Here is a 125,879-nt window from a genome sequence, read left to right as displayed (position 1 = left end):
CGATATCTCTAAAACCATAGCTATTTATTTTAAAATCCGAATATCGCCTGGGGGTACAAGGTGGTACTGAAGCTTATCATGTGAATTTCCATAGCGACCAAGCGGTATTTTTTTTCTCAGATGGTCAGACTCAATGACGCCTAATCACCAAAATCACGGTTGTAAAAACCGCACTCGCGGAGGTATTACGCAACTACTGGCCACATGGCTTCCGCATCTGCGCTGGGTGTGTATTAGAAAAGCTCGACGACCGTCGCGCAAAGGTATCACGTAACAAGTTGCTCATCTGGGCTTAAGTGCATATTGGAACTGCACACGGCCCTCTAAAACAATTAATATCGCCACAGGCGAAAACAAATTAAGAGCATGTTCGGTCACATGCATATAAAAAGATCCCTCGCTGCTAACCGAAAAGAGTAACCCATGAAGTGGCGACAGCGGGTTTCCTCTCTCATTATCTGTATGGTCCTTAACCATATGACTGACGTCATATAACCGTAAATAAAATGTGCTGAGTGAGTCGTAAAATAAAACATTTCCTTCCTCTCCCCCAAAGTTCTAATACTAATACGGAATTTTCAGTGTGAAAAACTACGTACGCGAAAAACGGCTCTAGCGATGTCATCTGAAGGTACGTCTAGGATTTCCGAAAAGAGGCGGACGGGGACAAGAATTCTAAAATCGGACCTTTTGAATCTCCACCGTGTCAGCGGAATTCTATTTCACCTGGAACAAATCTTGGACGGTTTGGTGGAAGGATGTATATGGATATTTCGCCTCAACAGACGGTCAGAGAAATATTTAGTGGAAGGATGTATAGATAAATATTTAGCCTGAACACACCGCCAGAAAAACATTTTAGTGGAAGGATATACATGTGTATATACTGAAGGCCAAAAGAAACTTTACCATTTTCAATTTGGAATTTAAGAAAAAATGAATTGTTTTTAAAAAGTAACTCAATCCAAAACACATAGCCCAAACACAACAATAATGTATGCAGAAAATTATACCCGCCCACTGCACGTTTTGGGTGGAACACACAGAAAAACAGCAATGAACAACAGCAATTGCACGTGCAATAAGGGTATAAAAACGGTTTAGACGGCATGTCAGACATCCACACAGATAAAAAAAAAACCCACCTTAGGAATGCCACGACTGACACCAGAACAACGCGAGAGAGCCCTGGGTATGATACAGATGGGAGCCACTCATGCCAACATCGCCAGAACCTTCGGTTGTTCCCGTGTTACTGTTACAAACTTGATGCAACGCTACAGGCAAACGGGGCAGACATCAGACAGGCTAAGAACAGGCAGACCCAGGGTGACTTCGCCCCGTGATGACCGGTACTTGCGTACCTTGCATCTACGAAATCGCTTCCTGACAGTGACGTCATCAGCAATGAATGCCTTAGGTCACAGGGTTAGTAGACAGACAGTGGCCAGGTGACTCAGGACTCATGGAATAAGGGCTTACAGACCATATAGAGGACACTTACCGACACCACAACATCGTCGTTTGAGATTGACATGGGCTAGGACTGTACGACGTTGGCAGCGACGTGATTGGCTACGGGTTCTTTTCACTGATGAAAGCCGGTTCTGTTTGTTCAGAGTTGATGGAAGACAGCGTGTGTACCGCCGTAGGGGAGAACGAGTGGCGGCTTGTTGCGTTCAGGAGGTCGTGCCATATGGTGGAGGGAGTGTCATGGTGTGGGGATGTATCTGTGCACAGGAAAGGACACCACTGGTCATCGTTCACGGAAACTTGACAGCTCAACGTTACAGGGATGACATTCTTCGTCCAACTGCAATACCATTTCTCCAACGGCAGCCACGTGGTGTCATTTTTCAGCAAGACAACGCCAGACCTCATACAGCCAGAATCGTACAGAACTTCCTTAGAGCCAACAACGTAAACGTATTGCCGTGGCCTGCACGCTCCCCAGACATGTCGCCCATAGAACACCTCTGGGGATGTTTTGGATCGCCGTGTTCGACAACGACCACACCCTCCAGCCAACCAACAGGAACTGATCCAGGCCCTTCTAGAAGAATGGCAACGCGTCACACGTGACCTCATCAGATGACTGATGTTTTCTATTCGTCGGAGAATTATTGCTTGTATTGGGGCAAGGGGTGGTCACACACGCTATTAATGTGACTTGTTATTGGATTTTGAGTGATTGTCTGTATGCTTTGCATGTCGTCCATGAAGTTGAAAGCTCGATTTGTGTACACCACCTCGCTTTGGGAAAATGTGACGTCATTATCAGATGCTGAATGACACTCATTTTTAGTTATGTTAATGTTGACATATTGATCTAGTCAATATATTTTACCTCATGCGACTATCTTTTGTTGTTTTTACACCAGAGTGATTTGAAACTATGGTAAAGTATCTTTTGGCCTTCAGTATGAATATGGACATAAGACAATGTGTAGCGAGGTATGATATATGTATGAATATTTAGCCTCAGCCGATCAAAAGAAATGTTTGGTTGGATAGGATATATGGATGGATATTTCGCATTAGCAGACCGTCAGAGAAAATATGTAATGCACTGTTGGGTAGTGGCGTAGGGGCCACGGGGGCCATGGTCCCTCTCAATCAAACTTCTTTTTAAAACTGTAGAATTAAAAAAACATTTATGAAATCATACATACATGGTGAGGGTTGTCCCCACCCCTCCAATAAAAAATCTTAGCTACACCAGTGCTGTCGGATAGGATATATAAATATATGGATATCAAGTCCCAGTAGACCCTTAGAGAAATGGTTGGGTAGAATATATGGATAGATATTTAGCCTCAGCAGATGTCAGAGAAATGTTTAGTGAAGGATAGTATCCTGGATACATGGATGGGTATTTAGCTCCAGCAAACTGTCAAAAATATCTTTAGTGTGTAAAGTATATGGATGGGCATTTTCAACTTCAAAATCTTAGAATTAGGATGTATACTAATGGAAAAAATAAAACATCATACCATCACTAACATGTTAACAACTAATAGGAAAGAGCGAGTGACTGCAACCAAAACCATCTTCCATAAAAGGAATGTTTTATTTGACACTCTACACATTTTAATTATGATTATAGTGTTGAAAACATAGTTCAATTTTTGGTTTTGCTTAACACCCACTAACAGGGCTTCTAGATTATGGCAGCCCCACTCCCATGGCTAGTGATATTCAATGCTGGGCTAGGAAATAACTACTATTGCCATGTCCGATGGCTAGTGAAAACAAAAATGTTAAATGTTACAATTAAGTCTATTTAGTAAATATGAATATCCTGACCCCACCCCAACGTTAATTTTTATGATTTATTTCCCTCTTTAGGTGACATATCTGATTATTACTATTATTTAGTAAAATTGTATTGACTTGTAGGGCTAGTGAATTTTTAATTGTGGCTAGTAAATTTTTAAAATCAATGATCCCATGGCTAGTGGATTTAAAACAAATTCTACAAACCCTACCACTAGAACACATTGATTTATTAAGCTTCGGGTATTGGATGTCAAACATTTGGTAATCCGACATTTAGTCTTAGAAAGGAACACACTATATTTTCCATTTGTAGCATGGGATCTTTGATATGTACTATCCCAGACAGGATTACACATACCATGCCCTTTAATATACCAGTTGTGGTGCACTGGCTGGAACGAGAAATAGCCCAAAAGGTCCACTGGCAGAAATCAATCCTAGAGTGACTGCACACCAAGTAAGAGATTTACAACTGGGCTGTTCTGCCCCAAGATAAGGTCAATACCACATAGGAAACCAACCGTTGCAACGCAATTGGCTTCTTTTTCGGATTAGCAGAAACAGATTTTTAATATACACCATCCCACAGACAAGATAGTATATACCACAGCCTTTGGTAAGCCATTTGTGGAGCACTGGCTGCAACAAGACATATCTCAATGATCCCACTGATGGGGATCGATTCCAGAGAAACTGCGTATCAGGGACCTAATTCACAAAGCTCTCTTAAGACTATGCTAGACAACAAAGCATCCTCTTTTAAGTCTTTTGCATTGCACTGCAAGATCGCAAAGTTGCAAGAGTTTAGTGAATTAGGCCCCTGGTGAGCAATGTCCCACCGACCCCATCCAGTGTCAGGGAATTCCATTTCACTACTAATTATTGTGACTGAAATTTGTCTAAAATAAAAAGAGTTCCCTTATTTCTTTCTCAGAATAGATAGTGCATGCCCAAGATCAGATGCTAGTCAATGGCAGATCTATGAGGGGACCTAAATTTTTCTTTTTTTCATTTTTTGTTATAGAATCCGAGGAATTCAGCCACATCATTTGGCCCACCCCTAAATGAATATTCTGGATCCACCACTGCTACAAGTGTGCTTGTCATTTTTTCCCCTATAAGAATATCTGAGTAGACAAGCATCTGTTAAAAAAGACTTTCTCATTTGGCCTTGGACCAGCAGAACTAAAAATAACAGATATTACTCGACTTAATAGTAGTTTATTTTGCTGTATCAAAATCATGAAAAGAATACACAGATTTCAATGAACATACACAAATGGTAAAGAGGTATATTTTCATAAAGCCAGTACTGCAAGTGGATTTACCTCAGTATTTTTTTTACGAACAATTTTGTTGTTGTAATTAAATAATGTTTTGTTAAATTCTGCATCTCTTCATAGGTTCAATGTAGCTGGTAATATTTTTTCTTTCTCTAATGATGCAGATTTGATAGCTTGAATGCACGTCTATATTTGGGAAATAGAAGAATCTTTATGGACACAATGTGAAAATGTAAGGGAAAAGTAAATGCTACGTTGCACGTTGAACAGATGAAGCTGACTGCGTGAGACATAAAATAAAAAGTCTGTCACTAGAAGCACTATGTTGTTAATCCTCATCCCAGTCCTTGTTCTCCTTCGCTTTAGGGCCACCAGCCGGCTTAGCCATGATAATCTGAAAATAACAAACACAGAAACTAATCAATCAATAAAACATACAGAAAGAAATGCTTTGTTCACAATACTGCAGCTGTTTTATCATAAAGAGGAGGACAGGAATATTTGTTTCATGACATCTCAGTACATTTTAAACTATAGCTACAGTCCATCTCACAGGGAATGCCTTTTTTCATACTATAAAATTATTACAATTTTTATTTTTTTTAGCCAACTGATTTGTAAATTTCATAAAAAATTTTTTATTTTTTAAAATTTATTTCCAAAACACTTACTTTTCTTCGTTCATCAAACCAAACTGAAATTATTTACCAAATTTTTTTTTCTAAAATGATGAACGGACTATAGTTGGTATCTGATATATTGTCGGAGTGTAAAATACGTTGAATTGGTGAACTGTAAAAAAGAGGAAATCTAGAGGTGGTCCAGGAAATTCTTGAAATCCTAGGTTAAAATCTGTACCTTCTGACACATTTTGGAGGAACTGGCAATTAAAATGCGAGGAAATGCAATTTCCATGAGAGGAAAACAGCTGATTAGAGGAGAATTCCCACCCCTGAAGTTTAGATCATTCGCCTTCTAAGTAAATTACCTGGTCCACTTTAAGAACTGTACACGCCGATGCATTGGCAAATTTGATTCCCCAGTGTTTCGCGATAAACACATCTAGAATATCTTTCTTCTGGCAGTCCGTTACCGCTGCACCATCACCCTGAAACAGAGAACAGAACGGAATACTTCAGAGCTAATTCTATTCTGGATGAGCAGAACATTTGGCCAAATTATTTATCACACTGCAGAAACACATTCCTCCCCCCCCCCCCCCCCCCTTTCCCCCATGACAAAATGTCAATTACATAAACTTATCTAAATAAACAAATTAAAATAAAATTGTTTCAGAAATTTGCAACTAGTGAAGTTGGCGAGTGCCAGAGAAGGAAGGAAAGAAATGTTTTATTTAAAGACGCATTCAACACATTTTATTTACAGTTATATGGTAAAGGACCAAACACAGATATTGAGAGAGGAAACCCACTGTCGCCACTTCATGGGCTACTCTTTTCGATTAGCAGCAAGGGATTTTTTGTATACACCATCCCACACAGGATAGTACATACCACGGCCTTTGTTACAACAGTTGTGGAGCACTGGCAGGAATGAGAAATAGCCCAATGGGCCCACCGACGGGAATTGATCCTAGATCGATCGCGCTGTACCAATGAGCTATGTCCAGCCCCGAGTGCCAGAGACACCTCAATACATTTTAAAGTATGACTATTTAGCGTCCAACATGTGCTTATTTTGACACTTGGTCTAAATGGAGAGTCGGTTTTCAATAATATGCAGAAAATAATGTCATTACAGAAAAGAAAAGAAACTGATTTGTGTATTACAAACTATAAGAGTTCACAATGTGTTGTTTGTAATTATAAGAATTACATTTAATGTTTGCTGAATTTATCTATGTATGAGATGTTTATAGGATAAAATTGCTTTACCACACAACAGGATTTTATATTTGCTAATGTTATACATACATAATTAACAAAAATGAGAGAAAAACAAAGAAACAAACATATATAATGTACTTAATGAAGACGTTAGTTACCTCAATGTCAACACCAAATGTTTTCTGGCCTTTTTGATGTGCAGCATACAACTTTGACAAGACCTCAGTTGCCTGAAAAACAAATTGACATATATTAACAATGCAACTAATATTTATGTAATATCTCTTAAGCACATATTAAACTATAGCAGCAAAGAATTTCCCATACACAGGACAGCACATATCACAGTCTTTGATACACCATTCGAAAAGTTATTAATTAGAAATAACTTGAAACGGATTTCTGAATATCTGCAACTATTTACCAGCAATTAATAACATTACTGCACTAAAAAGTAAAAAGTAAAGTTTGTTTTGTTTAATGACACCACTAGAGCACATTGCTATATTAATCATCGGCTATTGATGTCAAACATTTGGTAATTCTGACTCGTAGTCAATAGAGCAAACCCGCTACATTTTCTTAATGTAGCAAGGGATCTTTTATATGCACTTTCCCACAAACAGGAAAGCACATACCACGGCCTTTGACCAGTTGTGATGCACTGGCTAGAATGAGAAAAAAAAACCCAATCAGTTGAACGGATCCACTGAGGTGGTTTGATCCTGCGATGCAATTACTGCACTAAAAGATCTCGGAGTGCTCAGAAAAGACAAAACAACCCTGTTGTGCCCAAATTAGTGAGATCTACAGCCCCAAAAGATTGGACAATTCACATGATGACCAAACCTGTGACTAACCTTAACTCCTGTGTTTTCTGCCAAAGCTCTTGGAATGACTTCTAAAGATTCGGCAAACTTCTTTACAGCATACTGCTCCAATCCAGGCAAGCTCTGAAGAGAAACCATTAATTGTATGAGTGTGATGTCATTAGTGATCGAGTCTGGACTCTTAAAAAGGTTTTATAAGCACAGGCCCAGGTCCTGCTTTCAACAGCTACAACAGGAGTGGATCTAACTAGGAAGAACACTCTGGCAAAGTCAGATTTGTCCGATGGGAGAATGCAAACAAATTTCCCAATCCAGCTAAAAAAAATATTTATTATAATTAAATTTAGATGATCATTTGCAAGATCCTAATGGAAATGAAGGAAATGTTTTATTTAACGGTGCACTCAACACATTTTATTTACGGTTATACGGCGTCAGACATATGGTTACGGACCACACAGATATAGAGAGGAAACCAGCTGTCGCCACTTCATGGGCTATTCTTTTCGATTAGCAGCAAGGAATCTTTTATATGCACCATCCCACAGACAGGATAACACATACCACAGCCTTTGATATACCAGTCGTGGTGCACTGGCTGGAATGAGAAATAGCCCAATGGGCCCACCGACAGGGATCGATCAGATCCTAATGGTTACACAATTGAAATAGGATACTTCAGTTGTGTGTGTCTTTTTTGCATATTCCAGACATGTGCTTGCTTATAACCTAAACCCTACCAAATTAAAAACAATATAAAAACATCACAAACATAGGATAATATTTTATATTTACCTCGCCATATGTTGTAATTTGTTTAGCTAATTCTATCTCTGTGGCCCCACCACCAGGTAGGTATCGTGGATCCTGAAAAACAATAAAAAGCATAAAACATTTTGCAGGGCGTCTAGATTATGGTAGCCCCACTCCCATGGCTAGTGATATTCAATCTTGGGCTAGTAAATAACTACTATTGCCATACCCGACGGCTAGTGAGTTTTTTTTTGTTAAATGTTGCAGTTGTCTATTTTGTAAATATGAATATCCTGCCCCCAACCCCCACCCCTAAAGTTAGTGTTTGTAAGCTAAATCTCTCTCTTTAGGTGACATATTTGATTTTTACTATTATTTAGTAAAATAGTATTAACTTAAAGTAAAGTAGGGCTAGTGAATTTTTAATCATGGCTAGTACATTTTTTAAATCACTGATCCCATGGCTAGTACATTTTTTAAATCACTGATCCCATGGCTAGTGGATTTTATAAACAATCTAGAAGCCCTGCATTTTGCATAATATAGCTACCATACTGACAGAATACTAATTTCAATTTAAAGATTATAACAGGAAATCTATGACTAACTTGAGGGAAGTACACCCCCATATCTGTTTAATTTAAATACCTTTCTTGTCCAGCCGAGTACCATAAGAAAGAAAAAAAAGTAAGAAAGAAAGACAGACAGAAAGAAAGAAAGAAAGGTAAGAAAGAAAGAAAGAAAGGAAAGATTTTATTTAACAACACATTTTAATTAGTTATATAGAGTCGGAAATATCACAAGTGTGCAATTTTTCTTTTATTATTCATCACGACCTGCAAAATTGGACTTTGCCTCCCAGAAGATCTTGACATTTATATATATAAACCCACTCATTATTTTTAGGTGAGTGTAAACCTAAAACCAACTGATAGTTATCACAATTTCAGTATTCACATTTTAAAGTTAAAAGTTTAACACCACTAGAGCACATTGATTTATTAATACACATTTTAATGACACAAACTCAGTAAAGTAAAGAATATGAATATTTAAATTTATATATTATATTTAAAGAATTGTGTGTTAATTACAAACCTTTGTGAGCGTCTTGAATGTGTTTACTCCATCGTCGATGGCACGCTCAATGTCATCCATAATGTTGTCAGTCGATCCACGGATCATTATCGTGGCTACATTCGATTCTTCAGAATCTGTTGGAAAATACAAAACATTGAAAGTGCTACTGTAGATAATTCAGTATCTGTTGGAAAACATAAACCAGTAAAGTGCAACTATAGATGATTCAGTATCTATTGGAAAATACAAAACATTGAAAGTGCTACTATAGATAATTCAGTATCTATTGGAAAATACAAAACAATGAAAGTGCTACTATAGATAATTCAATATCTATTGGAAAATACAAAACCTTGAAGGTGATACTATAGATAATTCAGTATCTATTGGAAAATACAAAACATTGAAGGTGCTACTGTAGATAATTCAGTATCTGTTGGAAAACATAAACCATTAAAGTGCTACTATAGACAATTCAATATTTGTTGGAAAATACAAAACACTGAAAGTGCTACTATAGATAATTCAGTATCTGTTGGAAAATACAAAACATTGAAGGTGATACTATAGATAATTCAGTATCTGTTGGAAAATACAAAACATTGAAAGTGCTACTGTAGATAAATCAGTATCTGTTGGAAAACATAAACCATTAAAGTGCTACTATAGAAGATTCAGTATCTATTCGAAAATACAAAACATTGCAAGTGCTACTATAGATAATTCAGTATCTATTGGAAAATTAAACACACTGACAGATTTTTACCAAAGTTATCATTTTTTAAAACCCTTTTATTTTGATTAACATGTAGCCAACCATTGTATCTATAAGATTCATACAAAAAAAATCTGAAGTGAAAATTAATTAATGTTATTATTTTTTTAAATTTAAGAATGAGATTTTTGATTCATAAATACTGAAATATATTCGCCATATTCAATTTTAATTTTTTTTTTTGGCGATTTGATAAACGATGGCATAAATTGTGAAAAGTGTTTACCCTGTTTGAAGATGATGACTGGAGTTTCCCCGATCTCATCAACATACACATAATCACAGTAACCAGCCTCCTCGCTCGTCGGGGGAGTCTGCAGGGAAGAGAAATAATCAGAAACTTAAATATCAAGTTTTAACTCGAAATGATACAATGAGTGAAAAAACCCAAATGACAATTCCAAACTGAACTTACCTAATCATGAAATGTTAATTTTGTTTTGAATAAGTTTTTCAATATTCGCATTTATACATTTAAAAAGCCAGAATCTACCATAACTGATTTATGATTACATGCTTTTTACCCAGGTAAGGTATTGTTTGATTATGCATATCAAGTTAAATTTATTATCAAGTTTGAGAATGTAACAATTCACATGACTGCTAGGCTAAGTTCAACCAGACCAAGTACAAAAATGTTGCTGCCCCCCACCCCCCCCCCCCAAAAATCTCATTTTGTTTTTTAATAGCATACACATCTCAAGGTTTAATATGTATAGTGTTTCATTTGTTTATAAAAAGTAGTGCCCCCCACCCCCCTAGGATTTTGATCAGGGTACAGCCCTGCAAACCGACTGCACATCAAGCGAGTGCTTTACCACTGGGCTACATTTAGCCCCCTTATGTTATAATAAGTGCAATAATACCAGTCTGCTTTAAAACAATTTGCTGAATAAAGTTTAAATCAGAAGTATTAACTCCCTGTAGCTTACTATTTTGGGTAAGGCTGTTGCCCCCACAGTCTTGCACAACCGCCTGAGATCCCACTTGGAGATAAGGCGAATGATCATCAGGTTGTACTTGTTACAGAAGTGTTGAGCCAGGTCGCCCACTTTACCACCGGTCACCACCACAGTACAGCCCGTGTCAGCTATCGCCTTGATTTCCTATATAAACAACAAAAAATCCTATAATTTTGATGGCCTATATTAAACATTAAAATAAACAAAAGTTATTGTCTTGATTTCCTATATAAACAACAAATAAACAAATCCTATTATCTTCATTTCCTATATTCAAAATTAAAATAAACAAATGCTATTTTCTTCATTTCCTATATAAACAACAAATAAACAAATTCTATTATCTTCATTTCCTATATTCAAAATTAAAATAAACAAATGCTATTTTCTTGATTTCCTATATAAACAACAAATAATAAACAAATTCTATTATCTTCATTTCCTATATTAAAAATTAAGATAAACAAATGCTATTGTCTTGATTTCCTATATAAACAATAACAAATCCTATTTTCTTGATTTTCTATATTAAAAAGTAAAATAAACAAATGCTATTGCCTTGATTTCCTAATTAAAAATCAAAATACACAAATGATACCAGTCCTGGGGCATTGGTTAGGATGTTGGTATATTAATGCTGTGGTATGTGCTGTCATGCTTGTAAGAAAGTGCATAGAAAAGATCCCCTGTTGCTAATGGAAAAATGTAACTGGTTTCCCTTAAGAGGTCTACCCAACATCAATATGCTTTAGTGCTTTCATTAAACAAAATAAACTGGTTTTAGTTTTAAGATTAGAAAAAGGACATGTTTTATTTAATGATGCACTCAACACATTTAATTTATGGTTATATGGAAGGAAGGAAATGTTTTATTTAACGACGCACTCAACACATTTTTATTTACGGTTATATGTTTAAGGACATATGGTTAACCTTCTGACTACTGCAGGCGAGATATCTCGCCCCACGTCACGTCAGTCGATATACTGTACACTGTATACAGTGCATTCCCCAATTCATATTTCCCGCCGTTTTGCACACGACACTCACCGGAAAGGAAATATAATTAAAGAAAAAAGATTTTTTTTTCAAAATGGTGGTTTTTGTTTTGATTTTTTCAATTGAAAATACCTTGAAATTTTGAGTTCAAAAAGTGGTTTTTGGCAAGTATTTTTGCTTGACAACAATGGCGGCACGTCGCAGTAATTTTCAGGGATCGATAGCTGATTGTAACAGCTAATTTGATAATAAATTTGATCGTTTTACCAACAACGAAAATTACCAAATATTGCAATATGATTCGTAGTTCGGGTTTTAAAAAAAATTCTGGTCAGAAAACCACTGTTATCGGGAATAATGGACATAAATACTGGACAGCTGGCCACAAATGCCCGTAAGTAAACGCAACTTTTTTCGATTTTTTGCCTAATTTTAATCACCATTAGCCAATCTAAAATAATAAAAATTACAAAAAAAGACACGAAAATAATACTTACCGATTCATATATGAACTTTATTTCATGTATTTATGAAACATTTAAGTGAATATATGTGAGTAAAAATTATAAACTTGTACCCACTCAACGTGGTTTTTGTTAAAAATTAATCCAGTAGTCTAAAGGTTAAGGACCACAGATATTGAGAGGAAACCTGATGTTGCCACTTCATGGACTACCCTTCTGATTAGCAGCAAGGGATCTTTTATATGCACCATCCCACAGACAGAGCAGTACATTACCACGGCCTTTGATACACCAGTCGTGGTGCACTGGCAGAAATGAGAAATAGCCCAATGTGCCCACCGACAGAAATCGATCCCAAACTGACAGTGCATCAAGCAAGCGCTTTACCACTGGGCTACGTCTCGTCCTCCACCACTGAGATACATCCCGACATCCTCTCACTTCCAGGTGGATGCTCTACTGGAATTACAAACTACTCAATATTCTAACAATAGATACATTTAATCTTAGTTTACCTGATCAATGAGATTTTCTTCTCCAGTGCTTAGAGACATCAATTCCTCTGCATTCTTTATTAACACTGTGCCCTAAAACACATAGAGCATTTCATAACTTTATCAAATAGAAAAAGATGGAACAGGAGGCAAATTAACATTTTAAAAATTCTTCATATGGAATATAATATTGGAGGTAGTATTTTGCTTCCCTAGTCACTGGCTAGGCTGGCTCGGAAAAGATGACTGATATTATTTTATATCATTCTAACAACTGACTGCATTAAAATAATTTTAATTGAAAAAAAAAAAAAAAGACAAAAAAAAAGTTTACATATAATTATTTATCTACATTTTAATTTTTATTATTTATTTTTTTACAATTACCAAAAGCAGATTAATAATGTTATATTTTAAAACAGTTTAAAATGACAATGGGTAATAAAAAATACAACAAACTTGGTTTGACTTATCTGTTGTGTGAGAATTATGTTGTTTTCATCGTTTCCCCATATTAAAGGGAAATACCCTAGTTTTTAAACACTAATGCATTAATGTTGACTATTTTAACCGTTTTTGATAACTTAAATCATACTTAGATTTTATTGTTTAGATTATCAATTTCCATACATTCGAAGTGTTTTTGGTCATCCTGGTGATTTTAATATCATTAAATGAATTTCTCATATTTTTAAAAATGCACATGCGTTTGAGAAGTAACAGTTATGGAGCAGAGTTCGACAAATCAGCTAGCCCAACGCCCGTGGCTAGTGCTTTTTAAGTTCGGGCTAGTGAGAAACGTAAAACCACTAGCACGCAGGGCTAGTGCCAGTAGTGGTCCCCACCATCCTTATTGCTCATGTTTTTTTTCCTCTTCTTTTTTCTTTTTCTCTCGGCTGAAATTTTGTTTAATACATTTGATTGTGATGTTTGTCATCGAATAATATCAACAACGCAGTCAGTATATAATAATAATCCACTTGAACTAGGTCTGCAAACTGCAGTAACATGCTATCTCTACATCGTCACAGTTACAGCATGCATTGTTTACTTTTCCCTTTCAAGTTTCTGGCACAGAAAATAAGTCTAATGACACGCGTGTTTTGATTGGTTGGACACGTCACGCGGCAAAAGCGAATACGGGACAATGACGATGGATCACACTTGACAAAAGACCAAACGTACGACACAACAAAAAACTGAAAGTTACAACATGATTTAAGTGTGTCTTATTTTACCGTTATACTTGTAAATGTGTAATGTTACAAAAATTATATAAAAATCCAGTTATAATTGATCAGGAATTTGGGTTAGTGCTTTACTTGGTGGGCTAGTGATTTTTACAAAGACTTTTCAAAATATTTGTCATACTCTGTATTGAGTCAAGTTTTAAGCTATTTTTATAGGTTATTTCACCATTTCAAAGTCACAGACTCATGTTTCAGTCAATTGTAACTTTATCCAAATGTGTTACAGGTTTGTAGATTAACTAATCTTAGTGTTAATTTTCACGGGTTGAAACTAGGTATGTCCCTTTAATTCACTTAGGAAATAAATCATAATTCCTTGTAAGGACAGACTGACTGGGCCATTAACAACTCGCAGATTTGCAGTCTTCCTTCTTTACTTACCTTCGTTTCTGTCTGCATTGAGTCTAATGGACAGGAATAAACAGCAACCTTGGCCTTTTGTGCTTTGGTGACATCACCTTCGATTTCTCGCTTGAACACCATGCCTTGCACTATCGTGCTTTGCAGAACACCAGAACCCTTTGGGAATAATAAACAAACAATTAACTCGGTCTTTACTCACAAACTTTGTTGGGTTTTGTCATGAATACTTAACGTGACCTCTCAACTTTATTGCATCCCTTCCCCGTTTTACAATGAGCTAGTTCAGTATCAAAAGCGGTAACCTTTTACTAGAAATAATTTATCACTGAATCACATAATACATTTTTTGCAGATAAAACTAGTATAAAACATAAAGATCAAATTTACGAAGCCCGTTTTCCGTAATCGCAAGTGTTTAAGCATGGTGATTTCCCTAGAAATTAGGCACGGCATGGTAGACCAAACACTTTTGGGGCATTTTCACCATTTTCGGTGCACTTGTTTTTCATTAAAAATACAACAAAATGTATGTGCTTGCTTTAATAAATGAATGGCTAAAGATATAAAAGGCATGTCTTATTAATTAATAATACCTTTTTGGGTGTTTTATAAAGGCAATTTTAGAATTAATTACTGAAAAAGGCTTGTTTAATCTCAGGGCAGCATGGCACTGATTGAGGCAAGATGGTGCTAGACTATTGAGGCATGGTACTGCACCATGCTAAAACAAGCTAGCAAAACACTAAAGCATAGTAAATAAATTTAATTATACATTTGTAAGACCAAAACAGGTTTTGTAAATTCAGCCATATTTTTCTTAGAAGCTGGTTTTAAACCTGTACCCAACTAATTTGACCAAACATCTTGAGAAAATCACAAAATATATATCAACTATGTTAAAGACAACTAAGAATAATATGTGTCCATGTATATACAAACTAAAACACCAATATAAATACAGTATAATACCTACCAAAATTTTGCTTATTCTAATGTTGTCTACATTAAAAGACGTTTTCTGTGGTAAAATGGAAACTGAAAAAGAAAAAGAAAAAATTGCCATTGTAAATAATATGAACAAAAAACCCATCATACATAATTAAATTTCTGTTGCATTCATTACAATACAATCTCATCCAATTGATCCAACTGTAGCAACGGGAGTTTGTTCATTTCTTGATGTATATCAAAATTACGTCGTTAGGGAACGTCATATTTGATGATGTCATTTTACATTGGTACTTGTCTTATTGAGCGTTAAAGGGACAGACCCTAGTTTCAACCTGTGAAAATTAACACTAAGTTTAGTTTATCTACAAACCTGTAACACATTTGGATAAACTTACAACTGAGTAGAACATGAGTCTGTGACTTTGAAATGGTGAAATACCCTCTAAAAAAGGACTAAAACTCGACTCCATAACTGTTTCTTCTCAGATGCACGTGTGTTTTTTTAAAATATGAGAAATGCATTTTGTGATATTAAAACCACCAGGATGACCAAAAACACTTCGAATGTACCGAAATTGATATCTAAACCATAAAATCCAAGTAATGTATGATTTCAGTTATCAAAAATGGTTACAATGGTCAAAAATATACCTTAGTGTTTAAAAACTAGGGTATGTCCCTTTAATGTTTATGGACCCCCCCCCCCCCCCCCCCCAAAAAAAGGAAGTGACTTTTAACGTTATAATTAGTAAGTATGTTTTAAATTTAATTATAAGGATTGTCTGTTATTTCTTTTACATTCATCTGGGTATGAACAAAAAATAATCCACAAACTTTTGTGAGAATGGCTTTGCTGATTCAGTTTGCAGATGATTTTTGTCGTCTTTAAATGAATTCATTACAAAATGTAACAAAAGTATTAACTCTCTTTTTTCAATAATCACAACTCTTGGTAAATTTCAACCAATTTTTTCTCCCACAAGAATGTTGGTGTCAAAATATCTTTAAAAATGCAACAGTGGTATCACCTCCTTTCCAGATCATGAAATGATTTATTTAACGACGCACTCAACAGTTTATTTACGGTTATACAGCGTCGGACATATGGTTAAGGACCCCACAGATATTGAAAGGAAACCCACTGTCGCCATTTAATGGGCTACTCTTTTCGATTAGCAGCAAGGGATCTTTTATATGCACCATCCCACAGACTGGGTAGTACATACCACAGCCTTTGTTACACCAGTTGTGGAGCACTGGCTGGAACGAGAAACAGCCCAATGCGTCCACCGGCGGGGACCGATCATGCATCAAGTGAACACTTTACCACTAGGCTACGTCCCGCCCCCAGTACACAAGTTGAAATATGACTGAACACTCACTACAAGCATCAGCAATAAGTTTAGCTAGAAAATCTTCATTTCCATACTGCTTGCTCATAATTGACGTCTTTAAAGCTTTCTTCACTTCACTTTTGTTGCGCAGATTTTTCAGCTCACCAATAACCAAGTCTACAAAAGAAAGAAAAATAACTAAACTAAGTGACCAATCACACAATCCATCAGACCAGAGATGAGAATCCATCACCGGGTTACACCAAGTCCCATAACAACTCCATCATGAAAGCCAATACCAGTGTTTTTATTAGTAGACAGCAGTCGTCAATTTCCGGCCCTTATTGCTTCTGCTACCACAACCTACTTTTCATGCTTACAATTGTACACCTCACTGAATTCTGAAGATACAACCACCTATTTTTTTTCTGAAACAGCTTATTTTAAAAAATAATGAACACCCTATAATACCAGGGTTTCGGGTAAAATGGGTATGGCACCATACCCTAATTGTTTTTGCAATTTCCTTTTTTTGAGTTAACCTTTTGACAAGATTAATTACTCTTATCATTACTGTACGATTTTCTTAACCCTAAACTTAACCCATTTTGTCTCTGGGAGAGGCCCCCCCCCCACCCCCATACTGACTGTGGTTACATTCAATTCCATAGCGCCATACCCAAAAATTATTTCTGGCAGAAACACTTAATACTTGTAACTAATTCTGCCTTTGTAACTCGGGGAACATTTAGTATCATGTCGCAATTCGATACACAAATTTCAGAGATCACTACACAATTTAAAAACATTAAACAGTAGTTGCTGATCAATTTTTAATAGATTAGAAATATTGATATTCAAGATTTTGAAAACAAAATGTTCCCTGCAACTTCTATCAATAGGCACAGTTGTTTTCTAAAATATAATGTGTATGGAATATGGGCTTTAAAAGTTTACAAATAATATAATGGACAGTGTTTTCTGTCCAGTCATTTGACATACCTGGTAAAATATCCAGTGCCTTCTTTCCAGCCATTTCATACCCTTCAATAATCTCTGTGACTGATAATCCCTGAAATTGAGCAAAACAGCAATAATTACATAATGTTATTAATTTTTCTGTTATTTTGCCACACACACACACACTATTATATCAAACCTAGTAGCTTATGATTCCCACTGGTGTAGGAAGCGGGGCGGGAGGTGGCCAAGTGCCCTCCCACTTTGTGGGAGCAGCGAGGGTTTTTATATATTTATACATGTACAGTAGAATCTCAATGGCTCGAACACTGTCGGTGCATCAAAGTCTGTTCGACCCATCGGGTAGTTCGAACCATGCATTCGGTCGTTGTCAGGTGCTTCTGTAACACAAAAATCAATCGGGACAACCTCGCATGTTTCCCTAAAACCGGCTGGGCGAGATGGTCTGATTGACTCATGAGTTGATTGGATTTTACTTGCAAGGTTCATTCATCTAACAATTACCGCATTACAATTGTCTGTACCTGAAAGATAATTAAGGACAGGTGCTAAATTAACAACACGATAAGCATGAAAGGGTCGACGAAAAAACTGGTTCGAGAGAAAGCTTCTGTTCTACCCTAGGGGTATTCGACCAATCAGCACCAAAATAAAGGGGTTTAATAGAGAAAAATCGGGACTTTGTTCTTGGTTCGAGAATACCGGTAGGTTCAACCGTTGGGACGTTCGAGCCAATGAGATTCTACTGTATTATATATATATATATATATATATATATATATATATATATATATATATATATATATATATATATATATATATGTGTATGTGCCTGCCCCCCACTTTTTGGCACCTTCCTACGCCCGTGATATTACCTTAAAATGTTTTATTGGCTATTCATAACATTTTTAATCCAAGAATCAACATTTTAACTTAATAAATCAACATGTTATGAAGAAAACACTTGTTATAAAAGGACATTTAAAGACATATATTAAAATCTATACCAAAAACAATTGCTGTTACCCAAAGCCTGTATGGAACTGGGCCCCAGAAGCGATCTTAGTGCCAAGATTACCTTAAGTACCTAACTATCTTATGCACTTACGTTATCTTAGAGTTAAGGTCACTTCTTTTAGGTGTACATTTTGATATATGTCTTTAAATGTCCTTCATATTAATGGTTGAATTTTTTATTATAAAAAATTATTACTACATCTCAACCCTCCAATATTTAACATTGAAACAGACAAGAAACAGTTTAGCAAAATAATTTGGCTACCATTCTGAGAAGCTCTTCTGCGTTTTCGAGTAGGGCTCCGGCGAGAATGAGAACAAAGTTTGTTCCGTCCCCACATTCCTGCTCCTGTTGCTGTGTGGCCATGACGAGCATCTTCGCAGCCGGGTGTTGAACCTCCAGCTCACGGAGAATCGTCGCGGCATCGTTAGTCACAAAAAGCTTCTCCAAGTGGTTGATCACCATTTTGTTCTGTCCTGAAATTAAACATATGACAGAACTTTAGATTGTACAAAAGAAAAAAAGGTCTGTTTTGTTTAATGACACCACTAGAGCACATTGATTTATTAATCATCGGCTACTGGATGTCAAACATTTGGTACTTTTGACAGTCTTAAAGAGGAAACCTGCTACATTTGTCCATTAGTAACAAGGGATCTTTTATATGCACCTTCCAAGACAGGATAGCACATACCACGGCCTTTGATATACCACTTGTGGTGCACTGGCTGGAATGAGAAATAGCCCAATGCAATGGATTGATCTCAAACCGAGCGAGCGCTTTACTTACTGGGCTACATCCCGCCCCTAGATTCTACCAAAGTTGAGGCGATAAACATGTGTCCAAAATAAGCAAGCCCAAATTAAGTACATAAACAAGCTGACTTTAAAACATTTCATCTCAAAACCACTGATATGTTATGTTGTTATCAGATTAAAATAACTTAAAATGCAGTTCTGAATATAAACTTTTTACCAGCTGTTAACAGTTTTATACAAGTACACCAGCAAGATTTCACAATGCTAATAATAGACCCCAAAAAACCCCAAACCACTAAAAAAACCCACAAAAACTTTGTGCCCAAATTAGTGAAATCTAAAGCCCTGTATGACATGTATCCATGGACATGTTTCAGTGATTAGTTATAATTGAAAATGTTAACTGTAATTGTTCCTCTAATTGCAGTCAATGACTGGTTTATCAAAAGGCCGTGGTATGTGTTATCCTGTCTGTGGGATGGTGCATATAAATGATCCCTTGCTACTAATGGAAAAATGTAGCAGGCTTCCTTTCTAAAGACTGTCAAAATTACCAAATGTTTGACATCCAATAGCCGATGATTAATAAATCAATTTGCTCTAGTGGTGTCGTTAAACTAAAAAAAACTTTAGTTCCCCTAGTTGATGACACTAGAGTATACCAACAAGATTTCACAATGCTAATAACAGACCAAAAAAAATTAAAAAAAAATTGCTATAAATATGAGGGGTTTTAGTTTGTTTTCATATACATGTATGTAAAGAAAACAGATACTGAACAAGTATTAGAATAAAACAAGTCAGGTCTCACCCTGTCCATTGTTAATATAGTCAAATGCTAATTTCTATACAACGTGGCTACAGCATTTACTTTCTCGCTAATAAAATATTATTTAAATTAATAAATTTTCAAAGAAATTCTCTATATATCTGAAAATTGGCTATACCAAAATTCATTCACAAACAATTTTCAACAATTACTTTTAGTTTAATTACTAAATCATAACGGGACCCTTTTCACTTACCATGTGGACCATATGTAGTTCTTGTGGTTTTAGCCAGCTCATTGCAGGCATTAATATTCCTGTAAACAGCTTCTTCAAGTCCACTGTAATGCTGAAATAAAATAATAAACAATTATAAATACAGGTATATTAATCTTACTAAATATGGCTCAAAATTCATTTTGTGGCATGAAAAACAATCTTTACTTCTAAAATTTCAATCTAATTTTAATTAAAGTAATAGTAAAACTTTTGAACAATAATGCAGACAATTTTGAGAGTAGTCAGTGTGCGATTTTGAGGAGAGTTCAGGAGCCTGAGGCTTGCAAAAATCATATAGGACTAGCATATGAGCCCACATCCATGGCTCGTAAAAATTATTTGTACAAATTACATTGATTCCTGGGAAACCAGTCTTGAATAGCGATATTTTCCATGGTTTCGTGCAAAACTTTTAGTGTATCTTCAGTTCTACTGGAGACGCATGGCAGGGCTTGATGGGTTGGTGGCGGGCTCTAAAGATTTGTCTTTATGACACTTAAATTTTTTAAACCAAAATTGCAAACTGGTAGTAGATGATTCATTCATTTGTAAAGACCACCTAATGCTAAATTTGTATTTAAATATTAAAAATTTAATAAAAATAAATAAATATTGAATATGGTTATTAATCAGTCAACAGAAAATGCTAATATTAAGACCTCTACATGAATAGATCACAAAATACAAATACAACTATAAACAGACAGTAACATAAAAGCACCACAATATTTCTAGGTCAAACAACATTACAAAGTTTATTTTATAAAACAAAACCACTAGATGTAAAACTTTAGGTAATTTTAAGGTACAATCTTAAGAGCAAACCCACTACATTTTCCCATTAGTAGCAAGGTTTCAGACAGGATAGCACACACCATGGTCTTTAATATACATTGTGGTGCACTGGCTGGAACGAGAAATAGCCCAATGGGCCCACTGATAAGGATCAATTTCAGACTGACCGCACATCAGGCGAGCGCTTTACCACTGGGCTACTTCCACTCCAGAGAGAGAGAGTTAATGAATGCATTATTTGTCAAACTGTTTGCTTTCAATAATTAAATTCTGAGTACAAGCTTTACACCTTGTTTGTTATTTGAAATATTTCAATGTATTAAAACAGTGTTGTTTGATGATCCACTGTGGAAACAAGAGGACAATATTTTAAAAACTTAGGTAACTGGAAAACAGTTCATGTGAGTTTTACTTAGGTAACCGATTCTTCAGTCACATGAATATAGTTCTTGTAACCGATGAGTTAGGCCTACCTAATCCTAAAACTTGTAACTAAGATTCTGTGCTGTACTATATTGGTGGTTCAAATGTATTTAAAAACAAACTGATTTTCACTTTCATTACTGATATATGGTACCTTTAATTTTAGAATGTAATTGTTCACCATGTAACCGAAAAGCGATTCTCATGATTTTAAAGTTACGTAAACGAACAAGCCTTGAAATAAAACATTTTAGTGTACCTGACACAATGTCCTGCACCAATCAATTTGTGCCCGACATGAAAGAAATTGTACCTGTCACAAAACATTGTAAATAAAAATGAAATAAATTATGTTTTGTGTTGTTTAATAATTGATATATTTAATTACTAAATAACCAATGCAGCAATTACGGCAATAGTCACCAAATGATGACATTTATTATTGTTACATACTTACTAGCCTATGATGCATTAATATATGTACTCTGGTAAAGCTGTATCCTAACCAGCCGTGAGCTACATGAGCGATTATTTTAGAAATCATGTGTACAGTTAGGATGCAGCAATGGAAGTCAACGATTTCTAAAATAATCGCTCGCGGCCAGTTAGGATAGGGCTTAAGAAACCCATGAAACTGTTGTCACTATTACTTTGTGTTGAACTTTCAGATTCATGATGATCCGACTCAGACTCATCCATTTTTTTCAATGTCATAATGTCTTGTTAGTGGTAATATTCTATATTTTTGGTTGCCGAGTGATCTTTAGCATTTGACACATGCAGATTTGTGGACTCTTTGATCCATGCGTCCGAAAAATCGTGATTATACTGCATTTCTTTTTTAAATGTTTTGCAGAGCGAGCACGTCATAAGTGTAACCTCGCCGTTGGTGTTTTCTTCAAACTGTAGCCACAAAGGCATTTGTTTTAACTAAATACTCCTTTTACCATTTTAGTTCAGTGCTAGATTTTAAGATACTACTCTGCGGGATATTTGTTTGGGAATTTTTGGGGGACGATTTAATCGGCGGCTGCCCGCCGCGAATACTGGGAACAGGGACAATTGATTTGTCATTATCAGTACCTGTCTGTTCTTTTACAGCAAAGACTGAAGTTATTTTGTTCAACATCCTTTAATTGTTAACCACAAGGCAATTTGAATTGCAAACTTTAAACGAAAATGCCACAGGAAGTATACGCTAAGTACGAAAGGTCAATTACTAATATGTGTGACATCACTTTTTACAATGTAAGTTCCCCGCAAAATCGAGACTATAAAAAATCCTACTAAACAGGTACGCGGACTGTAGATGAACTTCATGTTGGACTGTCAAGTGCCCCGCGAACCGGTTCGAATCCCACTGGTACACATTTATATTTTTTCATTCGTAATCTTTTTTTTTTTTTTTTATCGGTGCATTAAGTGTATTAGACTCCAAAACAGCCAGCTTTTACTACAAATGTGAGCTTCGGACATGGTGACCGGTGCAATCGACATTGTTACTGACAAGTTACAAATTTGTACCGGACAATGACCGTGACTGGCCGCTTATTTCAACGCTTGAACGAAATGCGAACAGAAAAACGTTTCTCATGAAATATTGTATTCTGTGGATATGCTCGGCTAGTCTTGAAGGCTTGGAGTCCTGCAGCACTATGCCGTTTGTAGTGCTTATGCAATATTGAGTTAATCCTAATAACTCAGTGGGGGGTGGGTGGAGCAACAGTAGTGTACTCTGCCGTTAGTGCTAAACAGACATTTAGACGGTAACGATTATTCTCTGCCATCAAAGATTAGCTGTAAACAAAAACACAGGATGGCTGCCTACCAAAGATTCCTGCTCTAATAAACCAAAATCCTATTTTTGTTGTCAAACATCTTTGATAATTTTCGAGTTCGACAATAACAAATATTTCACGTTTTAACAAATTAAACATATACTATCCAACAGTACTACTGTTTAATATTCTGGTTAAATATGAAGGTTCTGTCATGTTTCTTCCTGTAGTGTATATTATTGGTTAATGTGTGAAATATTTGTCATTGGCGAACGCGAAAATTATCAATGTACGCCAAACATAGGATTGTTGTTGTATTATTATAGCGAGAATATTTGCCTACCCAGTGGTAGAAAGCTATTCCGTGTTTATGCTATGCAGTTATCTCTGATTGCAGTGAGCAATCATAACCGTCCAAACGTCCGTCTAGCTCTTGAACACAACGGCATGAGTTCGACCCGTACCCCTTTTTCAATGGTTAGGGTAGTTTTAGGTATAGGGTTAGGGTTAGTCTTTAGATCCTTTGATATAGAGGGGTACAAGTCGAACTCTTTCCGAACTCAACAAGGGGAACTGTAGCCCGAGTACTCTGACTGTAAGAGAGCTAGATGGACATTTGGACATAAATACACTCATTACAGTCAGAGACCAAGCTATGTATTTTTTTGGCAATTCCCGACAACCAAAAAGTTGGCAAAGATTTTTGCTCTAATACCACAACAATCCTATGTTTGACGTCAAATACCTTTACATCGATCATTTTCGAGTTAACCGAGTTAAAAAAATCCACATATTAATCACTAATACACATACTAAATCCGCCAGCAACCACATTCAGCTACACTTCATGACACTCCGTCGCAAGAATTACAAAGCTCGGTGACCTATTTCGTGACGTAGATCACGTGATCGCCCACTGGGCGATTCCGCCTGGTAGACGGAATGGCTGAGTGGGCGATCATGTGACGCAACGTCACGATATAGGTCGGCGAACTTAGAATTCTGCTATCCGGAGTTTGCCGAAGCTTAGTTGAATGTGGGTACTGTCGGGTTTCTTTTTGTAGTGTGTGTATTAGTGATTAATATGTGGATTTTTTTAATCAATTAACTTGAAAATGATCAATGTAAAAGTATTTAACCTTCTGAGTACAGCAGGCGAGATATCTCGCCCGACGTCACGTCAGTCGACATACTGTACACTGTATACAGTGTATCCCCCAATTCATATTTACCGCCGTTTTGCACACGACACTCACCAGAAACGGAAATATAATAAAAGAAAAAACTTTTTTTTTTCAAAATGGTGGCTTTTGTTTTTTTATTTTTTCAATTGAAAATACCTTGAAATTTTGAGTTCTAAAAGTGGTTTTCGGCGGCACGTCGCGGTCATTTTCAGGGATCGATAACTGATTGTGACAGCTAATTTGATAATAAATTTGATCATTTTACCAACAACGAAAATTACCAAATATTGCAATATGAATCGTAGTTCGGGTTTTAAAAAAAATTCTGGTCAGAAAACCACTGTTATCGGGAATAATGGACATAAATACTGGACAGCTGGCCACAAATGCCCGTAAGTAAACGCAACTTTTTCAATTTTTTGCTTAAAGCCGCACACCCTAGCGAAAATAAATTATAATTTGGTTAATCTACAAACCTGTAACACACTTAGATCACGTTTTTATCAAATGGAGTGAAAAAGCAGGTTTTATATCGATAAATACCATGGGAATCCCCATGTCCCAATTGCTTGAAATAATTTTGAAAGTTTGTATTCTGATGTCACCGGTAGAAGCACAACAATGCCTACGTCACGACAAATTTCAGAGACTTGGGGTGCGTTCTTTTCACACCTCCTGGACATGTTCCAACTGTTCTGTCCTGGTTGTATCCCCTCTCCAGATATCGTAGGACTTAGCAAAATTATTGGTTTTAAGGGTTTGTAACGTTTTGTATTGAGATACTTACTTGTCTGAACGTTATTGTTACTGAAAATGTTCACGACTGTGAAGAAAAATCTCACAAATGAACAACAAATCGGATGTTGATTGCGTGAACCGTGCACGAGAAAACAAACCGAACCAAAACGGTCACGTGGTATACCAACGTCTGACATTGAAATGGAAATATCCCGTCTAAAAATAGATTAGACCTTGTCTGCTCAACGTTTTTTTCTCAAATGTGCGTCCGTTTTTCAGAAATACGAAAAATGCATTTTGTGGTATTACAAACACCAGGATTACCAAAAAACACTTCAGGTGAATGGAAATGTATATTCTAAATAATAAACGGTAAGTAAAGTGCAATTTTATTTGTGAAAAAATGGGTTTAATAGCGAAAAACAACGCCGTAATGGTTAACAACTAACCGTAACTAGGGTGTGTCCCTTTAATTTTAATCACCATTAGCCGATCTAAAAATAATAAAAATTACAAAAAAGACACAAAAATAATACTTACCGATTCATATATGAACTTTATTTCATGTATTTATAAAACATTTAAGTGAATATATGTGAGTAAAAATTATAAACTTGTACCCACTCAAGGTGCTTTTTGTTAAAAATTAATCCAGTAGTCTAATTCTCTAAAGGTTAATGTCAAGCATAGAATTGTTGTGATATTAGAGCGGAAATCTTTGCCACCTTTTTGGTTGTTGGGAATTGCCAAAAAAATACAGAGCTTGGTCCGACTGTAATGAGTGGATATTTATGTCCAAATGTCCGTCTAGCTCTCTTACAGTCAGAGTACTGGGGCTAGGGGAACTGGAGGAACTCTTTAAAAAAAACTGTAAAAAAAATTATATAAATTTATTAATACTAAAAGATGTTGCTAGCACTGAAATATTAACTATTCTGGACTGATGGATTAAAAATATTTATTGGTGGGGTATAGGTCGAACTCTTGTCACAAAACATGTTCACCAACAGAATGTGCTAGAACATGAGAAGTCCAAACTCCTCGCAACGAAATTATTTATCGACAAAGCGAATTAGCCAATCAACATTGTCAGGAGTATTCCCCTGAACATTAGTCACATGGCAACAAAACTACAGCTCTATAACTAACTTGTTTCCAAAAAACATTAAAACATTAATTTTAAATGTCACAGTATCTACTAGTTTTCATGACCAAACAATAAAAACGGTTAAATATATTACCCTAGCTCCTTCTTTAAGCATTTGGGCAAAGCCCGGTGCTAACGGAACGTGCATCGCCATGATGTTTCTAAAAGATAATAAATGTGTAGGTGCGCGATAGTAGTTTCTAAACAACTGATACAGTGTAATGCAGCATCTTGTATTATAATAAAAGTAATGTCTGTTTAAAACCACAAGTTTAAAATCTCAACGTTTCATGAACTAAATGTTGACATCGTCAAGAGAAACACTTCTTATAAAATGGTTCCCACACGTCAGCTATCTGGGCTGTTTGTCCAAAATTGTGGGTTAGTGCAGGGCTGTAAATCTCACTAATTTGGGCATAACGGGGACTTTTGTCTTTTCTGAGCGCAGGAAGGTCGTTTTAGGTCAGTACCGTAATTAATGGGTACAGGAGAGTACTTTTTAATAGAATCTATCACACAGGCAGGATAGGCACAAAACGTCTTTTTTTCATACTATATGACATTTGTAGCGGAGCGGAGCACTACTCAGTTATTTATTTCTGAGCCCATTTGATTTTTAAATTGCCCACAAAAATAGTTATTTATTTTGAGCCCATTTTTGATTTTTAAATTGCCCACAAAAATAGTTGTTGTTTTTTGTTATTTTCAACACTTTTAATTTTCTTCTTACGTCAAACCAAATTGAAGTTATTTACAAAAAACACTTTTATAGAATGATGGGACGGACTATAGATGCCATTATGAGTTAAGAAAAAAAAATAACGTAACGCACTTTTTATTATTACTATTTATTTTTTAAAATCCTAAACGCTCTGTCATGGCGACAATGTTTAACGCATGACTTGTTTGTAATGGGGGGGGGGGGGGGGGGGTGTGTGTGTGAATGGAGGGGGTCCAAACGTTACGTAATATTTTGGGGGTGTATGGTCTAGCGTTACAGGTGGGTGGGAGAGTGCCTAATTTTGATCAAAATAGCGTTACGTAATATTTGACGGTCCCTAAAGGTGGCATCCATGGTGCGTCATATAGGCCTATTTGTACATTAATATTTGTAAATCTGCGACGGTGATGGTATTAATTTAAAATTAGTTGAAATAATGACACCAACAACAACAACGACAAAAACAATGTTCAACAATAAAGGAAATGGTACATTGTAATAATAATAACGATAATGATGATGATGATGATGATGATGATGATGATGATAATAATAATAATAATAAAAACCGAAACGAAAATACTTCTACACACGCACAAAGTGACTTCCTGTTCACTGTACAATAAGACTGAAAAAAAAAGAAGAAGACCAATATCATGCCTTTAGAAAGTTGTATCATGTAAAAACTTACTCATTATCTATTAGACATTATTAATATATTTATATTTGTTTATAAATATCAAACTATTTAAAGATATTTTCGTTGCTTTGAACAAAAAATATTAAACGTATTTTGCACAAAATAAATCACTGACGTAAAGGTACGGAAATTACCGAATGTGATGACCCAGGGCGCATGTGCAAGGGCATAGAGCTGTGGAAGTACTTCCAGGATTGTCATAATAATTAGGCAATATCAAATTAGACAAAAGATCATTAACCTGCAATTAATGAATCTTCACGCTGAACACTATGAAGAAACCGCGAAATGTTGATTGCGGTAAACCACGTAGACCCATGAAGAAGTGCAAAATCGCAGACGGTATCTATGGAAGGTTCGTTCAGCATAATTCAATATGGCAGTGCCAAAATCTGCCATTTTTGCATGAAATGTCAAAATTTTCAAGATGTACAAATTATTTTCTTCAGTTTTAAATTGACTAACACTATTATGCTTGTAGTCTTTGTGTAATTTGACATCATTGTGTATGAACTGACTGTTTTCTTTGGTATAAATCAGTAAAAATCCTATGCTATTTTAATTCTTTTGAATGATGAGCTTTTTTTTATTTTCAGAAATGCCTCATTTGTTGCCATTTAATAGCATTGCCATTTTAATTTGTAATAGTGCATAACAGTACTGTTAATGTTTCTTTATGTAGATACTAATGATAGGTTTTGTTGCAGCATTTAAAATAGTAGAGATATGTTGGTTTGTTTTGCATAACACCAATTGATGTCAAGCCTCAAGGATCATGCATTTCTGTATATGACTATATCCATGATAAACAACAATCAGAAAAAGGTAGTTGATGAAAATTAGTGTCGGCCCTCGAAATGTGCGGCAACATTCAGCAGTGCTGCCGCAAACAATATCAACATGTAACAGGGCTTCTAGATTATGGTAGCCCCACTCCCATGGCTAGTGATATCCAATGTTGGGCTAGTAAAAAAAACTACTAGCGCCATGCCTGACGGCTAGTGAAAAAGCAAAAGTTAAATGTTGCAGCTAAGTCAATTTTGTAAATATAAATATCCTGCCCCAAGCCCCCAATGTTAGTGTTTTAAGCTCTGTTTCTTCCTTTAGGTGACATATCTCATTATTACTGTTATTTAGTAAAATTGTATTAACTTAGTAAAGTAGGGTTAGTGAATTTTTAATCATGGCTAGTAAACAATTTAAATCACTGATCCCATGGCTAGTGAATTTTGTAAAAATTCTAGAAGCCCTGCATGTAATGACATGAGCAGCTTTTCACTCATGCGGAAATTGTTTTGCAGAAGCAGTTGCTTGCATCATACCATAAGGACTGCTTTTCAGTATTACATTAGTTCAATAGATTTTCATTATTGTCTGTCAAAATTCGAACCGATGGCCTAAGGGGTTTATAGCGAAAATGGCACCATGCCAAAAGGCCCCAAGCAATAACGGAACCAAATTGGACAAAACAAAACCTAGCGCTGTCTGAAATGAGACCAAAATCTAAGGACAAAACAGAACCTAGTTTTGGCTGAAACGGCACCAAATATTTGAAAATGTATGGCTCAATCTAATTAAAATTAGCTCCACTATTACATGTGGATCTAACACCAGCCAGTCGGAGCTCATGTCCACCAATCAAAACATTACTTGCAGAATCCTGCCAGTGATTTAAAAATAATTTGAAAACATTCTGAATTATCCTGAGGGTATACGATATGTTTCATGTGAATTACGAATGCCTTATTAAGACCAGTATAACTAATTTTAATCGGATTGCTAACAACACTGCGTAGACCCCAATGTCCAGCTAACATTTTGTTTGTAAATAATAATTTAAATATTGACCAATCACACTTCGCCTTTTATAACGTTATTTGGGAGCATACAAATTCTAAAAATATCGGGCGAGTCTATTTTAGTGGCCGCAGTACAGCAAACCATACCAATACGTATGGGGTGGGTTATCAGTCTTCAATTTTACATTAAAAATTATTTATTTATTTATAAAACTAAAAAAACTAAATCAGTCTTCAGTTTTACATTACAAATTGTTTATTTTATAAAATAAAACATGTTTTAAGGCATTCGTAATTCACACGAAACATGTCGTATACCCTCAGGATAATTCGGAATGTTTTCAAATTATTTTAAAATCACTGGTAGGATTCTGCAAGTAAGGTTTTGATTGGTGGACATGAGCTCCAACTGGCTGGTGTTAGATCCACATGTAATAGTGGATCTAATTTTAATTAGATTGTGTATGGCTAAAACAGGAACCAGAATCATTACAAGTTGTGAACAATGATATGCTCAATAAAACAACATCTATTACTTTGTTTAATTTTTATTTCCATGTAAGGGAGATAGAAGTAATAGCAGCTAGTCAAGACATCAGGAAAATGCAATCAGTCATTCACATGTGTTTCCAAAAATCATGCGTTGTTTACATTATTAACAATTTTGATAAAGATAATACATGATGCCGGTGTTTGCTTTTTTTTATTAGGCCAAACAAAATAACTTTCTGGTCTCTGGTCAGCGCAATTTTGACCTCGGGCGTCAATTTTTTTTTTTAAAGTTCCTGCGGTATGATGTCAGTTTTTGTAGGAGTAGCCTGTGGGTTGTACAGAAACCCCCATGAAAATCTTTAGGGTAAAGGAGTGGGCACCATGGCCATTGAGGATGGACCAAGGAAGATGAGGAAGACTTAAAAAAAAAACCCCCTAAATATACTCTTCTTTTCTGTGCAATTCATGCTTTAAAGAAAAGAAAAGGTGGGTGGGGGAAGCTGTATCTGCACATCAATTCTGGAACTTTGGTCTGACCAGAGACTAACCTTTTTTTTTTCGGCCTTATTATTATTTAATTTTAAGTTTTTCTTTATTGTTGTTTTCACAGTAAATTTAATTAATCAGCAGTGTTGCGTTTTATTACCTATCTCAGGGAAGGAATAGGTGTTCGGACCAGACATAATGACACAATGCATCGGTCTTTGAACTGTTATATTAAAGAAAAAAATGATTCTGTTTTCGCCAAAACATTTAATTGCTTTTATAGCCAAAAAAAGGTAACGTTTTCGCCAAAACATTGAGGTGCCGTTACAGCCAAATTGTTTTGTTTTCACCAACAAAAATGGTTCTGTTTTGGTAGTGGTGCACAATTGCTTATTAGATTGTTTCACGTTAACAGAGCAGAAAGTTCTAATCTGCTCATCAAATAGGAGTGGAATTTCTGACAGATAAGTTAAAAAATATAACTGGAAGTCCAATTAGAGACCTAGGACTTTTTTGGGGACTAAGAAGGACTCAAAATTCTTAACAAACTCTGTCCATTGCCAGATTAGCCAATTGCTAATTATTAATTAATTCTTCTCAAAGTCTTGTTTAAAAACAAAAACTACACATGGTCGCAGAAATGTGTATCATTTGAGTGTAATTCAAGTATAAAATACAGATACATGTACAAGAACAATGGCATGAATGAATAAAAACATATCAGTGTGTTTATTAAGTGATTTTATAGTAATAATGGAAATTGCAAACTGTGCCGTAACCTGTATGTTACATGTTACCAAACCTGTAAATGATGGTTATGATATATGTACATGGGTTGCCAAATGCTATGCTTATTTCAATGCCTGTATCGGTTACAGCTTCTTGTTTTTCTGTGACAGTTTTAGCTAGGCACTCAGTGCATGGTTGTGTCCATTTTTTTAAGTGACGGCGTTTCCTGTACAAAATAATTTTCCATCCAAAAGAAATAACTGATATATATTCTTTTATTAGATTTATCATAATTTGCTTATATGATCAGGCTTTCAGCCAGAAAATAATTTGAGGGTACGTAAAACCCCCCAAAATAGAACATAAGTGCCCTTACTAGATGATTATGAGGTTGAAAACTTTATGAAATTGGATGCTGCATTTCATGCATTTTCATGATTTAAATCAAACAACTGGTAATTTTTATAAAAATCGTGAAAATATGTGTCCATTAATTTCCTAGATTTTAGGGTATGTAAGTTTACCTTTCTAGCAGAAACCCTGATGATGGTTAAAACTTAAATGACACCATTTTAAGTGTTATTAACATCTTGTAAGATTTCATGTTGCTGTCACTTTTATTTACAGCTTAAACTGTATAAATTTATGTAAAAGTTAATATTTCTGTTCAATTTGAAACTTTGAAAATTGAGTTGTAACCCAATATGTTATGACTGGGCAATATCACATAACATTTTAATATATTATTCTGACTGCTGCTTATTTCAAGGGCTGGATCATGATTAAAAGTTATAATCAAGCATGTGGGCAACAAAAATAATTGTGCAACCTTGAAATAAATTGTTACCTTCATATGGCTAGATAGATGTCCTTGTCACAACTTGGGACATGGAAGTTAGTTTTACGGCCAAGTTGGACTGCGACATGCCCTTAAAACTATACTAGTCGCCATGACAACATACCTGGCTTGGTGATGTCACCAGGCTCCAGTAGACAAAACGTGTGTAATGCCTGACAGACAAACTCAGTACATTTATCAAGTAGTGTGCTTATATTTAAAATTTTATTTTTAATATCAATTGCAAAGGATATAAATGCTGAATATGTAATGGGATTCCACTGTAATAATTCTGTAAATATTAGTGAAAATAGAATCATAAAACCTGATTCAACCAATGAATTGGGTGATTATTATGTACATGTATTTCCTGCCCATTGGACTGAATTAGCCAGCTTTTGCATGGTGCTAGACAAATCTGTCTTAGTGCCCCTGGGCTGGATGATTTCTACATATGCCTGAAGTCAAGAAATCATGTTTTACGACAACTGACGTCATAACTCATGTTTTGGGATGATTGTTGTCATTACTAATTTTTTTCCGAATTCCTTTGAATTAGGTACTTCCGAAGTTGCCATTTCACGTGATATAATTGTTTTAAAAAGAGTTAAACAAAGTAATGTTTTTAACATATTTATTGTTAAGTTGTTAATTTTTATGTCATTGCATAATGTGGACTATGTATTTCCGCATATGATTAAATGTGTTTGTAGGTGAAATATTTATGAATCATTCTACAATTTAAAAAATGTAGCTTACAAAATTAATGTTTGTTAATGTAATTAAATAGGCCATGTGTAGATAAGGCAATTCCAACCCTCTGGACAAAATGTTTTTGTAAGGGCTTTGGTAAACCTTGGCCCCCACAAAAAACCATTTTGTCACTCTGGTTTGAATTGCCTTATCTATACCTCACAGTGGTGATAGATTCTATTAGTATTTAATTTTAAACACAGTAACTTGGCAGCAGTAGATATTTTTACGTCAGACCTCTTACCTGTACACTGCTGGGAAAATCATGCCTGGTAAAGATCCAGCTGAGCTACATGTAGATAACTTTCATTTCATTCTGATAAACCTGATCAGAATATATTATTTAGAAATGAAACAGACAGTTTGAAGATATTAACTAGTAGTACAAACTAGCAAGAAGAATGTTGACTTAGATTGTTTCTGGTCATTTAACTTTTAAAATAACCAGTTTTTAAGGGATTTTACAATGAAAAAGTGAAAGAAAATGGTTAGTCTTCTCGCTACCCTATGCGAGATGCGCTGAGGTGCTAGGGTCCGATATTGACAATAGCCAGTAGTTTTAAACTTCAAACATGATAAAAAAACACCCCAATCTATTTGAAAAACAACGTAACAAAATTAATCGGATACCAAAAGAAGATTCAAAGTAGTCATTGGGGGATGAAGGGGATGGGTGTTACAAATAATTGATTAAACAACTGGTCTGTGGTGTGGATCTGTGGGAAAATACAATATTTAATTTCCACTTTTATTGCACATTAATCCAGGTCCAGACTAACTTTTACTCACTTTATTATGCCAGTAACTAAGGGTGGGGGCAGTTAATAGCCTGCATATTAAATAAAAGATAATAAATTAGTAAACAGTTATTATCAAATTTATGTCCCTCGTGAAATAATTTTCAGTTGTCACAAGCTTTAGCGAGTAACAAATGAAAATTATTTCACGAGGGACATAAATTTGATAATAACTGGTGCTGAGTTTGTTATTCTATTTATTACCTGAGCTATTTTTTCTCTAAAAGCATGGTTCGCACGATCTTGAAAAGTGCTTGAATTTAGGAGTTTCAAATGGAAACGTGCTTGAAAAGTGGAAAAGTCCTTGAAAAGTGCTTGAATTTCATGTCAGTGTGACTAGCGTGTCATTTTAACCAGAAATAACGAAACAGTCTCGAAAGAAATTTAGCATTTTTACTTCCGTATTCGCACTTTCATTCCAGTACTTGCGACGTTCCGCGACCCGAATGTACTCGGCCCATTCCGGGATAAATGCTATGTTCCGAATGCCTCAGCCGAGATTTACCGATTATTGACGAGCGTAATAGCCTCGCAATGTGGCAAGCACATGTTCAAATTTAAACATGCCTAGTGGAAAGTGTTCTTAACACAACGTGGTGTCGAAAATATGCGTGGATCAGTACTGTCTATATAAACATACATTTTCTATTAAAAAAACATTGTTCGAAAAGGCTGGTTAAGGTTTGTATTTATGGTCCTTGAAAACATAAAGTAGGTCCTTGAAAAGTGCTTGAATTTTATGGGTCCTTGCCTGTATGAACCATGAAAAGCCTTTGGTTTCGACACACATATGCATGTACATTTAGAAACGATATAAACCACTTTACACATTGTTCTGAGTATTGTTATAGCTTTGTAATTTAATCACATTCATAGATAATTTTGTAAAACAAAATGTATAATGAATTGCATTGAAATGACATTTTGTTATAAATTTAACACCAAATACAGATGGCCATAAACGTTAACTCTTTAAACTACATGATGTCATTGTGTGTGTTTGCAAAATCTAGATGACGTCTTTGGTTTGTAAGCGTCAAATCATCCAATAGTATTGTTCGTTAGACCAATGCATGATAATTTCTCAGTGAGTGCCTGCTGGGATAATAAATCACATTTCAACAGGGGATCCAATGCATAATCTTCAGTACATTTTATTGCACATTGTTTTTTGTTTTTTCTTTTGATTGATGTACTTGGCAAATCAGAATGACAAAACCGATATCCATGATCAAGACCATATCTCTGCATAATATTAATCAATGCAGAGTCAAATGGACATTAAGCAAAATAGTTATTGATTCCATGAATGTCTTTCTAGTGCCTATATGTGTAAGGCAGCCATACCCGAGGAGATTCTTTACTGGACAAAATATTGCCACTTCCAGACTAGTTTACTGAATCAAAACTACGACAGGACAGAGCTCATTGGAATAAATATAGCTGTGTTGGTATGCACTCATGAATCACTGTCAAAAGAGTTATGTTATCACATGTTTGTGAAAGATGAGCGTATTCTGCCCCACTGTGTCATGTTGAAATTGACAAAGCAATTTTATGATTAATAAATATAAATAGGAATACAGGGCTAGTGGCACATTTATTCTTAATGTACAGAGTCCCTGAAACTGTCTTTTCAATCTTGAGGAATAAAATTTGGTGTGTTTGAAGATTCACTGTTTCCTGAATTTGTTACCAATTCCTAGTTTGTCAGGAACAAATTGTATTTTTTTTTTAATGGGGCCAGTAATGTTTTTGTTGGGCCAGTAGTTTTGCAGATTTTCTAGCCCCTGGGCCAGTGGCTGAAAATCCTTAATTGCAACCTATATGTGTTTTGAATCCCTCGTATTTGTTTTCCTCATCACCTGTTAGCATTTAGCAGCGAAATGAGAAGCATAATTTCCAATATGATGAAATGTATCTAGACTTATCTCTCATCAGTTCCATTTGCCGTGCCAAAACATATGCACGGGTAAAATCCTCTTCTCCTTTGATTTATTAGAATTAAAATGGATCATCGGTAATATGTTCACCATGAGAACATGCATTAGCCAAATGATAGAAGTGAAAATTTAACAGATAAATATTATCACCATAAAATAAATCTAAATCGCTACATGTTTTTTTTCTATTTATCTTAATAAATGAAGCACATTTTAAAAATGAATTATTATTTTGCATAGCAAAAATTATCCATCGTACTGTCGTCAAATAGAAATGAAACTATGATAACATGATGTTTCAACCAAATCAATAAATTAATTGATTATGTGATTAATCACGCCAGCCTGAGTCTCCAATCCCGAGTTTATTTTAACACAAGTACATTAATGGCTAATGTATTGACATTATCAAATGAAGTAACAATGTAGTGAAGCCATTAAGAATGAAAATAACAGGTGAAAATGAAATTATGCATATAATCAGCAATTACTGTCTGCTTTGAATGTCTTGTGACCTAAATAAGTTGATACCGAAGCCTATTAATGATGCAATTTCATTGGTTTATTTTAAAGATAAACCCCATACATTCACTACAAGCTATATTAACCAATAAGGGATGAACTTTCCAAAGCATATCTTAAGTATGTATGTATTTGTACTTAGGGATGGAATGAATCATTAAAAAATTTCAATTCAGATATTCATTTTGTAAGCTAAAATATATATACATATTATAATTGCTGCAAACTCAGGGATAGTCCCTTTAAAGTTTAAGCACCAAGTACAACAATTTACCAAGTCTTTATGATAGTTTCTGCCATCCCTTGCCATGCAAGACAGACCCATTCCATGACATTAGTGCATGCAAAATTATAAGACTCCATCATATGTGACGAGGCTTGCCGAGTCCTATGGTCGAAATTTTCACCACTGAGGGGGTACTTTTTCTATCTCACATGACCACATATGATGGACTCTTTTTTTTCTCTCATTCATTCGGTAAATAAACCATTATTTTACACGAATAGATAAAGATGGCTGAACAATTTTTTTTTTTATTTGACCGTTTTATTATAAATAAACTACACTATCATATTTATTGTGTTTGTTTCATGTGTTAAATAAAATTTAACACTACAAACTAACAAGATAGCTTTTATAATGAAGGTTTTAATAACAAAATATTAATTTAAAACTGTGTATAATGACCTCATGTCACCATCTCACATTAATATGATGTCATATATTACCTACGACGTCATGTTAAAGACGTCATGTTAAAGGAGTGCGTGTGATATCCCATGTAGGATAGATTTTTTTTTTACATGGCTTTCTTTCATGGGATAACCCTGTCCTATATAGCTGAGGATGAGAGAAAAATCTGTCTTCGTTGAATTTTTTATTTATTTAAATCTGACATCGTTGAATTTTTTATTTAAAAAAATCTGACATCGTTGAATTTTTTATTTATTTAAAAAAATTTTTTTTTTTTTATCCCACTGCCCCCTTTCCTTTCTCTCCTTTGAAGTCCATCGCATTTCTTCCCGATCTGGCAACTCCTATCTTTCAACTTCTTTTTGCTGTCCACCTCCACATCCCAGTCCTTGTCTCTCCAACTGCGACAAGTGCTTGTCTCTTGTGGCTATCCGTGCCACACACCTGCCATTCCCCATCAGCTTTTAGCTGTGGGCTTAGTCTGACCACTTTGGGGAGTGTTCAGTAGTTACTTCTGGGACATTCCACGCCAAAACAACCAATTTCCAGAAATCTTCCCGGGTGACCATCTCCGATTTTGATGAAATTTCACCCATTTGTGCATCTATATAAATGATGGATGCTTGCAAGCTTTTACGTCCAAATACTAAGTAGTTTTGAAATTATGAATGGTCAAATGCAGGGCCCGTTGACCCATTTTTTGAACTCTCGACTGTTTCGGTGTGATTTTTGAATGCTAGTAACTTTTAATTTTTTTAATAAAAATATCAAGTTGCAATTTACTGTATTAGCTAATTCATACCTGGAGAATCTATAATTATACTCATTTTGTACATATCTCTCATAGTTTCTGACCTGGAGACCCCTAAAGTTTAGTTTTTTATCATTTGGAAATGATATTTGTTATAATTTGGGGGACTATTACTCCCTGATTATTTATCACAAATACAAACTGTTATTTGATTTGAAGTATATACCTATAGATATTTCTTTATGAGAAAGATTATCTGAATCAAATGAAATATTAATGTGTAGTTGGGGGTCCGAAGTTGAGAAGAAATTTTTTGTGTGAAAAATATACCTGCATAACGGGTGGTTTGACCACGTGAGCATCGTGTGCTTTTAACATGAGTAACTCCTGTGCATATCTATATATGTACCAAGTTTTGACTTTGTGGCTCAACTCCTTAATAGTTAAATGAACTTACATTTATAACCCCCGTACAAGAACTCGTGAAATTGTCAAGTGATTTCGGAGGCTTTTTGGATGCTAGTAACTTTTTTAATTATACAGATATCATGCTGCAATTTGCTGTATTAGCTAATTCATACAGATACAATCTATTATTTGATTTGAAGTATATACCTATAGATGTTTCTTTATGAGAAAGCTTATCTGAATCAATAGAGGTTATTATTGGCGAGCATAATCCATTATTTTTATTCCTAATATATGGTATTGACGATACCGAAATACACGAGGGTAATAATCTCTTTATCATATAAGCTCAAGATTAATACAACATGTTTTTGTAAACTGTACACGCAACTTTAATTCCAGTCCGCCATTACTAGATATTCAAATGACGTAAGAATATGTGGCGCGGTGTATTTTTGAATGGAAATGACGTCAAACTCCAATGACGTCATTTTGGGTGGCCTTACATCAAAATAAAGTTATGCCTAATGTTTTTTGTTTTCTGAACGCTGGACAGCTTTCAGTGTCAAATTGCCATTGAAATGTTTTTATTTGATAACTATGAATGCATGTCAGTCATGGAGTGTCACCCAAGTATGGTTGTAAAATATTGGAACCAAAATTTTGTTCTCCATGATTATTATATTGAGTACGACTACTAGTATTGAACAAAAATAATATACACTGAAACGTTTCAAAACTGGACCCCTCTGTAAATGGGAATTCCCCCAAAACCAGAATTTTTTTACGGTCCTTTTTTAAAAATCAGTACAGAACTTAACCTCTTTAAACTGGATACCTCTTAACACCGGATATTTTACTTGATCCCGAGGGTGTTCAGTTTAGAGTGGTTTTACTGTATATATAATAAAACAGTTTTGTTGGGTTCACATGATCACAAGGCACGGAACCGAAAAAAGTTTTACCCATGAAATTTTAAATCCTATGGCCTGCAGTATGCAAATTTGTAAAAGGTGATTAATTATCACTTGCCTTTTTATAATTCTATACCTGGCAAACATTTATTAAATAGACACTTAAAATGGCTTATTAATCACATCTATGCAATGTATGATTACATTTTTTTTTAAAGTTTATTTTGCTTGCAGACATAATAATTTAATATAAATTGCCAATGAATCAAAATCATTCAAACAAAATAACAACTTTACATTAAAGTGTTAATATTAGTTAATAATGTTTTATTTGTAATATACGTGAAAAAGCAGATACGATGCCATGCATTAAAATCTACCACTGTAGCAGTTCCCCAAATTTGTCCTTTTTTCTTGCCTTTTATGAAGTCATAAGGCGAGAAATAGATTACTTTCTAGGGGTTTGGTGTCAACTTTTGCATTTTGCTCAACGTTAAAGTTTCACATTTTACGGTTATCTTCATTTCACACAAACTCTATAGTCCCAGGTAAATGAAATTTGGTTTATTGTTACATCTGTGAATCTTATCTTCATGCTTGTGTAAAATTTGTGTAATTTATTTTTAAAAATATATACGATTTAATTTGTTTTTAAGTTTAAAAAAAAAGGGCATAAAACATGCTTTGAGATGAACACCTATGATTGCAACTAATATACATTTGTGGTTGTTGAGACATTTAACCTATGGAATTCTTGTTAATTTAATAAATACCAATATTACCACAGTCAGTAAAAAAAAAAGAAGAAACATATTAAAAAGATTTTGCTATTTGTCATTAAAAAATCTGGAGTTATTTTGTTGCATTGTTTTGACACAAGTTCTGACAATTAGTATTCTTAACAGGAAGCAAATTGCACAGCATGGTATGTTAACCTTTAGACTACTGGATTAATTTTTAACAAAAACCACGTTGAGTGGGTACAAGTTTATAATTTTTACTCACATATATTCACTTAAATGTTTCATAAATACATGAAATAAAGTTCATATATGAATCGGTAAGTATTATTTTCGTGTCTTTTTTTTGTAATTTTTATTATTTTAGATTGGCTAATGGTGATTAAAATTAGGCAAAAAATCGAAAAAAGTTGCGTTTACTTACGGGCATTTGTGGCCAGCTGTCCAGTATTTATGTCCATTATTCCCGATAACTGGTTTTCTGACCAGAATTTTTTTTAAAAACCGAACTACGATTCATATTGCAATATTTGGTAATTTTCGTTGTTGGTAAAACGATCAAATTTATTATCAAATTAGCTGTTACAATCAGCTATCGATCCCTGAAAATTACCGCGACGTGCCGCCATTGTTGTCAAGCGAAAATACTTGCGCCGAAAACCACTTTTTGAACTCAAAATTTCAAGGTATTTTCAATTGAAAAAATCAAAACAAAAACCACCATTTTGAAAAAAAATCTTTTTTCTTTAATTATATTTCCGTTTCCGGTGAGTGTCGTGTGCAAAACGGCGGGAAATATGAATTGGGGAATGCACTGTATACAGTGTACAGTATATCGACTGACGTGACGTCGGGCGAGATATCTCGCCTGCAGTAGTCAGAAGGTTAATATTATATGACGAAGTATCATATTGGGCTTTGAATCTATGAAATGAAGGTCACCAAAACTGATTATCAGATTATCAGAAAACTGTGTGCATTTTGAGCGACATTTGCTTCCAACGCTTGACCATAACTGGTTCAACAAAGGCCATGGTTTGTGCTATCCTGCCTGTGGGAAGCGCAAATAAAAGATCCCTTGCTGCCAATTGGAAGAGTAGCCCATGTAGTGGCGACAGCGGGTTTCTTCTCAAAATCTGTGTGGTCCTTAACATATGTCTGACGCCATATAACCGTAAATAAAATGTGTTGAGTGTGTCGTTAAATAAAACATTTCTTTCTTTCTTTTTTCCAATGCTTGACTGATTTGCATTGGGACTTCTTCTTCTTTTTTTTGGATAAAATAATTTAACCTAGCTACAGACTACGTTAATCTGTGTAATCCACTGTTTTATATATACAATTTAGAGTTCATAAGTATCGCCATGTTTTGTGACAAGTGCAAATTACACATGCTTAAACAGTGATTCATGGATGAATTTTAATAATCCGTGGTTTATTTTATTCAGTATTAAAATAATTTGCTGTAATGTTATCAATTTCTATACATGTATGTAGCGGTCACACTAACTTGCTTTTTAAGATTCTTATTTGAAGATGTTATCAGGTTGGTATATATATATTTTTTATTTCCTTTGTTCTTTTTCATCTTTTTCTTTATAATAATAATTAAGACAATTAAATGTTTAATGACCAACCAAAGCAATTGCTAACATTATTAATCTAGTTTACAACAAACTGTTTATATTTGATTCTGAAAAATACTTTCATTTTCTTATGCATTTTAGTTTTATCAGCATTATTAAATGCCAATGGAGCCATTGACCACAGGCTATAGAGACATTTTCTGTCCTGATGCTGTGATTATGCAGACATGATGTTAGGCATAACTAGAAGACCAGATTGTTCTGTGTGATTTGTTGTTGAAGCCTAATGAGAAAAGAACGGCTAAATGTACACACGTACATATATGTCTTACTCCCACTGGCAATGCTTTGCCTATTGATTTTTCATCTCGTTTCTACTGGTGGCAGCCATGCTATAAATTGTAAATGTCTTCTTGGTCACTGCATTGTCAAGAGCATGCATGTATAACTGTTAAGTGATGTGCACAAAGAATTGCTGCTTCTATCCCCCCAACTCCCAGTTCTTAGCGGTCAAGTGATCATTTGAAGTGTGATGGGTCTTAGGAACAATTCCCGTAGGAGGATTTTTCAGTTTAGAATGTAATTGTTCACAATATAACTAATTGGTAGTTTTTGTGAATTTAAAGTTGCATGACCAACAGGCAAAAAACCCAGCTGTTATGAAATATTATGACTTGCTTAGTACTAGTAGGTGTCGATTGCACAAGAATGTGGAAACAGCAGGTTTCAATCTCTTTTCTTGGACCAGTTGTCCAAATAACTATTACGTACAATACATGTATATTAGACTCTAAATAATCATAGATTAAAATATGCTTATGGTCTTTTTAAACAGTTTTCTGTGCAATGCATATACTCTTAACAACCCTTGTAATTGCCCGTGGCGATCGGCAGTGCCGTGGAGATTGCTGAAGAGTTTTTCATTCTCTGCAGCATTTTTCTTGCCGTGAGCTATTTTGGATTTTATTTTTCAAGATGTATTTTTTCCTTATTGTTAAAAATAAAATATACTTTGTGAACTGAAAACATTAAAATTAAATATTAAAACAGTAACAGCACCATGATAAAAAAATACATGTAAATTACCAGCATTAAGCGAGTTCCAACCTAGATCATTGAACTCTCTGTTCATAGCAAGTGCATTGCAGGGACCACTGAATTGTGGGGGGTGGGGGTGACAGCTTATACATTGTTGCACCGTAGCTATGGTGCGTTACGGGTGTTTTATTTTCAGTAAAATGTTCAACATACACTCCTAAAAGTCACTTGATGTATTATGGTCGGCCTGATGATGAGATAATTGTAGATATACATATATATATAGAGAGATTGTTCCGATAGTTTAATCAAAATTTCTCTATCATTTATATTGGCAAAATATACAACCCTTTTCAGGTGCCGAGTGGCCAAATCTAAAAAGTTAAACTTTATCGACTTACTTGGGCATTCAGTCTTGGTGACAGATTTCCTAACAGAAATTATACTATTATTAAAGAAAATGATTTTAATTCTATATCACATTAAATATAATCTGACACCTTGATGTAATATAATTAAAATATAAAGATTGAGCTGGCACGTCACTGCAGACTGACTATTCTGTATGTGATACATTGTCACGGTTGGATCCAAGGGACGGCACCAGGAGGACCTATCCCTCACTCTAAAAAATTGAAGTGCCCCGTTTTTGAAGAATTTATTTACAATTTTCATTGAAGTACCCTTTTCAGAGAGTTGCTCTGTACCTTTTACTTTGGTCCCGCCCCTAACATGTTTCCTGGGTCCGCCCTTGATTATCATCCCCTTTCACACCCATTGTTCTTGATGTGCACGTGTCATTCACATGTTAACTGTTATGTCACTTTTAGTCGAAGAATACCACCGCTGATATAAATAAATCTTACAGTATATTGGCAAACAAAACAAATAACAAACTCATTCAGATTTACTTACAAATCAGAGTTACAAACATGTTAACGGTAAAATTGCTGTGGAAAATGCCGTGGACAATATTTTTCCACGGCTGTGATCATTTTTGAAATTTCGGGTGTTTCTCTAATCAAAATGTCAAAATACATACCAAATGGACACAGGTTAAAATGTGTTGAGGTGTAATTAAAGAAACATTCCTTTACCTCAGTGGGATCCATAACACTTAAAAGGAAGGCATATAATGTGTATAATGAAGTACATATATATAACAAGGTTTGAATTTAACGTGGACAGTTGTTTGCCACCAGTCATTATACTCGCATACTGCTAAATAATAATAAAATCTACAAGTATGGGCAACTTCATTCATATTCAGCTTCTAGCTATGTGATAAGTACAATAATAAACTGATATTTGTGGGCCAGCCAAAAAAGAAAGAAAGAAAAGAAGCTTATTTAAAACAGTGATGAAACACAGTAAAATATTGTGCTTACTATGCAGCTGCTTTAATCTATATTTATTGAGTAAGATGGACAGGATTATCTCAGTGGTAGAGTGCTGGCCTCGAGTGCGATGGTTCATGGGATCAATTACCCTAAATAGAATCATGTTAAAGGCTATCAAGATGAAGAATGTTCTTCTCTGTCATATGCAGATGTTTCTGTGAAACAATTTGAGGAAAGTGATTAATTGTTCCCCTAACTTATATTAAGGGGACCTGTTTATTACCATATTGAGCATTGATACATGTATTTATTAATCCTTTTGTTGTACTTAAATTAAAAAAAACAACTAAATGCTAAGGGGAGATAAAAATTACTCTCCTGCATATGCTATGATAATGTCACTCAACATCAACATCTCATGCATGTAGTGTTGTTTTAAGTTTGAAATAATCTACTGATCCACTGGCTCAATTTTTGTGGTCTTGGATGGCAGAAAGGCCAGGGTTATATGAGGTCTTCTTGATTATGGTAGCCCCACTCCCATGGCTAGTGATATTCAATTTTGGGCTAGTACATAACTACTATCGCCATGCCCGATGGCTAGTCGAAATGTTTTTGTCAAATGCTGCATTTCAGTTTATTTTGTAACCCCTGTCCCCCAATTTTGATGTTTCTAAGCTCTAGCTCCCTCTTTATTTGACATTATTACTAGTAGTAAAATTGTATTAACTTAAAGTAAAGTAGGGCTAGTGATTTTTTAATCATTGTGACATGGCTAGTAAATAAAATAAAACACTGATCCCATGGCTAGTGGATTTTATAAAAATTCCTTGGATATATTCTTCAATCCTTGAATATATTCTTCATTCCTTGGATATATTCTTCATTCCTTGGATATATTCTTCAATCTTTGGATTTTGCGGTGCACAGGGCTATTGTGAGTTGCTCGTGTCAGGCTTGTTGGGTATCATTGAAATACTCATTCCAGCCAGTGATCCACAACTGGTGTAACAAAGGCTGTGGGATGGTGCATATAAAAGATCCCTTGGTCCTAATCGAAAAGAGTTGCCCATTGCATGGTGACAGCAGGTTTCCTCTCTCATTATCTGAGTGGTCCTTAACCATATGTCTGATGCCATATAACCATAATTAAAATGTGTTCAGTGCGTCGTTAAATAAAACATTTCCTTTCTTTCATTAAAGTACACTGTAGCAGTGAAAGTAAGACGAACTTAACACAAGCAAACAATAACGGTGAGATGAGAATATAATGTTAATTGCTCAGTAACTTAATCCCTCAATTAAGACGACTGTACTAAATAAAAACAGACAGGCATTCTTTGGCTGATCGTTTTAATGTGATCATTTTTGCTGCATTGTAGATATTGCTTTCAGTAAAATTATGATAGGTTCGTTGTATGCACACTTAATTTATAATTAAATTCACAATTTAACAGAAAATAATTGGTGCATTTTAAAAGTTAATTCAAAAAAAAAAATTCACAATCAGTTCATTCATTTTCAATAGTTTGTTCTGAGCTTATTTGATCCAAGATTACTTTACTATTGCAGTATTGATTTATAAGCATAAGGTCATTCTTAGGTGCAGACTTCATTAATTAGCATGGCTTACTTGTTCTGTATTGATATTCTCAGAATTTGCTATATACAAGCAAATTGGATCTCTCACTTATGGATATTTTGGACTAGGAATCACACCACAAGAAAAGCAAGCTGTTGCTATTTCTAAAAATCCTTGTTATTGAATTGTGTGTAATGCCAATGCCAGTATTTTCATGTAATTAATGCTCATGCACATGTGGTTTTATCAGATTAGTTGGCTTATTAAGATTTCAGACTAACGGTTAACATGGCAAAGATAATGGATTTAAAAAGAAAAATGTAAAAGAGAAAAAAAAGAATGAAAATTAAATGTAGGTAGTGTAAATTTAAATATTGAAACTGATAAAATTAAGTTAAAACCATGAGCAAATTGGCTAACTTCAAGTTAGTAAGAGAGTTTACCTATACTGTAAATAAGGGCTGTTCAGAATTGGGGGGGGGGGGGTGCGCTCAAGTGTTTTTGGTTTACACATTTAAAAAATTTAAAACCAAGTATACATTTATTTATAGAAAAAAATCCACAGTAGATCCACTAGACAATAAAATAATAATTAATTCTAATTAATCTGCATAGAATTTGAAATTTGATTGACTCATCAAACTATATGCGACACTAAAACCAGCATAATGTATTTGAAATTGTGGGGATTCCCCAGGAGCCTGTTTACATATCGATACGCTAATTCTCGATGTTAAGTTGGCTGTACTTTAAAAATTTCACGTTGAATCTTTTCTGAAGCAAAATGTATTTCTCTATATATTATTATTATGTAACTGCTGTTTATAAATGTGTGTGTGTGTGTGTGATGTCATGTGTGTGATGTCGTGTGCAACTCTGAATCATTGTTATCAAGCACCAGTTGTCATGATGAGTATTCAGAATAATTGAAATCGGTAATACTAGCTGGCATTGTAGTTATATTAAAACAAAATACTAAAAACTCTGTTTGCAACAGTAAGACCAACATTATTGTCCGCACATGGTCAAATACAACATAGTTATCTGCTAATTATGGTGTGTCTCACCTTTCCCATGTGATCAAGGGACAGAATCTATGTTGTCTGTAGCTCAATTCATAAGTGCTTAGGTCAAAGGATCAAATCCCCCTTGGTGGACGTATTCCCTTATTGTTTTTGTGTCCTGTCCCAACCATTGGCCGACGACTGTTTAAGTCCTGTCTGTGAGAAAGTACTAATGCTAATGAAAAAGTGTGGCAGGTTTCGTCTTAGTACACTGGTGGGACGTAGCCGAGTGGTACAGCGCTCGCCTGATTCATGTTCAGTCTGGGATCGATCCCCTTCGGTGGGTCCATCAGGCTATTTCTCATTCCAGCCATGAAGTGGCGACAGCGGGTTTCCCCTCTCAATATTTGTGTGGTCCTTAACCATATGTCTGATGCCATATAACCGTAAATAAAATGTGTTGAGTGTGTCGTTTAATAAAACATTTCCTTCCTTCCTTCCAATAGCCGATGATGAATAAATGAATGTGCTCTAGTGGTGTCATCAAAGTAAAACGAATAAAAAAACATAATCGTCATAGTACAGGTTACAATACAATGACCAAATGTTTAACATCTAAAAGCTGATGATTGATATATCAGTGTGCTGTAGTGATGTTATGAAACAAAACAAACTTTAACTTTTCCCCATTTTATCAATGCCTACCAAACTTGTGAATGTAATGCAGATAAGTATGTCATGCAGATAAGTGTACGCTAGCTGCATTACATGCATGTAGTCTAGTAACCTAATTTTCATTTTATCATACAGTACTTTTCTTCTCAGTGTGTTATTTCATGCTTGTCCCTAAAGTACTGTCGGAAATAGAATAAAACTGATTTTCGTCGATTATTTCTTTCATATTAAACTGACAAATAAATATTTTGTAAATACCTATTTAATGATACTCTACCTAATTTAGTATTTACTTGTTTGGGTTCTCATTGATGTACAAGGTGGTGTTTACTCTTGAAATTAAAAGAAAGATGTCAGTAAACAGGTAATTTGTGCACTTTATTGGAATAGACTATAACAAATTTTGACTGACATGTGTCAATTGAACACCTATGATTGCAACTAATATACATTTGTGGTTGTTGAGACATTTAACCTATGGAATTCTTGTTAATTTAATAAATACCAATATTACCACAGTCAGTAAAAAAAAAGAAGAAACATATTAAAAAGATTTTGCTATTTGTCATTAAAAAATCTGGAGTTATTTTGTTGCATTGTTTTGACACAAGTTCTGACAATTAGTATTCTTAACAGGAAGCAAATTGCACAGCATGGTATGTTAACCTTTAGACTACTGGATTAATTTTTAACAAAAACCACGTTGAGTGGGTACAAGTTTATAATTTTTACTCACATATATTCACTTAAATGTTTCATAAATACATGAAATAAAGTTCATATATGTATTATTTTCGTGTCTTTTTTTTGTAATTTTTATTATTTTAGATCGGCTAATGGTGATTAAAATTAGGCAAAAAATCGAAAAAGTTGCGTTTACTTACGGGCATTTGTGGCCAGCTGTCCAGTATTTATGTCCATTATTCCCGATAACAGTGGTTTTCTGACCAGAATTTTTTTTTAAACCCGAACTACAATTCATATTGCAATATTTGGTCATTTTCGTTGTTGGTAAAACGATCAAATTTATTATCAAATTAGCTGTTACAATCAGCTATCGATCCCTGAAAATTAGCGCGACGTGCCGCCATTGTTGTCAAGCGAAAATACTTGCCGAAAACTTCAAGGTATTTTGATTTGAAAAAATCAAAACAAAAACCACCATTTTGAAAAAAAATCTTTTTTCTTTAATTATATTTCCGCTTCCGGTGAGTGTCGTGTGCAAAACGGCGGGAAATATGAATTGGGGAATGCACTGTATACAGTGTACAGTATATCGACTGACGTGACGTCGGGCGAGATATCTCGCCTGCAGTAGTCAGAAGGTTAAATAGATATTTACAAAATATATACTTGTCAGTTTAATATGAAAAACAAAATCGACGAAAATCAGTTTTATTCTATTTCCGACACTACTATAGTACTGTAGTGGCAAATCAAATACCATACATGACAGTGGTAACCTGTGGGTGAAAGCTGACATTATCCTATTAAATCAACAATTATATATACCGGTATATATATATATATATATATATATATATATATATATATATATATATATATATTACACCTCACCCTTAGAATTAAAGTAAGTTGGAGCTGAAGTTACTTGTTCCTGACATAACAGGGTCTGGCTCAGGGCATCTCTGAGCATCTCCATATGTTTGACACACAATAGCCGATGTGTTTTCCGTGCTGGGGTGTTGTTAAAACATTTATTCATTTTTTGCATTTACCATAGTTTGACACCCAATAGCCAATGTATTTTTTGTGCTGGGGTGTCATTAAATATTCATTCATTCATTTATTAATTTTTGCATTTACCATAGTTAGACACCCAATAGCCAATGTATTTTTCGTGCTGGGGTGTCGTTAAACATTCATTCATTCATTTCTCTGAGCATCTTTTATTCAAACTTTTTTTCCTGAAAAAGCATACTCTCTTCCCCCACCCCCCCACCCCCACCCCCCACCCACCCTTCGAAATTTTTATGTCAACGAGTGATTTGTGAAAACCCTATAATTGAATGGCAGAGCCAGACCATATAACCATAACAGGTGATTTCGTGTTCCACAACTAGTGTAACAAAGGCTGTGGTATGTACTATCCTGTCTAAGGGATGGTGAATATAAACAATCCCAATGCTGCTGATAAAAAAAGAGTAGCCAGTGGAGTGTCAGCATTATCATTGTGTCATATTAACCATAAATAAAAATGTGTTGAGTGCATTGTAAATAAAATGTTCTGTTTATAACCGTAACAATAACCAAACAGAAGTTTTTAAAATTTTAACAGTAAGTAATAAGTTAACCTGTAATAACCTACATATTGTGGTCTTCTATTTTCTGCTTATTCAACATAAAAATTGTAATTTTCATTTTAGTGGCACTCACATATTTCAAGCACAGTAGCACCTGGTACAAATATACTTAAATCAAATAGGGTGAATTTACTGTCCACATAAAATAATACTAATAAAGTAACTGTGTTACATAAATGTGTGTCACCAGTGACAGTATCCCGTGCTTATTGAACATTCAGGGCACATATTTATGTGTAAACTTTGTTGTGGCTTGATGTTATTTGGTATATAGTGCTACCTACAAAACATATGGTCTGAGTTTGTACGAATGAATGTTATTTGTTAATTGATATACATGTATGCACACACTTGCCATGACACACATGTACATGTACATGCAGCAATCTGTGACCAGTTACCAAATTTATCTAGTGATATATTACAAGGAAAATAAAGCCACAAACTACTGTATTTGCTTTGTTGTATTTTACAAGTGCAAATTAAGTGTAAAAAAATATATGGATCAGATTGCTCATGGTCATTGAAACATATCCATTTGTTGTATCTAAAAACTGAATTGTTTATGTTTAAATACTAAATACCTGAAAATATTGAAAGGTCTGCTTTACTATTTAAAATGTTGCATTGTTTAAGCTGGCATGCTATCATAATCCACATTCACAAACATTCAAATCAGTCTATTACATCTATGTTTAAAAGTAGAGAGAAGACTAGGAAAACTAGGTTACTGGATTTGGCTGGGTGGCTTTATTGTGCATTCAAAATAATTTGTGTTGGGAACAGCATGGCTCGAACTTAAGAATTTGTCGCCCACTGCATTAAAAAAAACCCGGCACACCAACGGCAATTTTGAGCCTGACTTTTGCAGCAAATAAATATGACTGAAAGGTTATTTTGATGCATGGATGTACACAAATATTAAATACTGACAGATAATATATACCAGATATATTAATTACCAATGGCAGTAATTTCTATCCAGCGGCACAGTAGTGCCATCGTTGATGCTCGTGACTGGCTGTCGGCCTTGTTGACAATGTTCATGTCATTGGGTTAAGTCTGGTAGGTCCTGGGTTCATATTTCAATACTTGCTCCGACCTGTACGAAGTAAAAAGATAAGATATAGGTATAACTCCTAGGTCAATGAAATTTGGTTTATAGTTGCACCTATTGATGTTCATCACTGCACAGATAATGTTATGGTAGGCAATACATTTTTAATTCTGTTTAATTTTTATCATTAGACACTTACAATTAAATCAGTGTTTCTGCCAGAAAGACATTTTTGGGTATGGCACTATGGAATTGAATGCAACCACAGTCAATGGGGGGGTATGGAAGGCCTTCCCCAGAAACAAAATAGGTTAAGTTTAGAGTTAGGGTTAAGAAAATTATACATTAATGATAAGAGTAATTAATTTTGTCAAACGGTTAACATTTTAAAAAACAATCTGCCAAAAAATCTGGGTATGGCGCCATACCTGTTTTACCCTCTGGCAGAAACCGTGTCAATTAACCTTTGTTAAAAGTAGATAGTGCCAAGTGTTGGCTTAAGTGTATTTTACGTTGACTGTATTTTGAATTTGTGTTTTTCTCTTGCAGCACGTTTCTGTACTTGAAGTTTCTTTTGGTATGGGCCCTCGTTCTGATGGCAGACTTCATACTGGAGTTCCGCTTTGAGTACCTCTGGCCATTTTGGCTTCTCATGAGAAGTGTTTATGATTCATTCAAGTACCAAGGACTGGTATGTCGTATTGAAGTTACATTTCAAATAGATAGATTAGTTGATGTATTTTTTTAAGGATTTCACCATAATTGTTAATCAGGGAAGATTTTGTTCAGTATTGCAGTGCAAATTTCAGTGCAAATTTCAGAGATTACTAAGATGTTTAATTGTAGTTGCTACTCAATTTTCAACTTATCACTAACTGTTGATAATCAAAAATTTAAAACAAGATGTTGCCCGAAAATGATGTAATATAGATGTTTTGGGATGGCACCTTAAACTTCTGACCCAAAATCTGATATTTTCGGAAGCATGGAATCATGTTAAATTAGCTATCTGATATTCTTTTAATTAGTACATCTTTAACCAAAAACAACCCATCCCTTTGACTTACGTTAACTTGGCAAGCAATACTATCATTGTATTATAATACATATACATACCTTTAAAAATGACAAAATAAACATTTGGCATCTGATAGTAAGGTGAAGTTTATACCATCTTTTATGTTTAATGGCTTAAACTGTATTTACGTGCCTGTATCCTTTTAAGCTTGGGCACTATATTTAGTGAAACATAGTTTCTTGTGCATTACTTACATGATCCATATTTGGGGACCCTTTATAAGTATGAGGAAATTAAATTGAACCATGAAATATTTCTTAAATGTTTTCAAGCAGTTCCAAGGACAAGTTTAACTTTCTACAAATTACTCCAGACTTGTTAATTGCTTTACTAGATAATTGAGGCTATATCCAAGGGTGCAGAAAGTACTCGCCTGCTCGCCAAATGTGAGTAAAAATTCTGACGGACGAGTTTAAAGATGCAACTACCAGTGTGAAGGGCGATTGGTCTTTTCCTAACTGTATTTTAAAAATATTTAAATTTTTATTTTGGGTGGGGGATGCGCATCGAATCCACAACAGCATCAGCCATGCCAGAATTCCAAACCATTCAAACAAATGTTTCAGAATGATGACGAAATAAATAATACATACATTTATTATATACATAACAATGAAAAATATAGATCTACAGAAACCATAAAAGTGATATTCGGTGAAAAATCATATTTTCTCTGTATTTTAGTTAGAGTGAAAATATAGAAATCATATTTACTTTTTTTGTAAAAGTTCATGATTAAATTATCTCATGAAATCGTAATTCGTGATAATAGGGTTTCACACATCACTCGTTGACATTAAAATTGTATTAGAAAACCCCCATGAAATAGCCTCAAAATACATGTACTGCATTAACAATAGATGACTTCTATGTTCTGAACTGTGCACCTACAAATGGCTTGTTTTGATCGATAGTATATTGCCTGTGTATTTGGAATATATTATTCTATTAAATACTTGCAGGATGTCACTTGAATTTTATAAATCTATATGAATTAAAATATGAAAAACTTCGTCTTTACCAGAATATCTAAAAATTTATTGATTTGTCAGTCAAGGTTTAGGTCTTAATTTCATTTACCACTTGATGTTGATCACTTACCAAATGTCCTTATGAATGTTTTTGTCAATATATTATAATATTGTTAAACAATAATATTGTTCTATAGGCTGGCGGACTAGTAGAAATTCTGGTGGGCTAATAAATGTTAGTTGGTTCTGGTCCAGTGGGTTAGTGAAATATTATTCATTTCTGCACCCCTGATATCAAAGAGCCATATATTAAGATATATTCTTCTGCTCTACTGTGCTCTGCACACAGAATTTATTTTTTGGTAAAAAATCAGCTATTATGACCATGGCATTTATATGAGTTTAACAAACAAACAAAAATTATTTCAAGAGAATATGTCCTTTTTTTCAGGCATTTTCTGTATTTTTCGTCTGCATCGCTGTCACATCTGATGTCATCTGCTACCTGTTTATACCTGTTCAGTGGTTGTTTTTTGCAGCCAGTACTTATGTTTGGGTTCAATATGTTTGGCACACAGGTGAGTTAAAAATTGTATGAAGGGCACATTAAATTAATATTTATTTTGGTACCGGTGCTATGGGGTTTTATCTCCATCTGTTCATCCATCCATCTGTCTGTAACACTCAGTTTTCCATTTTTTTAACAATGTCTCAAGATATTCAGTTAAAACTTTGTTTTGCTTTTATCATGTAGATATAAATATTAAGTTTGACAGAGTTATGGCCCTTGAACTTATGAAACATGGCAGTATGTTGGGCCTGGTAGGGGACATGCATATTGCTTTGGCTGTACTCTGAAAATTATTGTTTTTAGTTATATTAAATCTAAGCTTTTTATTGTTTGTATTTCCCTGTGTACAGATTTACATGCACACAATGTATAAAGAAGGACATACTATTGTCTAGAAGACCTTAAGTTATTTCTACTTGTTCAATTGTACCCCATTTTCGGTATATTACTGTGTAATGAATGCTTCATAGATTGCTGTTGTAAATTTGCATTTCACTGATACTTGCATATCATATTAGTTACATGTGCTCAGAAAATCATCTCTGGAACTACATGGATTTGTGTGTTTGTTTTTCTACTTTCAGAAAGAGGCATATGTCTGCCCACTGTTTCTTTATGGTTGCTGTTTGTTTATATAGAAGCCTCAGTGAGATTGCGAGAACTGAAAAGCCTTCCTTTCAATTTAGACCTCTGTAGGCCTTTTGCTGCTCACTGGTGAGTGAAAAACATACTGTACACACCAGCAATTACAATTGATTGTAGATCTATTTCAAAATAGTACCACCTTTAAAAAACAAATTCTACAAACAAGCTGAACGATACAAATAGATTTGCTTTGTCTTTTTTAAGGGCTATTCAAAATTGATCACATGGGGTGGGGTGAGTGTTGAAGGCAACTCTTTTTTAATGGATGTTGGGTCTTCTGCATCTTTTTCCTTAGATGCTAAAGTTTGTTCTGTTTAATGACGCCACTAGAGAACATTGATTTATTAAACAATGGCTATTGGGTATCAATCATTTGGTAATTTTAACATATAGTCTTAGAGAGGAAACTCGCTACTTTTTTCTGTTAGTTTCAAGGGATCTATTATATGTACCATCACACAGATAGGATAGCACATACCACAGCCTTTGATATACCAGTCATGGTGCACTGGCTGGAACGCGATATATCCCAATGGGCCCATCGACAAGGATTGATCCCAAACCGACTGCAACAAGAGAGCACTGGATAATGTTGATTTTACAAAATCCATTTTGTGATTGGCATATTAAAAAATAAATTGTCTCCAGCCCTCCACAGAGGAGTAATAATTTCTGGAACAGTCCTAAGAATAATGTTCAAAACACTATTATTGTTAATCGAACTAGATTAATCATGAGATTTATAGGGCGGGACATAGCCCAGTGGTAATGCTCAGTCAGTTTAGGATCGATTCCCGTCAGTGGGTCTATTGAGCTATTTCTTTTTCTAGCCAGTGCACCACGACTGGAATGTGCTATCCTGTCTGTTGGATGGTTCATATGAAAGATCCCTTACTACTAATGGAAAAATGTAGCAGGTTTCCTTTCAAAATGTGTCAAAATTACAAAACAATTTACCCCCAATAGCCGATGATTAATAAATCATGGTTCTCAAGTGGTGTTCAAGAAAACAAACTTTCATGAGATTTATGTAGGGGAGTGAGTTGTGTTGCAGTTTTTATAAATGGATCTGCTTACTTGAAACCAAACTGGTAGTTGAGACGATTCTGTGGAATTCTTGATAGCTGTTAATTTGTTACGATTTTTTATTTTTCAGTAGTTTTCGATGTAGCTCAGTGTTAGAGTGATGGATTATTTCACTTGGAAGACCCTTAAGGTTTCCCCTCTGTTCCAAGTGGTGCTCCACAATTATCAAAGGCTCATGTCTAATCTTCCCTATAGGAAAATGCATATAAAACATCCCTTACTACCTTTTGGTAGGAATAGTCTTTGTAGTAGTAATGGGTTTCTTAACCTAGCATGTGCATGCACTCTAAACCCAGTATCGACATAAGGTCCTGTATTTTAGACATGAAATAACTAATTTAATATGTGTTGAGGTGACTGATCATTCCTTTCCTGGTTTTTTGTTTTGCAGTATTGGGTATCCAGTAGTAACATTGGGTTTTGGTTTTAAAAGCTACATATCATACAGAATGAGATTGGTGAGTATTAGTGAATACAGTATTTTAAAAAGTACTTGGCTAGATCGATCTACCACTATCGATTCATCAAATGTGAATTTTAAAAATAATTGACAGATTTTATTTTCATTGAAATGGTGAAATAATTTTATGTATTGATTAATGTTTTACGTGAAAATGCCTGGGTTTCTACTAGTTTTGAATAGAAATTTTCTACTCACCCAGAACTAGCCCTGAAGTCAGTTGTAATCAGTATTTCTTTTAAAGAAATTATCCTTTCTCTGCAATTGATTAATATTTTGCTTGATAAATTCACTTCTTGTTTTAATGATGACCTATTATTCATCTCGGTTCCTGGTCTTGAATATGCATGCATGTTTAAATTTACTGTATGTGATTTGTTACATTTCATCCTTTTACTCTCATTCCAGTAAGCAGGACTGAAGCTGTATAGAAAGTATTGTTAGCATTTTAGCAACCCAGAGGAGAAACGTGTAGTTAATTCAGTTAAGATGATGTATAGTTATTTGCTATGAATGTTAGTGTAAAATAAATAGATTTTTTTTTTTCATTTGTACAGCGAAGACAAAAAGTAGTGCAGAAAGAAAATGATTTCTACATGCAGTTGTTACACCAAGCACTGCCAGCTGAAGTGCAATATGCTGATAAACAAAAAGGTTAGTTTTTGTCCAAATATTTATGCTTCAGATGTTTGGTTCAGTAAATGTGGTAGTCAGACCTTGTAGAGGTTTGTATCTGCATTTTGATTTGACACTGACAAAACTCACCATTTTGCATTAACTTGAGTGTAGTTTTATGACAGTAGATCCCCTCCCCATATTTGCGACTTTATTTTACCCTATAATCATTTTAGTTCTCCAACAAACACCAAGATGACCAGATGCACATTGGATTTGTGAAAGTTGATTTGTAAATAATGAGATATGATGTAGTTCAGCAGTAAAGTGTTTGCTTTAGGTGCAATGTGTCGCAAGATTGATTATCTACAATGGACTTTTTTTCTGCCTCGACCAGTGCCACATGATGGTAATAATATATACTGTCCTGCCTATGGACAAGTGTATATAAAAGATCCCTTGCTGTTTTATCAGTAAGTGTAGCCTATATCTCAGTAGCAGGATTCATATATTTTTCTCTGTTAACCAAAATGTCATAATAACCGTATGTTAAACACTGAAAAGCCAAAGTGTACTGATATGTCAAAAATCTAATTTTCCTTTCCTTGTAAGTAAATGTGTAACTTAACGGTGAACAAGCTGTAATAGTTGTATTATTTACAAAAGGAAATATTTACAATGTTAAATAACTAGAGTATCTTATATGTTGATTTTCGTGAAATACGCTATTTTATTTTATTATTTTCTCTCCCCAGCCTTACCATCTAAACCAGAAGAGGAAGGAATCTCAAATGGGGTGGCTGGGAAGAAGCTGGGTAAGTCGGACGATGACAAGGATGGCAAGAAGTCAAAAAGCACAACAGACATTAACGAGGACGATGAGCTTGAGTTTATAGAAAAGACTTTGCCAAAGAAGACTAATGTGAACCAGTTCGATGAAAGTGGGGATAGTTTTGCCAGTGAGCAGCAGACGAAAACATTCAAAACAAACTCAGTTCCGGCGGCCAAGTCTCCGTCGTCGGGGAACAAAATCAACAGCAGTAAAGAAAACAGCACAAAGAAAGCGAAGAACTATACGAAAGAGGCACCTCCTGCCACGTTCAGCAACAATAAAGATGAAACAATATCAAGGTACAGATGCTCCAACAAACAACTTTCTAGTAAACTTTTATGGTGCATTTGAAATGCAGTTAATCCAATGTCGGAGGAATCTTTCTTAATGAATAATAAATGCTTTAAAAAATTAGAAAAAGGAAGAACCATTTTGAGACTAGTGCTAAAGCAATACATATGCCCAACCAGACCCAACACAATTTCATATCTCCTATGTTCAAGGAATACAAAAACAGCTAAATCTGAAAAACAACCACCAGCTAAATCCCCATGAAAGTCAAACTTGATCTTTAACTTGACATAAAGCTGTACTCAAAATTTCAGTTCACTGTCTTGAGGCATTGCGGAAAAAAAAGAGGAAAAAAACTCTGTGGGACAGACAGGTAGGTGGGTGGTGCGGGCAAACAGACGGAGACAAAACCTATAGTCCCCTCCGTGAGTAATAAAATGGTTGTTTTAAGTGTGGTATGTGCTTTATTCAGTTACCCAGGCATCGAACATATTCAAAATAAGTAATTTTCTATTTTCTTTTTTCCTTCATTTTTGTTTCAGGTTAGAAACAGATATTAAAAAGTTGAAAGCAGACTTGCAATCTAGTCGCAACTGTGAACAGGAGTTGAGATCTCAGATAAACAGTTTGAACATAGCGGACAAGTCGATGCGGTCAGAACTGTATCAGCTGCAACAAGATAACGAAAACCTGCAAAACAAGTAAGTCCACATTTAAGAAACCAGACAAAAATTGATTAAAGGTTAACTTTATAATAAGGGACGTAATGTAGCCCAGTGGTAAAGCGTTCACTTGATGCATGGTCAGTCTGGGATCGATCCCTGTTGGTGGGACATTTGGGCTATTTCTCCCTCCAGCCAGTGCACCATGACTGGTATATCAAAGGCCGTGGTATGTGTTATCCTGTCTGTGGGATGGTGCATATAAAAGATCCCTTGCTGCTAATCGAAAAGAGTAGCCCGTGAAGTAGCGACAGCAGGTTTCCTCTCTCAATATCTGTGTGGTCCTTAACCATATGTCTGACGCCATATAACCGGAAATAAAATGTGTTGAGTGCTTCGTTAAATAAAACATTTCCTTCCTTCCTTTTTCTTTTAGCCAAAAGCTATTTTAATACAGGATTTTCAATAGTTTTTATAAAATAGAAATAGCCTTTATTGAAAATGACCGGCCTCGGTGGCATCGTGTTTAGGCCATCGGTCTACAGGCTGGTAGGTACTGGGTTCGGATCCCAGTGGAGGCATGGGATTTTTAATCCAGATACTGACTCCAAACCCCGAGTGAGTGCTCCGCAAGGCTCAATGGGTAGGTGTAAACCACTTGCACCGACCAGTGATCCATAACTGGTTCAATAAAGGCCATGGTTTGTGCTATCCTTCCTGTGGGAAGCGCAAATAAAAGACCTCTTGCTGCTAATCGGAAAGAGTAGCCCATGTAGTGGTGATAGCGGGTTTCCTCTCAAAATCTGTGTGGTCCTTAACCATATGTCTGATGCCATATAACCGTAAATAAAATGTGTTGAGTGCGTCGTTAAATAAAATATTAGTTTAAATATTTCTTTTTCTTTTTATTGGGAATGATAATGTATGTAATGTTATCTGATATTTGACTACAACTTGGCAATACATTTTGTTTTTGTTTGGTTTTACCTTTACTTTGTCAGCTTATTTCCCTTTGTTAATGTTTGTGCAAGTGTTGTTCTTTAAAGGTTCATTTCCAGTTGTTTTTATGTGTTTGTTGATCTTACTGTTGGGCATTCAAGGGATGACAGATTTTGGACTCATTTCAATGGAGTTGGAAGGCAAGATGTGGTTGTTACTTTTGTGTTTAGCTTGCTTTTATGTTTTTACTCCCATTATCACCAAGGATTTAGTCCCAGAATATTGAAACTTGAGCCATGCTTTCATCTGTGGATTCATGTCAAGTCATGCTATATATATATATGTATAGAACTACTTCAGAAATTGGGGAGAAAAATGGGGAGAACACCTGGGTTAAATGGGTTAAGAAATATAGAACTTGATTAATCGTAAATTGCATGTAACAGATTTCCATACATCAGGAAGAATGAGGAATTACCATTGAAAATGTTCTTGTGATTTATCATTTCCGTTTTTTTTTCTTCAGATTACACAATCTTGTCACCAGCAGGCAGCAGGATAAACAAAATATAGCCATGCTTGAAAAGAAGTTTCTTGAGGAACGAAAATTAAGGACTTCCATTGAGACGCAGTTGGCAGCTGAAAGAAAGGCTAAAAAGGCAGAGGAAGCCGCTGCTGCTCGGGCAGTAGCCATGGCAACTGCAACCAGGTAACATTTAGATTTTACAAATTAAGATAATGGTAGTAAAATATTTTTATCATATCAGAATATTTTTATTTTGTAGTCACCAGGTTAGATATTTTGAGTTGGCAATGTAAAAAAGTTCTTGGCTATATTTAATTATTAAAATACATAAGATTGCTCCAGTAAATAAACTTGGACAGTACCGGTATTTAATGAAAAAAACATGTTGGATCAAGACAGTATTGAAAAATAGAAAAAGTATCCATATCATAAATAGCTAAACAGTAAAGGTATGAAGTGTGTGTGCGTGCGTGCGTGCGTGCGTGCGTGCACGTGCGTGCGTGCGTGCACGCACGCACGCATGTGTCTTATGTTAAAATTCAGATTACCCCCACAATGAACCCATTCACTGATTGGTGTTTTCATGTCCGAGCCAGTATCCCACAATGGGTATGTCAAAGCTTATGATATGTAAGTGCATATAAAAGATCTCATGTAATGGGAAAATGTCTCTTGATTCCTCTGAAGTCTGTGTCACAAATATCAATGGTCAGATGTCCAGTACTTATGTCCATTATTCCCAACAACTGTATTTTTCTGACCATATTTTTTTTGGAAATTAACAACGTTTCGTGTCCTAATATTTCGTGATTTTCGTAAAACAGTCAAATTCATTATCAAATTAGCTGTCACAATTGGCTATCAACTCCTGAAAATTACTGCGACGTTCCGCCATTGTTGTCAAGTGGAAATACTTAAAATCAGGTATTTCTCACATAAAAACAAAAAACTAAAACGGCTATTATATCAAGAACAGTCAAGACCGTATTGAAAAATAGAAAAAGTATGCATTTAATAAATAGCTGAACAGTAAAGGTATGTGGGTGTGTGTGCGTGTGCGCGCTAAAATGAATGCATTCACTTTTCATGTCCAAGCCAGTATCTCACAACTGGTATGTCAAAGGTTACAATATGTAAGTGCATATAAAAGATCTCATGCTAATGGAAAAATGTATTATTATTTTCGGTCAGTGCCATGTGCAAAACTGGAAAATATGAAGAGTGAATGTACTGTATGTGGTATACAGTCTTGTCGGCTTGCATGACGTTGGGTGAGATATCTCGCCAGCAGTAGTCAGAAGGTTAAGCATGGTTGACAGGTCTGATCATTGATGGTTGTATAATTTGTGATTGTCCACTTGAACTTTCCTATTTGACATGGTTAATTATTTCAGACTCGAGTGTTCAGAAAGCTGCAAAATGAGAAGAAAAGATAGTGAGAATGACATGAAGCAGCTGCGGCGAGATTTGAAGATGCGCGAAGATCAGTTTAGAATGCTGGAGAGGGAGGTGCAAGTAAGTGATCCACTTTGTGTTTGGAGAGGTTGGATGTAGTTTTTGTTTTAGAGAAGTTTCATCAAGTGTGATGAGTCATAGGATTGATATTCCTCAGTGGACGCGTATTTCCTAATATCCCAATCAGTGTCTCGCAGCTAGCTCAGGCACTTAACAAATTCTCCAATTGTGAATTTTAGAAACAGTTGGCAAATTTTATTTTAATATGGCGAAATAATTTCATGTAATTATTGATATTCTATTTGATATTCTATTAGAAAATAACTGGGTCCTAGAAATTTTTTGAGTTTAGTAGATAATTTGTTGAATTTTTGTCCTCACCCAGAGCTTGTCCTACAAGTTTTTTTATCATTCTTTCAACTCCATGCAAATAAATTCATTATTGCCTTCTATTTCTATTCTTAACAGCATCACTGGGTATTGGATTCATGTATTTTACATTTTGAAAAAGTTTCTCTTATTCTCTGAACTCGGTGAAGAAAATTTCAATATTGCCTTCTATTTCTATTCTTAGCAACATCACTGGGTATTGGATTCATGCATTTTGAATTTGAATTTTCAAATAATTTTGAGGCTCTAAAACAGTTTCCTTTTTTAAAATTTTCAGGCTCTAAAATAATTTGTTATTTAAACTTTTCAGGCTCTAAAAGAATTTGTCATTTAAATTTTCAGGCTCTAAAACAATTTGTTATTTAAATTTTCAGGCTCTAAGACAATATAAAGATGCCCAGAAGGAGTCTGAGGTCCTGATGGCTGCCCTGGGAGCCATGCAAGACAAGAACACCGAGCTGGAGAACAGCCTTACTGCTGAAACTCACTTCAAGCAGGATCTGTTCTCAGCCCTCGGCGAAGAGAGACGACAGATTAAAATACTACAAAGTAAGCCGTGAAAACGTTTGCCATAACTTGATCCATCAGCCCTCTACATTGTGACCGATTTGGTCGCATATAAAAAAAAAAAATTCACTAGGCTACTAAAACATTTCATACTATCTATATAAAAAAAATAGAAGTAGGCGCCATTTGGCTCCTATATGGAAAAGTTAATGTAGATGACCGTCATCAGTATTTTGGTTTTAAAAAAAAAAAAATTTAATACATGTTTGTAGAAGAAAAGATATTATAGCTGAAAAGGCAGTGTCTATTTACAAATTAGTTGGTCTAAAGAAACAGTAAGCTAACAATGTAATTTTTTGAACAAACAGAAATTATGAAAGAAAAAGTTGTAAAGTTAGCTTAATTTTTTCTTGATCATAGGAGAATGACACAGAATTGCACAAATTCTGAAAAGTGTTTTTTAAATTCTATTTGTAGTAAATGGAAATGAGTATTTAATTGTAACAATAGCATGAATGTAATATTTTGTCCTCTTTCTTTTTAAGTTGGGGTCACCAGACAGTTGACATACTAAATGTCCTAGTAAAATATTGCTGATAATACATACTTTTAATTTATGCCAGAAAGTACTTTAATCAACCAGCTTCACAATCATGATACCCCAGTTATCAATATTTTGATATATAATAAAATTTTGATGACACAGCCATAAATCAGAAAAATTACTTCTTCATTTTAAGCTAAGTTGAGCTGTTTAAAATATTAGCAAAGCAGTTTATGGTAGCATATTTTAGCAAAAGAAAAATATATCCACAGTGTGTATTTCAAGTTGCTTAATCATTAATTTTAATTAATTTTCATGCTTACATCCAATAAAAGTAAAACTTTATAGCACACAATTCATCTATCTGGGCTGTCTTGTCTCCGACACGGATTCAGGCTTTGTGTTTAAAGTTTGCAGGCTAGTGAAAAACTGCCCACCTATATAGTCGTATTTCTAAAAAAACCCCACCAAAATACTAAAATGGCCACTATCAAGATCAGTGTCGTTCTGTTATTATGTTTGTTCTGTGCTCTATGCAAAACAGTGGAAAATATGAAGAGTGAATGTACTGTATGCGTTATACAGTCTTGTCGGCTTGCATGACTTTGGGTGAGATATCTCGCCTGCAGTTGTCAGAAGGTTAAGCATGGTTGACAGGTCTGATCATTGAAGGTTGTATGAGCTCTAGTGGTGTCGTTAAACAAAATAATTTAACTTTAATAGTTCTGGATGGGAATTGGTACCGAGGTGCGAACCCACTGTCTACCAGGTAATGGCTCAACTACAATGCCACAGAGGCTGGGTATTGCATAATCAGTATGATTCTCGTCTTTAACAAATCAAGGGGTGGGACGTAGCCCAGTGGTAAAGTGTTCGCGTGATGTGCGGTCGGTTTAGGATTAATACCCGTCGGTGGACCCATTGGGCTATTTCTCGTTCCAGCCAGTGCTCCACAACTGGTATAACAAAGGCCGTGGTATGTACTATCCTGTCTGGGATGGTGCATATAAAAGATCCCTTGCTGCTAATCAAAAACCATAAGTCCGACGCCATATAACCGTAAATAAAATGTGTTAAGTGCGTTGTTAAATAAAACATTTCCTTCCTTCCTTAACAAATTAACTGACACGTGAGCCGGCCTTGAAGTGTAATTTTGGTAGCATGATTTGTGTGATTCTTGTCTTTAATAAGTCAGCTGCCCTGTGAACCAGCCTTGAAGTGTGTATTACCTTTTTAATCAACCTGCCTTTAATTCACATGTGTTCATTAACTTGCAGCCAACATTCAGGAGCGAGACAATGAGATCAAGGAGTTGAAGTCTAAGATAGCAGAAGTGATGGCGCTGATCCCGAGCACCAACTCGTACCAGTCGCTCAACTCAGACCGCACGTCCTCGCCGCTCTTCTCATCCAAGTTCTGCAAGGACGACGTCACCATGAACTCTGACCTCAACCCCAACGCCACAGACTACACCCCGAAGACATCGTCCATGTGAAAAGACGCGCGACGACGCCATGACACGAGACAAAAAGACGTGCAGTAGTTGTACTCGCCGCCTTCTTTTTCTTTCCCGATCAGCTGACGCCACTTGAGAGCAATCGGAATATCTCATTGTTTACTGCTCAGGTTACCCGTTATTGAGGATAGGCTTTAGAGGACTGTGTCTTGAGGAATTAATTTAAAAAATTTAATCATGGTTGTCATCAGCAGGGGTGGATGCAGGATTTGTGGGTTTTTTAGGGAGGTGCAATTTTTTATGAACATTCTGATAATACTGCTAAAGCAAAACAGACCCCTACTGGACTAAACAAATTATATTTTCTAAGTTTTTTAACAAGCATTCTGAGAATACTGTTAAAGCAAATCAGACCACTACTGGACTTAAAAAAGTATTTTCTAAGGTCTGTTGAAAAGTGGGTAATTCCCTATGAAAGTCAGATTTGACCTGTAACTCTACATAATAAAGGTATTCACAAAATTTCAGTTCAATATCTTGAGGCATTGCGAAAAAAAAAAGGTCTTGAAAACCATATGTGGGACAGACAAACGGACCGACAGACCGACTGACACACAGATGGAAACAGTACCTATAGTCCATTCGGGTTGAACCGGTAGAGGACTAAAAAGGTGAGCTGCAGTATTCATATAGGGGTACACCATTTAAGAAGAGTCTACAGTAATTTAAAAATATACTGAAAACTAAATTCATTGGGGGGAGGGGAGGGTGTAGTTTGAGATTTGAGATTGGTGCATACCTCTAGCACTCTTCCCCTGAGTGCATACCTGATTAGCTTTAACTCTGACTTTGAGTGAGTATTTGAAAGGAAAACCATGTTGAACGACACCCTAGCATGTTATAATCAATAGCTATTGGATACCTTAATGTTTGATCACTGCAACTCTTGATACAACTGTAGATAAATTAAAATCTCAGTTTGAGAAAAGAATACATTTAATCCAAAATACAGAAACCAACAAGACCCCTTTGAATTTTAGCTCCCTTTAATCTACTGACTTCTGAATTATAATGCTGAGTTATAATGGTGACAGAACATAAAGCTGAATCAGCAATATTTTTCTATCATTTAGAAAACTGCTGGCCAGTATTCATTTGTTATGTATCAGTTAACTATAATGAATAAAGCACTAATAAAATATAGAAAGAGACTTGGTAACTTGTATGTAGAATCTGGCTGCATATTTTCAAAGCCTCTTAGCACTATGATATTGTAAAGCCGTTGTAGTCTGCGATATCACTTTGACACATGTCTTAGCTCTTGAGGGTTTTATGATATTGTAGGACTAAGATGTCTTCGAAAATTGGGCCCAGGACTCTGCAAAAAGATATTGTTAAAATAGACACCAATAATTTTAAAATGAATAATCGTAACTGCAGTCCAGTCGTATTGGTAGTGTTGAAGCATTTCGTCTAATGGATCTGGATTCATTGTCGCTATGTTTTGCTGAGAACTAAGCAGTAAACAATCAAATATTTGTGTTTGCCTTGTATTGGATCACCTCTTAGCCCTCCAAGTGCTGGTCAAGTTAACAGTTATATAGTCCATCTCTATAGACCTTTGTCCACTGGTGCTATGTATGGTTTTTGAATTGTCCATTACCCTCCCTGCCCCGCCCCACTTCGTTTTAGATTACCTCACTACACTCTGCCAACTCCCGTGTTCATTTAACAAAGACAACTGCACTGCTGATTTGTGTTCTTTTTTTTATTATTTGAGCTGCCAGCCAGCTTCAAGAGGTACTGGAAAAAAATGTATTGGTTTAGTTCAAACACTATGTAATATGTAAGTTTTTGTTTTATCCTAGCTTAAAAAAGGTTTACTAATGCTAAGGTGTGTAATTGTTTCAATCATAGTGTTATAGCCAATTCCAGGAGTTTAAAAAAAGTATCATTTTAGTTGAACAATGTAATATGTAGCCTTTAGATGAAAAGGATTCACTAACACTAAGGTGTGTAATTTTTTGAAATTATTATTAATAGTTTACAGCTTACTACAAATATTTTGTTGTATGTGATTGTGTACGGTATATGAAAAGACTTGTCCTTCTGTAACATTCTGAACCTGTACATCTGTACTGAAAACATTTATCTAGGAACTTGAATTGTCAGCTGGATTAGGCAGTGAATGTAACACAGATAAAAAAACAACAAAAAACTAGGACATTTCCACAATTCTGAATTTTAACTCGACCCGAAAACTCTTTCTGATCTTGTTCTTTGATGAAAATTTCACTATAATGTCCTGCTTTTCAAGACCTTGCAAGTCCAAGGTAATTTTTATCTCTGATGTAAGCATGTGTCAAGCAAAGAAATGTTTGACATCACCCCTGCAAACTATTAACCACAACAGTAATGAAAGTTTCATGGGTACTGTTATTTATTTCCTCCTCCTACATCTACACTCAAGAGAGAGAGATGCCCAACACTGACAGAGTGAAGCAATTGTACTTAACAATGGGAACTGAAGAATTGTGAAAATGGACACCATGGAACCACTGTTTGTTCATGCCAAACCCTATCAGGCCCTAATCTAGGACTGAAAAAGTAGAAGTGATTTCTCCCTTCCCAGAAGAAAGGGGAAACGTTTGATAAAAATAGGAAAAGTGAACATTTATCGGTACATATCATGTCTGTTACGTGATTTTGTTTTTGAAATTGGATTAGGTCTAAAATATTACAGTGACTTTGTTAGACCACTGCTAATAACAGAAGCCACTTTAGCTGACTTTTGGCGAAGAAAACGTTTCATTTTGCCGGCTAGATTAGGGACTGCCTATCCATGCTGATTTTTTTCCTGTGCTCTTCTTGGTCCTTAGAATCAACTACAACAGTAATGTGAAGTTAATGTACGACCTAGTATTTTGCTTGAACCTACGGGAAAAACACTTTTTAGCATTTACAGTTGTTTTCATTGCTGAAAGTTTCAGCCTTCAAAACTAAATGGCAGTTATTAGTTTCCTTATGTGGACAGTTTTTATAAATCAAATATTAAACAAAAAATGACCACCAGTTATTTGTCCAATGATGGTGTTGTAGAGGAATGTTCAATAATGCCTTAGCACATTGGTTAATCGCTGACTATAATGTGTTGCACTTAATTGTGATATTTGGTCAATGCAAGGTATCCATTTCATCGTTCCAAATCCGTTTTAGTACAACCTATGGTACATGTAAATGAGATGAGTAGGGTAATACCAACTTATCTCCCAGGTGCCTGACTGGTTGTGTTTGGTGTTGTATGTCATGTTTTCATGGTGATCCTATTTCTGAATTTTTCACAGTTACCGTAAGAGAATTAAAGAAGCCTTTCATGGAAGGTTCAGCTGCAGCTCTTTGGGGTTTTTTCCCCCTGAATATTAACAAGTGCTAATATACCTATATAGTAATCAAAATCTTTACAACTGTTATTTGTTAATACAGATCGTTTTCATGTATCTGATTCAGTTGTTTATTTTTGTTATTTTTTATGTTAAGTGTTCTTCAGTGTTTACTATAGTTGGTTACATGTGCTGCAAGGTGTCACAAAATGCATGTGAACATTTATTTTTGTGTAAAAATACTGTATAAGTATTTCGATGGTTTCGTTGTTTTGATTTGATCTTGTCGATTATGTATTCTTAATGTGATTTCCCCCAGTTATTTGTATTGCATCAGGACAACCAAAAATCTTATTTGCATTAATAGACCATTTTTTTTTTTTAATGATTGGTTATACTAGATACTATATACCAAACCACCATGTATAAATACATAAGTATGGTTTTTTAAAAATCTGAAACAACTAAACTCTAAAAAATATTTTTAAATGAATCCTCCACCACACCCCAAAACTCTTTTTATAAGTGCAAAACAGAGGTGATGGAGAATTTTTTTTTATTATTCAGAATAAACTAATTTTATTTACCTTTGGTATTACATGTATTTCAAATTAGGTACCTTTGTCCTGTTACATACAGAATGAAAGATGTAGCATGATTTATGTCGTGAAGTTTAAGCTTGCTCAAGAGTATTTCTTGTAATGAAGCCATTTTAAGATGTATTGCTGTCTGTTTCATAGTTTGTGAAAGCAGAACATCGATGTATGAAATGGTAAACATTAACCAAACCACAGAGCTATTTAAGTTCCACTGTAGAAAATTCTACAGACTAACCCAGAAGGTACATTTTAAACGAGGACTACTTTTTAGTACTTTACACACATTTGTGAGGATAAAACAGATGTGTGGTTAGTTTTGGGTGCCAATTATTTAGTTGATATTCAAAAAACAGAAGGAAAAAAAAAAAAGAGTTCGGCAACACAGCCAAGGATTAAAAAATCTTGACATTAAAAAAAAATTAGTTTTAATGTTTTTAAAAAAATCTTTACCAGTCATACAGAAATTCCAAAATAGGAATAGAATGGAAAGAAAGTTTTATTTACTGTATATTTTGTGAGTGCAACTTCATTTCAGCTTTATATTATTTATTATGTTAACCTGTTTATGCAGTGCACTTTCTAAAGCAATGTTTTAGTGGACTGAGTAAATAACTGTTCAGTTACAAGTTGTCTTGTTGTTCGACATGGTGTAGTACTATATTTAAACTTTTTCTTCCGGCAGTGCAGTTGTCTTTCCTTGACCATTTGAAACTACTGTAAACAATGTCGACTTGAGAGGTCATTATTATTATTAGTTTTAAACTGATGTTCGTCGTCGTTACTTGCTTCAGTTACATATCGTTTGTGTGTTGCCGACATTTTAATTCCTTGGTCCTTGTTATAGGATATAGATGGAGTGCAATTTCAGACCAAGCTGTCTCAATTGCTATGTGAATTTTAATGTGTAAGAAAAGCTCAGTCAGGAAAAATAAAGGGCCTGGTGCAGAAAATATTGTGTTGTTTTCATTTCATTCAACCCATATACTTAAAGGGCCTGGTGCAGAAAATATTGTGTGTTGTTTGCATTTCATTCAACCCATATACTTGAAGGGCCTGATGCAGAAAATATTTTGTGTTGTTTTCATTTCATTCAACCCATATACTTAAAGGGCCTGGGCCCATATTTTCGAAGCTATCTTAGCCTACGAAATCGTGAAATCATCGTAAGCTATGACGTCACTATGGCGTGCGCTGTAGTGACGTCACAACCTACGACGGTTTTACGATTTTGTAGCGCTAAGATGGCTTCGAAAATAGGGCCCCTGGTGCAGAAAATATTTTGTGTTTTCATTTCATTTGACACCTATTTGAAAAGTGTTTTTTTTTTAATGTTTTGACCCTTTATCACTTTGTTAGTTTTGTGATTTTAGCCTTTTTTTTCCTTTCTTTTCTTTTTTTTAAGAAAAAGGAAAATAATATTTGTTACAGACACATGACATTTTAAACTATTTGGTGTCATGGTGTTCAACTATTTGAAAACCTGATGGAGACGAGACCGAGAGAGAGAGAGAGAGAGAGATTTGCTGCTGTCAAACGGGCTACTCCTACCAAAAAAAACAACAAACCCAAGTGTTTTATCACCGATTAGGAGGTGGAATGTAACCCAGTGGTAAAGCACTCATCTGACATGTGGTTGGTCTAGGATTGATTCCGGTCATTGGGGCCCATTTGGCCATTTCTTGTTCCTGCCAGTGCACCTTGACCGGTATATATAAAAAAAACATGGTATGTGTTATCTTGTATGTGGCATGAAACTTTTTAAAAGATCCCGATTTAAATTCTGGCCCTTTCACAGAGAAAGTTACTGTATAAATATCCTATTTAATGTTCTTTTGCCATTTCTGATTTTGATACACTAGTAAAAATGAAAACCCTGATTTGTAATAATTTCTAAAATGGTTTACCCTCCCAACTCTGGTACATTGAAAACTACTTTGGGTAATCGAACTTATAAGAACAGCTCACTGGCCCTGATATAGACCGATGGCTGTAATTTTTAGTTTTCAAACTTTGTATTCCCATTGAGAGCACATTGCCACCAAGCAGTATTTTCGTTCCAGGTAAGGAAAATGGCACCAACATTTTATGATGGCATGTTTTAAGATGTGAATAATGGCAAATAATTTTATTTGGGTATACTCTGTGAATGGGTATAAATATCCCAGTAAAAATAATTTGAAGGTTAAAACCAAAGCTGACCATAAATATAGCTGGTTATGGGTTTGAAATGTTTTAAAATTAGACATTGCATTTGACCCACTTTGCCATATATTAAACAGCAGTTCTCTTACTATAATATACTTAACAATTATCAACATATATCAATTGACTGGCAAGATTTTAATGTAATTTCACATTCAGTACACTCACTAAACGCTGTGAAAGTCGTATCGTCTCTTGTTCTCACGAACATGGACACATAAACAGTGCCATTAACAAAATTCTATGACAGAGCCATCATATGGGGACTAGCTTGGGCATACTGCCCCATTTAATTAAGTTTTTTTTTTACCACTTTAATGCTATGACAGAACTAAATATAGCAAGTAACAACAAACTGATGCAAACAGTTTTAATACAGGTAAGTTTTTATTATGGTTCAAGAAACTGGTGGTTTATCACTCATTAAAATGTAAAGCAACACACAACAAATGAAATGGTGTCCAATCCAAATGATCATTTATTATATCTACAAATAATATAGTGCACATGTAACCAAAATGTCCGATATTACACTGCAATGCTATAATGGTAAATATATATATACAAATCCAGGGCTTCTAGATTATGGTAGCCCCACTCCCATGGCTAGTGATATTCAATGTTCGGCTAGTAGTTAACTACTATTGCCATGCCCGACGGCTAGTGAATTTTTTGTAAATACGAATATACTACCCCCACCCCAACCCTCAAATGTTAGTGTTTTTAAGCTCTAATTCCCTCTTTAGGTGACATAAATATTTGATTATTAAGTTATTTAGTAAAATTGTAATAACTTAAAGTAAAGTAGGGCTAGTGAATTTTTAATCATGGCTAGTAAAAATTTTAAATTGCTGATCCCATGGCTAGTGGATTTTATTAAAATTCTAGAAACCCTGAAATCTATATTTTAATACTAACCATGGCATAGAGTGACATTTTAAAACCAATTTACATTATATTCTGATATACGTCTAAACAAGGTTTATAAAAAGTAAAATGTCCAAATTAAGATTCAGCTTTAACTGTTTTGTTTTTATGCCATGGCCAACATTGAAATTGTTGCTATTTTAAAAAAACAATAAAGATAACTGAACAGCATATACCAAGACATTTTGATATATCTTGTCTTGAAAACCGGTATGGTTAAGACCAAGTGCTCTGCTACTACCAGGAAAGTTGTCATCTTTGTTTTAAAGCTGATGGCGCAACACGTCAAATATTACAAGACTGTCTGTACCATTTTTCATCAAGTCTCGTCCAATAACCAATCATATTTACTGGCTATCGGCAAATGTTTTATTGTCTATATTATGGTGACCAACTATTTCTGCTTATTTTCTGCATTTTAATGTGCTCCACCCACTTTGGGCTTTCAAAACCGGAAGAGTCTTCCAAGTAAATTTGAATTTACTGATTACTTACGTCGAGTCGGTAAAATGGAATCATTTTACGTGCAAACGTTTTGTGAATTCTGTAAAGAAGACAGTCCTAATGAAAACGAACCAACAAATATAACACTAAAACTTACTCCATCAAATAACGTAAATTCCATAGTAAGATTTGCCATCGACAATGCATTCAAAATATATCAAAAAATGGAAAAGCAGCTTTCTCTGGCTGTAACAAATCTGCGAGAAAACAGACTGACCCTGCCCACCCCTCGTACAGGCTGAATGGAGAATCGGGAGTCCGGGCGCCGGACTGAAACTCGTGTGAGAACATGAACTCGGCAAACTGCTGCGCCCGGTGCAGGTGTTTCTGGTCACCCGTGAGGCGAAACAGCAACAGGAACACGTAGCCGTTACCGGAAACCCCGTGACAGATCCCTGGACCTTTGGTGAGCAGACCCCTCTGCCAGGTGAGCTCCCCACAGCGAATGCAGGCATCCAGGTACTTGGAGTCTCCCCACACGATGTAGGCTCGAGCAAACAGGTAAATTATACCTACAAATACAAGTTTACATAACAATATAAAGAAATACAATTTTACAATAATTTAAATACCGGTACACATAATAAAGAAATATAATTTTAGAATTATCAAAACAGTATCTAAACATACAATTTTATAATAACTCAAAACAAAATACAGAGAAATGAAAACTTAAATTCAAATGATATTTAAAAATACAATGTTTTAATCATTTAAAAACACATCTATAGTCTGTCTCATCCTCCTACAAAAACGTGTAAATAGTGTCAGTTTGGTTTAACGTAAGAAGAAAAGTAAAAGTGTTTTGGAAATAACAAAACAATACTATTTTTGTGTGCAATTTAGAAAACAATTGGCTAAGAAATAAATAACGTGTAGTAAATTTCATAGTATTTAATTTCGCAATATGCAGATGACACAAGTTTCATTCTTGATGGTTCTCCCGAGTCTCTGTTACATTGAAGGTTTTAGATTATTATGCATATATATCAGGCCTAAAAATGAATTTTTGTAAATCAAAAGCTATATGGATCGGAAAGAAAAAGTTTTCTAAGGATGTGTTCCATCGTACGCGGTGGAAGTTAGAATGGGGCGCAACACAATTTAATTTGCTCGGTATCAACTTCGCAATTAACATGGAACAAATAATTGCACTGAACTATGATTCTAAAATAATAGAATGCAAAAATTAATGAGGTTATGGTCTGTTAGAAGATTAACAGTTATAGGAAGAATAACAGTACTGAAAACTTTAATAATGCCAAAGCTAACCCATCTGTTAATAGCGCTACCAAACCCAAATGACAAATTGATAAAAAATGTAAATACATTATTTTTTTAATTTATCTGGCAGAGCAATACTAAAAAACTGAAACGGAATCTAATAATACAAAATTACAAAACAGGTGGTATTAAAATGATAAACATATCAAATTTTATAACAGCCTTAAAATGCACGTGGATTCGAAGAATGTTTTCAAATAACTCAAAGTGGATAACTTTGTTTAAATCGGTTACAAACATATCTTTAAAAGACTTGATTATACAAGGCGATTATTTCTTAATGCGAAATATTGAACACGTCCGAAATACGTTTTGGAGAGACACCTTGTTCAGCTGGTTAGAGATACACAAATATCAAAAACCACAAAATGTTGAGGATATTTTAAGCATTAATATTTGGTATAATAGCAAAATATGTATAGGTAACAAACCATTTATATACAAAATTTATATAGATAACGGTATTATATTTATAAATGATTTATTAAATGAACAAGGTGATTTTTATACATACGAACAGTTTGCAACAAAATATCATATAAATACAAACTTCTTAGAATATGCTTCACTTACAAGTGCTATTAAATCATTTATAAACAAGCTTGGAACAATAAGGGAGACACGTTCACAATTCTAAAAAATTCGGTTTTTCCGTTTAAACTAAAATGTTTATTAAGACAAAAAAGGTTGTAAAGATATTTATGATATGATAACTTCACAAACTATAACCCCCAAAGCACAATTAAAATATGCGAATGAAGGATTTATGTACGATACCAGGCAATGGGAAAAGTACTATGTTATTCCTTTTCGATGTGTACTTTTACACAACTGTATCATGGTTTCAATACAGAATACTGCATAGAATCTTAACTACAAATAAATTTTTACACATGATACATTATGTTGATTCAAATGCTTGTGACTTCTGTCAAAATTCTCCAGAAACGATACCACATATATTTTTTGATTGCAATAAGGTTAACCACATTTGGGGAGCTACAAAACATTGGATACAGACTGAAACTGGAATTGATATTTGTTTTAACCGAGATATTGTTATGTTTGGTATGGTTAATAATGAACACAGCAACTTTGTAAATTGGTTAATTATCAATATTAAATATTATATTTATAGTATGAAGTACAGAAAAAAGTATTAAATATAAATGGAGTTAAAAATATATTGCGAAACAAATTTGAAATTGAAAGGTTTATTTCATACAAAAATTGTGAACATGAAATGTTCAATAATCAATGCACACAGTGGCTTAATCTTTTTAACTGAAACTTCTTATAAATAGCTTGTTTCGAATTACAGGTCTTTTCATTTGTAATAGCAGGTTTTTTCGTTTCGAAATATAAGTTTTTTTTTGTAGCATAGATTTTAAGTCCCCCCACCCCCCATTATTTATTTATTTATTTATTTATTTATTTATTTATCTATCTATTCATTCATTAATTTCTTTCTATTCTATTGTATTTTCTTTCTTTCCTTCTACTTTTCTCAACTCTTTCCAAGATATGAATCATAGCATCTTGGCTTCCTTTGCCAATCCCCAACCATATGGGAACACTAGAAATATATTTATATGTTAAATTACTATAATATTATGCATTTTCACTTATATAGCAACTCTATTGTAAGGCCATGAAATCAAGGCTCCCCAACCATGACATGGTCAAACTTGGCTGGGGATAATAAATGATTAAAAAAAAAAAAAAAAAAAAAAAATTCATAGTATGAAAAAAAAGGCATTCCCTGTGGGAAAGACTATAGACATACAATTTTACAATCACTTAAAACAAAATACAGAGAAATAAAAACTTAAATTCAAATGATATTTAAAAATACAATGTTTTAATAATTTAAAAACCCATCTAGAAATATAGTGTTACAATCACTTAAATACATGATTTCTAAAAATATAACTTTACAATCGTAAAAACATGATATTGACATGTAGATATACTAGTGTAAAATCTCTTAAATACATAGTATCTAAAAATATATGTTTGTATTATTCAAATACACAGTACCTAAATATACAATTTTACAATCATCAAAAACATCTAGAAATGATTAAAATGCAACTCTGCAATCATTTAAATACATTGTATCTAGAAATAAATTTTACAATAACTTCAACAACTTGTACCTAGATAACAATTTTACAGTCAATTAAAAATGTGGTATCTAGAAATATGATCGTACAATAATTTTCAAAAAATACAGTATTTCTTCTATCAGATTTCTGTTTAACTGACTAGTCTCCATAAATATCTATCATCTATTGCTGAACAATATTTCTTCTATAAGATTTCAGTTTGACTGACTAGTCTCCATAAATATAGCAAATTTATGCAATCTATCATCTATTGTTGAACAGTATTTCTTCTATAAGATTTCAGTTTGACTGACTAGTCTCCATAAATATAGCAAATTTATGCAATCTATCATCTATTGTTGAACAATATTTCTTCTTTAAGATTTCAGTTTGACTGACTAGTCTCCATAAATATAGCAAATTTATGCAATCTATCATCTATTGTTGAACAGTATTTCTTCTGTAAGATTTCAGTTTGACTGACTAGTCTCCATAAATATAGCAAATTTATGCAATCTATCATCTATTGTTGAACAGTATTTCTTCTGTAAGATTTCAGTTTCATTGACTAGTCTCCATAAATATAGCAAATTTATGCAATCTATCATCTATTGTTGAACAGTATTTCTTCTATAAGATTTCAGTTTCATCGACTAGTCTCCATAAATATAGCAAATTTATGCAATCTATCATCTATTGTTGAACAGTATTTCTTCTATAAGATTTCAGTTTAACTGACTAGTCTTCATAAATATAGCAAATTTATGCAATCTATCATCTATTGTTGAACAATATTTCTTCTATAAGATTTCAGTTTCATTGACTAGTCTCCATAAATATAGCAAATGCAATGCAGGCCTCTGAAAATTGAATATTTGCGTAAACCATTTATCGATTACACAAAAATAAATTCAGGTAACCCATTTTCTTTTTGCGTAACCTATTACATCCATGTAAATAATGTCCTAAATGTAATGTGAACGGAAAATTGGTTACGCTAAATTAGATTTGAGGGAACGACGAGCAAACAAAACAATCATTCTCGCAATTTTGAGAGACATGCAATCTATCTTTATAATGTATTTTATATTTATATGTTTCTTTCTTACCTGGGGCCCCATGACACCAGTGTACCAGTTCCTGCGACTCCGGTCTCGTGCAAGTTCCAACATCATCCATAGCCGGGGCATAGTTGTGGTTTGGCTGTTCTAAACTGAGAAGGAAATCAACTGAATGTCGGATATCTTGTTCTGCCATGGGGTCCACTTTGAGAAAGTCGGGAAAACACAGCAGCGTTTGAAGGATGGAACTCAGACCATGTGCAGCTCCTTCAATTAAACAAAATATATAGACATCTTATGTTTTTTGTCATACTGATATATGATCTACGATGGTAGTAGGGGAGTATAATAGGTGGTCAGACTAAGCCCACAACTAAAGCTGATAGGATATAGCAGGTGTGGCACAGATAGCCACAAGAGACATGCATCTAATACTGTTGAAGGGACAAGGACTGGGATGTGGAGGTGGACAGCGAAAGCTGAAAGATAGGAGTTGCAATAATGGGAAAAAATGAGATGGAATTCAAAGGAGAGAAAGGGAAGGAGTCAGGAGAAAAAAAGAAAAAAAAAGATTATCTATATTTCATAATCAGCAATAATAATAATTTAAAAAAGGACTGGGGCAGGATTTAACTCTGTCAGCCGAGTGCTTGCTTGACTTGCGTGCATCGCAGGATCGAAACACCTTGATGGACCATTCAGGAATGGTATTAACAATCCCAATAAATGTGTGTTGTTATCTATTTGTAGGTATTGTGTTCCATGAAGAGCCCTAAAGTTGGTGCTGGGAAAAGTTAAAGTTTCTGGTAACGACACCACTAGAGAACATGGATTTATTAATCATTGGCTATTGGATGTCAAACATGGTAATTCTTACACACAGTTTTCAGAGGAAACCTGCCACACTTCTCTATTAATTAGCAGCAAGAGATATTTTATGTGCAAGTTCCCAGACATGACAGCACATACCACAGCCTTTGATATACCAGCCATGAGTCACTGGTAAGAACTGGGGGAAAACAATATCAGAGAATGGGTCTACTGAGGGGGTTTGATCCTTCACCCAAAGCACTGTAAGCGAGGACTCTACCGATTGAGATGGTCCCATGTGCTGGGAATAAGGAAAGGAAAGGAATAATTGACACCTCAGTACATTTTAAACTACTGCTAATTTGTGTCTAACACACACATGTATAGATGATAATTCAGACACCTGGTCAAGAGGGAAACCCACTGTTGTCACAAAGACTAAACCTACTGAAATAGGGCTGGACGTAGCCCAGTGATAAAGCGGTCGGCTGATGGGTGGTCCGTCTAGGACAGTTCACCACTGGGTTAAATCCCAGCCCCCTGGAAATGCATGAAAAGTACTAACAATTGAAAAAAAAAAAAATGCATGAAAAGTAGCCTACTGACAACTAGAAAAATGATGCCAGAAAGGTACTGACAATGTGTATACATGTACAAGAAAGTTTTACCTAGGTACTGTGTTCCATGATAGTCATACATCAAAGGACATTTCGACTGGTGCTTCCTTGCAAAATCACGTCCTGACTGTACAGTAACAGCACACAGTGACTGAATAGCTTTGTCGTCAAGTACCTAAAAAAATAAAACATACAGGTTATCAGGGTTTATGAAATATTAGCAATTTGGCAAAAAATATATCGAAAATCTGTCCCCAAATTAAAGTTCCATTTGTAAGGGAAATGGAATTAAGTTGTGTTGAAAATAGGTGATATGGATTTATTTTGTAATAATTAATGTTTTATTATATGGGATATAGATTTGTTTATTTGGTTATATTTTGGGTATTGTAATTTGGTAAATATATTTTGTAATTAGTGTAGATTAAGTTGGGTATTAATTAAGCATTGGCTGAATTATTATTATTATATTAAAGTTAAATTATTTAAGATTGTTATTTTGAGAAGTCCTGAGTAGACTATATTAAGAGGGAAGTACTATATATCTAACTCTTGTTGTGAGCAGTTTCTGGCCCTAGTTAGAAATCGTGCTCACAACGAGCGTGCTTGAACATTAAATTGATATAAGCACGTTAATTCCCGACATCTGACCTGACAGTCATTTGTGGGCATACATACATACATATATCTAAATTACTAAAAGTGAAACCTATTAGCTCTCCTCATTTTCCAATCAGAACGACCATCAAAATTGCGTTAAATCTCCCTCATGTAAACGCGCACCTCTTCCTCTTTGGCTTAATCCTACGGGACATTCAAAATTCCATAGCACCAACCTCTCTCTGCCTGCTACCAATACTTGGACTGCTGGTGCTCCCTTGCACTTGCCAGTGCAGGTGTCCCTTCTTTAACCCCCCCCCCCCCCCCCTTTTCCTGTCCTGGACAGAGAGATCCGGCCAAGGCCGGTCACTGTGCCCAGTATAGGCATGCGCTACAACAGCTTGCTCTGAATGTGCACATAAAGTCCTTTTTAGCCGTAGCCATATATCTAGGTCTTACTTGGGAGATAGCCAAAGGTACCATGCATGCCTAACTTCTGTTTGAGTAGACCATGTCTTTCGTTCTGTGTTAGGTTTGGTAACAGTGGTTGTGTTAGGTTTTGTAATAGTGGCTTAATGGTTGTGTGGTTTTGTATAAGTGATTTTGTTTGCAGCAGAACGGTACTATGTTTGCTTGAGCTACGAACATGTCTTGTTTATTAGGTTGTATAGAGTTTTGAGGTGTTAATTGTTAGTTTTGGGGTAGGATGAAAGGTTTGAAGCAGTCTTATTCTTAATCAATGTTTTGTGTTATTTTATGTTAAGTGTAAATAAAAGTTGATGTAGTTAATTTTGTGTTTTTATTTTGTCATCTGCACTAGACTTTACATCTTCATAAATCAAGGCTAATATTCGTTCCTCGTATTCAGCCTTGATACATGTAGTCAAGATTACTGATATCCACTACTAGCGCCCTCTATTGGAAGAAAATTTGTAACACCGATTATGTCCCTTACACGATGACCTTTTTTTTAACATATCGTGACAAACATGACACGTGTTTACAATTTAACAAGGGAATCTATAAGGAGTGTTGCGATTCGTTGCAATCAGATCTCATCGCATCCAATGAAATTTAAGCATTTTGTGGCACGATTTCTTGACGACATGTATCAAGGCTGAATACGAGGAACGAATATTAGCCTTGATTTATGAAGATGTAGACCTTAGTGAAACTCTTTATCATAGACAGCTACCCTGAAAGCCAGATCAGATAAATTGAATCTGGGAAAGTAATAAACGGGTTTAAGATACACATAGAGTAATAAACAGATTTAAGATACACAGAGAGATCTAGGGATTCCCGTTACACATTTAACCAATCAGTAAAAATGACGGTACATCTATAAACGAATTGGTGAATTAGTAATGAAATATATTCATTAAATCAAACACAAACAATATTTCATCTATTGGATTTCGGACCATTAATTTTAAAATCTAGGCCAATAGCAGTGTTTCTGCCAGAAAGAATGTTTTGGGTATGGTGCTATGGAACTGATCACAACCAGTCCAACTCCAGAAAGAAAATGGGTTAAGTTTAGGGTTAGGGTTAAGAAATCATACAGTAATGATAAGAGTAATTAATTTTTTCAAAATGTTAACTTAAAAAAATTAAATCTGCAAAAGAAAATGGGTATGGCGCCATACCCATTTTACCCTCTGGCAAAAACCCTGAATAGATAAATTTTATTTAAGAATTAAACATTATATTTTTGACGTTCATGCGATGATAAACACCAAAACCATTTTACACACTGTATGAATGGCATTAATATTGCCATTATACAAAACTATATTAAAAAACCCAATCAAACTCTATTCCACAATGATTTACAACTGTATCAATATACAAATAAGGGAATTCCCTTAGAAAGTTACATTCATTTATTTCCGTCAAATCTCCGATTCATTATATTGATTTACATAAGGTTTTATAAATTTTAATTTTCTGAATCAAATGTGGATAAAATGTTATAAAATTTAAAATAACAGACCATCAACTAATAAGGCAAGTATTTTTTTCAATGAATTTTGAACTTGGCCCTAGCGTCAAATTATTTAGAAGATTTATCTACTACCTAAATTAAAATTGCAGTTGTCAAAAGTTGAATTAGTGAAAATAAATGTGAAGACCGACTTGAAAGGGATAAATTGGTTTCAGTGTTACTGTGTGTATGGATTTCAGAGGAAGTTTGTAATTGTGCGATATTATTCTCGGAAAGGACAGGTCGCGGAATTGTGCATGAAGGTGTATGCATTTCCGCGTGTGTTTGGTGTTTTTGTCAAATGTGACAGAGCTGCGCTCATGTCTCTCTATTGATTTGTTGAGCATTCTCTGCCATAACTTCTAATAAAAGCTTCATTTTTGTGGCCTGTCATATACATTATGTGTCTCAGTTCAAAACCGGTGTCGTTTAAAGCCTGAATTGTCACCGTCACTCACAGTGCAGACGAACTTGGGATAATAATAGAAACGGGGATTGAATTTTTTTTTTTTTTAGATCACGTGATAGCATTTTAACCAATCAAGACGCTCATTACAAAACAGTAATTATGAAATGGAATTATTTTCGTATAAATCATTATATGTAAAAAGATTCTATAAAAACGTTATAAAATATGAGGTTATCAAATCGCTTTCGACTCGATGACTGCTTTTTTTCAAACATATTAATAGTTATTTCTTTGACATTGTAATCGTTTCTTAACATAATTTATTGGTATACTATAACCAAAAAAGTAAAATAGAGTTAACATTAATATCCAGTTTTTATTAACTGTTTGTATTCATTATCATGCGGATGATTCGTCCACTCGCTCGTACATTATCTCACATCACGATGTGGTAAATAGGTAATGCAAGCCTCTGCTTCGGAAGACTTTATTACCATGCCATGTTCTCCTTCAATGGCGTAAATTCTATCCACTGTACCCTCCCTTGTCACATGTTATCCCCATATGCCTAATAATCTCGAAATAAAATAAAAACTTGTCTTCAATTCCAATTTAATTAAATGTTGTTTTAGACGCTACTGGATCCAACTTGGTGAAACAAGCTTAAGCTAATTACTTCACAATATCACAATAGAGGACACCTAGGCCCCGTTTTATGAAGCGATCTTTGCACTAAAATCACCTTAAATGCATTATGTAGCTATGTATTTAAGGTGATCTTAACCCTAAGATTGCTTCGTAAAACGGAGCCCTGTACACTTAATTGGTAAAGCAAACAGAAACCAAACAAGTTGAAAGGGAAGGGCTAAAGGTTATCTTTACTGGGCATATTGTACTAAAAACATCCTACGACATGTAGGGTGAAAGGCGTACATTATAGAAACAAACAATAACCGAATAGAAACGCCAAAGAATTATGTCTGCAGAGCATTGTTACAAAAACATCTACCAAGCGTAATCTAATGCAATATAATTTATTTTCAACTTTGTAAATTTATGACACAGCAAAAAAAAATTACGGAGTAAAATATATCTAATAATTTATTTAGCCCCCACGTACATGTAGTACACATTATTTAGTCCGTGGACGAAATATACTGGGGAAATAAAAACCCAGTGGACAAATCGTCCGGAACTGATTCCTCAGTGGACAAATTTTCAGTGGACGAATCGTCCGTGGACGAACTGTCCAGTGGACGAATCGACTGCATCCCATCAAATCTACAGTAATTTGAATTGAAAATAAAATTAAAACTTAAAAAAATAATATCAAAAAAGAAAGAGAGAGAGAGAGAGAAAGAGAGAGACAGAGAGACAGAAAATAGAAACTATTGCTGTTGTTTGGCACCTTCACTCCAAGTTTCTTTTGCAGCAAGAACACTCCACACAAATATCCAGCCCGACCCACAAATAATTCATCAGAACCATGGCGGTAAAAATTTGGATTTAAACATTCATTGTAAAACTGTGCATATTTAGCTATAAAATCCTCCATCAATTGTTTGTTGCCCTGTTCCTTGGAAATGAGGCTCCCAACCGCAAAAACTCCAGCTTTGCCCAGGATAAATGATGGACGAGGATCTCGACAACTTGAGCTTGTAGCAAATTTTAATGAAATATTAAAATACTGTAAAGCTTTTTCCAACAAGTTGTGTTTTATATCCCCAAAAGACTTTATCACAGACAGATGGTAGAACGTGTACGCAACACCGGCATTCCCCACGTAGAGACCCCCATCGCAATGTTCAAGATCCGGCGGCATTTTCCTTTCAATTTCTTCAACAATCGAATTAATAGTTTGATGCCATTTATCCTTATCAATCTGAACTACATTTCCTGAAACAAAATCTGCCAACTTGTTGACAAAATATCGTGGTCTTGGCATTTTCCCCCTTTGCAGAGTCAACAACAGACAAAAAATTGTAAAAATAAAATAAAAAAAGAAACGCTTTATGATAGTATAAATTTTATATTCTGTTAAAATCCGAAACATGATTCTAAATTGTTTGGTTAGATTTTCCTGGAATTCGTTTGTAATATATTGAAAATTAAAATAACCTATAACCAATTTGCTGTCCAAAAAATAGTCAAACATTGTACTTCGTTTGAATGCGAGTTATTTTAAGGACTCAGGCTGTTTGTTTCATTTGTTCGAGATGTAGTCGCCTTGGTGTCCATGGACTCAGTCTGGTGAAATGTTTTGTCAATATCTATTTTCTCAACATTGTGAAGACATTTTTACGGTTCACTTCTACCAATGACTAATAAGTGGAAATATACATACATGATGTATTATATATCTGACATAGAATATATTTTTGATATGTTTATTTGCACCAAAAATGTCTGTGCACAACTGGATAAAGTAATTTATTATTAAGACAAAACTATAATTTACTAACACTAGCTTATAGTGTGCTATACACATGTCCAGGGCTCAAAGGTTGCATGCTTTATACAACACAATTATGTGAAAGTTTGTGGAAAGCTTCATTGCTGCTGATCAGTAAAACTAGTCCATGGACAGGTTATAGCTCAAAGATAGAGCACTCGCCTGTGAAGCAGTGGACAAGAGAAAGAAAGAAATGACACACTCAAAACATTTTAATTACGGTTATATGGCATCAGACATATGGTTAAGGACCACACAGATAATGAGAGAGGAAACCTGCTGTTGCCACTTCATGGGGTTACTCTTTTCGATTAGCAGCAAAGGATCTTTTATATGCATCATCCCACAGACAGGGTAGTACATACCATGGCCTTTGATATACCAGTTGTGGTGCACTGGCTGGAACGAGAAATAGCTCAATGGGCCCACCGATGGGGATTGATCCTAGACTGACCGCGCATCAAGCGAGCACTGTACCACTGGGCTACGTCCCACCCCAGTGAATAAGAGGATCAGTCCCCTTTGATGGATGCATGTTATATCCTATACACCTATATATTACAGTTTATATGTTATGTACAATTATTAACCTATAATATGACTGTATGGTAGTGGTATCAGCCCTCAACCCTGACACTACCAAATTTGTTTCTGGGATTAATAAACAGTATTTAAAAAAAAAGAAAAAAAAGGTATATCCTGGTAAAGTGTATATAAAAGATATCTTGGGCAGCTAAGTTGTGGACCCATGACAGTATGTTTGAACCTTAAAGATAACAAAAAGCAATTTTGTCTTATACTGAAATATACATTTTACTTGTTATTTTTTTAACATATCGATATTGATGAAAAGTCAAGAAAATTTACCTACATTTACCGTAATGGAATATATGTTCTAATTTCCCATTTAATAATAAATTAAAATTACATAACTATAAACTTAAAAACACTATTGGCATATGAGATTCTTTTGAAGTTTCAATTAAAAATATAATCCCATTCCGGATTTAGTTTTAGTAAATCCAATACCGGAAGTGGTATTCCGGAAGTGGTATTGAAAAGCAGACAACAAACCACCACACGCCAAGTTTACGAAAGAAAAATTAAAAATGACTTTATTGGTGATTAGAGTTTTGTCGCTAACGCTTGGCTTATTCTTTGTTTTCGTTGGTACCATAAAACTGACACCTTCAGTTAATGGGGAGATTTACAAAGAAATGGTAAGACCCTGATAAATAATGGAGTTGCTTTTGGGGAGAAAATACGACTTCGGACTTGGCCCAGGACCGAACCTTGATCGTGACGTCGGAGAGATTGGTTGTTTTTTTGTTTGGGTTTTTATGCCTCTATATTATTATTTGTGGAGGGGTTAAAATATGTTTTAAAAATATACCAATAAAGGCTGTGTTGTCTTTTATTTGCTTTACTACCTGGCCTTTCCGGCAAGACTTCTGGGAAAAATATCCGCCCGGTCCCCCCTTCCCCTAACCCTAACCTTAACTCCAACCCTAACCCCAACCCTAGCCCTAACCCCAGCCATAACCCCAACCCTAACCCTAACCTTAACCCTAACCCTAACCCTCAACCCTAACTAAAAATAATAATGGAGGGGACCGGGTGGATATTATACCGACTTCCGAATGTTCCATCATTCAGGGTTAGCTTTAGGGCTAGGGTTGGTGATAATACATGGCTTTCCAGACGGTTTGTCCTGTTGACATTTCGTCCACAATTGATTCGTCCACCTTACAATTCGTTCACCCACCTCTGACAATTCGTCCACTCGATTACAACATTTAGACCAATAAATCTGAAATGTTATTTCTTAGCTACTGAAATGGTTAATTATTTTCGTTTTGTGGTAAACTACTAGTATATGAAACAAACAGAATTTTAGTGGCACTATCAACTTGTTATTGTCAGTGTTTCTGTCAGAAAGAAATTTTTGGGTATGGCACTATGGAATTGAATACAACCAGTCAACAAGGAGTATGGGAGGCCTCCCCCAGAAAGAAAATGGTTTAGGGTTAGGGTTAAGAAAATCATACATTAATGATAAGAGTAATTAATTTTGTCAAAAGGTTAACTTTTTAAAAAACAATCTGCCAAAAAAATCTAGGTATGGTGCCATACCCATTTAACCCTCTGGCAGAAACCCTAATTGTCTCTCTGTCCATTATAGTGCTTTATTGATATGTTGTTATTCAAATTGCTCTTCAATTACACCTATAATTCTGACGTATACTATTTAGAAAACAAAGCTAGTAACTAAACTCTTGCTAAATTACCATTTCTACATTGCGATTGGTGTATTACCGTACACATTTTGTTTACAGGCACTTATTTGTCAACACGCTCGTACATGATTTTCGTTGTTTCTACTAGAAAGTTTGCTTCAGAAGATAATAAGTCAATGTGCACCGGATAAAAATTGCGCATTGCCCAGCCCTCCCCTACATGTATGCTTTGTGGACAAAAATAAACAAATAAAATAAAATAAAAATTTGTTGTCTTCTATTTCATTTTTTTAAGCATCAACATAAAATATGCATTCAACTGTAAATGTCATTTATTCCGATTTCATTCCAATCTTGAAATGGCTCGAAACAGCTGCTTGGCAGAGATATCACCCTGGTGGTATTGTTCCTAGATCTGAAACACTTCGCCCTGCCTGGTCCTCTGCTTTGCCCTTTGCATCCGAGTGAGCCTTCCGTTGCTCACCCTCTCCATGGTCATTTCAACCAACTTGGCTTCCCACAGAAGCAGAGGCACCAGCAGGTAAAACTGGATACCTTCCCTTTGTAGCTCTGGTGTTGATCCTTCTGTGCCAAACTTCAGTGTTGTTGTTGGTCCGGATCGGAAAAGTGCAAGAAATAAAAATTTAAAAAAGCACTGTGCTAATAATCATATTATAAGCAAGAAACAGCAAGTAAATAATAATTTTAGTAATTTTAATATATGACAATAACTAATTCATAATAGAAACAAGACAGTCTGTTTTTGTCGACGGCAATATAATACAATACTTACTGGCAGTCCAAAGATTGACCAATTCTCCACGCTCCAAACGCTACTCCAAAACCAGGTATTCTGGATGTAGTTCAGGATATTCTGGACATTTGGCAGAATCTGATGCACTGAGCAAAGCCACTAGAACTGTTCCTCTATATCCTCGGCCGGCAAATAAGGGAGGGACAGGACTTGTTTCAAAAACTTGTGTACGTTGCCCTTTTCGTGGTACAATTTTTCCAGGCCTTCCTGTCGGATCCTTTTAAATACCGATTGGCTCCAATGAAATAAGCATCCCTAAGAAGAAAAGTAAACCAAACTGAATAAAACTATAAAACTGAATAAAACTTCAAAATTGATTACAATTATAAAACTGAATAAAAGTCTAATTATATAACAAACATAACATAACTTTATTTCCACCTGAGGTAGAACTGCACATATCGCAGCCCATGTAGCAGCTTCGAAGTCAAATACTATCCTCTTAAATTGAGGCTGCTGCCACAGTTTTCTGAGTAGAGTATTAAATACGTATAAATAATATGAAATATCAGTCAGTAATTAGTTCCTGAATGAAAGGCATTTGATGAATTAGCGTGTAACAATATACTAATTTTTAAAATAAACTTTAATAAACACGAGGAACATAATAGATAATTATACACTATGTCACCATGTTCAATGCTTTCCACTAAATAATCAATGGCCTGCCGCCGCGACATTATGACAAATGCCAGTAGTACTTGAGTCAACGCCTCTCCCAACCTGACGAATGCGTGTATTCCACAGAGTTAGACAAATGGTGGCGCCATGATCTTAAATGTCCCATCCACGTACCAAGTTTTTGCTTGGTCTAATTGATGCAGTTGAGCTGGTGTCACAAAAATCAAATGCTGTTGATCATTGATGCTGACAGACACTTGATAGAAAGTTTGTGCTTCTGGGTCTAATGAGCACACGTACTCAACATCAACCTGCAATAAATCAAACAAGTTATTCATTAGGTAGGTTCAAACACGCCTGCTATGGGTCAAAATTATGAAATTATGTCCCGATCAACTATGGTCGACAAACGATTGCGGATTTGTTTTTATGAACTCGATCACTGTGTAACTTTAATTTAGCACCCAAAGCAAAGCTGTTAGGTTAACCCATATGAGTCCCAACGTTCGTAAAAACGAACATCGCTGTTTTTCGTCATATTGTTTCTATTAATAAACATGTATTAAAATCCATGACGTCGTTGGCTTTAAACACATAGCACTTGAGATTGAGACGGGTAGTGTTTTTCACAGACACCAAGTGACCTTGAAAAGAGGTAAGAAAGTTTCATGTTTTTCATGTTTGTGACTAGCATTTTGTGTTACATAAATACAGTATAATGTATTTGTATTACAAATGTTGATCATGTTAAAATTAAGTATATTGTATTACATGTTTATACTGTGTATCTGGGTTTCATTTATGTTGGATCGGTTTGGCCTGATAATTCACCAAATGTGAAATGTTCGTTTTATATACCTGATAAGCAATATCAAATCAATTACAATCAAACATGATTTAAACAGTCACTGCATTAAGTAGGCACCTGTATTAAGCGACCATGTTATTGTTTTCCCAAACCATATAGAATATTACACATTAACCTGTATTAAGCAGCCACCTTGTCTACATGGGCCACTTTCTAATAACTCATTACATTGCATTTGTCATACCGGGTGGCTTGGTGTATGTTTTGTCTCTTGCAATATTTAAATGCAAACAGTAATTAATTTGCAATAAAATGGGGGTGCAGGCTTGGGGGTAAGAAGTATATACTCCAACAACCTTTGTAATTACACAAGCATTATAAATATATTTTCAGAAAACATAGCATCTGGTCGCATAACACGTCGCTTCTTCACAGTATTGGATGTTTTAGATCAAGTTTTGGCTGACAATGAAGACGTTGATAACATTATTCTTCTGCCTCCTGAAGAAGATGGTGATATAACAGATGACGATGAAAACGAGGGCGACACAGCTCCTCATGATGTTCCTGGGATTGTAGAAGCTGACATCCAAGTGACAGGCGAAGAGGCTGATTCTAAAGTTGGAGATACAGAACAAGTTACTCCAGCCAAAAAACTCAAAATGAATGTTATCTGGAAGGAAAAATCTGAGGATATCAGCGAAATGCCCAGAAAAGATATAGGCAAACTTTGTGAGCAACATCCCGAGCTCGTAGACAAATCCCCCTATGAGTTATTCATGATGTACTTTAATGAGATTTTGGACCATTTGGTTTGTGAAACCAATAGATATGCAGCTAGACAGAACGACCATACCTTCAATATTAAAGAAGATGACATGAAATGTTTCTGTGGTATCTTCTTACTGAGTGGATACCACACGTTACCTCAGCAATACATGTATTGGTGCACTGACGAAGATGTCGGTGTTCCTTTAATTAGTTCTGCAATGCCACGCAACCGGTTCAAGGAAATAAAAAAATACTTGCACATGGCCGATAATGACAAAATAGTTGAAAATGACAAATATGGGAAAATCCAACCTGTATATGATTTGCTAAACGCGAAACTGAAGCAGTTAGGAGATTTCGCACCCGCTCTGTCCATCGATGAGCAGATGCTTCCCTATTTTGGTTGTCACTCGGAGAAGATGTACATGCATGGGAAACCTGTCAAATTTGGTTACAAATTATGGATAGTTGCATATCACACAGGATACCCTTTCCATATGATGCTGTACTCGGGCAAGGAGAAAGACAAGTCACCAGGCGATTTACTTGGGACAAGAGTAATCTTTGAGCTTTTACATCACAGTGAGCCACCAAGTCACACTGTAACTTTCGACAACTTTTTCACAAGTTACGATGTTCTTATTAAACTCCAAGAAAAGGGGTTTGCTGCTCTGGGAACTGTCAGGCATAACCGTCTGCGTGGTTCTCCTTTGCCCATTGCAACTGATGTTAAGAAGACGGAAAGGGGTTCTTACAAGTACTGCAGTGATGGGAAGCTGGTGGCTGTGGTTTGGAATGACAACATGCCGGTTTATGCCGCTTCAAACCACAAAAAGGTAACCCTAACAGTAGTAAAACGTCGCTTCTCACAGTCTGAAAGAAAGTACATCCATGTTGATTGCCCTGCAATTATTGATACTTACAATGGAACAATGGGAGGGGTTGACCTGTTTGATCGCTACTTGAGCGACTACAGGCCTTCAATACGTGGCAAGAAATGGTACTTCCCGTTCTTCACCAACGCGCTCAATGTCTGTGCTACAGTGGCGTGGAGAGTTCACAAGGAGCTGGGCGGCGCTGAAACTCATTTGGTATTCCTAAGATACATCGTCCGCATCCTTTTGAAGCAGGTAACTACCAAGAGATGTCTCGGGACACCGCGGTCAGTTCTTCCTGACATACTGTACGACGGAGCAGGGCATAACCAGGACAAAACCAGCAAGGAAGGCCGATGCAGACTGTGTGGGAAGAACACATTCTACAGATGTGTAAAATGCAACCAGCGACTACACCAGAAGTGTTTTTTCCCGTATCACTCCAGAGCGTGAAGGATGTAGCAGCAAAACACTGCCACCAAATTACTCAAAACCATGTGCAGACTTTAATTAATCTAATTAAATGAAATACAAAACAAATTAGTTACCTTTTCTATCTGAGTAAACAATAAAAATAAAAGCCAACGATTTTACAAGATTGAGCAAGTGTTTATTGTGTTGTTTTAAGTTCACTTCGAGCTGGAGCAGGAGCCGCATGTCTTAGGAGGTTGACACCACTGGAATTCCGCCATCTGTTTCAATGTTACATGTGTCCCCTGTAAAATACATTAAATATAATTACCATATAATAAACGTCTTCAGCAAATGAAATAAAAATTAACATTGACATAATAAAATGTTGAAAAATTAACAAAAAGCAATAAGATTACTTGACATCAGTAAAACGTACTCCAGATGGCAATCTGTACTGGTCATCATAGATCCCTGCTCCAGCTTCCGGAAACCGCTCTCTCACCACCTCTCTTATCAGGTCGGGGAATACCAACATTTTCCCTGGCTTCCCTACGTGACCACCATACTGAAAACAAAATTAAAGTGCCCTCTATAAAATACCAAAGTATTGAAATGTCATACTGTTTCCAAATATTGTTCATAATAAAAAAGTAAAACATAAAAAAATCTATAACAAATAACAGTTTACTTACCACAAGTTGTCCATACATCGCTCTGTAGATTTCCTTTCTGGAGGTCCCATGGTGTAACAGTACATGACGCCACCCCGCCGACACAGTCATCCTGCAAGAGTAAGATAGTATGCTAGATGTATTTATAGCTACAAGGAACATTTTGTAGTAGCACCGGTTATAACTTGTGTCTTCACACAATTCTACAAAGTTTGTTTGGCAGGTAATACAAAGTTACTAAGATTAAAAAATCTAAATATTTGTGTTTTTTACAATAATTTTGAGTTATTTATGATTGTAATATGCTTAATTGATACTACTTACCCAGTTTCTGCCAATGTCTTCGAAAGTTCATCGAATTTATCCATTGTTGATGATTAGTTAAATCCAAGACCATGTCAAAGCGGCTAGACACATGCGCGGTAAAACAAAGTGAAATAGTAGTATATGAGGCCATTGTTCGTAAAAACAAACATTCCAAATATGGTAAGAAAAAGGTTCCCTCCATAAAAAATGCACAATATATAGATATATAATCCAATATATATAATCCAATATAAGTAACAAATCCAAAATATTTCTTAATTTGACTCGGCAGTAAATTGTTGATCTTATATGGTTTAAGTTACAATCTGCACGTCTCTGGCAATTCTCTGTGTCGATATTCCACTAAAATAAAAAGTGTCTGTACATTTATTTAGTCCGTGGATGAAATATACGGTAAATAACTAATAATATATTTTTTTTATAGTGGACAAATTGTCCAAGAACAATTTTTGGTTGTGGACGAATCATCTCGAGTTCAACAGTGAACACATTTTTAGTGACAAATCGTCTGGATGAAATGTCCAGAGGACAAATCATCTTCATCCCAGTACATGTATTAGCATACATGCTGGAATGTTTGGAAGTCTTTCCGCCTTTCCCGTATTTAAAGACTGTCCTAGCACACTGTGACTGACACTGGACAGGCTGAATCATTGTCATTTCAAACCATTAGGAAAACTTGCAGGGCTAGCTCTGCCACTCGCCAGCTTTGCCAATTGCGAAGGTTAGCAACAACTGGCAAATTTTATTTTAATTTGGCGGAAAAAAAATGCACTAATTAATATTTGCTGGAAAATAAAGTTTTTCATTTTTGGACATAATTTGGTGAAATGTTTTGCACACCCAGAGCTAGCCCTGGAAAAGGCATTTTGTACCTAAGTCTATGACCATTTTGACTGGTACGAAATGACTATGGTAAAAAATTACATTTTCCAGTGGTATGAAATGACATTTTGTAATGGTATCCTGCCTGGTGTCATGTGTTTTCGATACGATAAACAAAAAATTAAAATATAAAAAAAAAAACAATACTTCGTACATATAATAATACTTTTATCTTTCTCAAGTCACATTAATTTATTGTGGAAAAACAGTGATAATCTCCCATAAACGCCAAGTTTCCCTACAGAAAACAAGCTGCTGAGTCATACCTGGTGTTTCCACAATATTTTGACGATTTTCATTGGCTGTCTGTTTTTGTTATTGTATTGTAGGGTCTGTAAGTTCTCTGTGCAATAATTTACTTAATTTTATGTTTGAAAATAAAATCATAAAATGTTTGTAACTTGTAAAAAAAATATAGAATCATTTTCATAGCAATAAACAGTTTTAACTGAAAACTTAAAGGGCTGAATTTACAAAGCTTGTTTTAGACTTACATGCGTGCACTTACATGCATTTACTATGCTAAAACAGCCTTCTTAAATTTGGCCCAAAATGTTTGTATCTTGTTACAAAAATATATCAAATAATTTTCAGAACAGTAATGTAAATGTACATGTAAAACAGGCCTCCACCAGAAATTACTGAAAAGGACTTTGTTGTGAATGACATAAGAGGTAACCCAACTAGCTGTCCATAAATTTTATTGTTCAGTTTAAGGATCACATGATCTGTTTGACAGGTCTGATGTCCACTTAGAAGACGATAACTTTGTACGGATAACTGAATTTTGCTATTTTAGGCATTTCCTTAGTATCAAAATATTACATTAGCAAAAACTGATGACGTGCACAATATTTATTATATTATAATTTTAAAAAATTGGTAGTCTGACTTGAAGCATTTTCAATATCAAGAGGAAAAAATACACTTCCTTGTTTACATTTAGGCTGCTAATCATGTCCTATTTCGCATAATCTCATGATACATGCAGTAACAAACAAAGTATCGAGAATATATGTCAATCGAAATTCTATAATAGTACATATAAAATGATTATGCAGGCCTTCAGATTTCACGGTAATGACCGTTTCTGGTACCGTAAAATCGCGGAACCAAAATTTTGTTTCCCATGATTAACATATTAAGTACAACTATTCAATGAAAATAATATATACATGTATATAATTATTAAAAAAAAAAAAATGTTTCTAATATCACACTACTGGCACAAGCACTAGTCCCAATTCGGATTGTTTTGTTAAGCAAACTTCTCAAAATTCTTGTTCAGGAAACCTGAATCAGAGTTCCAACAAACGCTAGAATCAGACGCGTTCCACATTTGAACCAAAATCACTGGCACTAATTATTTGTAGTGTACATCTTAAATATAGTGGCAAGAAATAGTATTTAAATTCAAATAATATTGTAGAAAATATTTAACCTTCAGACTACTGTCACATCTGATTGAAATCAGCTCTACTGGTAATAATTATTAACCAGTGGAGCTAATTTTAATCAGATTGACTTCTGTCACTGAAGTCGATGTCACGCATGTGCTCAAGTACTGAAATTAGCAATCGAACAGGCCCTATTATTTCCTGTGGTTTCATTATGGGATGAAATGACATAGGCCTAAATTATTATTTTTATTTAGCTGTTGAAATCGCAACACCATGCATATAATGGAGAGGGCGTGTCAAAAATCAACTTTATATTGAGTTTGAAAAAGTGTCTCTTTGCACATATTTTTTATATAATTTAAATCAGTGGTATTAAAAATGGGTTGCCATGACTTATTTTCACGGAACCTAAAAGCAGTTTCCAATGGGTTCCCATGATCACAAGGCACGGAACCGAAAAAGTGTTCCCCATGAAATTTGAAATCCTATGGCCTGCTATGGTGTGAGGTAACAATGGTATGAATCAAACCAACTAGGTATGAAATAATTGTGGTACGAACTGACCAGCAACCCACATAAATGCTAAATAAAACAAATTCAAGAAGCAGTTTTAAAGCACACAAGAAAGTTCTTATTAAAGTTATTATGTTTGTTTCAGAGAAAGACATACATTCGCAATTCCAAAGTGTTTCCTCTTGTCAAGCAGACCGGTTGGAAGCCCAATCCTCATACCTACAGAAAAGCCATCGGCACAGCAGAGGTAGTTTGTGGGGTCTTGTTGGCTTTTGTGCCAGGTTAGTAGACCAGTTAACACCATTTCATCTTTTATTACTAAATATAAGTATTTTAAATTATGTTTCTAATACTACTATAAGTACTGATAAAACTATTATTGTTAAATATTAGTTTGAGATTGATTGTCTAGTGGTCATTTTACAAATATTCTACTTTAAAACTATGTGGACTTGATTTATTATTCACAGGAATCGGGTGAATTTTTAGAAAGTCTGGTGGCTGTAATAGATGAACTTATTTTCTTACTTAATGAACTGCAGAAAGTGATGGCTTCATGTATCCTAATTGCGTACTATTAATGCAAATGGGATTTTTAGTTTGCCATGTTAGCAAATAAAAAATCATTCAGAATATTTGGCACTGCCTGAAAATTGTGCATGTCCATGTTTTTTTTAACAAAAAGCTCCAGATAACCTCACTGTTTATATGACTGCAGTTTTCTAAAATATTTCTCCAAGGTTAATTTTGATCCCTGTTTGCCATTTCAGGTTCTTTAAAGGAAGCTGCAAACATTGTCCTTCTCACCATCATGGTGAATGACATTTATGCTCACTTTGCTCTGGACGAGGGAATCGACAAAATGAGTCCTGCGATTGTTTTCGCTCTGCTTCTCACCTGTCGACTCATCATTTTTCTACAATCCTTGACAGCTGAACCCAAGTCCGTGTTCGCCGGAACGAAAGAACGCAACGAACCTATTATTCATCCCGCTGAAGAGAAGAAGGAACAATGATGAAGTGCAATTGTAGACGAATGTTTGAAGTATATCCGTGTCTAGTGTATGTGTGTATGTTGAGTAAATGTTTTTATTTAAGGTAAATTACAAACCAAAGAAGGCATTCATAGTAGGAAATAATTTGTTTTTGAAATTTTTGTAATTAGTAACAGATGCTGTTTTGTAGCTGCCAATGTTGCATAATTGTTTAAATTTTAAGTTTAGTAGAATAAATACATACAGGGTATGAACATATGATTTCTTTTGGAGCTCAATTTTTATTGCAGACCTATTTGTTCTTTTCGTAACTAAAATATTATTAGCTTGAAAATATTGGCTTATTCCTGTTGAACTTACAATGGTACACAAAATTATGGTCCTTGATGCTATGCTTTTTATGTTAGTGGTTTATAGCAACCAATGTAACTACTGAATTGTGACATGAATCTGTTTTATTCCCTGAATAGTATTAGAAATTATGTTTTAAAGTCTGTAAACTTAAAAATAATAATTAAAAATAACTTTTATCAGTAGTCTAGGTGGCAAACATTTTCCGATTCAGGACATAAATCTTAAGGCTTATGATCAGCAAATATTAAGCTGATAAGAACAGATACTACACTTTGATCTTAGCCAAAAGGCCGAGAAGCAAATATATTCTTGGTGAATAAATATGTTTGAGAAAACCTCAAACCATTATTCATCATATACAAATAGGATTTGGATGTTAAACAACCTGCCATTACATATTTAGTTTATATATCCTGAGTAAAATAATTTTCATTTGTCACAAGTTTTAGTGGATGACAGATGAAAATTGTTTCACAAGTGACCTACTGTAAGCATGATACGAAATGGCAGTGAGTTTAATGTCCCATTTATTACTCAATAATCTTGTTTTAAACAGTGAAATTATAATGAAGCCTCATGGAACTTGATCATTTAAATGTTTAAAATCTAACAATAATAATGTATGACATCATGAATAGTTGGGATGAGACATGTCACATCATGAAGGAGCAATTCAGTTTCTGTATGGAAAATAAAATAGATATGTAATTATGAACCCAGTTTCTTTGTTGATCTCATTTGCATTTCAAAGTGTTATATTTTTGTTTTGTCTCAGAACCAGAATGACTGGGCATGGTCACATTGTTGTGTCTGGGCATTTTTTGTCATTTACTTCTGTTGGAGTATTAAACTATTTGTTGATGTTGTTAACTTATTAATATGTACATATATAAAAACTGTCATCACTGGTTAGTGTATTCACATCCATTCAAGAATGTTTTAATATATAGAGGCTTTTTTTTTTTAGTCAGTCTAAATATTTCCTAGTTACTTTACTATCTGCATGAGCAAAATTGGTAACCAATGTTTTTCCTAAGAACTGATGTTAAATAGGACAGTGCAACTTGTTTATATGAAACTATAGAGCTGGATGTACAGAAAGTGTGTATTCTGTAGTCACTATAACTTTCTTATACACCTGTGCAGATACGTAGCAACATGCACATGTTATATTTTGTCTGTGTTTTTATTACCCACCTAGTGAATGTCTGGGTGCGTTGTACAAATTTTGTACACACCACCAGGTGTGTATTAGTTACTAAAAAATGACGTCAAATGTTTGGTAAGCGACGTTATCTTCCCATGTCTTAGCTCTGTGCAGTTGCTTATGTCTTGTTATGTTGTGTTGGAAATAATTGTCAGATTTTACATTTTATTTGAAAAAGGTTAAAATAAAATACCACACTCGTTTTCGTTAGATATAATTTTTACAGAAGTTCATTGGTTTCGTAAAAATGATATCCAGTGAAAAAACTATTGTCATATTCTATATAACACATCCACACATGTAAAAAAAAAAAAAAACCCTTGAAATTATAACTTACATTCACTTAAACCACATAGCCCAATGATGTCGCAAACAGTCTATGTTTGATATGTGCAGATATGTCTGATACAGATCATCGGTGACAGTGTTCCCATATAAAAATTTATTTGGTAAACGTTGATCTATGTCAGTCTGCATCGTGTTTCAGATTTTATGGCAACCAGTATTAACAGTTCCAGTATATAAACATGAGAAAGGAATGCTATCCATGGATGTAAAAACAAATAAAGAGACAAATGTCTGTCATTGTCCTTACATGTACATATTTCAATTAAATGTTTTTTACACTTGTAGTTTGGCTGTGCCAAATACATGCTGTTAAATCCTGGCATTTTCTTTCAAATGTTTAATGCCTTGTATCACCATAATATATATAAAACCAGAGGAATTGTTAAATATTATACAACTTATTCACATGTTTTGAGAAGAAGCAGAACGTTTTTTTGTAAAATTTTAAAGAACTATTTCAACTTAGCTAAAAGTTATCTGAAAAGTGTAAATGCATTCCAGATTATTGATTCATATTTTGTCTTACAATATAATTGTATTACTATTAATCATTCTTGTTTATTTTTAAAATGTATTCATATATCACTTATTATTATGGCTATTGATGTATTTATGTAACAGTACAGCATTACCACATTGAAATTATTCAAATGTCATTTTACATGTTTTACAAGGAAAGGCTGAATTTAATTTTGCTTTAATGAGCTTTACACAGATTTGATGTAGTGATTATTTACAAATGTGTGAAACGTAATACCTATATAAGAAATGTAATTTCTTTACACCATCTTGGAGAAAGAAAGAATTTTTTAAAAACTTTTACTACTATATAGTCTATTACATTGAGTACTAATGGAAAGAAATAAGGGGTCACAAAATAGTAGCAACGAAGAGTGATTGCAACTAAAACCCTCATCCATAGGGTCAGGAAGTTAACTGACTTTCATTCCCACACTAGTATCATTCAGTTCCACATTAGTAGTAAATTAAATTTAATCTATAGCCTAATACCAAATGTTCCCTTATTTCTTTCTATCGGTATATTTATTTGCATAAATTATTTGTAAAATATTATTTCTCATCTACATTGTTTCTAGAATAGCCTTAAAATGTTACAACTTAATTATGCTGGGATTATTTGTTTCAGTTTTAAAAGTTTGCCGCTCAGTTTAATGTTTTCATTTTAAAAAAAGATCAAGTTAAACTGCTCAAAATGTTCATGTGATAAACAAAAGTAATCAAATATGTACATAATAATAATAATAATAATGATAATTAGGTAATATGAATACTTGCTTCTTTAGACTGATTGTAGAACGTTTGCTTTTCAATAGCTGATATATTTGATGATTTACCAAACTAGTTTTGTTGGATTGCACAATAAAAACATTTAACAGGTAATTTTGTGAGGGTACATCGTAGGTAATTAAATCTGCATGTTTTGTATATCTGTATATCAGTAGCAGTTTTGTGATGTATATTTTGTGTTTCAAAAATTACTATGAAGCTTTATGGCTCTTAATTTCTTGTGCGTTTTTGACAGATAAATTAACTTAATTATTATTCAACATTCATCATTATGCTCATACTACCATTGTTGTTTATAAGAACTGAATGTATTTTGTGCAGTTCAATGTTAAGAGTCTACCTTCATAGTATTGTGCAATATAAAAGATAAGACATTTTGTAAACTGGTTTAAAGGTACATGTATTATCCCATAAAAGTATGAGTTGGGCTGTGTTCTGTACATATACAGGTTTTACTGTGAACCACCATTAATGATCTCACTGGTTCTCGCTCTATCATGTTCATGTAACATTAAGTGCAAAAACCAGTCTAGTCAGTGTTTTCATAATACCATGGAGCACTTGCATTAACTAATACAGAACATGTCTAGTGGTGTTTCTTTTAAAAAATGAATGTTTAACACATCAGTACTTTCAATTAACTAGGCTGTTTGGTGTCTCACATATTTTGCTGCAACATTTGGTCTGAATAAAGAGTGGAGAAAGACACTGCCACCACATAGTCCATTTCTACCAAATAAATGATGTGAACCCTTTATGTATATTTTACCCCAGACAAGACAGAACATATCCAAAATGGTTGTGTAATGGGGGTGGGGGGGGGGGGGGGGGGGGTTGAGGTGTAGGGTGGTGGTGGTGGTGGGTAATTCTTTACATCTTAACGTAGCCTTTAAGCAATGGCATTACTCTCTATTCCAATAGACAGGTATGAACAACTAATGAAATGGCTGAAATCTTTCATCGAGTCCTATGCCTGCTGTTCAGGGGCCTAATTCACTAAACTCTTGCAACTTTGCGATCTCGCAGTGCAATCCTAAAAGACTTGCAGAGAGGATGCTATGTTGTCTAGCAGAGCCTAAGAGACCTTTGTGAATTAGGTCCCTGATCAACACAGTATCAGTTTAAGTACGACAACTTTGTTAGTATTTGTGTGAAAATGGAATAAGAAATTGTATTAAAATATTCTACCTGAAAAGAAAGTGATGGGATGAAATCTGACCTCCGAAGAGAACTGAACAAGATTGGCCAAACTGAACACTTATTGTTATATTATAATCATGTTTACAGAATTAATGTATTTAAAACTAGTGAGTCATGTTGTGCATCCTTGTATTAATATGTACATGTTATTCATCCTGGCATTTCATTCATCAACCCATTAAATTAGAAGTGATACCAGTGTCAGTAGGTTATATTTGTACAGGTGTTACAAAAAGACAAAATGAACAAGTAGGGTTTCTGGTGTCTGGGTAAAACCATTTTAGTAAGCCACCTTGAAAAAGCGATTTAATAAGCCATCCCCCAAAAACAAACACACAAAAAACAAACAAAAAACTAAACAAAAAACCCAGAAAGATGAAAAGAAAGAAAAAGAACCCTAGCAAATTTTAGTAAATATTAAAAAAAAAAAAATTGAATTAAATTAAATTTAAATAAATAAATAATGTGGGCAGAATGCTGACCGACCAAAATAACCCCTAAACCCAGTGCCAGATGTTTCCCATTATTGTACCACTGCTTAGACTTGTAAACTGTTCCCTCCAAACCAAGCAAACAAGCTGTGTTGTTTTCTCCACACATAACATCGATTTTGATTTTGACGAGAATTTCATTTAATAGGTATGTTAGTATAACTTTCTTAGATGTTTTATGTTGTAACTGAATATGTTTTGCTTCTAAAGTAGACCACAAAAACATTTACTTTGTGAACAAGAATATTCAGAGTGCTCAGTTGAGTTTTCATGTTTACACTGTCACATCATTTGACTTTTCAATTGCAAGATGATTTACAATTCTTAGTGTATAATATTAATTTGAGGATTTGAAAAAATATTTACTGTAGTTAACTGTACTGCTCAAAATTGTATTTCTCTTTACTCAAAACCAAAGTACAAAAAAGTATGCCACTATCATCAAACATGTATTGTATTGATCCATTACCTGTTATGCAGCATGTTACATTAATGGATCAAAGCAATCATGAAATATACTTTAGATACCCCATCTGGTGACACCATTAATTATCTCTGTCACATCATTGCCAGTACAACATATAGTTATAATTACGCTATTAATTTGAGTACACAGTTTATTTAAAAGTGTGCTTTTTACACCTCTTGGAATATTGATTTGATGACATCTGATTGGCTGTTCCAGTGTGATGACCCATTTGCCACAGCTAATGAAATAAGCACGGCCAAAATTGATTTCTCTGTGATGTAAAGTTAAATTGAAATTGATTGCTCGGATGTATAAGTTAACTAGAAACAAGGTCTGTAAATAAATTTTACTTGGAAAGGACATTTAAATTTCTTTTTATCCTGGGTTTTGAGGTTATCACATTGTAAAAAATTGAATACAACACTTGTGTCTTGTTAAATACCATTTATCTTTTGAAATTTTGCGAGTAAAATACATTTTTAAACAACTTGTATAAGATAAATGATATCTAATGACCACTTACGCAATATTCTCTGGTTATTACATGTTTTGTAAGAAGAAAACGCCCCCCCACTAAAATAATGGACTGAAATCCAAAATTGATGAGAATTGAACTTTCCCACAAGAATGTTATTTGTTATACTCTACAAAAATGAATGTTGTGAACTGGTGACACTGTTACATGTTGTCCTAATTTCATCTACATGTAATAAACTTATTTGTGTTTTCATTATCTTGTCTACTCATTTCAATTTCATTTTTATGCTTGTAGTCAATAAACATTTCTAGTAAAACATTTTGTGGAATTATTATTTTTATTTGCTAACATGCTATATTCCAGACAAGTTTGCAAAGTAATATACATGTATATTGGCATTTTCCTAATAGTGTGACCATAGTGTACTGCTTTAAACCAGTATACACGGAATTAGGTGTTCTTGATAACTAGTATACTAATTTATTGTGCTTTTTTTTTCAAAGTTAATTTTGTATTTGGCAAGGAACTTAATTTGGAATACAATATGGCTATATCGTGATTCTATCCCATACGGGATTGAAAAATTTTCATTTATCGATTGGTTTACCTTTCATTTTATCAAGAGTTATCTCTTTATAAGAGATGTCTATCAAGAGATCTCTTTATAAGAGAAGTCGACAGTAATAATTTATTTTATTACCCATATGGGCTCAAATATACGGGGTAATATTTGTTCGATCTCTGCACAGTGTGCAGATTGCTTCTACAGCCACTGATTGGCTGGCTTAAAAATCACGATGTTTGGTTGGTTGCTTGACATGGCCGGCTTAAAAATCACGATGTTTGGTTGCTTGCTTGACATGGCCGGAACTTCACTTTCATTCATGTTTCCATTCATGAGTCAGATTACACATACGTTATACGATCTACAAATATTTACAAAAACAAATACTCATTTGTTTCGTAAACATGAAATGGTATAGTTTCATAAGCAGCGGCTTTAGTAATGTATAAAAATAATTATTTTCAAATGCAAATACAGTTGTATTATTTTGTACTGTAAACATTTGGCTGTAACAAGAACGCCAATCTAATTAAAATTAGCTCCACTATTACATGTGCTCATGTCCACCAATCAAAACCTTACTTGCAGAATCCTGCCAGTGATTTAAAAATAATTTGAAAACATTCCGAATTATCCTGAGGGTATACGACATGTTTCGTGTGAATTACGAATGCCTTAAAACATGTTTTATTTTATAAAATAAATAATTTGTAATGTAAAACTGAAGACTGATTTAGTTTTGTTTAATTTTATAAATAAATAAATAATTTTTAATGTAAAATTGAAGACTGATAACCCACCCCGTACGTATTGGTATGGTTCGCTGTACTGCGGCCAGTAAAATAGACTCGCCCGATATTTTTAGAATTTGTATGCTCCCAAATAACGTTATAAAAGGCGAAGTGTGATTGGTCAATATTTAAATTATTATTTACAGACGAAATGTTACCTGGCCATTGGGGACTACGCAGTGTTGTTAGTTTTAAATCACTGGCAGTATTCTGCAAGTAAGGTTTTGATTGGTGGACATGAGCTCCAAATGGCTGTCTTTAGATCCACATGTAATAGTGGAGATAATTTTAATTAGATTGGAGCTACGAGGAATTATGAATTATCTGTCCCGAGTGAATGAATGTTGTAAACCCGAGCCTTTGGCGAGGGTTTTACAACATTCATTCACGAGGGATAAACAATTCGTAACTCCTCGTAGCGAGTTGGTTATTCTCTTTATTACCCATTGTCAATTTTAACTGATTTTTAATGTAAAAATATTCCTCTGCAGTCTACAACAAAAAGCCATCAGCCATTACGTCATATAATCTTACGCGCATTACATGACGTAATGTAAGTGACGTTATAGCATAACGGCGTTCTTGCAATCTAATTAAAATTAGGGGGTGGGGGGGGGGAAGAAATAAAAATAGCATTAAAATTGTGTTAAAAATATAAACACGGGATAGAATGACGAACAGTATATAGGACGATGACATTACAATTTTTTCAATATTTTACGTTCATTCACACGGGATAGAATAACGAATAGTATAAAGTGTAACTCACTACATAATTTTCCATATATCGAGTGGGATTTAACATTTTCATTCTATCAAGAGTTGTCTCATTATAAGAGACGTCTATCAAGAGTTATCTCATTTATAAGAGACGTCGACTAATAAGTTATTGCAATTTACTTTCATTCACACGGGGATAGGTCAGGTCAGGTCATAGGGTTTTACGTGCACATTCAGAACAAGCTGTTGTAGCGCACGCCTGTCGTGGGCACAGGAGCCGGCCTTGGCCTGGGGGGGGGGGGGGGGCAGAGGGACCGCCTGCACTGGCAGGTGCAAGGGAGCACCAGCAGCCCGATTGAATCGGTGGCAGGCGGGTGGGGTGGTGGTGGTGCTATGGAATTTTGAATGGAGCCGTTAATGTCAAAAAGAAAAGGTGCGCAGTTTTGTTGAGTAATTTTGGCGCAATTTTGAACGGTCAGTCGAAAGTTAAATGATCGAGCTAGTATAGGTTTTGAATCGAGAGTAACTCGTTAGTGAATCGAGAGTAGCTCGTTACTTATAGACCTTGACGATGCTGGTTGTCTCCCTAGGTTGTCCGTAGGGTCCTTATAAAGACCTGACCTCTTCTGGTCGTGGCATGACAACCCAGAGGAGACTCGTGCAATTGTGTAGACACTGGCAGGCAAGGCGGTTTGTTCCGGGGTGATCGACGTGCTGGTGTTGGCATGGTCCTCCGTTTCCTCCTTAGTGACACCAAGTACATTTACCAGCAGCAAGTATTTGGGGATTGGGTGGGGGAGGCTGATATTCTTTTGTTCGGCCTCCCCCGGGGGCATTGAAATTGTGTACTCGGAACCGGTATTCTTTTGTCCGGTTCCTTATTGGAGCACGTGCTGGGTCATTAAATGGGGGGCGGATGCATTGTTATCATTAGTCAATGCATGGGCGGATCCAAGGGGGGGGGGGGGGGACCAGGGGGACGCGTCCCCCCCAAAAAAATGTTCAAGTGCCCTCAAAATGTCCAAGTGCCCTTTTTGTTTGTAGAATTTTTTTTTTTTAAAGTAAACAATAATTATATTGTAGATAAATGAAATCAAGATTTTCGTGTACATGCGCAAGCTTGCAGATATGTGTCTGTGTTATTGAGTCTCAATGGGGCCCCATTGAGGTTCTAACGCGAGTGACGCCAATTTACTTCATTATTGCTAGTATATTATGACGTAGAACTGTAGGAATTCATATTAATTGTAAATATCAAAACTTGTAGTAAGGTGCCCTTTTGACGAGTCAATGTGCCCTTCTTTTTTGGTCCCCCCCTAAAAATATTTCCTGGATCCGCCCATGCAATGCATCCTGTGTACTGTTGCGGTGAGCATGTAGTCTGTGTGTAAATCCTAGTTTGGTGTTTTAGGTTGTACTTATTGTCTTACGTCCCTATTCTAATGGTTCCAACGGTCATCATGACCACCCCCCCCCCCCCCCCCCCGCCTTTGTGTAGCGTTGTGAACACAATGGCGGGGGGGGGGGGGGGGGATTAGTCTATTCTAGTTATCTAATTTGAAGGGCGAGCCCTTATAGTGTAAGTATTGGTTAAAAAGCCTAGTGCTTAGCATAGTTAACTTTGTTACTAATGAACAGTTTAGTCACAGGTAACACAACTTTCAGTCACACACACAACCCTGGCGTACTAGTTAATTTTGATTCCCGCCCCCCCCGAAAAAGGATGAAATGACTGGTGAAAATGAATAATATCTATGTGTCAGCAATTGTATAGAGTAGTTTGTTGAGCTTACACCCCTGAAATATACTGGCTTATTGTCTTACTTGGTCTATCTTCGGTTCTCTGGCTTTCAGCTGTTCTTCTGCTGGCTGGCAACTCATTTTGCGTGCCCCTATCCACTAAGGTTCAGGCACGCCCACCCCGGATTCAGCCTCTGACTTCGCCAGTGACCGACTCCGGGGCGGGGGGGGGGGGGGGGGGGGGGGGAGTGTGTGAGAGAGATGGAGGTGACAATTTTTAATAGTGTGGTAGGACCACTTAAAAACGGGATCACAAAGTTAAAATAATTTGGGGTCTATCATTACATATGTTTATTTATTATATTAATATAGTAGCACCATAATTAGAATTAAACCTATAACATTCTATTATTTTATAATATGATTAGTAGGTGCACAATTATAATTAAATTTTCAATCGGGCAGTTCTAAAGTAATATATACTATAATTATATATTTAATAATAGTATTTATATATATATATGTATTATATATATATATTTTTTGTTATTTAACTTTAGCCCTGGAGGAAAAAGGATTCGCAAAGGGGGGAACCCAGCGTCACCGAGCAGTCCGGCGCTCCAACAGGCGGGGGCCCAATAAGGTCAGTCCGGATTTCCATGGGGGGGGGGGCGTTCCGGGGGGGGGGAGGCCTCCTAACAGGCATCCCTACCGGTCCAAACCGCCAACGCCCTATCGCACCCAAATATGCACCCTACCACGGCGGCCCCCCCCATCCCCCCCCCCCCCCCCCAGGTTATCCATACAACACGGATGGGCCGTAATTAGATGAGATGAATGGTATGAATATAATGATATATGAAGATAAAACCCGCGAGCCGCCGTCTGGTGTGGTTGTGAAACGTATAAGATGTCATTGTTGTTGTTGATTAACAAGTGGATTGATCCAGTTCTTGGAGTGAGGTGCCCTCGCCGTTCTCCTCAAGCATTCGTGAGCTCTACACCCGAAAGGGTGCGCCACCTAAACGGATGACAAATGTCATTGCTATATAATCCTCGGTGTCACCCAAGTAACCACTTATTCGTTAAGTGGGTGTTCTTCTGTGCCCTAAGTGACTTACCGTGGTCTTTTATTCACTAATAATAAAGTGCACGGTGCGAGTACATGAATTGTGCGATATATACATGTGGTTTTTCCTGGATCGTGGTTGGCTGGATTGGACCAATGGGCGTGCTGTAAAAAAGAAGGTGGTAATTAATTATCTTATCCTGGTTGATTGCTTGGCTAAGTTGATTGGTTAATGGCTTATCCAATTGGTTTGCTGCAATCTCCATCTTATCTTGTTCAACACATTAAGAAGTGGGGTGAATTGGAAGATAAAGAAGTCTATTAGGCGGGATTTGGTCCCCCTGTCTACGTGGTACCCGGATGACTTTCTGGCTGATGGTGTTCACTTTAATGCCAGGGGGATGCGGAAATACTTTTTCCGCATTCGGGAGGCTATCCAGCCTCGTTAGTGTCCCAACGGCCCTTTTTAGGGCCACTAGAACATTTGGGAGTGTTATGTACTAATTGCCAAACACGATTTTTAGAACATATAAACATATAAAACATATTAAATATTTACATTAAACCTATTACTTGTTGTTATCATTCGCTACCGCCCCGCCGTTGATCCCTGGGTTGAAGTGCTTGTGGTCGGGTGCTTAAGGTCGCTCTTCCATCCAAGGGATGTACAGGCGGGTAGTTTTGAATGATTGCTAATTTGGTTAGTATCTAGTGGTTTATACTACTACTTCTTACCTTCCCGCCGTTGACCCCCAGGTTGAAGTGCCTGTTTGGTCGATTGCTTAAGGACGCTCTTCTATCCAAGGGGTGTAAAGGCGGGCGGTTTTGAGTAGTTGGCATTTATTATTATTACCCTTATTTATAGGTATATCTATGCTTTTGTCGTTGCGCCGTTCTCTCCCCGGGTTGGAGTGAATGTTCGTGGTCGAATGCACAAGGTCGCTCTTCCTTCCGGGGAGTCACAGGCGAGACGAGAAGCGTAAGTCGGGCGGCGCATATTTATAGCTTTGGTTTGGTGGACTGGACGAATTGATAAACTGCTTTGAAGGTTTTATGTTTTAGATATTTATCCGGGTTGAGTAGGAAGTTAGGCGTGATTTGTTTATTATGGTTGGCTTCGATTATTGATTCTAACATTAGTTTTCTCTGAATGTTGTGTAGCGTGCAATCCAGGAGATAGTGTTTCATATCTTCCCGGGTGCCACATTCGCATTCAGGATTTGGTTTGGTAAAGGAGCAGCTGTTGAGCTGTGAAGATTTACCTAAGCGTAATTTAGTGATCAGCTTATCCACATGAGTGTTTAGGTGTTTAGGTCTGATGGAGTTGACTAGTGGCTTGATGTTATAGTGCCATGTATTGTTTGTAAGGTCCCAGTTAGCTTGCCATTGATTAATGTAGTGGTTTTTTTTGCTTTTGACATTAGCTTGTTATTCCTAATGGTAGTGCAGTAATTGTACTAGTGATTGATGTTGTTTAAAACTTTTTCGTGCATATATACCACGAAGGTTTCACGCACGCCTGTCCTGGGCTCAATCTCTGGCCTTTGCCAGTGACTGAGTCCAGGACAAGGGGGGGGGGGATGAGTTTGAAGTGGGCAGAATTTTGAATAAGTATTTAGTAGTGTCCAGCGACTGCGCGGACCGACTAGTAGACACCGAAAATGGGCCGTGTTCTGACTGGCTGAATTTCGATTCCTTCGGATCTAACTAGAAAAACCTAAGTCTACGGAGACTAACTGCACCTAACATCATGTCCGGACTAAGAATTTAAACCCAAAAATAAGTTTGATTGCTCGGCCGAAACGGTGTTAAGGTGATTTGAGCAATTGAACGGGCGCCAAAGTAAAATGCGTTGGACTATTTATAAAAAAAATAAACATAAGAATTTGGAAGGTCGATCAAAACGTGTTTAAAGTCCAACTAAGCCCAAAAAGGAGGTTACCTGTCCTAGTTAAGGTTGGCGCAGCAGGATTCATGGCGAGTTGATGGACTGTTCAGGCTTGAAGTTGGGGAGTCCTTCAGTCAAGACCTGGATGTTGCGGTCGATGGCTCCTGGGTAGATGTCTCGTAGAACCATCTTTAAGATGCGGTGGATGGTCCCGTTTGACATCGATGGCATCAGGAGCCCCTGCCTGTACAGTCCTTCCTGCTGAGCTGTCACATAAAGTTTGTCGGAGTTTAGGGCACCTTGTAGCTGGTACTTCCCTTGTCCGGATGGAAGTTGGCGCCAGTGCTTGTCGTCCCAAGGTCCCTTTAGATGTTTGTTATCGGTGAAGTCACCGATAACCGCCCCCGTATATTTCGTTGGCAGTCTGTCACAAACGAGAATCCAATCGGATTCATCAGACGTCATCGGTATGGTGGTCGATGACATCTTCGTCTTCTTGAATTCTCGCTGGACCGCCGTGGTTTTAACCACAACTACCGGAGGTAGTGGTGGACTTGCCGGTGGCTCATCAATGACCACGTGGCCCGTGTCCATGGTACTCGGTAGATCGACAGAAGGGGCCGCCACTGTCAGTGGAGCTGACAGCTTTGGTCCCCCCTGGGTCTTTCCTGGCGAGTGCTTCGATCGAGCAGGTAAACTCGGTTGAGCAGAATGAACCGCCCCCGGTGGTTGAGCCACCGGGTTTGGTTCACCCTGCGCCGCTCCTGGTCTCGCTTTCCTCTTCGGGACAGGTGGGACCGCCCTTGGCGGTTGAGCCGCCAAGTTAGGTCCCCCCTGCGAAGTCTTGGGTCGCCTCCTCCGTCTTCTGCTGGTTGTAGGTTGCTTCCTGTCACTGCCATATAATAGCGTGACGGTCGCCGAGTCGCCATTGTGCTCGATCCTATACTTGGACAATGGCCCAAGCGATCGAAGCACAGCCCCTAGGGTGGGGGGGGGGGGGGGGGGGGGAGGGAAGAGAAATCTCCACGCTCTCTAAACACAACTTCATCGCTTGAAAGTCAGACAGAAGTCCTCCTAGTGATTGAGAGTGCAGTTTTGGCTCCATAGTCTGCTATTTCATTGCCAATTATCCCTACATGAGCTGGGACCCATTCGAATACTACTGTTAGGTTAAGTTGGTTTAGTTCCTGAAGTTTATTAAGGATAGCTGCTAGGATATCTGGTCTGGTGGATTTGTTAGTTTGGAGAGATTGGATGGAGCTAAGGCTGTCTGAGAAGATAACGCTTTTAGGGTACTGTTTATTTTTAATCCAGATTAGTGCTTCATAGATGGCTTGTATAGACTGATAGATTATCTGATAACCTGGCGTATTTAACTAATTTAGAGTGTTTAGATATTTTTTCCTCAACTATTGCGAAGCCAACTCTGCCGTTATCTGGGGTTTTTGAGCCGTCCGTGTAGATATGGACGTGCTCGGGATAGTTTTCGTTGGCTGCGGCTTCAAACAGGACTTTTTTAAATGGTGGAAAGGGGGTTTCATCGGTAGCTTTTTTGATTAGATATGGCGTATGGCAGTCCACTGGCTGGCTGGGGTGGTAGTGCCACTGGTGTACTGTCGACACCTACTTCTATTTCAAGTTTACTAGCCCTAGTGGCAAAGGAGTCGTTGAGCTTTTTATTTGTTTTAAATTCTATTCCTGGTTTAGCTATTATGGGAGTAAGTTCCTGTACTGGGTGATCTAGGTTAAGCGAATGGATTTTAAGGTGGTAGCTCAGATGTTGCGGCGGTATTTAAGCGGCATAATGTTAAATTCTACTTCTAGGCTTTGGCCGCTAGTATTAGTTGGGACTTTAGCTATCGTTCTGAGGGCTTGGTTTTGGATAATATCGAGTTTTTGCAGAAGCTTTGGGGAGGCGCAGCTGTAGGCTTGGGCTCCATAGTCTATTTTGGAGAGTATACATGCTTTGTAAACCATAAGCATTGCTTCCGTTTGCGCTCCCCAGCTGGTGCCTGAAATAGCTCTTAGCAGGTTTAGGGTACTTTTAGCTTGTTTAATGATATCATTTATATGGTCGCTAAAGGTTAGTTTTGAGTCAAAGGTGACTCCTAGGAATTTAAATTTTTTGACTCTTGGAATTGGTTTATTATTTGAAGTTATCTGGTGGTTATCTGGTGAGTTGACTTTATTAAATAGCATACAGACTGTTTTAGTTTCTGATAGTTTAATGCCCCAGTCCAGGGCCCATTTATTTAGTTTATTCATATCATTTTGCATTAGGGTAAATAGATTTTTGATCACTCTGCCTGTGCGCCAGATGGCGCAGTCATCGGCAAACAGTGCTGTGTTTAGCGGAGTAGTTGATTTAACTTTGGTTTTAGTATTAAGTGCTTTGTTTATGTCATTAATAAATATATTAAATAAGGTTGATGATAGGACCGAGCCTTGTAGAATTCCATTATTTCTGTTTTATTTGAGTAATGGCCGTTTACTCTGACTGAGATTGATCTATTATGGATACAATTATTGATGAAGTTAAACATGTTTCCTTTAATTCCGTTAGTTTCTAGTTTGTTAAGTAGGCCTTGCCTCCATACCATATCAAATGCTTTTTCAATATCTATGAATATTGCTAGTACTTTGTTAGATTTGCGGAAGGCACGTTTATGCTGTTTTGAAGTCTGACTATTTGGTCTATTGTTGAATGTTTGGCTCTGAACCCACTTTGTACATTTGTAATTAGGTTATTTTCTAATAGGTAGTTGTTTAATCTTTTATTAATAATGGTTTCCAGCGTTTTACACATGTGGGACGTAAGTGTTATCGGTCTGTAACTCCCTGGGAGGGAGTGGACTTTTCCCGCTTTAGTGAGGCTAAAGCATTCTGCATGTTTCCACGCAGCGGGCATTTGGCCCTCCTCCAGATTCGATTAAAGAGCGATAACACTACCCCTAGGGCTACATCCGGCATGTGTTTAAGCAAGTATAGCTAATTTGGTCGGGTCCAGTAGCGGTACTTTTTTTGGCTTTAAGAGCGGTTTTTAGTTCTAACAATGTTAGTGGTTTATTAAATTCTAGGTTGTCGGTGTTTAGGATGGTTGGCCGTACTAGTACTAGTTTTTGGTAAGGTGTTATCTTTCTTGAGTTTGTCAAGGAATTGTTTAGGGAAATTTTCGTTACTGCTATTTTTACTAAAGGTTTTACTTTAAGAGGTCGGCTTTTTGTTTTTGTTAGTGGTTGCTGTTTTATGTTTTTGAAAGACTGGTGGTCGCGCGGTGTCCTTGAATAGCTTGACTTTTTTCCACATTTCTCTAATTGATGTTCTATTATTTATTCACCACAGAATGTTTGCCAGCTGGCCTGTTTAGCTTCAATAAATTAATTTACCCTATTTCATTTTTCGCTATTTATATATTAGAGTGGTATTCTTGTTTACATGTTTTTTTTGAAGAGTTTTCCGCATCATGTGTTTCTGAAGCCGCACTTTGTTTTAATTTCGTCCGTCCACCAACTAACAGGTTATTTTTAACCGGGGCTTGTTTAGTTTTGGGTATATTTTTTTCCGCTATTTTAATTATTTTCGTTTGTGAGTTTATTAGTGGCGTCATCAAGTTTATGTTGTCTTCTAGTTTAATTTTGCTACAGTCGCTTGTAAAACCTGCCCAGTTGGCTTTACTAAATTTCAATTTAGGTCTAAATTTTTCTACTTCAGCGTATTCTACATTGCTTTTATAGTTTAATTAAGAGGGGGAGGTGGTCACTATTGAGGGCATTGAGTATTTCCCACTGGGCATTTGCTCCTATGTTGTTAGAAGTTATAGTGAGGGTCGATGGCAGATGAGCTTGGCGGATTGATCATGGTAGAAGGTATTAACTGCCATCGTTGAGACATACTAGGTTGTGTATGTTAATAAATTCTTCCAGTATGTCTCCCCTGTGCGTCGGAAGTGTTGACCACCCCACAGTGGGTTGTGACTGTTTGAACGTCCCCCCTACTAGTATTAATTTATGGTTTGGTTTTTATAAGTTGTATGTAGTCATTTATCGTTAGTTGTTTATGAGCTGTTCCTGGGGGGCTAATACGTTGATAACGTCTATAGGCATTTTACTGTTTAGTATAGTAAGTCCCTAGGAGTTCGGCACCATGTCCCATTTAGTGGAGACCTTTAGCGTTCCAGTGGAGAACGCTAAGGCCTTTTTTTGTCTGGTTTATTATTAATTTTGGGGGCGTGTGGAGACTTGTCTCCCATTATCTGGTCTCGTAGTTAGTTATTATTATTATTGTTATTATTTTTTCCCCTTAGTTGTTTGCCCGGGTGATGTGTTTTTTAATTTCGGATATTTCTCTTGCTAGTTTTTCTATTATTTTGGGTTAATTCACTAAACTTGGCTTTGTTCTTTATTTTTTAACCATTTCGGGCGTACGAGATGGTTGTGGAGACTGGCTTTGGTTATAAGCTACTTGGTTTATTTGGTTGGTTTGGGTTGGTTTTGGGTTTTCTTAATGTTATTGAGTTGCCTCAGTGCCTTTTTGAAAACTGATGGCAGCAACTGTCGTGGGCCATGTGCCGGCTGAGGCAGTTGGGGCACTGGATGGGTCGCGTACATGGGGAGTTTAGGGAGCTTCTAGGGTTTTTGGCCGCATCTGTGACATGTTGGGAGCTCCCTGTGTTGGCCTACATTTATTAGCCCCATGGTCCCCATTGTTGCACAGTGGTGGCATTTAGAGGGGGTTTTATTTCGTACCCTTGGAGTTTATGATGGCGACCTAAGATATAAATCTCATTGTTTGACGGTTGTGTCTGCTGTAATGAGCAAATAACCGGTTAGTCCAAATGTTAACCTCTTCTATTATGAGTTGGGGTGTTTCCAGCCTGTAGCGCATATTTGGTCGTTTCTTGGGGGGGGGGGGGGGGGGAGGAGGGGGGGGAGTTTTGAGTTTTAAACAGCCCATTTGTGGCGGTTTTGGCAGTTTTGGCTACTTGGTGGGTTGGTTTGGGGTCACAGTGATGGGTTATGAGGTGATGTCCAGGGTAGGGTTGGGGGGTTTGGGGGGTTGGGGTAGGAATCATGGTTCTGGGTTAGGGTAGAAACTAGGGAGGGTAGGGTATCGGTGAGTGTAGGTTCTCTGGGTTATGTTTGGGGTAGGGGTGGGGGTAGGTGGGGTGGTGTGGAGGTTGGGATGGTGTTAGAGGTGGGTTTTTGGGTTAGAATGGGAATGGGTGTGGGGTGAGGGAGGAGGGGGGGAGGTTGGTGTTTGAGAAGGAGATTGAGAGTAGGGGGGGGAGATAGTTTTTGGAGGTAGAGGTGAGTCGTTTTGTTAAACGATTTTGCTGGCTGCAATTTTTTTCCTGTTTGGTAGCCCTGACTCTAGTTTGGGTGGGTTTTTTTGCGTGTTTTGGTTTTTAGAAAGTTTACATTTTCGCTGGGGTTCGTTTGAAGTAGGTTGTTATTTTTTGCGGTTTTTTGCGTTTATGGTTTAGTTCGTGGTGTTGTGTAGTTTTTGTACGGCTTATTGGTATGATTAACCTAATCTTGATTGGGGCCGTAGGCTACCTGCGTTGTTTTTAAGTGGCCATTTTAGTTTTTTGCGAGAGTGGCGGACACGGTTTGCTTCTATGGGGTCCGCTACTGGTGTTGGCGCTACGTTTGGGTCATCCGCTGTTAGATCGCTATGAAGCTTGGACGTTGGTTCGTCGGGCGCTCTTAACTTTGGCCCCCCCCCCCCCCCCCCCCCCCCCGTGACCGTGACCTTTGGTTTACAGCGACGCGGACTCCCGAAGAAAGAAGACAAGAAGAGGAGGAAGGAGGAAGGAACGTGCGCCAACGGGGCGGACTCAGGAGGGAACAAAGCGGGCGGCCTCACCGCCCAGCGGCGGTCCCGTCTGCGTCGCCGCCCCCCCACTACAACTTCGCCGAAGAGTGAGGGACGAGATGCCACCAGCGGAGGACCACACTTGGACGCTACGGCAGGCCTACTGAACACAGCCATGGCTCAGTCGCCGCCACCGCCTCCGACTTCCACGCCTGCTCCGGTGCAGCGGTCAACTTTTACCGACCGCTCCCGTTGAGCAGGCAAGGGGGACCCTGTTTGTTGTTGCGGCGGGCGAAGCGCACGGCAACTACACCTGCCATCCAGCCAGCCACGGACAAGCCGCCGAGCCCGTACACGTACACCCCAGCCCAGCCGGAAGACGCAGGGAAGCTCCAAGTCAAGCCAGGCGTTCCGGCATTGCGTGCAGGGGGACACCACCGACCCCGGCAAAGCTGATGGGGAAGTTTCCTCAACCAGGAGCTGGAGACACTGCAGGATGGTACCGAGTACGAACTACACCATCCCGTGGACCAAGGAAGGCCACTCGGGACTCTCGTTGTGACCCACCGGCGCCGAGACTGTCACCGACAAGCGATCCTGCTACGAGAGATGGATAGCCAGACCATCCACAGGATCGTCAAGGCTATCTTCCCCCGGCGCCGGCTACACCAGGTCATACCAGCTAGTATGGACAGGAAGCACGAAGTCCCGAACTTGACCACCGGACCCCTCATCAGCTCGCCGTAGGCGTCAACCTTTTTCAGGACACATAGATTGGACTTTAAATTACTCTTTTTAAAAAAAATATTATTAAATAGTCCGATCCTCTCTTCTTTCTCTTATTTATTTTTGGACTGTCCGTCTAAAATGCTCCAAATTATATAAATATTCGGCCGAGTCATGTTCATAGTTCTTTTTATTTTTGGCTCCTAACTTTTTTTTATTTTTTATTATTCGAACTTTTTTTTTATTTTTTTTTTCTCTTTACTAATTGATATTTTCAAAATTCTGCCCATTTCAACACTAACCCCGCCCCCCCACCCCCCATCCCGAGTCAGGCCACACGATCTTGTCGGAGGTTACTCAGGATGAGCGTGTTGCGAGCCCTAGTTATCTAATTTCTTTTTGACCGCCCGATCTAATCTAGCGACCAAATTTCATGAGTAGAATTATTATTTTTAATTAGAGATGCGCATCAAAATTTTAAAGGCCCACTATTTAATTTTTGGATGTAAATTTCAAAATTGACCCTATTTGTTAGGTTATCCCTGTCCCGAGTCAGACCCCCGATCCTATCGGATGCCGGACTCGGGATAGGCGTGTTCGAAACCCTAATGGTATATGGACACGTTAAACCAGTTACTAAGCTAAGCTACGTTTGGGTTTGACGATGGTTTATCTGTGAAGTCTAATTTTTTTTGGCAGGTTTTAGTTACGCTTCCTACTTCTAAGTTTTTTTTAAGCAGTATGTGCAGGTTTTTGCTGTCCGTGTTGGTTTGGCTGATCTTATAGCCGATTGTTTCCACTTCAGTTTCGTTTTTTCCCTTTTCTACTGTTTTAAGTTCTACTTTATGCCTAAACTTCCGAGTTTGGATTCATTTGCTAGCTGATTGTTGGGCCTAGCGCTATCTAATTTTGTTTCGTCACCTTTGATGTAGGTGGCTCCATTGGCTAGCTGGGTGTGGTAGAGGGCTTTGAGCGGGGTTGGTGGTTGTTTTCGCTTATAAAACTTTTGCCAGTAGGACGTATTGGTATGGGCCGGGGTGTCTCCATTTATGATTACCCTTCTTACCCTTTTATTCTATTGGTCCTGGTCAGCTTTTTTTTTGCTTTTTTTGTGGCTCCTGCCCGGAGTGGCGAGGAGGTCAAACTTATTTTTAATGGGGATTTCTGGATGGATATCACCGATCATCGCTTAGTGGTTTCACTGTACGAAAACAGGTTGCATTCTTGGCTCAGATTTAGTGATCAGGGGCCCGCTTATCGAGCTCTAGGAGTCGTGGGGGTGGGTCGGCAGGTGGATTACGCGCGAGGTTTTTAGCGCCAGCTCTTTTGTTTTAGGTGGGGTTAAGCTAATGAATGCGATTTCAGTGTTTAATTCTGTCTATTTGGTTTTTTCTACCTTTTTGGTTGGGTGGTGGGCGTACTGGGTTGGGGGAGGTGGGGTAGGGATTTGGGGGGGGGGGGTCTTGGGGGGAGGGTTGTTCTGTTATCGTCCGGGTCGTTGGTGAACATGAATTTGCGTCCTCCAACCTGTTGGAGCGTGTAAACCCAAAAATAAGTTTGACTGCTCGGCCGAAACGATTTTAAGGTGATTTGAGCAATTGAACGGGCTCCAAAGTAAAGTGCGTTGGACTATTTATAAAAAAATAAACATAAGAATTTTGAAGTCGATCGCAAATGTTTAAAGTCCAACTAAGCCCAAAAAAGGAGGTTACCTGTCCTAGTTAAGGTTGGTGCAGCAGGATCATGGCGAGTTGATGGACTGTTCAGGCCTGAAGTTGGGGAGTCCTTCAGTCAAAGCCTTGATGTTGCGGTGTATGGCTCCTGGGTATATGTCTCGTAGGACCATCTTCAAGATGCGGTGAATGGTACCGTTTGACATCGTTGGCATCAGGAGCCCCTGCCTGTACAGTCCTTCCTGCTGAGCTGTCACGTATAGTTTTTCAGAGTTTGGGGCACCTTGCAGCTGGTACTTCCCTTGTCCGGTTGGAAGTTGGCGCCAGTGATTGTCGTTCCAAGGTCCCTTCAAGTGTTTGGCATCGGTGAAGTCACCGATTACCGCCCCCGTGTACTTGTGCGGCAGGAAGTCGCAGACGAGAATCCATTCCGGATCATCAGACGACAACGGTACGGTGACCGATGACATCTTCCTCTTCTTGAATTCTCGCTGGTCTGCCGCGGTGTCCGTATCAACAACAACTGCCGGAGGTGGTGGTGGGCTCGCCGGTGGGTCATGAGAGACCACGTGGCCCGTTTCCATCTTCGTCGGTTCCTCAACAGAAGGGACCTCCACTGTCAGTGGAGCTGACAGCTTTGGTCCCAACTGGATGGTTCCTGGCGGTTGTTTCGGCTTGGGTGCCCGGTGTTGCTCAGAATGAACCTCCCCCGGTGGTTTAGCCACCGGGTTCGGATCACCCCGCGCCACGTCAAGTCCAGTCCTCCTCTTCGGAACAGGTGGGACCGCCCCTGGCGGTTGAGCCGCCACGTTTGGTCCCCCCTGTGAAACCTTGGGTCGCCTCCTCCTTCTTCTGCTAGGTGCGCGGGTCTTCCGGTCACCGCCGTATATCAGCGTGACGGTCGCCGAGTCGCCATTGTGCTCTACGCGATACTTGGACAGAGGCCCAAGCGCACGGATCACAGCCCCTAGGGTGGGGGGGAGAATAATCTCCACGTTTTCTAAACTCAACTTCATCCTTCGAGAGTTAGTGCAGAAGTCACATGTTGCTGTGTACGTTTCTTTCGGCACATGTCAATGTGAACGTTTACAGTCACGTGTTTCTCTGCACGTGTTTCTGTTTATAGCCACCTTTTATTGTGTTAGAATTATGTGTCATTGTACACGTGTTTATAGTCACGTGCATTTGTTCACTTAGGGGCGAGACGTAGCCCAGCGATAAAGCGCTCGCTTGATGCGCGGTCGGTTTGGGATCGATCCCCGTCAGTGGGCCCATTGGGCTATTTCTCATTTCAGCCAGTGCAACAAGACTGGTACATCAAAGGCCGTGGTATGTGCTATCCTGTCTATGGAATGGTGCATATAAAAGATCTCTTGCTGCTAATTGAAACAAGTAGCCCATGTAGTGGCGACAGCGGGTTTCCACTCTCAATATCTGTGTGGTTCGTAACCATATGTCCGACGCCATATAACCGTAAATAAAATGCTTTGAGTGCGTCGTTAAATAAAACATTTCTTCTTGTTCACTTATTTATAGCCACGTGTTCATGTACAGTTGTTTATATTTATATGTTATTGTGTATCTGTGTTAGTCACGTGCTATTGTGCACGTGTTTATAGTTACATGTTAATATGCACGTGCTATTTACTAACTACCGGTTTATATTCATATTATTTTGCACGTATTGATAGTCGCTTGTTGGTGTGTACGTGTTGTTGGGAACGTGTTGTGCACGTGTTTATATTCACATGTTATTGCGAACGTGTTTATAGTCACGTGCATTTGTTCACTTAGGGGCGAGACGTAGCCCAGCGATAAAGCGCTCGCTTGATGCGCGGTCGGTTTCGGATCGACCCCCGTCAGTGGGCCCATTAGACAATTTCTCATTTCAGCCAGTGTACCAAGACTGGTACATCAAAGGTCATGGTGTGTGCTATTCTGTCTATGGAATGGTGCATATAAAAGATCCCTTGCTGCTAATTGAAACAAGTAGCCCATGTACTGGCCACAGCGGGTTTCCTCTCTCAATATCTGTGTGGTTCGTAACCATATGTCCGACGCCATATAACCGTAAATAAAATATGTTGAGTGCGTCGTTAAATAAAACATTTCTTCTCGTTCACTTATTTATAGTCACGTGCTACTGGGCACGTTTATATTCACGTGTTATTATCTACGTTAAAGTCACGAGCTCATGTGCACATATTCACGTGTTTTTATTCACGTGTTATTTTGCACGTGTTTATATTCACGTTTTAATATGCACGTGTTTATATGTACGAATTATTGTTCACGTGTTAATAGTCACGTGTTTATATGCACGTTTTATTCTGCATACTTTATAGTCACGTTATACTGTGTGCGTGGTTATGGCCAGGTGTGCTTGTCGAATAGCTATAGTTATCTGTATTTGTTCACCTATTTATAGTCACGTGTTACTGGGCACTTGTTTATTGTCAAGTGTTATTATCTACGTTAAAGTCACGAATGAATGAATGAATGAATGAATGAATGTTTAACGATGTTTATTGTTACTGGTTAATATGCACGTGTTTGTAGTCACGTGATATTGTGCATGTTTATAGACACGTGTTTCTGTGTCCACTTGTTTATAGCCACATGTTGTTGTGTACGTTTGTTTCGGCACGTGACAATGTGCACGTTTACAGTCACGTGTTTCTCTGCACGTTTTTGTGTTTATAGCCACCTTTTATTGTGTTAGAATTATGTGTCATTGTACACGTGTTTATAGTCACGTGTTCTTCTGTACGTTTTTAGTCACGTTTTAAATGTGAACGTGTTTATATTCACGTGTTCTTGTGCATGTATCTATATCCACGTGTTAATGTACAACTGTTTATATTTATATGTTACTCTGTATGTGTGTTAGTCACGTGCTATTGTGCACGTGTTTATAGTTACATGTTAATATGCACGTGCTATATACTAACTACCGGTTTATATTCACGTTATTTTAGACGTGTTGATAGTCGCGTGTTGGTGTGTACGTGTTGTTGTGAACGTGTTGTGCACGTGTTTATATTCACATGTTATTGCGCACGTGTTTATAGTCACGTGGTATTGACTCGTGCTGATATGCTCTTGAATATAACCACGTGTATTTGTGCAGCTATATATTGCCACGTGTTACTGGGAACGTGTTCATTGTGCATTTCCTTATTGTACATTTTAAAACCACGTGTCATCTACGAACAGTTACATGTGTCTATAAGGAATCGAACAGTTACATGTGATTTTGAAATCGCGCATAATAACACGTGACTATAAACACGTGCCAAATAACACTTTACTTTAACATATTAATGTGCACATGTTTATATTCACATGTTACTGCGCACGTGTTTTAGTCACTTGTTATTGTGCACGTGTTTATATTCACATGTTACTTTGCACATGTTTATAGTCACGTGTTATTGCGGACATGTTTATACTCACGTGTTATTGTGCACATGTTTATATTCACGTGCTATTGTCCGCATGTTTATAGTCACGTGTTATTGTGCACATGTTTGTAGCCACGAGTTCACGTATTAATAGGCATGTGTTAATATGCACGTGTTTATATACACGTGTTATTGTGCACGTTTTATAGTCACGTTATATTCTGTATGGTTATGGTCACGTGTGTTTGTCACGTGGTTATATACACGTGCATTTGTTCACTTAGTGGCGAGTCGTAGCCCAGAGATAATGCGCTCGCTTGATGCGCGGTCGGTTTGGGATCGACCCCCGTCAGTGGGCCCATTGGGCTATTTCTCATTTCAGCCAGTGCACCAAGACTGGTACATCAAAGGCCGTGGTATGTGCTATCCTGTCTATGGAATGGTGCATATAAACGATCCCTTGCTGCTAATTGAAACAAGTAGCCCATGTAGTGGCGACAGCGGGTTTCCTCTCTCAATATCTGTGTGGTTCGTAACCATATGTCCGACACCATATAACCGTAAATAAAATGTGTTGAGTGCGTCGTTAAATAAAACATTTCTTCTTGTTCACTTATTTATAGTCACGTGCTACTGGCCACGTTTATATTCACGTGTTATTATGTACGTTATAGTGACGAGCTCATGCGCACATGTTTATATTCACGTGTTATTTTACACGTGTTTATATTCACGTTTTAATATGCACGTGTTTATATGTACGAATTATTGTTCACGTGTTAATAGTCACGTGTTTATATGCACGTTTTATTCTGCATACTTTATAGTCACGTTATACTGTGTGCGTGGATATGGCCAGGTGTGGTTGTCGAATAGTTATAGTTATATGTATTTGTTCACCTATTTATAGTCACGTGTTACTGGGCACTTGTTTATTGTCAAGTGTTATTATCTACATTAAAGTCAGGAAAGAATGAATGAATGAATGAATGAATGTTTAACGATGTTTATTGTTACGTGTTAATATGCACGTGTTTGTAGTCACGTGATATTGTGCATGTTTATAGACACGTGTTTCTGTGTGCACGTGTTTATAGCCACATGTTGCTGTTGTTGTTGTTTAAAGCTTTAACGTGCATATATACCACGAAGGTTTCACGCACGCCTGTCCTGGGCCCAATATCTGGCCTTTGCCAGTGACTGAGTCCAGGACAAGGGGGGGGAGGGGGGGGGATGAGTTTGAGGTGGGCGGAATTTTGAATAAGTATTTAGTAGTGTCCAGCGACTGCGCGGACCGACTAGTAGACACCGAAAATGGGCCGTGTTCTGACTGGCGTAATTTCGATTCCTTCGGGTCTAACTAGAAAAACCTAAGTCTACGGAGAATATCTGCACCTAACATCATGTCCGGACTATGAATTTAAACCCAAAAATAAGTTTGACTGCTCGGCCGAAACGATTTTAAGGTGATTTGAGCAATTGAACGGGCTCCAAAGTAAAGTGCGTTGGACTATTTATAAAAAAATAAACAAGAATTTTGAAGTCGATCGCAAATGTTTAAAGTCCAACTAAGCCCAAAAAAGGAGGTTACCTGTCCTAGTTAAGGTTGGTGCAGCAGGATCATGGCGAGTTGATGGACTGTTCAGGCCTGAAGTTGGGGAGTCCTTCAGTCAAAGCCTTGATGTTGCGGTGTATGGCTCCTGGGTATATGTCTCGTAGGACCATCTTCAAGATGCGGTGAATGGTACCGTTTGACATCGTTGGCATCAGGAGCCCCTGCCTGTACAGTCCTTCCTGCTGAGCTGTCACGTATAGTTTTTCAGAGTTTGGGGCACCTTGCAGCTGGTACTTCCCTTGTCCGGTTGGAAGTTGGCGCCAGTGATTGTCGTTCCAAGGTCCCTTCAAGTGTTTGGCATCGGTGAAGTCACCGATTACCGCCCCCGTGTACTTGTGCGGCAGGAAGTCGCAGACGAGAATCCATTCCGGATCATCAGACGACAACGGTACGGTGACCGATGACATCTTCCTCTTCTTGAATTCTCGCTTCTCGCTGGTCTGCCGCGGTGTCCGTATCAACAACAACTGCCGGAGGTGGTGGTGGGCTCGCCGGTGGGTCATGAGAGACCACGTGGCCCGTTTCCATCTTCGTCGGTTCCTCAACAGAAGGGACCTCCACTGTCAGTGGAGCTGACAGCTTTGGTCCCAACTGGATGGTTCCTGGCGGTTGTTTCGGCTTGGGTGCCCGGTGTTGCTCAGAATGAACCTCCCCCGGTGGTTTAGCCACCGGGTTCGGATCACCCCGCGCCACGTCAAGTCCAGTCCTCCTCTTCGGAACAGGTGGGACCGCCCCTGGCGGTTGAGCCGCCACGTTTGGTCCCCCCTGTGAAACCTTGGGTCGCCTCCTCCTTCTTCTGCTAGGTGCGCGGGTCTTCCGGTCACCGCCGTATATCAGCGTGACGGTCGCCGAGTCGCCATTGTGCTCTACGCGATACTTGGACAGAGGCCCAAGCGCACGGATCACAGCCCCTAGGGTGGGGGGGGGGAGAATAATCTCCACGTTTTCTAAACTCAACTTCATCCTTCGAGAGTTAGTGCAGAAGTCACATGTTGCTGTGTACGTTTCTTTCGGCACATGTCAATGTGAACGTTTACAGTCACGTGTTTCTCTGCACGTGTTTCTGTTTATAGCCACCTTTTATTGTGTTAGAATTATGTGTCATTGTACACGTGTTTATAGTCACGTGCATTTGTTCACTTAGGGGCGAGACGTAGCCCAGCGATAAAGCGCTCGCTTGATGCGCGGTCGGTTTGGGATCGATCCCCGTCAGTGGGCCCATTGGGCTATTTCTCATTTCAGCCAGTGCAACAAGACTGGTACATCAAAGGCCGTGGTATGTGCTATCCTGTCTATGGAATGGTGCATATAAAAGATCTCTTGCTGCTAATTGAAACAAGTAGCCCATGTAGTGGCGACAGCGGGTTTCCACTCTCAATATCTGTGTGGTTCGTAACCATATGTCCGACGCCATATAACCGTAAATAAAATGCTTTGAGTGCGTCGTTAAATAAAACATTTCTTCTTGTTCACTTATTTATAGCCACGTGTTCATGTACAGTTGTTTATATTTATATGTTATTGTGTATCTGTGTTAGTCACGTTATTGTGCACGTGTTTATAGTTATGTTATATGCACGTGTATTTACTGTGTTATATTATTTTGCACGTGCTATTGTGCACGTGTTGGTAGTGTACGTGTTAATATGCACGTGTTTATATTACTATTGCTACGTGTTTATATTCACGTATTTATTTTGCACGTATTGATAGTCGCTTGTTGGTGTGTACGTGTTGTCAGTGGGAACGTGTTGTGCACAGTGTTTATATGGTACACAAGGTTATTGCGAACGTGTTTATAGTCACGTGCATTTGTTCACTTAGGGGCGAGACGTAGCCCAGCGATAAAGCGCTCGCTTGATGCTGTGTGGTTCGTTTCGGATCGATATGTTGAGACCCCCGTCAGTGGGCCCATCGTAGACAATTTCTCATTTCAGCCAGTGTACCAAGACTGGTACATCAAAGGTCATGTGTGTATTGCTATTCTGTCTATGGAATGGTGCACGTGTTAAAAGATCCCTTGCTGCTAATTGAAACAAGTAGCCCATGTACTGGCCACAGCGGGTTTCCTCTCTCAATATCTGTGTACTTTCGTCACATATGTCCGACGCCATATGCTTGTCGACCGTAGTTATAAAATATGTTGAGTGCGTCGTTAAATAAAACATTTCTTCTCGTTCACTTATTTATAGTCACGTGCTACTGGGCACGTTTATATTCACGTGTTAATATCTACGTTTGTAGTCACGTGATATTGTGCATGTTTATAGACACGTGTTTCTGTGTCCACTTGTTTATAGCCACATGTTGTTGTGTACGTTTGTTTCGGCACGTGACAATGTGCACGTTTACAGTCACGTGTTTCTCTGCACGTTTTTGTGTTTATAGCCAACTTTTTTGTGTTAGAATTATGTGTCATTGTACACGTGTTTATAGTCACGTGTTCTTCTGTACGTTTTTAGTCACGTTTTAAATGTGAACGTGTTTATATTCACGTGTTCTTGTGCATGTATCTATATCCACGTGTTAATGTACAACTGTTTATATTTATATTACTCTGTATGTGTGTTAGTCACGTGCTATTGTGCACGTGTTTATAGTTACATGTTAATGCACGTGCTATATACTAACTACCGGTTTATATTCACGTTATTTTAGACGTGTTGATAGTCGCGTGTTGGTGTGTACGTGTTGTTGTGAACGTGTTGTGCACGTGTTTATATTCACATGTTATTGCGCACGTGTTTATAGTCACGTGGTATTGACTCGTGCTGATATGCTCTTGAATATAACCACGTGTATTTGTGCAGCTATATATTGCCACGTGTTACTGGGAACGTGTTCATTGTGCATTTCCTTATTGTACATTTTAAAACCACGTGTCATCTACGAACAGTTACATGTGTCTATAAGGAATCGAACAGTTACATGTGATTATGAAATCGCGCATAATAACACGTGACTATAAACACGTGCCAAATAACACTTTACTTTAACATATTAATGTGCACATGTTTATATTCACATGTTACTGCGCACGTGTTTTAGTCACTTGTTATTGTGCACGTGTTTATATTCACATGTTACTTTGCACATGTTTATAGTCACGTGTTATTGCGCACATGTTTATACTCACGTGTTATTGTGCACATGTTTATATTCACGTGCTATTGTCCGCATGTTTATAGTCACGTGTTATTGTGCACATGTTTGTAGCCACGAGTTCACGTATTAATAGGCATGTGTTAATATGCACGTGTTTATATACACGTGTTATTGTGCACGTTTTATAGTCACGTTATATTCTGTATGGTTATGGTCACGTGTGTTTGTCACGTGGTTATATACACGTGCATTTGTTCACTTAGTGGCGAGTCGTAGCCCAGAGATAATGCGCTCGCTTGATGCGCGGTCGGTTTGGGATCGACCCCCGTCAGTGGGCCCATTGGGCTATTTCTCATTTCAGCCAGTGCACCAAGACTGGTACATCAAAGGCCGTGGTATGTGCTATCCTGTCTATGGAATGGTGCATATAAACGATCCCTTGCTGCTAATTGAAACAAGTAGCCCATGTAGTGGCGACAGCGGGTTTCCTCTCTCAATATCTGTGTGGTTCGTAACCATATGTCCGACACCATATAACCGTAAATAAAATGTGTTGAGTGCGTCGTTAAATAAAACATTTCTTCTTGTTCACTTATTTATAGTCACGTGCTACTGGCCACGTTTATATTCACGTGTTATTATGTACGTTATAGTGACGAGCTCATGCGCACATGTTTATATTCACGTGTTATTTTACACGTGTTTATATTCACGTTTTAATATGCACGTGTTTATATGTACGAATTATTGTTCACGTGTTAATAGTCACGTGTTTATATGCACGTTTTATTCTGCATACTTTATAGTCACGTTATACTGTGTGCGTGGATATGGCCAGGTGTGGTTGTCGAATAGTTATAGTTATATGTATTTGTTCACCTATTTATAGTCACGTGTTACTGGGCACTTGTTTATTGTCAAGTGTTATTATCTACATTAAAGTCAGGAAAGAATGAATGAATGAATGAATGAATGTTTAACGATGTTTATTGTTACGTGTTAATATGCACGTGTTTGTAGTCACGTGATATTGTGCATGTTTATAGACACGTGTTTCTGTGTGCACGTGTTTATAGCCACATGTTGCTGTTGTTGTTGTTTAAAGCTTTAACGTGCATATATACCACGAAGGTTTCACGCACGCCTGTCCTGGGCCCAATATCTGGCCTTTGCCAGTGACTGAGTCCAGGACAAGGGGGGGGAGGGGGGGGGGATGAGTTTGAGGTGGGCGGAATTTTGAATAAGTATTTAGTAGTGTCCAGCGACTGCGCGGACCGACTAGTAGACACCGAAAATGGGCCGTGTTCTGACTGGCGTAATTTCGATTCCTTCGGGTCTAACTAGAAAAACCTAAGTCTACGGAGAATATCTGCACCTAACATCATGTCCGGACTATGAATTTAAACCCAAAAATAAGTTTGACTGCTCGGCCGAAACGATTTTAAGGTGATTTGAGCAATTGAACGGGCTCCAAAGTAAAGTGCGTTGGACTATTTATAAAAAAAATAAACATAAGAATTTTGAAGTCGATCGCAAATGTTTAAAGTCCAACTAAGCCCAAAAAAGGAGGTTACCTGTCCTAGTTAAGGTTGACACGGTCGCCCGTGACCCGGTATAGTTGACCCTAAACTCCAACAAGGAGCCAAAGCTGGCTATCAGTCCCCCCAGGTGGGGGGGGGGCAAGTCGAGGGCGCACGAACAAACGTCTAGTCGCATCGCGAGAGTGGGAGTGGGAACTATTTTCGCGTGCCCCTATCCACAGAGGTTCAGGCACGCCCACTACGGATTTAGCCTCTGACTTCGCCAGTGACTAACTCCGGAGCAGGGGGGGGGGGGGGGGGGTAAGTTTGAAGTGGGCGGAATTTGGAAGAAAGCCATTTAGTAGGGTCAGCGCGAGCGCGGACCAAATAGCAGACACTTCATAAACTTGAAGTACACCGAGTGGGAGCCGTGCTCTGATTGGCTGAATTTCGATTCCTCGGTGAAGCCTGTTTTTTACCTAAGTCTATGAAGAGTAACTGCATACCAAAACATGTCTGGACTCTAGATTTTAAACCCAAAATAGTTAAGACTGCTCGGCCGAAAAGTTTTCAAGGTGATTTTGAGCAATTGAACGGGCGCCAAAGTAAAATGCGTTAGACTACTTATAAAAAAATAAACATAAGAATTCTGAACTGCTTCCAAAACGTTTAAAGTCTAACTAGCCCAAAAAGGAGGTTGTTACCTGTCCTAGCAAAGGTTGGCGTCTACGGCGAGCCGATGAAGTTAGTGACGTCGAGGTGTGGGAGATCCTGCCGGTAGGGGGAGACTGCTAGTAGCTTGATGATGTGGCTATATTCGCTCCCCGCGATGGTTTTGAGGGCACAATGTAGCGAAGGGTTGTCCATTTCTTTAAGTAGCAGGGCTTGGTGGTAAATCCCCCTCCGGCAAATGGTGACGCAAACTGCGTTGAGCCCCCTTTCATCCCGGACTCGGTGGACGGCGAAGTCCCCTTCATCAGGCTCGGTAGGTAGCGGATGGTACGCCTTGTGTTGTGGCTCACTAGTGAGTTGGCGCACGTCTTCTAAGTTGGTCTTCATCAGCTGATGGTACCGCGGATGAAGTTTGCTGGCCTGAAGCGTCCATGGTTCCTCTGGTTGTTTCTCTGGCTGTTTCTCTGGATTCGGCGGTTTGGTGGGGCGACTTGGCTTGGCTGGTATGGCACTCGGAGGAGTGGTCGCCTTTCTCTTAATTACAGCCGTCTTCCGGGCCTGGGTCTCGGGTGTCGTCCGTTTAACCTGCGATAAACCCTTTATCCCATGGTAGATAGGCGGTGGATCGGGTCGTGTAGACGGCGGGTCGCAGATGGCTGTGTCCGGCGTGTCGACTTCCTCGGTGACTGTTGAAGGGACGGTGATGACTGGGGCCGGGGCCACTTCCATCTTCGTCTTCTTCTCCAGTTGAGTGGCGTTAGGCGATCTAGCAGACGGAGTCGCTGCCGGTGGTTTAGCCACCGGTTTTGACTCCCCCTGCGCCGCCACTGGCGCACGTCTCCTTTTCCTCCACCTTCCTTTCTTCGGTATGCGGTCTCCGTACACCAAGGTCACGGTCGCCCGTGACCCGGTGTACGAGACGCGGTATTCCATCAGGTTTCCGTAAGTTGCAATTAGTCCCCCCAGGTGGGGGGGGGGGGGGGTAATTGCACAGCACA

General features: G+C 36.7%; 4 protein-coding genes and 1 pseudogene across 5 annotated transcripts; 2 read left to right on the top strand and 3 right to left on the bottom strand.

The window, feature by feature from the left end:
* Nucleotides 1–4,484: 4,484 nt before the first annotated feature.
* On the bottom strand, nt 4,485–26,766 carry LOC121369656 (T-complex protein 1 subunit theta-like). The gene is made up of 16 exons (XM_041494701.1): nt 26,628–26,766; nt 20,448–20,538; nt 18,928–19,139; nt 17,667–17,736; nt 16,713–16,841; nt 15,353–15,414; nt 14,398–14,535; nt 12,788–12,859; nt 10,780–10,953; nt 10,074–10,161; nt 9,091–9,206; nt 8,035–8,106; nt 7,270–7,362; nt 6,568–6,639; nt 5,551–5,670; nt 4,485–4,956 (listed from the first exon to the last, which is right to left on the bottom strand). The coding sequence occupies exons 1-16, from the start codon at nt 26,685–26,687 to the stop codon at nt 4,891–4,893; spliced, it is 1,635 nt and encodes a 544-aa protein (XP_041350635.1). The 5' UTR covers nt 26,688–26,766; the 3' UTR covers nt 4,485–4,890.
* Nucleotides 26,767–28,113: 1,347 nt separating this feature from the next.
* Nucleotides 28,114–68,383, top strand: LOC121369655 (macoilin-1-like). Its single transcript, XM_041494700.1, has 12 exons — nt 28,114–28,309; nt 50,976–51,117; nt 52,927–53,053; nt 53,631–53,760; nt 55,169–55,235; nt 55,795–55,891; nt 56,608–56,983; nt 57,518–57,676; nt 59,103–59,285; nt 60,497–60,617; nt 61,322–61,496; nt 63,276–68,383. The coding sequence occupies exons 1-12, from the start codon at nt 28,227–28,229 to the stop codon at nt 63,491–63,493; spliced, it is 1,878 nt and encodes a 625-aa protein (XP_041350634.1). The 5' UTR covers nt 28,114–28,226; the 3' UTR covers nt 63,494–68,383.
* A 2,043-nt stretch (nt 68,384–70,426) lies between these two features.
* On the bottom strand, nt 70,427–81,943 carry LOC121369654 (lanC-like protein 3). The gene is made up of 4 exons (XM_041494699.1): nt 81,351–81,943; nt 76,998–77,121; nt 75,568–75,786; nt 70,427–71,578 (listed from the first exon to the last, which is right to left on the bottom strand). The coding sequence occupies exons 1-4, from the start codon at nt 81,885–81,887 to the stop codon at nt 71,214–71,216; spliced, it is 1,245 nt and encodes a 414-aa protein (XP_041350633.1). The 5' UTR covers nt 81,888–81,943; the 3' UTR covers nt 70,427–71,213.
* A 1,499-nt stretch (nt 81,944–83,442) lies between these two features.
* LOC121369653 (transmembrane protein 35A-like) lies at nt 83,443–99,895 on the top strand. 2 transcript variants are annotated; one of them, XM_041494698.1, is made up of 3 exons: nt 83,443–83,515; nt 92,876–93,011; nt 93,501–99,895. In XM_041494698.1, exons 1-3 carry the CDS (start codon nt 83,504–83,506, stop codon nt 93,743–93,745), a joined length of 393 nt encoding a protein of 130 aa, XP_041350632.1. In that variant the 5' UTR covers nt 83,443–83,503; the 3' UTR covers nt 93,746–99,895. The 2 variants fall into 2 exon arrangements, with proteins under 2 accessions (XP_041350632.1, XP_041350630.1); XM_041494696.1 differs by having other exon boundaries at nt 83,456–83,614.
* Nucleotides 94,272–94,380, bottom strand: LOC121372765 (annotated as a pseudogene).
* Nucleotides 99,896–125,879: the final 25,984 nt, after the last annotated feature.

The sequence above is a fragment of the Gigantopelta aegis genome, chromosome 4 (genome assembly GCF_016097555.1).
Source record: "Gigantopelta aegis isolate Gae_Host chromosome 4, Gae_host_genome, whole genome shotgun sequence".
Classification (NCBI taxonomy): domain Eukaryota; kingdom Metazoa; phylum Mollusca; class Gastropoda; order Neomphalida; family Peltospiridae; genus Gigantopelta; species Gigantopelta aegis.
This window is presented reverse-complemented; position numbering and strand designations above follow the sequence as displayed.

Bases quoted from the DNA above. Each gene is read 5' to 3' on its own strand.
- LOC121369653 (XM_041494696.1), top strand. From the start codon at position 83,504: ATGACTTTATTGGTGATTAGAGTTTTGTCGCTAACGCTTGGCTTATTC. The intron at 83,615-92,875 runs GTAAGACCCTGA...TGTTTGTTTCAG, and splicing joins GGGAGATTTACAAAGAAATG to AGAAAGACATACATTCGCAA. The intron at 93,012-93,500 runs GTTAGTAGACCA...TTGCCATTTCAG, and splicing joins CTTGTTGGCTTTTGTGCCAG to GTTCTTTAAAGGAAGCTGCA.
- LOC121369654 (XM_041494699.1), bottom strand. From the start codon at position 81,887: ATGCCAAGACCACGATATTTTGTCAACAAGTTGGCAGATTTTGTTTCA. The intron at 77,122-81,350 runs GTGCCAAACAAC...TTATTTTTTTAG, and splicing joins AAAAGAAACTTGGAGTGAAG to GTACTTGACGACAAAGCTAT. The intron at 71,579-75,567 runs GTAAGAAAGAAA...TTGTATTTGTAG, and splicing joins CTGGTGTCATGGGGCCCCAG to GTATAATTTACCTGTTTGCT.
- LOC121369656 (XM_041494701.1), bottom strand. From the start codon at position 26,687: ATGGCGATGCACGTTCCGTTAGCACCGGGCTTTGCCCAAATGCTTAAA. The intron at 14,536-15,352 runs GTAGGTATTATA...TTATTCCCAAAG, and splicing joins TTAGAATAAGCAAAATTTTG to GGTTCTGGTGTTCTGCAAAG. The intron at 10,162-10,779 runs GTAAGCTACAGG...TCTTCCCTGCAG, and splicing joins CAACAGCCTTACCCAAAATA to ACTCCCCCGACGAGCGAGGA.
- LOC121369655 (XM_041494700.1), top strand. From the start codon at position 28,227: ATGAAGAAACCGCGAAATGTTGATTGCGGTAAACCACGTAGACCCATG. The intron at 53,761-55,168 runs GTGAGTGAAAAA...TTTGTTTTGCAG, and splicing joins AGGCCTTTTGCTGCTCACTG to TATTGGGTATCCAGTAGTAA. The intron at 61,497-63,275 runs GTAAGCCGTGAA...ATTAACTTGCAG, and splicing joins ACAGATTAAAATACTACAAA to CCAACATTCAGGAGCGAGAC.